We start from the raw sequence: 144,179 nt of genomic DNA on the forward strand, positions 1-144,179 counted from the left end.
TTTTCTTTTTTTCTATTTGCCTAAACAACACTTTTTTCAACTATATTTATCTTTAATTTTTATTTGTTTTCTTTCATTCCTTTTAATTTTTTTATCTTTATTAATCTAAACAATTGGTAAACCACATTTGCACAGTAAAATCTATGTTGTAAAAATTAAATTAGAATGTTCTTAATATTCCTTTTCGTAAAAAAAATTGTCCTCACCAAAGTCATGAAACCCCTTGCAACCTCATTTTTTTTTTGTTTAATTCCAATTTGAAGTCGTGAGTTTATCCATGATTTATTTATTTCTTTTTCGCATTTTTCTTACTTTTTATTAGTAAATAAATATTTTATCCTTAATATTAAAATAATCATATTAAATAAATTTTTATTTTAATAATACTTATTTCAAAAAAGAAAGAAATCCCAACATATTCTACAACCTCTATTTCAAACATATTAAAAAAAAGGAAAACTAAAAAGTCACAGGCCCATCTACCAACGATTTCTAAAAAAATTAGATTTCATAATAAAGTCAAAGAAATTTTCACGACTTTTAAAAAACACCAAAAATAAAAAATGAAAAAACTCTAAAGTCGTAAATGGTATCTACGACTTACCCTTGACTTGATAATTTTTCGAAATGTAACTCCATTTTGGAATTTCGGAAAATAATTGTCCTTTCTTGAAAAAAAAAAAAGCCAAACTTATCGTTGTTAACAGTAATGTTAACTAACTCTACAGTAATGTGAATTTCAACTTAATAATTATAAGATCAGGAAAAGAAATAAGCTGACCATAGTTTTGATTTTTTTTTTAATATCGTAGCATTGGATTTTATATTATTTATTAATTAAGATTGGTAGTATATGCGTGCAAGTGCAAAACTGATTGTATTATGTAATGTAGTATACTGCTCAATAGAAAGATAGATAAAAGAGTTTATTAATCCAGAGCCAAAGTCATATCTCAACTTGAGAGAAATAAAAAATGTAAGAGGTAAACTTGTCGGTTTTTTTTTATTAAGAGTAGGCAATTTTTTTTCAAAATTACCCAATAGGGATATATTTCAAAAAATTTCCTAATCAAGGGTACGGTAAGTTGTACATGACAATTATAACTCTTAAGTGAAAGTCGAACACCAATTTATGATAATTTTGTCGTCTATCAAATTCTATTGTGTTGTTTCTTTGTATTTTTTTATTGGAATATTGTTGTGTCATATTTTTTTATTTTTTGATGAATGATTCTTTGTAGTGAATATATGGATTAAAATATTATTTTTTTCGATGATGTCGGATTAAAATATATTATTTTTTGATGATGCTTCATAGTGGCTTTAGAAACATGTTTGATGATAACCAAAATAATTTTTATCATCTCAATCAATTAGATGAAATATTCTAGATTAATCAAATAAAATGGTTGAAGATAAAATGCTTAAAGATCCTACATATGAACTTGATTACCTGACTTTTCAAATCATTTCATATCTAATGAGGTATGTTGATTAGTTGTCGATTGATTTTATATTTGTGTATGTGTGTGTTGCTTAAGTGAAAAAAAAATATTTTGTTTTTAGATTTTTAAAAATCGAGACAATTTGTTGGGTTGGGTTTGAGATTTGGGAAAGAGTCTTGGATTTGTTCTTGTCATTCATAGGTTAGGGAATGGGGAAAATCTATGTTGTAGTGAGTTGTAAAAATGAAGGAATGTACAAGTAATACAAGGATAAGTTAGTCTGCAAGAACATTGGAACTAGAAAATGTGGTTGTCCGTTTAAATTAAAGGGGAGAATTTGCCGAAGAGGTTGGTTGAAAACTTTTTATTATTTGTGGTGTTTATAACCACAAAGTAGTGAAACATTGGTTGAACATTTGTATGTTGGTCATTTAAGCAGTGAAGAAAAAACTTTGCTTAGTCAAATGACAAAAAACATGGTGAAGTCTGGTCAAATTTTGTTGATTAAATAATAATAAAATTAAAATTACGAAATTCATTTTAAATATTTAGTTTAATTTTTAAATGCTTACCTTTTGAATTTATAATTGTTTATTAATTATTATATTTTTTTAATTAAAATATAATTAATAACGCAATATATGATTTTTTTTAAATATATAAATAATTAAAAAAAAGTTTATATTAACATCGGTTTTTTGGAAAACCGATGTTAACATATCATACGTTAACATCGGTTTTTCAAAAACCGATGTTAACATCATTAGTTAACATCGGTTTTTGAAAAATCGATGTTAACGTGTATGCATTAACATCGATTTTTTGGAAAACCAATGTTAACATATCATACGTTAACATCGGTTTTTCAAAAACCGATGTTAACATCATTAGTTAACATCAGTTTTTAAAAAACCGATGTTAACGTGTATGCATTAACATCGGTTTTTTGGAAAACCGATGTTAAGAAGGATACTTTATTTACAAATATGTCACCACGTTTAACTTAACATCGGTTTTGTCTAAAACCGATGTTAATAAGCCGATATTAAAACTGCTTTTTGTAGTAGTGAGCCTACACTTCCCCTCCAGGTCTCTTTAGCATTTAGTTTGGTCCAGCAATCACTTACTTTGATTGTTATGTTCTTTCATAATGCTCTCAGGCAGGCTGCTGGTTAGGTATCCCTGTAGCAGCATATGGTTGGTGGGGATTTTTCATCATATATACTTGGTCTTGTATGCACGATCTTGTCGTTTCTTAATTCCTCCTGTCATTCATTACTTGATGAACATAATTTATTGTATTGTGCATTAATTGATAAGATTAAATCTCTCACTCAGTTTCACCACTAGGCTTAATAATTACCATTTTCAATAATCCCGAATAAGACACCTCATAAATTGAATCCATGCAAAGTTAATCCTAATTGGAATTAAAAGAGGTTATAAAATAGATTTTAAAATAGGATTTTTAGTATACCATTATTTCATGGATGGTTTTCACAAATTATGTTCTGTGTCTGAGTTCAAAAGTATATATATTGATTACCATCATCATCATGCTAAGAATATATAGAGGTTACTAGTCACATTAATTAAGACCTTTTATGACCGACAAACACTTGATTATTGTTGCAGATTTGGTTCTGCCCGAGTGTTAACCGGCGTTATATCAATGATTGTGTGCCGTTAAAAATCCACATGCAAGCATCACCACACAATCGGGATTACGACACCGGATGACATAAAATTTTATTTAAGATATTTAAGATGGAGTTGTAACCAACATTTTAAATTGAAAAAAAAATATTAGAAAATTATTAAAAAAATCTTTGGAGTTAAAAATGAGTTTGGAAGTCGTAGAGAAAATATTATCATTTTACAATGTCAGTAGAAAATGGTACCTCAAATTAATTGTGCAACATCATTAATTTTAATTATAAATATTTACTTTAGCCCAAAAAATGTATTCTTAAATCTTATCATAAAAAATTCCTTTTTTTCTTATACTCTATTAAAACTTAGTACAAGGATTTAAGCTAGCGAATAGTTAGTCATCAAATTCTCACAATTCACCTTAAAGATAGAATCATTATTCAATGAATGTCATACATTATTATTTATTTTAATAAAATATTATTTATGAAATTTTTTATTTTTTAAATTTACTCTACCTCAAGAATTTATGATAGCAAATGACTATTCTATAAACTCTTGTGATATGAAAACATTAAAGATAGAATTACTATCAATTAATATTATCGGACCATTGCATAAAGTAAAAGAAATTTTTTTTATTTCATGTTGCAAATATTATAAATGAATTAATCAAAAGGCGGAAAATGATAATCTCTTTTTATTTTGCAATGAACTAACAAAACATAATGATTGCATCCTAGATACTAATCTTATGTACAATACTACACACACAATTCGGAATAAAACCATGTATAATTTTAATCTTTTTTTATTATTTCATACATAAACAAACTAGAAATTAAAAAAAAAAACTCTTAAATATTGAGGTCATGGATAAGCAGTATGTCATGCATATATCAAAGCATGAAATGAAACAAATATTAAAAAAGAAAAAAAGAGAAAAAAAAAACTTAAAACCAAAACTAGTCTTCATAATATCTTATTTGCTACTCCTATGTATACAAACTAATAGTGTCATATTACACCCAATGACCCACATCACATTGAATATAAGAAAAAAATAAATTGGAAAAAAATGAATGTTGACACAAAATTTTTATTGTGGAAATGAAGACTTGATAAAAATAAAGAAAAACATAAAGAGAGAGTGAGACAATTGTGTATTTTACATTCATCAACAAATATCATACACATTTCTATTTCTATATATTACAAAAGAGAAAGGATAAAATAAATGAAATGATGTAAATGAAAGTCTCTAAAGCTGATTTTTTCACTTATCTAGAGCGTATGAAATTTTGTCAATGTGTACTAGGTTTTTGCAAAAAGAAAGTTTTGCTCCCCTCATATGAGTCCTTTTCTTTGTTATGTAAGTGTGTTTTTTATATACCTCTTTTAGATTTTTGTTATAATCATTTAATCTCATTCATCCACCTATTTTTCTCCATTATCCATTAAAAAGATCAAAATATTCTTCTAGATAAAATTGGTTACAACCTCTTTAGTGGTTTCTTATCAAATAATCTAAATAATGATGTTCTTTAGATTATTATTGTAATAATTTTAATATGAATTTACTTTTCTTTTGCTTACTAATTTTTTAACTAAATAATTAATGTATTGATACAACTAAGTCATATGATGGTTTATTTTTGTAACATGTGAAGTATAAAAAATAAATAACACAGCAATGAACATTTTCCATGAAATACCACAAGAAACGCTTATGTCATGAGATGAATAATTTACTTTAAATTATGTTAACATTTGAATAACTTAAGAAAAACTATAATAATCTTAGCACTTTTAAATTTATTGGTTTAATAATTTTAATATGAATTTACTTTTCTCTTTCGTATTATCTCTTAACTAAATTAATTAATTAATGTATTGACATAACTAATCTTTGAATTTTATTTTTTGCAACATGTGAAATATTAAAATAAAAATAACACACGGGGATGAACATTTCTTGTGAAAGAACAATTAGAAACACCTTTTTTTTACAAGGAAACAAAAAGAAATACCTAAATCATAGGATGAATCATTTATCTTAAATTGTGTTAAATTTGAATAACTTAACAAAATTTAATTTTTATTAGCTATAAGTTTGGTGTTGTAATAATTTAATATATTATACTTTATCTTCCTTGCTATTTCTTAACTAAACTAATTAATGTATCGACTCAACTAAGTCATGAGATGAACAACTTACCTTATATTAATATTTGAATAACTAAGGAATTATGCTTTATTATAATTTTAGCACTTTTAAATTTAATGCTGTAATAATTTTAATATGAATTTACTTTTCTCTTTATTACTATTTTTTTTAACTAAACTAATTAATGTATTGACACAACAAAGTCATATGATGCTTTATTTTTGTAACATGTAAAGTATAAAAAAAAACACAGGAATGAACATTTTCCATGAAATAATGATAAGAAACGTTTATTTCATGAGATGAAAAATGAAAAAAGATATTATGTTAACATTTTGAATAATTTAAGAAAAATTATGCTTTTTCATAATTTTAGCACTTTTAAATTTATTGGTTTAATAATTTTAATATTAATTTACTTTTGCTTATTATCTCTTAACTAAACTGATAAATGTAATGACAAAACTAATTTATGAATGCTTTATTTTTAAAACATGTGAAATAATAAAAACAAAATAACATACGGGGATGATCATTTTTCATGAAAGAACAAAAAGAAACACCTAAATCATAGGATGAATAATTATCTTAAATTGTGTTAAAATTTAAATAACTTAGGAAAAATTGAGTTTTATTATGTTTTCATTACCTATAAGCTTAGTGTTGCAATAATTTAATATAATTTACTTTATTTTACTTATTATTTCTTAACTAAACTAATTAATGTATCGAATCATCTAATTTATTAATGTTTTATTTTTGTAATATGTGAAGTATAAATAAAACATAACAAACAAGGAAGAACATTTTTTACGAAAGAATGAAAAGAAACACTTATGTCATGGGATGATCAACTTAATTACCTTAAATTATGTTAATATTTGAATAACTTAGGAAAAATTTATGAATTATTATAATTTTACTACTTTTAAATTTATTTTTGTAATAACTTTAATATGAATTTAATTTGTCTTTCTTATCATAAGGTTCTGACATGTTTGTTTGACTTACAGGGTCCTTCAACTAAAGGTGAGTTTTTTGGTTTCCTTCTATATTTTTTATATATTTTTTTGGTTGATTGATTTAAATTTATATATAACAATCATGAGTTTATTTTTTAAATTATTTTTAACTGAATATTAAGGAATCAAGAAACTCACTTAAATTGCAATCACATGCCTAATTGGATTTTGGAAAGAAAGGAATGAAGTTTTCTTAATTAATGTTAATTTCTTTGAGTTGAAACAACTTTATACACGCGGCAGCTCCACAATCCTTTTACCAATTAACAATTTTTCAAATACCACACCACTTTTAGACAAAACCTTGACATCCATGTATTTTGTCTATTTCTTTGTCTTTATTAATCGATGAAAGGAGACTAAATAAAGTTTGGCCAACTCAAATTTCTGATTATTTTATAATAAGAAAGAGACATGAATATTTGTTTGTTTGTTTTGTATTCATGTTTATTTTGTATTTTTAGTAATATAAATAAATTAATTCTTATTTAGTTAATTTTTATATTGAAAAACGAGATAAATGTCTTTAATTTTTTGGTAGTTGACCATTTATTGGATACTTTTTGGATAATTAAACTTGCTTTGTTTCTTTAAATATGTTGGCCATGTTTATACAATATAAAATGATATATATATATATATATATATATATATATATATATATATATAAAATCCATATTATAAATAATTCTTAAATAATGTTTAAAAATAAAAACGTACATTACACGGGCACAGAAACTAGTTTTTCTTATGAGCAAAATGGAATTCATTTAAAGAGAGGATAGAAGGTACAAGGGTACTCACCTTTACAAAACTAAGCCAACACACCTATATAGCATAGAGTTATGTATCAATGTTATATCCTCTAATTAAAATAACCAAAGATCCCAAATTAACCAAATAAAGTAAACTATCTACACAGTATGATGTTTATCATTCATATGTCCATCCCTTAGTCATTTTTCTAGTTGGTATGAGATTTGAGTAATATTATTGATATATAATATTACTATTCTACCTTCTATATATATGTGCTAATGCATTCATTTAAATACGGATTAATTAAGCCAGTGTTTATTTATTTATCGAAGGAAACAAATTAAAAGGAAAATAAAAAAAATATTTTTTTCGTCTGCACATATATAAAAATATTTAAAATTCGTCTTTTTAAAATTTTTAGTACAAAATTGAAAATATATCATTTTTTTATCTGGATATAGGTTCGGATACAATGATAACTTTTTACAATAACTATGGTAAAATATTACATTTTTTTCATCGATTATATATATAATTGATGTAAAAAGTTATACATATAGATTTAGATGTCTGAACTTTACTAAAAAAATAACATTCTAATTTCTTAATAATAAAAAATATATTAAAATTTTTATAAGAATAAATTTTAAATATTTTTATGTTTATGAAGATGAAAAATATGTTTTAATCTAAAATAAATACTAGGAAGCAATATGGGGACTTCTCGGTAGACTGGAGGGAATAAGTATGAGTTTCCTCTTTTGGCGAATGATGATCCATAGACTGTTGCACATAGAAAAGAAGAGTGGGAATGCCACCATAGGGTACCCTCTTGTCCTGTTATGTTAAATCTGTAGGTATACCTTTCACCAGGAAATATTGGACATTGAGTTACCATCTGCCCATGCAATCAAAAGTTGACAAAGAAGATTCGGGACCATCTGCCCATGCAGTCAAAAGTTGAAAAATTCCATGCCTGCATATATCATGAAAAGAAACCTTTAGAATTACTACTAATAAAAATAATGTGACAGCAACTGTATAGTTGTCCAATAATTAGCCATTTATTATATGGTTAGTAAAAAAAATAATAACAGAAATGTTAGATACATTTCTATGTGGAAAAGTTAGATTTAGAAGAAACCTAAGAGTCTTTTTCTGGGATTAGCTTCAATACAAAGGTAAGCTAAACGTGAAATAACCATCTTAGTTTTTCAAATGATTGAAAATATGTCACAACAGGCCGGCGCGAAGAAAAAGTCTAGTTTTTATTAAATTATAGGGTGACATAACAGATTTTTCAGTTTAAAAAAGTAAAGTAAACCTTGACTAAGAACTTATGGTATAAAAACAATTTTACAAAAATCTAAATCTCTCAAGTTTTAAATATGTACGTGTGAGAGGTGATCAAAGTGAAACTTTATATAGTCAACTTCAATATTTGTTCATAGTGTTTTTATTTTCATCTATTATATATATATATATAAAATCTTCATGAAGATTTTTAGTTAACTAATATCAATTGATTATTTTATATCTCAAAAGTTAATTAATATTAATTTCGATCCTTATTATAAGGAACACGTATAATTTTAGTATATTTTATACTGAAATTTAGTTCTTATAAAAAGCACTAGAGAGATAATAAAATTATCATTTGCGAGAGGTTATTAAAGGTATAAGTTTAGTAAATTTCATCTGTTAATGAATCTTGTTCCATATACGTATGCTAGCTGTAATGTGTTCATTTTTACTTTTCAGTTATGGAAGAATGAACTCCAACCAAAGTTTTTAACATTAACCATTGGATAGATAAATAATTAACTATAAAATATATTAAAGGTATATAAATTTACCAAAATCTATAGGCGGTGTTGATATATATATATATATATATATATATATATATATATATATATATATATATATATATATATATAAAACACCATCGGACGACGTCAATTGAAAAATTTTTAATTGCCATCGGCTGAAAAATAACCTAAACAAATGTTAGACAAAATAATTTCATACAATGTAAATCCTATTCGATATTGGTAAAAAAATCATCTCTCAGACATTGACTGAAAAAATTAGTTAATATTGAACAAAATATAATTTTAGTCCATATTAACCATAAAATAGTCCTATCCAACTTCGATCCAAAAATAACCACAGCCAGAAAAAAAAAACCATTGACCGATACAAACCTGAAAAATCAAAACTGAATTTGGTCAAAAAGTATCTTTGGATATATATATATATATATATATATATATATATATATATATATATATATATATATATATATATATATATCTTTGAGGTGAAAAGATTTACCAATGAAGGGTAATATTGTAGGGTGAATTGTTAATTGCATGGACCACAAAAGTGTCACCTTCTTTAGGGAACTGTTTGGGACATTTTGCTGGTACATCCAATAATTTTTCAATTAAATATATATTAAAATTTTTAGTGTTATATATAGTTATATTAATTATTTTATAACATAATTAGTCTATTAGCTTAGTTGATTAGAATGTTGTGTTTATAATGCAAAAGTTACATATTTGATTCTATTTGAACCATTAATTTTAAATTAATTCATAAATTATTTTTTTTGAAAAAAAAAGACAAAAATAAAATCTTATAGGTCACTTATGGATTGACAATCCCTAGGCTCAATATAGATTGTTAATCCGTAAGTCTCATATAGATTAGGCTTACAAAAGGCTAAAACTAAAATTTCACATGTTAGGTGGGATGTACTAACAAAAATGTTGGGTGCCCTAACAGTTTCCCCTTCTTTAACCTAAATCGTTGGTCTAGGCAAGGTTCCATTGACTGTTGGAATCACTTCTCATTGCACAAGCACGACACAGTAAAGTTACCCATCTGCAATAAATGAAATTTCAATAAATCTCTTGCAATAGATGATATCTAGCTTGTTATTTATTAAGAAATCAAAACGCACTTATGTTAATTGTTATTCATGAGCTTTTAGTGCATTAAAAATAAGTAGGAAAATAGCAATGTGCCTCTAATTTATGATTCTTTTTGTGAAAATTATAAATATTTTCTTGTATGAATTTATGAAGTAGAAACTCCATTTTTGTGAACTAATATTGAAATTAACTCAGTTTGTAGGCTAAAGAAGAGAAGGTGTGAAATGCTGCTGAAAAACTCGCTTATGGGGGCAGATTGGCTAAGCGAGCCTCATTCGCTTAGCGAGACAGCCAACTTGCTTAGCGGATGCAAAATCCTAGAAGATGTTAAGTCAAAGAGCAGTGTGCTTGGCGCACAACTAGCTCACCCAGCGAGGACGTTGTCTTTACTCGCACTTAGGGCACCCAGGCTCGCTTAGCGGATATTCACTTACTCTCGCTTAGTGAGACATGCTCGCTGAGCACGCCTTCGTGTGCTGAGAAGTCCAAAAGCCTTTAAAACACTTAGTTGGTGGGAAATGAAAAGATATCAAACATATACTACGTGAAAACAGAGAGAGGAAGGCACTAAGGCTGGAGAGAAGACATTTTCTTTCACAAAAATACTCATTTCCTCTTGTATTAAGTCCTCCTTGTTAATGGAGGGCTAGGAACTTCATTGTTGGGGAGTTATTATACTGAGCACTCTTAATGTAAACTTCTAACTATCTATTTAATGTTATTTTCAGGTGTTCTTTGCTTCTATTTGCATTTATTTTACATGCTTGTGGCTTGATCATCCATTTGTATGTATAGTTAGGCTTTTGAGTGTTGGAAAATGCTTGAAATCCTTAGAACTTGATAGTACAGCTAGAGGCCTGTGTATCTAGGAATAGAATGCAGTAATCTAGTATATTTTATACTGTGCACGTATTACAACTCTTTTAGAACGAGTTTGTTGAGGAATCAAGAACAAAAATTAAGAGAGTTAGACTCATTCTTGTGAGGAATCATGGTCTAAGTAAATAGTTGGTGCAAGAGCACTAGGATAACGTTAAATAGAGAAAAACCTTTTAATACGACAAGAGAAAGTTCGGTAGAAGACTCCCCGACGCTTTTACCTTGATATTTATCGCATTTTACAGCTTTGAGTTTATTTTGTCATTGTTTAAGTAGCATAATATATTACAGAAAATTAAATCATTAATGAACCTTTTATTTCATTTTCAAAGCTAGAAGTGTTTACATACTGAATAAACATCATCTAAGTGAAATAAATTTCCTTTGGATACGATACTCAGTCTTATCGTTTAAATACTACTTGTGCAAATTGATACACTTGCTAATAGGGCTTAACAACGTACTACTATTTAAATATAGAGAAATAACTAACCCACGTATCTTTAACAATATTTTGGTGACCTAACGCTTAATAAAAATACTATGAAAAAAATTTCACAACATTTAAAAAATGTCGTTCAATATAAGTAAATGGTACTAATATGTTTTCGTGATATTTTATTAAATCTTGTATAACCCATGTCGTTAAAGGTTGTAGTGACATGAGGTATACACAATATTTGATATCATAAAAGCATATTAGTAATATCTATTCATATTTGACAATATTTTTTAAATGTTACCAAAAGTTTTTTGTAATATTTTTACTAAATTTTAAGAAAAAAAATATTGTTAAAGGTCACGTGTATTAGTGAATATTAGCAACATTTTTTTTTAACTTTGGGATATACTTATCCTGAGGATCAATAATTAATCCATAGAGATACATATACTCTTTTTAGTGAGTAACATTTCCTAACAAATATTTTTTCATAACATGAACCATGGATCGAATTGTTGTCATATGCTTAAGGGACATGATTATCGGCTAACCATGTGGTCCATGTCACACCATGTGTTGGTCAATGCTTTTCCTTATCCTCTCTTTCTAACATATTTTTTATTATTGGCTAAAATTTATAAGAAATACAAATGCCGGTGGGTCTCATTTCTCATTTAATTAATGATTACCTCTTTTGGTTTGGAAGTGAATATAAAAATTTGTAATTTCTAATAAATTTAGGTCAATATAGAGATTTTAAAAAAATATCGCTGACATTCTTGTTACATATATAGCTAAATGGATAGAAAGACAGTTTCAAATGAGATTATTAATTAACTTTTAATTTTAATAATCTATATAAGGTTATATGATTATGATTTATAATTAGCGTTCAGAATTTTCACATTAAATGATAATAATTAATTAAAAAGAGAACAATGAAAAAAAATACACATGATCACTTTTCAAATAGTCATGATTAGTAACATGTAATCTGTATGGTTGAATGATATAAGTTTATAGTTGTCGTTTCTAATAGTGTTGTCATAAACATCATTTTATGTATGTCTATATATATATATATATATATATATATATATATATATATTAAGTTAAATTATTCACATGTTCCTTATTTTTATTTTAGTTAGGTTATGATTTGATTCTTTATTTTTTAAAAGTCTTAAAATGATCCCTCAAGTAATTTATTTTTATAGAAAGTTTATAAAAAAAACTCAAATTAAGAAGACCTTACTTTAGGAGTAAAGATGCTATAAAAATTAGTTAAGGGATGATTTTATGACTTTTACTAAATAAAAGATTATTTTGTAACTTCAAAAATAGAGACTAAATTATAATCTATAAGAGAGCAAGATAATAATTTAGCATATATTATAAGGAAAGAAAAGGAGAAGAAGGAAGGAGACCATACATGGAAAGAGTGTTCCACAACAGCACCAGAAGCCAGGAGCAAGCCAGTAAAAGAGCAAAAGCCCACACCAAAGCAAACACAAAACGTTTCATGTTGAAGAACGCCAATAAATGAAATAAATCAAGCAAAATTTATATATTTGTTGTCCTTGAAGAAAAAATTAGAGTCTATATTGAGAGTTCATGTTAGCACATATTTATTTATTTTTTATCAGTAAAAATTGAATATGATATCAAAAAATTTACATCGGATACTTGTTTTATATAGTATAGATAGATGTGCAATTATGATATTGCAGTCGGGTCTCGACATAAGCATTTGAATTTTTACAAAATTAGGGAGAAGGAAATCATCCTTATCATACTAAAAATGACTATTTAGATAGGTCATATAAGAAGGATCTACAAAGGGAAAAAAAAGAAGGCTTAAATATGTTTTTAGTCCTTGATAAATAGACATTTTTTTACGTTTGGTCTCTAATAAATTTTTTCCTCGGATTGGATCCCTAATATTTAAAATTTTTTGTCCGAGATCCCTGCCGTTAGTCGGAATCTATTAACTACTTACGTGGTTGTTAAACACCCATGTAGGCATGTCACATGTGATGCCACGTGTGATTTTTGTTTATTTGGAATTACACGTAGTTTTTTTTATAAAAAAAATAAAAAGCAAAAATGACATCGTTTTCATAATCTATTTTTTTTTCACCTTCACCACCATGACCCTAAACCTGGTCCTCCGAATGACCATGGTTGCCAACAACATCCTCTCCCTCTACCACCTCTCCTCACCCTCCAATGCCCCAAACCACAATGTCTTCACATTTTGTCTTCCTTCTTGCAACCTCGACACAAACTCCAACCTCTTCCTCCAACAACTTGCAGTTATAAAACTACTATGTCGCCATTGGCCAGCCCAGAATTGGCATCCCCTAACTTAGCGATTCCAACACCAAGTTCCACCCATAGTGACTCAAAAATGGATACACAACAAAATAAGACAGAATCTCCACCTGAGGCATCCAATCGTGACAACCAAACCCTTCCCATATTCTTTAACCCTTTCAGGAAAACCTTCTTATGTTGAACAAAATCTAGTTAGAGTTTAGCCATTTGGAAAGATTACTTTTCTGAAACAGAGACCACACATCAGTGCCATCGGCTTTTGAAATGTTATTGGGTAACTGCGTGCTCTGGGGGAGGTTGAGCTAGAGGGAATAGTTGCAGGTGAGGTCATAGCCACTGAAGACGACGTGGAAGACACTGAGTTCCTTGGCGACGGTGGCGATCCAGCCAAAGAAGATGCTGGAGATGATTTGAAGTTTATGTTTATGGTTTTGGACAAGTATGTTTTGGATGAGGGTTTTGAAGGTTGGTTGAAGGGGTGGTGTAGGCTAGGATGAGGTGGATGATGAAGTAGTAGGGGATGACGTCAATGTTCTCTGTGTTGGGAGGGAGGCTGTGGTTAGAGGAGTAGGATTTGGAAGAGGAAGAGGATGAGTTCTTTGGATTGACAAAAATAAATAAATTTTTTAACCAAAATCCAAATGATGTTGTTTTTAGTTTTTTTTTTTTTAAATCTTACGTGTAATCTTAGTTAGACAAAAAATACATATGACATCACACGTGGTATGCCTGCGTGATCATTTAACGGTCATGTAAGCAATTAATGGATTCCAACTAACGGCAAGGACCTTAGACAAAATTTTTAAATATTAGGGATCCGATCTGAAATTATTTTTATTAGGGACCAAACACAAAAAAAATATTTATCAAGGATCAAAAACATATTTAAGCAAAAAAAAAAAAAAACACTAAGTCAATGACTTGTTTTGAGTATCTTACCGAAAATTTTGATTCTGATAAATAGGTCTCTGGCTCTCTAACTATAAGCAGCTAAAAAACCATGGCACTTTGTCTTTTGGTTAAGTTCTAGGGTGAGAAGACTTTAGCTCCAAGGAAGAAAAAACTTTTGGTTAAGGTTGCATGAAGATCGTTGTGATTTATATTTTTTTATTCAATCAAAGATAAATATCAAAATATTTACAATAATTTTACAAATATTATTCAACCAATTAAATTAGACTCTTGATAAACCATGTTAATTATATTTTTTTTGGTGTGAATAAAGATATTCCTTAATCGAAAGTTAAGAATTAATTTTTTAAAATATACTAAAATTTATTTAAGAAGTTGATCTCTCACCACAAAATATTTTTTTCATACACATAAATTAAGGAGATTGAGTCCTTGTGATCATATACTTAAAAGACAATCGTATTTATCAATCATATCACAACATATTAATTATTTAATATTTTTTTCATACACATAAATTAAGGAGATTGAGTCCTTGTGATCATATACTTAAAAGACAATCGTATTTATCAATCATATCACAACATATTAGTTATCCTTGTTATTTATATATATTTTTTCAATCCCATTAATTCCTTGATTTCAAATTTCGGGAACTTTTACCGTTGCTAGTTGTTAATGTTCAATGTGATAACAGAATCAAGTTATAACTTAGTAAGCGCGTAGACGTGTCAAGCGTGGTAATGAAAGTCAGAATATACGTGGCTGCATTTTCAACAATTCACATTTGAAGGGGGGAAATTAACAAAGGCGAAACTGGGGCAGGTTGTCAGGTTGATATATATCTTATACACGGAAATAATATAATTTTTCTACTTTTTAGTTATTTTATACATACTTCAATATTGATCACGATGTTGATTTTGAAGAACATGTTTGTTTATATTGACAAATATTTCATAATATATATTTCCATGGTCTTATCAATGGGTATAGTTCAACTGATTATACAAAATATGTGAGTATTTGAGTATTGTAAATCTTTTATATTATTTTTAATTTTTATTCATAAAAAATTTTATGTTCTTAAAACGGACATATTTAAGGCTCTAATATCAATATTTGTTCCATTTTTTGTGTTGAATTAATAATTAGTCATATAATTTGAATATTTAGTTATTTTATTGAGCTAGCTAGTTCAGTGAACCTATAACTCATATTTATAGGTTCATAAAAAAACTCATTTATAGGAATAGAGCTCGATCATGGACGGATATATATATGGTATTAAGGTAAGTTTTCAAACTTTTTTATTAAATATTAATTTCAAAATAAATATTTAAAATTCTGTTAAAAATATTTAACATCTAATGAAATACTTGACATGAATTCTTTTAAGGGAAAAAATGGTCGAGCCGTTATTAACTAGTTTTGATACGTATGTACGTGACATAAATTAAATGAGTATTACAGTATTTTTAGTAAAAATTATAGTGCGTGTATTCTTAACTTCAAGTATAAAAATACAAATTAAAAAAAATATATTTAAGAGAGAATATGCTTAATATTATAAAAGGAGTTAATGAATTTTATAACAACATGTTATTTTTTAAGAAAAAAATAAACTAATTAAGAGACTTAAACACTCTTAAAGTTAAATTTATTATCTGTCCATTAATTTATATAGCCACTTTTTTTTATCATTATTTATATAGCCACTTGAAATACATATGCTATACGTAAACTTTATTGTGTCAATATTATGTCGGTAGGAACTATATTATCTAAAGGAAAAATTAGACAACACACAAGAAAAAAAAAGTGTTTAAAATGACAAAGTAACATGTTATTTCAGAGAAGTGGCTACCAAGTCACACTTACGGTTGAAAGAATAGCCTAACTTTCGTCCTTTATTACACTTTATTTTTCTCAATCAAACAAATTAATCAGAAACCCACATTACGAAAATATGTGTATAAACATTAACCAATCTATATTTTATTTTAATCTAAAAATGTAAGGTATATAGTTCATGAACGAATGGCATGCGTTTAGCACTTAGGAAGATCAGCCGGTGGCGGAGGCACTCTGATTGAAGGCCCGTTTTCAACCTCGAAAGCCGTGGATAGTCCCCACGGCAAATGAGTTTCCAAATGGCAATGCATAAGCCAAACACCTGCACAATCATGTTCAATGAGTAGAAAAAATTAATTAACGCACATAATAGCAGATAATTTGAAATTTAATTTACTTCAATTATTGAGTTAAATGCATTTGTAATCTTTTTGAAATATATATATATATATATATATATATATATATATATATATATTAAAAAATGAATATATGAAGTATTAGCTTAATCTCTTTTATAATATTTACTTTTTAAAAAAATTGTGGTTTTTTTTTTAATTTTAATTTATAGAATATTGGGACCCTTATATAATATATTTCCATCAAGCTTAATTTTTGTATCATTAATGTTACAATAATTATATGCTCAATCAATTAAAAACCACAATTGATTGTAAACATTATTTAAATTGTCAATATATATAATTTTTTTTCCATAAACCAATACTTAAAAAAATATTTATAAGTAATAGTGAACATTGCATATCTTATTTGGATGGAATAAAGATATATTCAACAAGTTTAGTTTCTATGCACTATTAATATAAGAAATTTTATAATATTAATCAAACGTAAAACGTGACTTATAAAATGGTTGTTTTAAAGAGTTAGAGTCAAAACTTATCATAAATATTAATTTATGATAAGATATAAACATATTTAATTCTCAATTATTTTAGTGAAGAAATTAACCAACCTGGATTATTTGCTTGGAATCTAATGACGGACCATCCTCCGACCGGCACAGCAATTGTGTTACGTATTTGAGGATTCACAAAATTGAACTTGGGTTCATCTCTAGTGGCGTTGTAATTCCCAAACCCTTGAGCCAAAACATGAAAATTGAAGCCATGAAGGTGAATAGGGTGATTCTCAGCGGCAATGATGGCCGTGTTCTGAAGCACAATCTGAACTGTTGAATTGAACTTCAACGTCTTCACCTTCGTTGATTTAGGTGCGATTAGGAATTCACGAGGTGTATCTGGCGACGACGTTATGTTTGGGTTGGTAAAGTCAAACACAACCGCAGGCTGATCCGGAAAATCTCTAGTGTACACCCCAGTAACATCGTTCCGGAAAAACGCTTCAAGCATTGATACCCCTTTGCCATGTGGCAACACAAAGGACTCGTTGTTCATGTTTGCAGAAAATAAGGGTACTGGCCCAGGACAAACTCCTGTATCACTGCGACATATGTCAAAGCTAAGCCCAAAAGTTATAAACATGTGTTCATCCACTTGACGTGGCACTGGGACCCAGTGGGGCCCACCGGCCAACCCTGTGATGTTGGTGTAAAACTTGTGGGCCGTTGGAGTGTCAGTTTGGGCCGGGAGATCTGGCATGATGGGCTTTGCTGACGTGGCACCCTCATAAATTATCACTCCTCGAGTCATGTTGGCGTTGATTTGTACAAGTGGAGCGGAATGGTATGGAGTGAAGGCCATGTAGTAAGAACCCACACTTTGGTTTGTTCTTAGGAGGACATCAACGGTTTGGCCAGGAGCAAGCACTACAACCTTGGTGTCGTAGTGATTGGTATAGGTAGCATCAATGGCAACTACGGTTAATGTATGGTTGGCTACTTCAAAAAAGTGTTGATTATTGAGTGCAGAGTTGATTATGCGCAACAAGTAGGTTTTTCCTTGCTTTACTTTGACCTGGTATGTTCCTGAGTTTATGACATAATAAAAAAGTGAAGTATTACATATCATTGTTAAATTTTCCGAAATTTTATGATCTTGACCAATCTTTATTTGATAAGTTATTAAAAAAATGTGGTTGTGTCACATTGAGATCTATTGAAATATTTTATAGTTTTTCATCTAGTACAAGATGAATCAAATTATGTGTTGAAGGCTTGGCAATATATCACATTATTTTATATATATGAGAGTGGAAGGTTGGGCAATGGGCTTACCATCCTGAGAGCAGTTATAGAGATCGCTGGGTAAACCATTAATTGTATATGCATCTGATTCAATTGGCGGCTGTTGAGTTTCTGTTGCATTTTGCTCAACCTCTACAACATTAGCATTCCACCATTCTCCTGCAATGGTTTTCAGAATCAATGACTTGCTAATTGCCACAAATAGTTGCTATTAACAATTTATTCACAATTTTTTTTGCTATTAACATTCAGGTACATCAACTACTGGATCAACAAGTCATTGGTTGAACTAGTACTGAACTTGATCTCTTTCGAGTTTGAGTCTTATAGATACAAAAATATAATTTGAAAAGAAGAATCTTACAAATAATTAGTTAATTTTTTCAATAGAGATTAATCATTGCCAAAATTAATAAATGTTTCGTACCAATAATATGATTACAATAAAAAAGTTATAGAATTACTGTTATTAATTCAATAATTAGAGACTAGGTTAGAAACTAATTTTTTTTACTCACGTATAGATTGATTTTGAATATTAGTTATGACTCTTAAAAGAATATTTATAAAGAGATTATTTTTCATTAACTAAAATATTGTTGGATATCGACTTTTCAATTTCTAATTACTTTAAAAATATTTATTTATTTAGAGACTATACATTTTTTTTCTTAGTAGTTACACGTCATTTTAAAATAATTGCATTTTTAACATAGCTTATATACCCTAAAAAACACAGCTTATGCAATTTAAAAAATATTATAAATAGTATTTATATATGATAAATCATTACTTGGAAAGAATTGTTCAGACATGCAAGCCTATGTTTAATTTAGATACTTGACATACTATAGGTGATCAATTGATTTTTTCATAAAAAATAATTATTAATAAAGTTAACGGATATCTCACATCAATAGCAAAAAAGAATCAGAAAAAATGAAATCAATCAAGAGGATGAAACTGAAAAGTACCAACTAGTATAGGGATTTCTTGATAAACTTTAGGAAACGGGTACGAGTGTCCTAGTCGTGGCCGAATTAGAAGAGCACCATAGACCGTAGCACGTAGAAAAGATGAGTGTGCATGCCACCAAAGAGTCCCTTCTTGTCCAGTTAGGTTAAATCTGTATGTGTAACTGCTACCAGAAGCTATTGGGCATTGAGTTGCAAATTCAGGACCGTCTGACCACGGTGTCAAAAATTGAAAAATTCCGTGCCTGTATCATATATTGTAAATTGAATCCAAATTTAGTTTTTACATGTAGACAAAAATATCCAAATTTCTCTTAAGACACAGGTCTTAACCACTCTGAAATTCCTCCTTTAGGATTCCTTAGTTTGAGTTTCTTTGTATTTTTTTCATGAAGAAAAAAAACACACTCTCAAATGTTAATAATTTCTTTAAGAAAGTTCTTCTTTTATGTTAAACTTTCTTTAATCTCCATATATAATTCTCATATGCTTATATTTTTTTAAATAACTTCTTTGATTTTTAATATAAATTTTGTTTAGGTAGCTGTTTATTATACTTACAAAGTCTTTTTAAATTTTTAATTTAATATTTTTTTAAGATTCTACCTTTTATATATATATATATATATATATATATATATATATATATATATATATTATTTTGTGGTATGATAACACATAACAGTTAACTTTCTTTTCTAAAAAAATTCAAAAGCAAATATGTTTCATGTTTCTAATTTACGAAAACACTTAAGACTGAATTTCCTAAATATTAAAAGATAAATGAGAGGGATGGTCGACTTTTAATTAATAAAAAAACTCTTTGCTTCTAGGAATGAAATTGGACGGTAAAAAAAACACGTATAAACATATGAAGCAAATAACAGAAGTCAATAATATATTATTAACTCTTGTGATAAAACCGTGTTGTGCTTTTTATAATAGTTTTTATCTTACCACATGCTTTCTATATGATTTAATTAATATTGTTTCATTATTGATATGAGAGGGAGGAGAAAAAGTATACCAATGAATAGTAAGATTATAGGGTGACTTGTTGAATACGTGAACGACTACAGTGTCACCCTCTCGAGCGTTAATTGTTGGTCCTGGCAGGGTTCCATTGACGGCAGTGATCACTTGTTGACGACACAAACGTTGCACAGTAATGTTTTCCACCTATTTATATAACAATATAAGATTTTAATTAGTGAATATATTTCAAACTTAATTTGATTAGCCCATGAAAGGGAGAAGAAAAACCAAAGAACTGGATAAAGATAATAAATTTTAAATATGACTAAATCCTAAATCAAAGTTAGTTATGGTGATTAAAAAAATGAAAATATAAAAGTGTGTTTGACAAACACAACATGAACCAATAGTCCATGCAAGGAAGAACAAATAAACTACAGAAGGGGGAAGAGTTTTAAGAAATGGATTGAAACATATGATACTTAAAGATCTAGCTCATTGGAGAATCACAAATCCAAATTACAATGATTAAAAAAACTAAAAATAAAAGTGCATTCCAGAACCATGAACCAATGTCCCATGAAAGGAAGAAGAAAAAAGTCACCGAAGAACCAAGAGTTTTAAATCAAGGACTGAAGTTTTTAAAAATACTTAAGATGTCAACAGAGAATCAAAGATTAATATTATGGTGATTAAAAAAAATTAAAAAAATAAAGTGTGTTCCACAAATTCAACGTGAGCCAATGAAGCTCGAAGAAGCAAGCATAAGAGCAAAAGCCCAAGCTAGAGAAAACATATATAAAACGTTTCATGTTGTAATAACAAGATATATTGCAATGAATGTTTCTTTCTATCTATCAATATTCAAAGTAAATGAGAAAATGAAGTAGCCAATACATTGAAAATGTGTTCCACAACAGCACCAGAAGCCAAGGAACATGCTAGAAAAAGAGCAAAAGCCCTGGCCAAAGCAAACACGAAACGTTTCATGTTGAAGAACGTGAGTGATAAATGAAATAAATCAAGCAAATTAAGAAGCAAAAAATTAGAGTACTATATATAGACTCCTGAGACTAATTCAGAATTCACGTTAGCACGATTACGTGTTTTGTAGTATATGCAATTATGATATTGCAACGTGGTCTTGACATTAGCATTTGAATTTTCGCTACATTGAAGAAGGAAATTAATTATCGTTATCATGCTAAATATTGTTTATGTTCGCCATCAGAAGGAATATCTTCAATGGGGGAAAAAATAACACTTAGTCAATAACTTGTTTTGATCATCTAACCGGAAATTTTGAATGTGATCGATGGATGAGCCTCTGACTCTGACTATGTCCGCAGCTTAAAAGACGTACATGATCCTTATTTTCTTTTGGTTAAAGTTTAGGGTGAGAAGAGTTTAACTCCAAGGTAGAAAAAACTTTCTAATTGATAAATTAAAATACTTATTAAAATTGTATATTTATCTGATTCAAAAAAATGAACAAAGGCTAAAGTTTGCGACTTGTCAACCATATCTTAAAGTCAAAGAATCTCTTAAGGTTGCATGAAAACCCTTATTTAGTTATTTACCGTTAAAGTTTTACATTAATTAGGTCATAACAGAATCAAGTTGTAATTTAGTAAAGCGCGTTGTACACGCAGACGTGTCAAGCTTGATCAGTAAGCTGTATGTCTTGTAATGAAAAGTCAGAATGAGAGTGCTTTTTCAAGAATTCAACCAAATTCACAGTCGAATGGGGATAAAATTAACAAAGCCCAAACTTGGCCAGGTTGATGTATATCTTTTACTAGGAAATGATATAAATTTTCTACGACAAGCTAGTTACTTATTTTATATGCATGTATTGATAACGATGCTAGTTTTTTTAAGAACATCTTGGTTTATATTATTGACAAATATATCATAATACTCCTATATATTTTGATATTTTTAATTAAAATCGAGAAATTTAAGGCTCTAGTTTAAGTATTTGTTTCCTTTTTTTGTTGAAATGATTAGTCTTATTTAAATATTTATTTATTTTATTGAGCTAGTTCATTATTAACAATAACTTATAGTTATAGGAACTTTTAAATTGTGATTATGGATAGTACTTTGGTGCAAAACAGTGTTCATGGCCGTATATATCTGCTGTTGAGATAAGTTATTGTTAATAATTGTAGTAGTCGACAACACTGCGGTTAAGGGAAAAAATGGCATGGAATCTGGAAATTATTGATTAGTTTTCACCATTATGACGTAAAAATGTCGGTAAGAACGATGTTATCTAAAAGAAAATAACACAACATACGAGAAAATAAAAAAATATAATTAATGACAGATTAACATATGTTATTTGATAGAGTACAATTGGCCATCAAGTCACATGGTTGAAAGAATAGCCAAACTTTCCTCCTTTATTACACCTTATTTTTCTCAATCAAACAAATGATATTAGAAATCCACATTATGAAAGTATGTATGTGTATAAACATTAACCAATCTATAAATGTTTTTAGTCATGAACGCATGGCGTGCGCTTAGCACCTAGGAAGATCAGCTGGAGGCGGAGGCACTGATAAAGAAGGAGTGGGCCCATTCTCAACCTCGAAAGCCATGGCTAGCCCCCACGGCAAATGAGTTTCCAAATGGCAATGCACAAGCCAAACACCTGCATGCGTAGACAATCATATTTAATTAATGGATAGAAAGTAGTATTAATTAATTAAATTTAACATGTATAATATTCATAATGTAATATCATCTTGAATACATTTTTGTTTTTTCAATTTAACGTTTTTTTATATTCATTTCTGTAAATATATATATATATATAATTATTTTATTTTTTGTCTTTAAAATATTTTAAATAATATGCTTTTTATTATTTAAAATACTTTTAATTATTCAAAGCTAATATAAAGTACTTTAAGAAAAATAAAATAAAAATATTTTATAAGTATTAAAACAATTTTTCTTTTCAGGAATGAAAAGAATAAATAATATTAAATTATATGCTATAATATTTAAAGTTAAATTTAGTTTTATTATTTTAGTGAAGAAATTAACGAACCTGGATTATTTGCTTGGAATCTAACAACGGACCATCCTCCGACGGGGACAGAAATTGTGTTACGTATCTGAGGGTTGACAAGATTGAACTTGGGCTCGTCTCTAGTGGCGTTGTAATTCCCGAACCCTTGAGCCAAAACATGGAAATTGAAGCCGTGAATGTGAATGGGGTGGTTCTCTGCAGAGACAATGGCCGTGTTTTGAAGTACAATCTGAACAGTTGAATTGAACTTCAACGTCTTCACTTTCGTTGATTTGGGTGCGATTTTGAAGGCTAATTCTGTAGTGCTCGTTATGTTTGGGTCGGTATAGTCAAACACAATCGGAGGCTGATTTGGAAAATCTCTAGTGTACACTCCGTTAACATCATTGTTATAGAATGCTTCAAGCATTGATAACCCTTTTCCCCGAGGCAACACAAATGACTCATTGTTCATGCTGGCAGAGAGTGGAGGTTGCCTTGCAGAGCAACCATTTGGTGTTGAAACATTTTTGCAAAGGTCAAAGTTAAGCCCAAAAGTGATGAACATGTGCTCATCCACCTGACGTGGCACCGGGACCCAGTGGGGTCCACCAGCCAACCCTGTGATGTTGGTGTAGAACTTGTGGGCCGTTGGTGTGTCGGTTTGGGCCGGTAGATTTGGCAATATGGGCTTTTCTACTGATGTGGCACCCTCATAAATTACCAGCCCTCTTGTTGTTGAGTTGTTGATTGGGATTTGTGGGGCCGAATGGTATGGAGTGAATGCCATGTAATAAGAATCCACATGTTGATTTGTGCTAAAGAGGACATCAACGGTTTGGCCTGGAGCAAGCACTACAACATCAGTTTTGTAGTGTTGGGTGTAGAGAGCATCGATGGCTACCACTGTGAATGTGTGATTTGCTATTTTGAAGAAGTGTTGCTCATTGAGTGCAGCATTGATAATGCGTAGCAAGTAGGTTTTTCCTTGCTTGACTTTGAGCTGATACATTTCTGAGTTTGTGACATGGTCAAAAGTCAAATATCAGTAACAGTCTAATATAAAAAAGTTAGAGTCAATTATGTGTTTAAGCACCTCAACTTTTTCATATCACAATTTTTAGTCATTTTAAGTTTTTTTAACAAATTTTATTCCTGTTAATTTTCCTTAAGCATTTTTAATTTCTCAATTTTTTTTTCCATTTTTAGTCCTTACTTATTTTTATTACTTAAGATTAGTCATTATTTTATTAATTTTTAGTCCCTCATTTTATATAATTTGAACTAATTTAGAGTTATAAAAATAAATAAATGACTAAAAATAAGTAAAAGAATATTGAGGGACTAAAAATACTGTCAAGAAATTAATAAAAAACTAAAAGTTGTCTAATAAATTTTAAGATATTAAAAATTAAAATATAAAAAAATTGGAGTACTAAAAACTTAATTAACTCAACAAGTTATTATATATAGTCCAAGATTATATAATCAAGACTAATCTTTATATATTTTTTAATAAATTAAAAATTAAGCATATATCATTTTGAACATTTAATAATTTCTTGTTCAATATTACAAGATGAGCCAAATTATGTATTGAAGAGTTGACAATATTGTTGGACAAGGGCTTACGATTTTCAGAGCAGTTATAGGAATCGCCGGGTAAACCGTTAATTGTATACGCAGCTGAGGGGATTGGCGCTGTTTGGGATTCTGTTGCATTGTGCTCAACCTCTACAACATTAGCATTCCACCACTCTCCTGCAATTTAATCATGGTTTTCAGAATCAAGGCCTTTTGTTAATTGCTATAAATAAATCATTGCTACTAATTAGGTACTGCTACATGAAGATAATTTAATTAAATCAAGAAAATTGTTTAATTTTGTTGAAAATATTAAATTGGTTTTAAATCGATTTTTTTTTTCAAAACCAATCTTGCGAGCAGTATTGATTTTTTTTTTCTTTCTAAACCTTCCACGTGTGAGTAAAATTAACAGACATTAATAAATTATATTTCTCTCATTGTCTATCATTTTATAGCAAGCTAACTGTAACTAAATGTATTTTTTTTATTAAAAAATAAATAATGGATGAGACACGTTTTAGATTGTACCTTATAATAAGTACTAATCCAGATTTTTTTTATTTAGTTCTTACAATAAAAACAGGAGGGAGTATATATTAACGAATATATATATGTTGGTTATTTTTTTGTTGAATTATACATAGCAAATAAATTTTCTGATATGCATGCCTACGTTATACGTTTATATTTAAGCAATCAAATAACAAGAAGATATAAAAAAATATGAGGAAAATTACCAAGCAGTATGGGGACTTCTTGATATACTTTAGGAAAAGGGTAGGAGTGTCCAATTCGAGGCCGAATTAAAAGAGCACCATAGACCGTAGCACGCAGAAATGATGAGTGTGCATGCCACCAAAGAGTCCCTTCTTGTCCCGTTAGGTTAAATTTGTATGTGTATCTGCTACCGGAAGGTATTGGGCATTGAGTTACAAATTCAGGACCGTCTGACCAAGGAGTTAAAAATTGAATAATGCCGTGCCTGCATATAATGGATTGAAAAATATATCCAAATTTAGTTTTACAAGTAGAAAAACTCATCCTATATAAATAGCACACATCCTTGAAAATGAGATATTTCATATATATTCTTCTCTCTCTCTCTCTTTTTTTGACAGAACATGCATATTCTTCTTTTTTCTTTTTTTGACAAACATATTCTTCTCTTAAGACACAAGACTTAACCATTATGAAATTTTTACTGATAACTGCTTTAATTTTTCTTCTTCTTTTATGTTAAACTTTCTTTAAACTTATTAATTCTATTCACATCAGATTTTAAAAATAATTACCTTGAATTTTTATTTAAAATTTTCTTTAAGTGTTTAATTATTATACTGTCAAAGCATTTTTTTTTCTTTCATTATATGTGAGGTTGATCGACTTCTAGGGTCACCTTAAAATAGTAATTAATTAGTTTTAACTTTTCTACTTTTTTATTAATATAAAAAACTATTGTGTCGGGGAATGAAAATTGTACCGAAACGATAAAGAGAACCCATATAAACATATGAAGCAGATAGCCGAAGTTGATCGATCAATAATATATAATTAATTCTTAAGGTCAAACCAAGTTGTGTTTTTTTAAATAGTTTTACCGTAGCACATGCTGTCTATATGATTTAATATATTATTATTGATTTGAGAAGGAGGAGAATTTTTTTACCAATGAAGAGTAAGGTTATAGGGTGACTTGTTGAATACGTGGACGACAATAGTATCACCCTCTCGAGCGTTAATTGTTGGTCCTGGTAGGGTTCCATTAACGGCAGTGATCAATTGTTGACGACACAAACGCTGCACAGTAATGTCCTCCACCTATTTATAACAACATAAAGATTTTAGTAAATATAATATTAATTCAAACTTTGACATGAAAGAGAACGAGCTCACTCATACATTAAAAGTGTGTTCCACAACCGCAGCATGAGCCAACGAAGAAGCTAGCACAAGAGCAAAAACCCATGCTAGAGAAAACACAAAACGTTTCATGTTGTAACAAAAAATGTAGTTTAATGAAATGAAGAAATGTTTGTCTATGTTATCCCGAGGAATGAATATGATTCCCATATATATAGGTAACACCTGGGATTTGACATTTCAAAAATAGCGCGTTTAAGGTATGGTTGGAAATATATTTGAAAGGGCTTGGTTAGAAGCAATTGAATTTTCGCCGGATTAGGAAGAGGATGCAAAGTTGCTATGAAGCAATGAACGTAAAAATGTACACAAGCTTGGAAGAAAACTTACGATTCGACAATAGCTTACAATTTTGACCTAACCGGGAATTTCGAATTATGAGAAGTGCTTGTTTCTGACTCTATGGCATTGAAAATTATTATACCATATTGTTTATAATTTACTACTATATATGATACTACACCGTGTTTTCATTGCATCAAGTTTTACGAATTTTTACTATATTACCATGGTAATTGGTAACAAAGGTATGACTAGTCATTACAGAAACAGAAATAATTTCTAATTATAGTTATGTACCTATAGAGGGAGACGTGCTTGAGGTTGATTAATTATACTAGTCGACATCGTAACGAAAGTCATAACGCGACTTTTCATTTCAATAATTCAAAGATATTCAGCGCGAAGGTGAACAAAATATTGTGAAACTTGAGAAATAGTTGGTTAATATATATCTTTAATTTTTGCAAGGAAATGATAAATGTTTCCTTACGACAAGTCATTTACTTTTGTGTCTATCGTCTTATTCTTTTAAATAGTTAATCAGAAAAACAAGTGATATAGCTCAGCCAGTAAGTAAAATTAAAGATGTATTCCTTACTACTTTTTAAAATAATTAATCAGAATAATATTTTAGTCCTGTAATTTCCTAATTAAGCTCGGATTTAAAAAGGAGAGCCGTGTTGGTCAACGACTAATGTAAAATTTGTAAAAAAAAAAAAAAAAAAAAACTAAACATGTATGCCTATGTGCTTATATTGTTATTCAGAGGTAACGTGTTATTGTCAGGAGTATAAGAAACCATTTAATACTTAATTCAAGATTAGCAGTAATTAAGAATTTGTTTGGAGTGGTACGTAGTGAATTTTGAATTTTTGGTCATTTAATTTTTAAACAAATTAAATGCATTTAGCAAAAATATTTTTTTAACACAATTTCAAAACACTTTTACATTCATCTTTTTAATCAAGAAAAAAATTTGTAGAATTGATTATTATTTTAAAAAAGAACAATCTCCTTACATTTGACAATTATACTTCTTCCTATTATATTTCTCCCTACTACCACTAGCACCATTACTATCCTGAACACCATCATCACTTCTGACATTGTAATTGTCAACACCTCTAACATTGTTACCGCTTCTACCCTCACCACCACCATCATTGTCACTATGTCATTATGATCATTGTTGTAATTACCAACACCACTAAAATCGTTATTAACATTATCACCATCATCACCAGAATCATCAACTACCACTAATATTGATATTGTCATCGCTATTATTATTATTATTATCGGCATTGTCAGTGTTGTTGTCATCACCACAAAAATACACCTTTAAAGTAATTTTAATAAGATTCAAAACATTCAAAATGAGTTGATTTTGAAACTAAAAAATAGAAAGAAAAAAAACTACAACTAAATTTCAAAAAATGAGTTTTTAAATTTTTTAAATTAAAACTAAAAGGTGGTCATTTGTTGCTTTTAAAATTTTGGAAACTTAAAACTAAAAACCACCACAAATGAGTCCTAATTAAATTAGTTAATTTTAATGATTAAGAGTAATTACACTTGCATCTCCTTTTTTTTCAAATTACACACAATACCTCTCCTTTTTCTATCCCCACACTAGCCCTCTTAATTTTTTGAAAAATATTACATTGTGTACCTCTATAAGGGAGGTTGTTGTAAATGTTAAAAAAGGGAAGTATTATGCGAAATCTAAAAATATCTCAGTGGTGATGGTGCAATTTACTCTAATTAATAGTGCCATAAATTTAAATTAATTTATTCCAAAACTACTAAAAAATAATTGGTTTGAGTGGTGGTTGTTGAGTCATAAGATGAATTATGTCCTTCAATAGTTTTTATATGATGCGAAAAAGTATTATTTAAAAGTTGCTTCTAAAAGGCATATTGATCACAAGTGTTAAGTATGTGTCTAATGTATCAAACAATAGTAGACAAACGTTGGAGTATGCAACATTTACAATGATCAAAGTTAATGTTGTGTGTTTTGATCCTTTTTGTTGAAGAGCAAAAGAGAAAGAGAGAAGTCAAATATAAAACTACCAACTCCATCAAAAGGTGCACCCAAAAGCTATGTTAGTGTACTTCACAATACAAAAGTTGATTTGCTTTTCTAATTTTAAGTTTGGAGTGCCCATCAAAGAATATAATCAGAGTGCTTTATTAGATTTATTGATAAGTTGGTGACTAACATTTAATGTTGCAATTAATGCTCCAACAAACATCTCCATCTTTAGATGCACATCAATGGAAGAAGGTCGTTTAAAGACAATGATTACTTCCTCGACAAGTCTATAAATACTTATACTAGAAGATTTGAAGTCCTAAAGTAATGAACTATGAATGAATATCTCTATCAAGCATTCAAAATTTTATGTAACTATTCTCTAAGTTTATAAAAACTCTCAAAACACCTCATGTATCCTAAGAGAAAAAGATTGTAGTATAAAATCTTGTACATCTGTCTATAAGATGATAGCCTAGTTTGTGTGCACCTCTTTTGATTTGTGTAGCCAAAAGTAGCTTGTTAGAAAACAAAACTTGGGTTAATTATTAGCTTGGAGAGGCTAGTATAAATACTACTTGGGTGAAGTCATAAGTGGCTAGTGAAAACAATAATTGTACCTTTTAAAAAGATAGTGAAAACTTCAATGGATTACCAAGAATTGAACGTAGTCTTAGTGAAAAGTGAAAGAGAGAAATTAACATAAACTTCTCTCTTTGTGCTTCCTATTTTATCTATTTAGATCTGAATTTAAATTATTTTGAAACTAGCATATATTGTTAAAACCTTCTCTTAAAAAACTCATCAGACAAGAGAAGTGTATTTCAAAAAGTCTGCAGAAAATTTTATAAATCACAATTCAATCTCCTAATGTTGTGATTTTTTCCTTTACCGTAGTTATATATAATGACATTACTCATCATCTAAGAATCAACGACTTATATTGTTAATAATTCAATAAATGCATCCACTTTTATAGAAAAGGAGTGATATCTCAATAATAGACTTCACAATCAATTAAGGGTATAAAAAAAATTAACAATTAATTCATTAATAAATTTTTCATAATTAAGAAAAAAAATATTACCATTTGTTTTTTTTTTATATAAAAGACAAGAGATATTAAATAATTTTGAGTCACTTCAAAAATGTTTGAATGTTTGAATGTAGTATTAGAAGAGCATGGGCCATCATACTATTCTAAATTATAGATGAATGTAAGTGAAAAGGCTAGTCCAAGAATGCTTAATTTTGGTATAATTAAACTATTAGTATTTGGACATGTAAGCCTTTAGAGATGGTGGGACATCACGATTTAGGGAAGGTTTACCATCATGTGTTTTCAAGAAAATAAATGAGCTGGGGAAAAGTTAGACTAGATATTACGTGATTTAAACTTTGGTAACTGAGAAATTCAAAAGAAAGAATAACATGAGTATTATTTTGTGTAAGGATTGGAAGGAGAGTGTGAACAATATAAAATGGATTAGGAACATAATTTTATCATTAAAACATAGTTTATAAAAAAATATGCATGACTATCTCATTAGACTTCTTGATGAACATGAAAAAGGTACTAAGTTTGCCAATTACATGGTGTGTTTCGTTGGAAGGAAAGAAAAAAAGAAAAAAAATGCAGATAATGAAGTAGTTTTTTTTTTTACTAATAATTTAGTTAGCGTAATGTACAAAATAATTTTTTTATATAAGTAAACTTTATAATAACATTTTTAAATATATAAATAATATTATAATTAAAATTTATAATAAATATATTTTGAACATTTGAATTATATTTAGATTTACAATAAATAATTATATTATGATACAATGTTATTTTTACTATTGTTTATTTTCAAAAGCAATTTAGAAACAAAGATAAAAGGATAGTGGTTTAAAAGGTTAGAATTTTTTTTTTTTTTGCTACATGTAAGGATAATGTGTGAAATATATATTCAAAAGAGAATCAAGAAAAAAAAAAGAACACTGGAAGTTAAAAGAGTGTATATTCTTATTTATAATAATATAAGGGTAGATTAAGATTAATTAATAATAATATTAAAATTTAGTTGACCTAAACCATAAAATATCTTCAATAATCAATATGATACAATGTATTAAGATTTGAAATTTAATTAAATCAAATTAAATTTAAATTTAAAATTAAAAAAGAATAAAAAAGTTAAATACTCAATATATAAAAATTAATAGGATAGAATATGTGTCTCAAAGAGAGTAAAAATAACTCTTAAAAATACTATCATTTAAAAATAAATTTTAAAGAAACTCTTATTTATAAAATAGAGATTCAGATTTATAAAATAAAATAAATTATGAATTTTAATAACTAAAACAAAAAATTATCGTACAATGAGATAAAGTTTTGATATTTGTCACTAGTCAAGTCAGCTAAGCTAATAATAGAATAGTGAATTGATATAACAATATACAACGAATTGTTAGTTATTAACAATCTTGATGACTGAGAACGAATTTGGTACCCCCAATCAAAATACGCTTTCTTTCTAATTTTACAATATGAATACATTACGTCCAATAGTTAAACTCCTTCCAGAAGAAATCATTTTGGATTTGACGAAGAATTGTCTTTGTTAGGCCGAAGTTGGCAACTTTTACCAATTTGATAAATTAGAGTGGAACAAGTCACTAGTATTTACACCCAAAACAGGTTTTGCCTCAGGATTTACAAATAGTATTTAATTATTTATGATAGCGGTATCAACATACGTATTCAGGAAGTACCAATATTTTATCAACATTTTTCCAACAACTTTTACCAATTAGATAATTATTAGAAGATAATGGGTCATTACTCATTAGTATCTGCATCCACTACAAAACAATTTTGTCCCAGGGTCTACGAATGGGAATACGATAGCGGTATGGACGTATACTTCAGAATGTGGCAATCATTTTTCAACTTTAATTTTCTTTTCTGGCTCCATTATTTTCAAACTTTTTCTTACAGTTGCTGAAATGACGATACGATATATATCCTTTTCTCTTAAAAGAAATTTACAACATTACTAGATTTTTTTTTATTGAAGACGGTTATTTTCTAAACAATCTGATCGATCTACAATACAATCAGGAGTAGAAATAAAAAACTAGGATTGAAAATTGCAGCCGTAACAAAGATATGAGCTACAAAATTTATTTGTCTCGAATTGCACAAATTTTAAAGTTTGGTAGATCAAAAATCAATATGCGACGTTGCTCTGTAATGGCACCATACTCAAACTTAACGCGTGCGATTTCCATATCGTTATATTAACTCTTTTAACTTGGTATATATCACTATCTATGAGAAATATACCAAGTGATAAAAAAAAGTTGGATAATTCTTTTTTGTAAATATTTCAGGAACCACTTGACAAAGCTAACGTAATAGTAAACGGCATACAATAAAAAAGATCAAAAGTCAAGAAAAAAATTATTAGAGAATAAATGCAAAATTTGAAAAATCTTTAAGAATAAAAAACTATTTAAACTTTTTTTGGAAGACATTTTTAAACTTTTTAATTATTAGTATTATGCAACGATTGGTTCTATTATGTTTTCATACATTAGAGGCCGGGAAAGTAGAAGAAGGATATTGATGAAATAAAAAGAAATGGATATATTCCGTCATGATTCTGACATTGGTTTAAACAATTCAAATAATAGAACCCAGTATCACCCCATGGTTTAATTCCAGACAAACACAAAATGATTTCATATCTAGTGTATATAGAGAGATTGATCACCTAACTTACATTAGTGTAATTTAATTAATCTTATAGACATAAATGAGTGAAACAAATATAGAGGATTAGATTATATTTAAAGTTTGAGATTAAAAGAAAAACACGCGACTTTTTAAAAAGATTATGTGATTTTGAAGGTTTTTTTAATGTGATTTTTGAAGTAAATAGGTTATTTTCATATTAAACAAGACGTAGTTATTATAAAATTTAAAAGCAAAGCATATATTAGTACATATAAATTAGAATTTTATATTTTTTACTGTTGTTTGAAAATTAGTTCTTACTTCGTAAAAGAAAAAATAATTCATAATAAATTTAACATAAAAATTTATATATTATTACTTATTATATATTTATTTAATATTTATTTTATTAACATATATCATATTATTAAATATTATATTAGAATTAATAAATGTTTATAACAAGTGACTGAAAGTTAGTCAATTTTACACGATTTTTTTTAACTTTCACACTTATTTTTAAGAGAAATATTTTAATAAGACACATCTTATGTATTTTAGGCAATAAAATTATAAATCAGCAAAATACTTTTATCAAAAAATAAATGGGGTACGTGTTTAGAAAATATGTGTGTGGGATTGTATTATTAATATAGTATTGACATTATTAACGTAGAACAATCATTACATTGATTTGAGAGAAATTGGATTCAAATTTCTAAAATAAATTCTCAAATTTGAGTTATATAAATAAAAAATCGTGATTGAATGAGAAAATTTTATAAAAATTAGAATAAATTGATAACAAAAATTACTATTAATATAAATTAATTATTATGGAATTGAATACTTATATATATGATATAAAATTCATTAAAAGTTTATTTACTATAAATACTCCCTTCATTTTTATATATAAGGTTTTTTTTCATCTAATTCTTATCCTTAAAGAAAATTGGTTAATTATTCAATAATCTTAAATTTGTTAATAATTTGTGTTGTTCTTCTAAAATTATCTTTCTTATTTTTAAAATTAATAAGGTACTCTTTCTACTTAGGGTAATTATTTTTTAGCTAATTAGTACTCATCTTCTATAAATGTAGAACAAGTTTATCTCATTAACTCCGTTTTAAAATGACTAATGTTGGAGATTTTTTTTACACAAATTAAGAACAACAATAAATAAGTTAATAATTCAAATAATCTTTATTCTTCATAAATGTATTACCTGTAACTATTAGGTAATTACTATTAGGTAATTAATGGTGGTAGTTGATAAATTCATAGGTACAATACTTATAATCATTAAATTGATGTAATTTATTAGGGGCAAATTTAGAATAAAAATTTAAATATGTCAATGAAAAATATAAATGCCAGTCAATATTAACAAATTTTTAAATGTTAGTCATTCTGAAATGGAGAGATTAACTTCTAGCATTTATTATATTTTAACTAAAAATTATTTGTTAAGGATATTTGAGAGAGAAAAACTATTAACGAAAGAAATACACTAAAATTAGGTAGTTCATAAAAAATAAAATTTATATATTATTACTCATTATGCATATTTAATATTTTATTTTATTAAATATTATATTTATCAAATAAAATTAATTTAATGAATGATTAAAAAATGTGAGTGAAAATTTAGAAAATCTTATGTCATTTTTTTAAACTTTGACACTTATTATTTACAATAAATATTTTAATAACACACACCTTCCATATGTTTTAATTACCACTCATAATATATATATATATATATATATATATATATATATATATATATATATATAAAATAAACTTCAATACAAATATTAATATAGCATTGAATAATATTAACGTAGTCTTTATATAAATATATAAATAAATAATATTTACTTTAGAAAATATTAATAAATTAATTATTGAGACATAAGAGTGTATTTGGATGGTGACTTTTAATTGAATATAATTCATTTTAATCATGTAATTAAAATACTTCAAGTTGAAATTACATGTGTGGATAAATAATTTATAGAGAAATTGAATTTATGTCATTTTATAAGGAATTTTAATTAAAAGAAAACACAAAAATTAAAACTCACAAAAATTAGAGAATTTCAATTTCTTTGCAACTTGGTTCTCCCTCTCTCCTCTCTACACTCGATCTCTCGCTCGTCACTCTTGACCTACACCTCACTCGCTCTCGCTCATTCCTCTCCACACACAGTCTCCCTTGCAACTTCGAGACCCTCACTCTCACTCTCTCACAGTCACGACAACCTTCATTCAGATTGCACACTCTCACGATGGCTACAACCTTCATTCTCTCTTGATTCAAATTGCACACTCTCTTCATACAAGATTGATTTCTCATCTCCATTATCTAGGCTTTCTTTTTTATTTCGTTAATTTGCGATTTGTGCTTTGTTCTCATTGCATTGTCGTGTTATTTGGATCTGAATTTATAAATTTTCCTCCACTATTGGAGATGTGGGAGAGGGCTTGGGTTCTATTTCTATGTGAAACTTTTATTTCTGTTTAGGGTTGAGCTAGGTGGTGAGCACCATTTGTTTTTGAATATGCATGAAAGAGGAAGAGAAAAATTATTTTACTCCTTTCATTTGAAACTATTGTTAAGGAAGACAACGCTAATAACTTATCCTTGATGGTGCCTGCAAAGAGTGATGGTCCTTGGAAAACAACCCTATATTTTTTCGTAGGAACTTGAGATTGAAATCCTTTATATTGCAATTATCAATAAAAATTTCTCCTAGAATATGTTAAGCATTGTCAAGCTAGGCAACATTGATTTGCATACACGATCAAATATTTAACTTCTACAATACTATTAATTGTCAATGTAAAGTCTATCTATTTATCATCTAATTTTGTATTTACATCTCATTCAATATGATTATATTAGCAATTACTTGAGATGTTAAACTCATGCACCTTGTTTGTCTTGTGTAACATCCATACCCTACTCTTCAGCTTGCCTGTGGCAATACTACTGGTCCTCCTTTACCCACATTGACCAGTTCTACCTAGATTTGCCTTTAGTTGACCCAAACAAAAACAACTCGAGTTCTCTCACATAACCAAGCATTTGACCACTTGGTTGAAGAAACTTCGGTACTATGTTATGACAAAGCGTCCTCATCACCTCATGATTCAAATTGTGGGTTCTTAGAAGATTCCCTTCAAAATGGTTTAGTTTCTATATCCCTTAAGGATAATCCGGATAGCTTAGGCTACTGTATGCAATTATTTCCATTGAGGCGATCTATTGGATGTAAGACTAATTGACAAGATTTTGGGATTGAGAGGAGTTATAGTCATTAATTAAAAAAATGAGTGGTTGATTTTTTGATTAAATACATGCATATGCATTGTTTGAATATCAAATGTTAATTTTTCAATTAATAACTCCTTACTTTACTCTTTAAAGCAAATCTCTAAGAATGGTTAAATTTTGAGATAGAATTATTTAGAGGTCGTCAAAGATGGGCTGCTACTGATTAGACAAAGAAGTGACAGTGAATCCTCCCTGAAGGGAACCTATTGGAGGAGTAGATGAATTGCACGTGATAGTTAGCTGGATCGTTATTGAAAATTCAGTACATGATGGTTAGCTGGGTCATAAAATCCTCTAACCAAGGAAATAATAGTGCACTTTTCGCAGCCACTACTACGAACTAGTGTTATTGTCTTTCCTATTGGAATTGACAAGGACAATCCTTGAAGGATTGCTTTCTCTGGGTGTGATGGATAGAAAAACTAAACTTATCGTAATTTAGTGTCACCTTTGATTTTTTTAGGTACCATCCCTTTTGTTTCAATACTTATTAGAGGCTTTCTTTGAATCACTTGAAAAACTTTGTATCCTGTGGCTTTTTCCTGATTAAACATTTGCATGTCAGTGTTGCATAAGTGAGAGATCTGCAATTCACAAGGAGAATTTTGTTACTTAGTCATTAATTAATAACCCTTTTCTCTATTCTAAACAATCCCGAAGGTGGTTTCTTCCTTTCATGGCAACCAAAGAGAATACTCATCACTCCAATTATTATGTCTCCCAGGGTTGCTCTTCTAGCTCTAACCACAACAACTCCAACCCATATAATGAGAACCCAAGAATAGAAACTCACTGTTTGCTACATCCGTGTCCCAACTCTCTTCACAAGTACCTCCCCTATGCTTCATATTGTTTTTCCATGTTCGCTATGAAGGATTTGGTTGCAAAGCACTCTCCAACAATAGCATAAATTGTTTTTATTTGTGATATTTTGTGCAATAACAACATCAAAGCTTGTTAAAACAAAATAAATTAGGTCTCATGATGCACATTTATAAGACACTAGAAGAACTATTGTAATTGAAAACTAGACATGTATTGATGTAAATCTAATTATGTATGCATGTACATGTTATATGATAGATGTAGCTTCATAATGGAAAAACATTTTGGTGGTTGATATGTTGTTCATTTTCTTGGTGTAAGTTGCCACTATTATAAGAAAAAGCGGGACAACCACTAAACAGGGAAACATCACTTTCCAATAGCATATGGCAGAAATAACAACTCCAACAATGGAAGTTGCAAAACTTGAGTTGAAGTGACCCAAATGTGAGTAGGAAAGGTGATTGAGGAAAGGTGAAACTCGTAGGCAAAAAAGAAATTGCATCATTGGCCAATGGCTTCTGCAGAAAACATAGTTTTATTTGTAGACATTTAAATAGCATTCTAAGGTGGAACTATACATTCATACCTCAAATTTTAATGTAAAAAAGCCATGCTTATTTTTATTTGTATATTTTTTTTATGTTGTGGTGGTTCTAAGATCACATTTAATATATGTCATTTTTTATCTACTAAATTGTTCCGCCTTGTAAGCTTATAGAGCTTTGCAGTGGGCTGTATATGAAATCTTTATTTAAATAGTTGGATTAATATATTCTTAATTGAAAGAGATTAAAATAGTACATATTTATTGAAATACCACATTGCATGTGTGTCACTCGCCATGGGTGGTAGACACTGGAGGCTTAGGAGGGTGCTCGTGCGCACATGTCACTCGCTGTGGGTGGCATGTACTAGAGTCACCGTGGTGATATGCTTTTCCAGCAAGTCATTCACCATGGGTTCCTACACTGGAGTCATGATAGTAATATGCTCTTGTATGTATGCCACTCGCCGTGGGTGGCACACATTGGAGACTTAATAGTAGGATCTTGCAGATATGCTTTTTACAAAGTGACACGTACTAGAGACGTAGTAGCGTGCTCTTGCGCACATATCACTTGTTGTGGGTGGCATGCACTGGAGTCATAATGCTAGAAGAAGGGCTCACCAAGGGCAGACCTTGGGTTTTAAGAGCATTAGGAGTACGATTATGGATGCTCTTGTCTTGATAAGAGCAATGTGAAAAGGAAGGGATGTAGAATTTTATGCAATGTATTTAGTTGAGTACATATTCCCTTCGTTACCCTTGATATGCCTCATTAAAAACCCTCCTAGCCAAAATCCTAGATTTTCTATTTTTGGGACAAAAGACTTGAGTAGGGGAAAAGTACAATATTGGGTTTAGAGTGTAGGTTAGCTGAAATAGAACTTTAGGTGGGTGGCATTCCATGTTCGTGGGATTGATTTGTCATCTAGCTCTTGTAGTTGGTACGCTCTATTGTCAAGGTTGGTTGTGACCCTGAAGGGACCTTCCCAGTTAGGGCCAAGCTTTCTTGCTCGGGGATCTTTTCGGGCTTCACCTTGGGCTTGTCATACGAGGTTGTCGGGTTGAAAGGCTCATGGTTGAACCTTTGTATTGTATCTTCTGGCTACTTGAAGTTTGACAACTTCTCTAATCTTTTCCATTTCTAGGACTTCTTCGGTGGTTTCAAGTTCCACCCTCATATTTTCCTCATTTTGTTGTTGCTGGAATAGTAGTCTCCTTGTCGATGGTTCCCCGACTTCTACGGGGATCATGGCATCTGTGCCATATTGGAGTCGGTAGGAGTTTCGTTGGTGGTTGTCTAGGGTGTACAATGGTAGGCCCAAAGTATTGTAGAGTTCTTCTTTCCATAGGCCCTTAGACTTGTCGAGTCTAGTTTGCAAGGCCTTGAGGATGACTCTGTTAACTGTCTCTGTCTTTGCCTTGTCAACACATTTATTCAAAGCCTCAGACTATCCATCTGTTTGAGGATGGTAAGCAGTGCTTAATTTCAAGGTTGTACCACTTAACTTAAACAATTGTTGCCAAAACTGGCTAGTAAACACCTTATCACGGTCTGAAACAATTGTCTTGGGAAACCCATGCAACTTCACAATAGTTTTCATGAACAAGTCAACAACTTGTTTGTTATTAAAGTTAGATTTCAAACTGGACAGATAAGCATATTTAGAAAGTCTATCAATGACAACAATAATGATAGTATGTCCATTGGAAGGAGGAAGGCTAGTGATGAAGTCCATGGTCATATCGTCCTAGATTTTGTCAAGGATGGGTAAGGGCTCTAACAACCCAGAAGGTAATGTTGTTGTATCATGCTTGGCTTGTTGGCAGATGAGACATTTTTGGACAAATTCCTTAATGTCTTTTTGCATACCACACCAGTAGAATTGGGATGCAATCCTATGGAAGGTTCTAGTGAAGCCTGAGTGTCCACCCAACAATGTACTATGGAACTCATACAGAATCTTCTGCACTAAGTCATGCTTTTTTTGGTAAAACCAAACGACCCTTCCAATACAACAACTGATCAAACACTGAATAATTAGGATTGGGAGGACTATTTTGCAAACAAAGTTGCATAATTATGCTGAGTTGTGTGTCTTATGCCAAACCTTCCTTCAATTTTGGAATCAATTTCCATTTCGATTGAGATATAGCTATCATAATTGATCTGGAAAGAGAGTCAGCAACTACATTCTCTTTTTCTGGCTTATACTCAATTATGAAATCATAACCCATCAACTTATGTATCCAGTTCTGTTGCTTAGGAGTGTGCGCAGCTTGATCAGTTAGTGATCTGAGGCTCTTTGGATCAGTCCTAATGATAAATTTGTGACCAAGTAGGTAGTGTTTGAATTTAGCTATGGTTGCCATAATAACAAAGAATTCCCTTGCATATGCTGATTGTTTTTGCATTCATAGTCAATTTTTTTTTAAATAAGTAATAGGATGGTGCATTTGACTCAAAACAGCACCTACACCAATTCTAGAAGCATCCGTTTCTAAGGTGAATGGTCCGTTTCTAAGGTGAATGGCTGTGAAAAATCTGGTAAAGCCAAAACTGGAGCCTATGTGATGGCCTTTTTGAGCTTGGTGAAAGCTTCATCTGCTTCAACTCCCTATATAAAGTTATCTTTCTTAAGTAGCTCCGTCAAGGGTGCAACTATCACTGCATAAGATTTAATAAATTTCCTATAATATCCAGCGAGTCCAAGGAACCCTCTCAATTGTTTGATAGTAATAGGTGTTGGCCATTGTAACACTACTTGTACCTTATCTTTATCCATTGCGAATCCTTGACCTGAAACTGTATGTCCCAGGTAATCCACCTACTATAATCCAAATGAACATTTGGATACTTTGGCATACAACTAATTTTGTTGCATCAATTGAAGAACTAGCTCCAAGTGTGATAGATGCTCTTTCCAAGTAGTGCTATATACCAATATGTCATCAAAGAAAACCAAAACAAATTTTATAAAATAATATTTGAAAACATCATTCATGAGGCTTTGGAAAGTGGCTGGGGCATTAGTAAGCCCAAATGGCATGACCAGCCATTCATAGTGTCCCTAGTGAGTTCTAAAAGCAGTTTTGTGTCTGTCCTCCTCAGCAACAAGTATTTGATGATAACCTAATCTCAGGTCAAGTTTGGAAAAATAGTTAGAGCCATATAACTCATCAATGAGTTCATCCACGGCGGGAATTGAAAAGTTGTGCTTAATAGTGATGGCATTTAGGGCTCTATAATCTATACAAAATCTCCATGTTCCATCCTTTTTCTTGACCAAAATAATAGGTGAAGAAAATAGACTTATGCTAGGAGTGATAATGCATGTAGCAAGCATTTCTTGGACCATAGTTTCAATCTACTATTTTTGACTATGAGGATATCTATAAGGCCCCACTTTCACTAGTTTGGCATCTTTGATTAGGGGAATGGAATAATTATGAGTTCTTGAAGGAGGTAATTCAATAAGGACATTAAAGATACTTTTGTAATTGTGCAGTAACATTACCAATTCTGGCTCCATGTTCTCAGGTAAATCGAGCCATTTATCCTGAGGCACATGCTCCTATTTGTATTGCAATGTAAAGACTTTAGCTATAGTGTCGTAACCTACACTTTTGCGGGCGAGCGAGGCGAGGCTCACGGGTGCGTCTTCCAAAGGAGGAAAATGTGCGGAGTCGCCACCAACGTTTATTTGTGGAAAACGTCGAAAAAACCGAAGGAAACCGGTCATGAAGAATATTCCAGATTCGGGAGTTGTATTTACGTTTGAGGAAGGTATTAGCACCTCTCACGTTTGTCCCAAAGGACAACAACCTTAGATTAGGATTGTGTGAAATTATGTATTTAAACCTTTTATTTCTTTTTTATTTTTGAGGTCGACAAAAGCGGGGCTTTTGCTCCTACGTACCCTCCATCGAAGAGGAAATCAGACCTACGTAGTTCTTTCTAAAAAGGCAAATCAAGCGATTCTTTTACTTGGAATGTAGTCTTTTTAAGGCGTTGGACCTTAAAAATGATCCATTTTTACTTGGTAAGAAAAAACTGAGGTATCGAACCTTAAAATCCTTTTTAGTGATTTTTTGCGGACGAGCTTGACTTTGCGAGTTGATTTTAGCCTTAGTTTCACTTTAGTTATTAGTCAATTCAATTAAGAAAGAGAAATCCCAAAGAGAAATGTCCGATTGCTTTTTTGGTTTATTTTACTAAAAAATATTTTTTGATTATTATATTATTATTTTACCTCTTTTTGGTTTCCAACGTGGTTACAGCATGACCAAACGGTCGGATTTCATTTTAACAGAAATTAACGGATATTACAAATCAAATGATCGGTGGAAATTTATTTTATTTTTTGATTAGGCGAGAAAATGACTTAAGTAAATGACTGAAGCATGTCAAAAGGGGGTACGGAAAGTAAATGAAATGAAAATAAAAGCTCGCGAAACAAGTGGGGACCACCAAGGGTACATAGAATGAATTGAAAAGTTCGATTTCGGGAACTTACCGTTTGAAGACCGAAGAACGACGAAGAAAGAACGACGAACGATGAAGAACGGTTGAAAATCTTCGCGAAATCACCCACGAAAACGTTACGGAAGCGCCTTGGCTTGGATTTTCTTCACGGAAACAATTTTCCTCACTAATTTTAAGTGATTACGAAATGCCAAGAAGGCTGAACCCTTTTCTTCTTCACTCCTCCCTCTATTTATAGGAAAATAGGGGAGGAGCTTGCCACCCAGCTCGCCCAGGTGAGCTCAGCTCGCTCAGGCGAGCCAGGTTGCTTCCTCCAGAAGCAATTGCCTTCTGGAGGAACAATCTGGAAGGCCCAAGAGGGCCTGGTTGCTATTTGAACCCCTTTTTTTTTACTAAATACACCCCCTTTACTTTTTTTGGTGATTCTTTTTTCCGTAACGTTACGAAACTTTACGAATTTCGTAACGATACTTGTTTTCTTTCCGTAAGGTTACGGAACCTTACGGGTCATGTAATCACTCCTTTTTTAGCTTTTGGAATGTTACGAAAACTCACGGATTGTGTAACAATACTTCCTTTTGATTTCCGCCATGTTTCGGAATTTCACGGATTGCGTAACAATGCTTCCTTTTGATTTCCGGCATGTCTCGGAACTTCACGTATTGTGCAACAAAGGGTGCCAAGTACCTCGAAGCGATCAACCAAAGGTTGCATGCCATCAAACAATAGTCCCCGGATGAAATTAGGGTATGGCAGTTGCCCCTCTTTACTTACCTTTTATCGGAGATAAGAGGAAAGCAAAGATAAAACACTGATTTCGTCCGTCTTCGCCCTTTTCCGTGATTAGTCTATGACGACTTCCGCCTCTCCTTCTTCTTTCTCTGCACAACACAAAACAAACACAAACAACAAAAAACACCAATAACATAATATACACATATACACATGTTTGGCGAAGGAACCGATCGGGAAAATAAACAAAAAAAATCATATTTTCCAGTCACCAGAGGCTCCGTGCTTGATAACGGAGGATGCATGAACAACGCTAGGCAATCAATTCATGGGGCTCCAAATAGGATGGTGGAGGATACACGAACAATGCTAGGCAATCAATTCGTGTGACTCCGGACTCGATGGTGGAGAATGCATGAATGATAAGCAATTCATGGGGCTTCGGATAAGATTTGAGGGTGGAGGATAGACGAATAGCGCTAGGCAATCAATTTGTGGGGCTCCAGACTCGATGGTGGAGGATGCATGAATGATAAGCAATTCATGGGGCTCCGGATAAGATTTGAGGGTGGAGGATAGACGAACAACACTAGGCAATCAATTCGTGGGGCTCCAGACTCGATGGTGGAGGATGCATGAATGATAAGCAATTCATGGGGCTCCGGATAAGATTTGAGGGTGGAGGATAGACGAACAATGCTAGGCAATCAATTCGTGGGGCTCCAGACTCGATGGTGGAGGATGCATGAATGATAAGCAATTCATGGGGCTTCGGATAAGATTTGAGGGTGGAGGATAGACGAACAGCGCTAGGCAATCAATTTGTGGGGCTCCAAACTCGATGGTGGAGGATGCATGAATGATAAGCAATTCATGGGGCTCCGGATAAGATTTGAGGGTGGAGGATAGACGAACAGCGCTAGGCAATCAATTCGTGGGACTTCAGACTCGATGGTGGAGGATGCATGAATGATAAGCAATTCATGGGGCTCCGGATAAGATTTGAGGGTGGAGGATAGATGAACAGCGCTAGGAAATCAATTCGTGGGGCTCCAGACTCGATGGTGGAGGATGCATGAATGATAAGCAATTCATGGGACTCCGGATAAAATTTGAGGGTGGGACTGAATGGTCCACCGGGTTCTTTCCCCTAAAAGGCGAACATGCTTTAGCAAGGAAAAATAAATCATTCACGAGAGCACCACATTTTAGAGAAACAATATACTCATGCCAAAAATAATTTTCCTTGTAACCGAAAATGCAGGGCAGGATGCCAACATTTAGCTTTTAAATGAACATTCAGGGGAAACGTCGGGTCAGACTGAAACTGGGAATAAAATCAATCATAGTGTTTAAAAACTCACACAGGTAAGTGTTTTACCCTAATTCCAAACCATAGCTGCACCATGACTTTATTTTGCACATGATTTCCTATCGAACCAAAAGATCACACGCGCGATCACGGATCAATAGGATTTTCTCGAGGGTAGTGTTTTTGGAGAGGAAGCTGGGTGTTTCGGTCTTTTCCCCTTTGTTTATGTGGGGCGGGATATCGCCAATCGAGAGCGACTTTGAATGGCAATCCCAAAGGAAGAACCACTTCAAAAATGGGTTTTCCCTTTGCCGGCAGTCACTTGCCCTGCCGAAAAATTTATCTGGTCAGAAGATCTTCTGTTCTTTTTCCTGGTTTCCTATATTGATCGGGAATTATTCTGTTTTTCCTTCGATCTTTTTCCTTTTACTTTCTTCCGATCTTCGATCGGGAATCCTTCTTTTCCTTTTCTTTTCTTTCTTTTCATTTCTTCCTTTCCGATCTTTGATTGGGAATTCAGGTTTTAGCATTCGTTATTCGCTCTCCCTTGAGGAGATTCCGCTGTCCTTTTCTTTGGGGGAAAGGATGAGGATTCTTTTCATGGGTCAAGGTTCAAAGCAGCTTAAGGTTGTGTCTCAACATGGTCTTTTCATCATGCGAGCCTGATTTTGATATCTGGGGTAAAATAAATTCTTGTGTCAAGGTGTCGGTCCCGGGTTGAATTTCCATATCATTTCCACGAGGTACGCGTAACAATGATGATTTGGGAACAACGTGCAAAATTAGTCATGGCTACAGCTAGGTGGGTACTCAAGCATCCACTTTATGGCATTGTGATACTAAGGCTTGGGATTTACACAAGTAGACCCAATATTTCCAAATTATGTTCTTTCATCGGTTCAATCCATCCATTCTCATCTCAGTTATTCTGGAAAATAAACTCTTAGCGTCAGTCCCTTGTTTCCAAAAGATATGTTTGCTCTTTACGAATGATTTATGCTTCCTATGACCATAACATGCCGACCTTCGAGGTCTTTCTTTCTCTTTTCTTTTGTTTCATTTTTTTATGTTCGCAAAAACTATACATCCATCGCCATCTATGAGAAAGCTTTTCTTTGTACACCTACATTCCTATACATGACAAACTTTTTCTGTATACACACGCATTAAAACTCTTTCTCTTTATATCAACACGGTCTATATACAAACTCTATTCCTGTTCAAAGATTTCTTTTTCGTTTTTTCAACATACACTCGTGGTTTATACAAAAATTTCTTTATATACACTCGTTGCTCACACACAAGAATTTCTTTTTACACATTATTTACACGCACACAAAATCTTTTCATACACTTTTTATATATAAAAAAATCTTTTTTCTTTTCTTTATATATTGACACGACATTTGTTCACAACACCTCTTTCTTTTTTTCTATTCTTGGTATTATCATGATTTTTGTTCGTTTTATTTTTAGGACGACGTTCCTAAAGGAAAACTCTACAAGGTTTCGAAATTTCAACAAACATTATAGACAATAACGAAGTAAGCACTAACGCAACAGTCCAAACAAAGTGTATGCACAAAACAAAAGATAATCGAAAAAACAAAACTAACGTTAGTCCCTCAAGTTATAAAAATAAAAGGATATGTAACAGATAAAAGAGGAAACATAAAAGAAAATATGAATCTGGGGATCCCCTGGTCATGTGGCTCCGCTCCCTCCCAAGAAATCGAGTAAATCTGTCATCTCCTCATCGACGCGGGCCTCCTCCGTGTCGCCAGGAGCCTCTGTGGGCGCCTCCCCTGCCTGGGCCTCAGGCCAATCTCCGGGCCATGCGACCTCTGTCCTGAACTGATCTAGAGTAGGGCACACAAAAGGAGCGAAACCCTAGCTCTGTAGACTAAGGCTGAGCTGGTAGAGACACTCATGGGTCTGCACCTGCCCCCTATGGTTGGCCGCCTGCTGGCGAACCAAGTGCTGCAAATACCGCTCCATGCCAAATGACCCAGTTGGATCAGCCTGATGAGGTGGTGGCGGTGCATCTGCGGCCTGCAGTGCATCACCCTGCGCCTGTCTAGGCGTGCAATACTTCTCAATGAAGGCCCGGGTGATCGGCGGTCGAATCACCTTACTAGGTGTGACGGGAACCCCGAATGACTGGTAGAGGCCCGTGATCAACGCTGGAAACCCCAGGGCCCTGTTAGACTTATCTGGGTCTAGAGGGTGCCTGGTAGGTGGCATACCTGCAAATAAATAAATGGCCTCAGCGATCAACTGAGCCACATGGACGCTCATCCGTGTCAGGATGGCATACACCAGCTGACACTTCGGCAGAGGGAGGTCGGAGTTATGATCGCTGGGCAGGACGTTGCTGAGCAGTAACGTCATCCACATCTGAGTCAAGGTGGTCATGTTGGTGCGCATGATCCGCACCCATCTCCCGACAGCGGTCCGGGCAAAATCCTGACCCAGTATGCATAACAGTTGGGCAATGGCCTCCTCGTTAAATCCATCGGCTCGATTCCTTCTCTGACTATACTCGCACTCCTGGCCCTCCTCTAACACTAGCGGGTCTCCCAAGAACTGGCTGAGGGCGTCTGCATCAAAAGGAATCCACTGGCCCCTTACCCATGATCGCATGTCCCGCACGCCCTCCTCCTTGGGCCAAGCATTGGCGTAAAACTCTAGGACTACATCTGGGTCGAACTTAGCCATGGGAGTGACCAACGATGTCCAACGCCGACGAGCTATCTCTTCCTGAAAATCTGCATACTCATCGTCCCTGAGCTGGATGCGTCTCTCTCGGTGGAACGACCATCCTTTGATGGCCTCGAAACGCTGCTAGTGCTCAGCACTCCTGAAATGATGGCTGTCAAACTCAGGGGCGACACTGGTCCCTTCAGTCGCGGAGTCCTTCCTAGATCTCGTTGCGGAAAGTTTTCTCGGAGCCATTTCCTGCGAGGACAAACATTTGGAAAGTTTAGTTTACAAGGAAATGCTACTTTAAAGAAAAAACGGTATGCTAATCTTTTCGATTTAGAACAAACTTGTGCACACATTTCCTTAAAAAGAACATTTACCAACGTGCATATGCGTAAAATATCCTACTATTTATATCAACATACAAGGATATTCAAAACATTCTAGTTACCACACATATATATTTTTTTGGAAAGAATACATATACGCATGCTCAAGGTATTGTGTCAAAATTACACATGTTCATATCCTAAGTATTTTGCTACCACAAACTACCCACGCATATTTGGAGTATTTTATTAACATATACATTTTTGTTGTTTCATATTTGTTTATATATGCACATTGGAGAGCCAAACTCATGTCATGCACATACTTGCATTTATTTGAGAAGGAACTTTTATGTCATCTATCTACACTTGAAAGGCAATTCCACATCATATATTCATTTGGGAAGCATTCTCGTGCCATTTTTGACATGGGTACATTTTTTGAAAGGCTCCTTATGCTACCTATCCACAAATATACATATTTTGAAAGGCATTTTTACGCTACCTATCCTACACATACAGATTTTTGAAATGCATTATTTGCTATTCATTCACACTTTGCAAGGTATTTTTATGCCATATATTCACACACTTTGCAAGGCATTTTCGTTCTACATATATTCACATATATACATACCGTTGAAAGGTATTTTCCATGCTACCTAGGTGCAAGGTATTCCTCATGGGGCAGCCAAATTTAAATTCTAATAAAAACCTCTCAAACATGTCCTAATATTTATGCCTTTTTACATTCAAAACCAAAACTTAGATTCCTAGGCGTAAGTCATGCTTCCTTGTATTGAAATTAAAAGCTTGGGTTCCTAGGCCTAGAATCGCATTCGGGCACTCATTTTAAATCCTTCATGCTGTCCCTATACATATAAAACAGTCCCACAATCCCAAGCTTACAAAACCATGCCCATATGTCATTGAGGCATTTCACTGAGCACTTGGTGGGCGCATGTTTTGGCATGAATAGCAAGAGAATGGGGGCAATGTGGCATCCCCCATTACTCCAGAATGCAACATAGGCCTAGGGCCATCCCATACAAACCCCTAACTCACACCAATCAAGCATGAAACAAAGCCAAAATTGCCCCATAGACTTGGGCATATTCACACAATTTAGAGCACCAAAAGAAGACCAAGATACATCAATGGAAAGCTTGAAAGCTCAAGAATGAGATACTTACTTGATGGAGTGGGTAGCAACACTAAGAATGGAAGCAAAAGCACAAAAATAGTGGCCTAGGGGTGAAAATCCTCAATTCCCGTGGTGTTGGCATTTTTTGAGTGAGGGGGGAAGTTTTTTGAGTGCAGAAACCTTCCCCCTCCCCTTTTTTTAACTATTTTCGTACAGGGGGTGCTCGCCCAGGCGAGCTATTCTGTACTTTTTTTAGGAGGAAATAAATAATGCTTTCTGTGGATCGGCATTTGCTTACTCAAACCCCTCTTAGGGTAGATTAGGCATTTAATATTTACTTTAAAGACACAACAGTAATAACTACCGAAGATTTTTAAAGGATACTAGGCTGCTTTGCAGCGGCGCTTTCTGTTGGTCTCGGGCTAGGCAAAGGATGACGACCTATTGGTCGTGACCCTAGCCTCTCCTTGTGTCCGTCCATAAGTACCTGAAAGTAGGAAACAACAATGCGTGGCAAATCGTGACCGCGTCGTCGTCTTACCTTGATTGGTTTTTGCCTTTAACCTTGTCTCGACCTCTGACCGTTGCCTAAGATGATCCTGCCCTTGTTATCACAAAATATGCATGCGTATGCGTATGCATGAATGTTTTCAATGCAATAATCTTTTTAGTGAAAGCTGGTTAGGTTCAGTTTTAATTAAGCACTTGGGGCACCCCATGAACTGAGCGAAAGGGCTTAGGTTATTACAAACTGCACATGGTTTAAATGAAAGTGAGGACTGAAGCCTTGGACCCGTGTTCTCTTCTTTTAAAGAACTGTGACGAGGCAATTACAGCGGACAGGAATCCCTGGAGGAAACCAAGAAGAACACACAAACACAAAAATAAAAAGAGCATGTAGCGGTTTCCTCAATTGCCCCAGATTTCAAGCGTAATATCGCTTAACGACATCAGAGTTCATGGGCGAGGGTAGCTCCTCGCCATCCATGTTGGTGAGCACCAGAGCCCCCCCAGAAAAAGTCCTCTTCACAATGAAAGGCCCTTCGTAATTCTGGACCCACTTCCCTCGATTATCTTTAACAGCGTGGGATATCTTTTTCAGGACAAGGTCCCCCTGATTGAATTTGCACGGGCATACCTTCTTGTCGAACGCGTTCTTTATTCTTTGTTGATACAGGCACCCATGGCTCATGGCCGTCAAACGCTTACCTTCAATAAGGTTGAGCTGGTCGTAGCGTGTTTGAGCCCATTCTGATTCTTCTAGACCTGATTCCGCTAATATCTTTTGGGAAGGGACCTCTACCTCAAATGGGAGTACCACTTCCATCCCATAAACCAAGGAATATGGCGTTGCCCCAGTAGAAGTTCGTACCGAGGTTCGATATCCATGCAGGGCAAAAGGCAACATCTCATGCCAATCTTTGTATGACACCGTCATCTTCTGAATAATCTTCTTAATATTTTTATTTGCAGCCTCCACAACGCCGTTCATCTTTGGCCGATAGGGGGTGGAGTTATGATGCTGGATCTTGAAATCCCCACACATTTCCTGCATCATTTTGTTGTTCAGATTGGGGCCATTGTCAGTAATGATCTTCATAGGGAGTCCGTATCGACAAATCAATTCCTTCTTTATGAATCTGACCACCACACTCCTCGTGACATTGGTATAAGAAGCCGCTTCGACCCATTTGGTGAAATAATCTATTGCCACGAGAATGAAGTGATGACCGTTCGAAGCTTTGGGTTCAATGGCCCCAATGACATCTATCCCCCACATGGAAAAAGGCCAAGGGGCGGACATGACATTGTTGGCGTACGCTTGACATTTATGGCATTTCCTTACATGGACACAACAATCGCTTTCCATAGTGAGCTAGTAATAACCTGCTCTAAGGATCTTCCTGGCCATAGCATGCCCATTGGCATGTGTCCCAAATGAAGCCTCGTGGATTTCCTCAATCATGTAGTTCGCCTCTTTGGCATCTACGCATCGCAGGAGGGTCATGTCGTGGTTTCGTTTGTACAGGATGGTACCACTCACAAAGAAACCAGTAGCCAATCTCCTTAACGTTCTTTTGTCATTGTCGGAAATCCCTGGTGGATATTCTTTGTTCTCAACATATTGTTTGATGTCGAAATACCACGGTTTCCCATCTCGCTCTTCCTCTATTGCACAACAATGTGCCGGCTTGCCCCGAGATCTGAATTCAATGTACGGCAGATCCCCGTGTGGGGAAAGTTGAAACATGGATGCCAAGGTGGCCAATGCATCGGCCATTTGGTTCTCTTCTCGAGGTATGTGGTGGAAAGAAATGTCGTCAAAGAATTCAGCTAACTTCAAGATATGAGTTTGATAGAGTATCAACTTTGGATCCCTAGTTTCCCATTCTCCTCTCAACTGGCGTATTACCAATGCCGAGTCCCAAGGGCGCACACTTCATATTCGGCCATACTGTTGGTACAATCGAAACCTAGCCTGGCCGTGAAAGGAATACACTGATCATTTGGGGATACAAGGACTGCCCCTACTCCATGGCCCAAAGCATTAGATGCCCCATCGAAACAAACAATCCATTTGTCTATATCCTCGTGCGTCCACTTCTCTTCGAATAGGGCCATGATGTCTTCATCTGGGAACTCAGGGTGCATCGGCCGATAATCTTGGAGGGGTTGTTGGGCCAAATAATCTGCCAAGGTGCTTCCCTTTATCGCCTTTTGGGTGACGTACACAATATCAAATTCAGATAGTAGTACCTGCCACCTAGCGATTCATCCCGTGAGGGCCGGTTTCTCAAAGATGTATTTCACGGGATCCATTTTGGAAATAAGCCACGTGGTATGACTGAGCATGTACTGCTTAAGACGATGTGATGCCCATACCAAGGCGCAGCACGTCCTTTCCAACATTGAGTAATTCATCTCACAGGCGGTAAACTTCTTGCTTAAATAGTAAATGGCTTGTTCCTTTTTCCCAGAGTCGTCGTGCTGTCCCAACACGCACCCCATAGACTTGTCCAACACAGTCATGTACAGGAAAAAAAGGTCTTCCCGTTACAGGTGGCATGAGCACCGGGGGATTCGTGAGGCTCTATTTGATTTTTTCGAAGGCCTTTTGGCAGTCCCTGTTCCACAGGACCGCCTGGTTCTTACGCAATAGTTTGAAGATGGGCTCGCAGGTAGGGCTGAGTTGTGAGATAAATCTCGCGATATAATTCAATCTGCCCAGGAAACCTCGAACCTGCTTCTCTGTGCGTGGCTCTGGCATTTCAAGGATGGCCTTCACTTTCTCGGGATCTATCTCTATCCCTTTCTGGCTCACGATAAATCCCAATAACTTCCCCGATTTCACCCCGAAGGTGCACTTGGCGGGGTTTAGTTTCAGTTGGTATTTCCGCAGCCTTCCAAACAGCTTACGCAAATTGACGAGGTGTTCGTCCTCGGTCCGAGATTTGGCAATCATGTCATCTACGTAGACTTCTATCTCTTTATGCATCATGTCGTGGAACAACGCTACCATGGCACACTGATAGGTTGCCCAAGCATTTTTTAGCCCGAAGGCCATCACTTTGTAGCAGAATGTTCCCCATAGGGTGACGAAAGTAGTCTTCTCCACATCTTCGGGCGCCATCTTTATCTGATTATACCCTGAGAAACCATCCATAAAGGAGAAAAGGGTGAACTTGGCTGTATTATCTACCAGTATATCAATGTGTGGCAAGGGAAAATTGTCTTTAGGACTGGCTCAGTTTAAGTCCCGATAGTCTATGCACATTCGTACTTTACCGTCCTTTTTTGGGACTGGGACAATGTTGGCTACCCACTCCGGGTATTGAGGTACAGCCAAGAAACCCGCATGGAACTGCTTTCTCACTTCTTTAATTTTCAAAGACATTTCAGGTCTCATCCTTCGTAGTTTTTGCTTAACCGGGGAAGACCCAGGATTCAATGGCAACTTATGCTGCACAATGTTGAGGTCCAGACCTGACATGTCTTGGTACGACCACGCAAAGATGTCTTGATATTCTTCAAGAAGGGTTATCAAACCTTGGCGGATAGGTACGGTCATACCAGTTCCTACTTTCACTTCTTTCTTTCCCTCCCCGGTCTCTAAGTTTATCAGTTCGGTTTCTTCTTGGTGAGGCTTCATTTCGCGTTCTTCCTGAGCGATCAACCTCTCCAACTCTGGTGAAAGGACGTCCTCTTCCTCTTCTTCGTTTATTGTTTGACTTACTTCTCGGTCAAAATCGATTATCAAACCCTCGTTGTTAGGATCCTCAAAGAATCGACCCTCACATCTATACCAGTCAAGACAAAAAACAAAAACATGCAAAATGATATGAGAAAAGGTGGAATCGCAAGAACAGATGAAACAAGATCTCTTTGTTATTTAATAAGGTAGGTTTCACAAAACAAAAGAGAAAGGAATCTATAGCCTCTAATTACATTGAATCAGCGGTATAGACTTCCAACTGGCTCATCACGCGCCAGTTTCCCACTTGGGAATTGGGATGGCACGGTTGCACGAAACTTGGCGGATCTTGTGGAGACTCCTCTCTTATTGCCGCCACCTCTTCCTCGAACATTATCCCGACACTTGTGAAACACTGGCTAACATGGCCGGACCATGCCCTATCTGCCCGGAGTCTTGATGACGCATTCCTTCTTCCTGGTTTCTCGGGTTCATACCCCTACCCATATTTGTACGGGTTCCCCCTAATGTCGACCACATCGGTATTCCCGTGGCTATCCTTGCCTAGACCCATTCCGGGCTCATAACCGTGCCTGAGCATCACCCGTGCCACCATTAGGGCCGCATTAGAGAGACAAGGTAGCAACAGACTTGTTTCTACAGATGCACAACTCACCACCTCGAAGGATTGGAAAGCTGTTTCCAATGATTCCTCCGCTGCTTCCACATATGGCGCGAAGGAGGGGTAGCTCACCAACATATCTTCTTCGCCTGACACTATCACCAAGAGTCCACCGACCACGAATTTCAATTTCTGGTGAAGCGTCGAAGGGACCACTCCTAGCGCGTGAATCCAGGGTCTCCCCAAAAGGCAGTTGTAGGCGGGATTTATGTCCATCACTTGAAAAACCACATTGCAAGTGTGGGGGCCTATCTGAATGGGGATGTCGATTTTTCCCATCACCTCCTGCCGACTACCGTCAAAGGCTCGTACTACCATCGAACTTGGTTTTAGACGCGACACATTAAAAGGAAGTTTCTCCAAGGTGGTCTTTGGCATCACATTTAAACTTGAACCATTGTCGATGAGCACCTTAGCGACGACATGGTCCATGCATCTGACAGACACATGTAGAGATTTGTTGTGCCCTCTCCCTTCAACGGGAATCTCTTTTTCCGCGAACGCGATATAGTTATTGGTAGTTATATTATTAACAATGCCTTCAAAACCCTCGACTGAGATGTCGTGTGCTACGTGGGCTTCGTTGAGGACCTTTACCAATAGTGCACGATGAGGCTCGGAGTTTATGAGCAGTTCGAGCAAAGAGATCCTTGCCGGAGTTTTATTCAGTTGCTCAACTACTTTAAACTCACTTTGTTGGATGAGACGAAGGAACTCATGAGCCTCTTCCAAGGTCACCGCCTTTCCTTGAAGACCTTCTTTCTTTTCAGCTCCTTTTATCACCGGGGGATCCACTTCTTTTGAGGGTGTGGCCGTGTCTGCGGGCTCTTGGATCATGGGTGCTTTCCCCTTGGAGGGCAATTCCGCCGAGTGAGGGGGAGCGAACACCCGGCCACTGCGGGTTACGCCACTAAGGCCGGTGATGTTGGTCACCTTGGCTGATAAGGAGTCAACCTCGGTTGCAGCTCTTTCTCCAAAAGCGGGAGGGGTATACTTCCACAGAACGACCTTATTGCTTTGATAGGAAAACGACGTCGACTTGGGCACTGTCGGGGGGTACTTGGAGCTGGAGCCGGTCACATTCCTAGTGAAACATATTACTAGGGCTTTGGGGGTTGGGGGAATCTTCCTTTCTGTCAACTGAATGCAAATCTGCGGTTCTTCCCTATCTCCCTCGGACACTTCAAGCTTCCCCCAGTCCATGAGCCGTTGAAGTAACTCTTCTATCGTGGGGCAGGTTTCCATGTCGTGTGATTCCCCGAGATGAAACAGACATTCCTCACTTTTGCCTCCGCCACGAGAGACCATGCATGTTGCCTGCAGCGACTGGTAGATGAACCGTCTAGACGTAGCCACATCTTCTAGTCTCTTTGACTCTGACGACCTATCCTTTTTGATGGTGTTTATGCTAGCTCCCCCATGACTGGCTAGTGGATTGGTTTTAACGTTGGGGCCCTCTTCTTGAAAGGATAGTTAGCTGGCATTTATTAGGTGTTGCACCTTATACTTGAATGGCAGGCAAGAGTCAATGTTGTGTCCGGGGGCTCCACTATGGTATGCGCACGTGGCATTTGAGTTGTACCACTTGGGGTATGGTGGCTGGAAGACCTTCCCGGGTATGGCCACCACCAAATGATTTTCCAATAATGAGGGCCACAACTCGGAATACGCCATGGGAACAGGAGAGAATTGGTCTTTCGGGGGGTGTCGTGTATTGTTATAGCTCACACCAGGAGTTGTATTATTCGCTGGCCGGGGAATGGTTGGAGCTGTGTGTTGGGCAGTCGTTTTTTCTGTTGCGGGAGGCCCTTCCACTTGAGTTGGGAGGGAACTTCCAGCTCGGATCGAAAAGTTCGGGTGGTTGTGTTGGTATGAGTTTTGGGCGTTTTGGGGAGTTTTCATCCATGTTGGGGCGGTGGTGACCGCGTGGGTATCTCCTTCCTTTTTCCGTGTGCCCACCATTGGGGCTCTTCTATTGTTGTTTGGGGCAACGTTGGAGGCATATTCAAACTTGCCTTTTCTCAGTCCGGACTCGATTCTTTCTCCGGTGGAGACAAGGTCTGCAAAGTTAGCCGACATATATCCTATCAGCTTCTCGTAGTAGAACGTGGGCAACATATCTACCATAACCGTGATCATTTCCCTTTTAGTCATAGGCGGGACGACTTGGGCTGCTAGGTCTCTCCACCTTTGAGCATATTCTTTAATGGACTCATGTTCCTGCTTGGTCATGCTCTGAAGTTGGTTCCGATCAAGAGCCATATCCGTGTTGTATTGGTACTGCCTAATGAAGGTAGTTTCCAAGTCTTTCCATGACCGGATCTGAGAAGCTTCCAGATTGGTGTACCATGCCACAGCTGCTCCGGCTAAGCTGTCTTGAAAGAAGTGCAATAAAAGCTTTTCGTCCATAGAATATGCCCCCATCCTTCGGCAATACATCCGAAGATGACCTTTTGGACACATCGTCCCTTTGTATTTATCAAAATCTGGTACTTTAAACTTGGGGGGAATGATGATGTCAGGTACCAGACACAGATCCGCTAAATCCGAGAACGGATAGTTGCCGAGGCCTTCTACCGCTCTTAGCCTCTCTTCAAGTAGATCAATCTTTCCCTTGTCTTTTGCAAAGGGAACAAGTTCCTTAACGAGTGCGGATGGAGACGAGGCATGGCGGACTATGTTTGGTTGGGGCAACTCATGGGGGATGGTTCCTTGAGGGGAAGTAGAGGGCCTAAATGGGCATCTCCTTCATCATCTTCCTGTAGAGGATAGTCGGCATGAGGAGGGAGTTGTCCCTTGAAGGTAGGGACTTGGCTCAAATCGTCTGGAGCAGTATGGGGAGTGAAGTCCGGAGGCAAACCATAAGGGTAGGCTTGAGGACTATACCTCCGATTGAAACCCGTCGTGTTTCTGTCTCGGCCCTAGTTTATTGCGGGCTGTAGCACCGGTTCCGCTTCCCTAGCTGTATTGGAAGCAGCCGTCGTAGCATTATCTTCTATAGTTTTTTGAAGCTTTAGCATGGCCTCCGTGATAGAAGCCATTTGATCTTTTAAGGCCGATAGGTCGACCTTCATCTGTTCTTGCACTCCCTCTTCGTTATCCATCTTACTTCTGGATCGAGTGTTATAGGGGTGCCTTTGTGCTTTTTTAGTTATGGTGAGTTCCCTAAAGAAACAAATAGTGGTGAGTATGCTACCCAAACATGAATATGCTAATGAATGATCAGAGCACTTGGATCCACCTTAAGGCCTTTTTTAGATAACATGATGAGTTTCAGAACTTCTCTTTTTATAAAAAGGAACAAAGCTTTCATCTAGCCAAGATCATACAAAAGTGTTACAACAGAACCTAATGGTTTCTAATTATATGGGCCATTAAATCTATCATGTGTTGACAGTAATTGATTAGCCTGTGAATTTCTTCTGGGGCTGAACACACTTCAGCGATGGCCTTTGCTTTGGCTAGCAGTCGCGGGAGGTCTTGACTTCCATTTAAGCTTAAGGCGAACCTATCCATCCACATGGTCGCTTCTTGATGCAATGCATCAATCACCCTCCCTCTTGCTTCCTTCTCGGCGTACGCTTGTGCGAAGTCCTCTACTAGTTTTTTTTCATGGGTCAAAGACTAGCTTAACTCTTCTTTGTATTGTCCTATTATAGTTAGCTTGCTTTGCTCCGTGGCTTCTAAGTGTTGGGCCAAACTCCTCTTGGATCTTGAGCAAGCAGCTAACTCCTCCTTTAAGGTCATGCCATGTACTCGTGACTGGTCTCTTTCCTCTCTCCGGAGCTTGAGCTCATTGTTGCTGCCCTACAAAGCTCCTCGGAATTTATCTCGGCCATGCTCTTCCTTGTGAGCCCTCTTGGTTTCTCGTTCGAGGGCTCTTGCAGTAGCCGTATTTTCCTCTCGTAATTTAGCACACTCTTTCTGGATGTCTGTAGCGACTAAATTGAATTTTTCTTTGGCGAGTCTTGCCTTTCCTAGCTCTGATTTTAGAGCTTGGACTTCTTCATCCTCTTCCGGAGCTTCGAAGTTCTCCTCGTTGATAATTTTCAACTTGGAGAGCCAATCTAACCCTCGTGTGTAAACTCTTAGCCATTCATGATAACCATCGATGATGCCATTACGAATGCTCCTAAGTTCTTTATCTTTCCTTAACGGGCTTTCTCACGCCTTGTGGACTCTTTGTACAATCTTGAGACTTTGCGCACTGAAATTTCTCACAAGGAAAGGCGAGAGGCTCTCTTCCGTCGGTGCTCCCCTCATGGGGTACCCTAGCTGTCTTATGGCAAGTGCGGGATTATAGTTAATACAACCCCTCGTCCCTATCAACAGAACGTTTGGGTAGTCCCCACATGAGAAGAGAACTCTCTCCTTTCCTTCCTTCCATCGAGGAAACCAGTTGATTGTGCTGCCTCTTATCCCAGCCAAGTATTGGTCCCAATCGACTCTTCTCTTTTCGACGCACGAGCGATAACTTTGAAGCGGACACGGGTGTCTTATGTCTTGTTGGAATAGGTGCGAAACCAACCACACACAAAGCAGCAGACAATCCGTGCGCTGTTCTTCTCGCACCTTCGGTCTAATGTATCAAATAAGTCCGCCAAGATAGCTACCACCGGGCTCTCCTTGCTATGGTGATATGCAAGGAAAGCATCAATTGCGACTAGGTTCACCAAACCGTCCACGTTTGGAAAGAGGACAACCCCAAAGATTAGCAAAGCTAGTATATCCGCAAACGGGACCTATTCCTCTAGATTTGCCATATCCCTTGCCTTGCCTTCCAAGTATTTCCGCGGTAGGCCCACTACGTCGTTTCAAGTTTGCTTCATACAATCCAACTCTCTCGCTGAATCTCCGACCACAGTTGCAATCTTGCTCAAGGAGGGAAGAAGCCCGGAGAAAAGATACGGTTTTCTTCCCCCAAGAGGGCATCCCAAAATCTCCTCAAATTCTTCAACAGTCGGTACTATTTGGAAGTCCCCAAACGTGAAGCATCTCAACGGCTGGCCATAGTATTGGGCGAGGGATACAATGGCTTCCATAAATACCTCCGCTGTGGTCAAATTTAAAATCTTTCCGTACACCTTGCGGAAGGCTTGCTTTTGGAGGGGTCCCATCAACCGTCCCAACTCCTTAAGGCTGGCGACATCTAGGCTCTTAATCTTGACTTGATAGAATCTTTTTCCGTTTTGATTTGTCCCCATTATTTACCTAAAAAGGGGTGGATCAAGACTCTGATATGAATGATGCAATGCGCATGCATGAAACGAAAAGAAAAACAAACAAGTGGTAATTTACATATGCGAGACCGAAAAAGATCCATCTTTTTAATACTACGTCCTAGGCGTTGCGGCACCCCAACACATGCATTAAAAAGTGACGCATTACTCTTAAAGAGACAAATTATCACTAGCTATACAGCAAAACTATAATTCATGTGCTATTCACAGAAGAATGCATGAGAACAAATGGCATAGAGCGTGTTTGCTCCATGCCCCTATTTGGGGACCTATAGGATAATATCTAGGGGTCTCTAATAACTACTCCCAACGATCCATATCTCACATGGCTGTTTTCTAGAGGTATCATCACTCAAGATAATATTATTGCGGCGGTATGGAATACCAGCGACAACACATTATAAAGAGAGAAAGCTCTAGACGAGGTTTCACTATAATCAAGCAAGTCGGAGACCTAGCACGACCATAGATTAACCTCCACTCCTTAGATTTCCATGAACCCGGGTATAGGGCCCCTTTTTACTCAAACCCGTGGGTGCTTAGAATGCAATGTAAAAATGTGGAAAAGACAACATTTCTTATTTTTACACAGTTCAAGAAAAACGCACACACAAAAGTTTCACAATTCCACACTTTCCTAAAATAGGCGTAACTCACAAAAACAGGTCCCTAGTGGAGTCGCCAACTGTCGCAACCTACCCTTTTGCGGGCGAGCGAGGCGAGGTTCACGGGTGCGTCTTCCAAAGGAGGAAAATGCGCGGATTCGCCACCAACGTTTATTTGTGGAAAACGTTGGAAAAACCGAAGGAAACCAGTCATGAAGAATATTCCAGATTCGGGAGTTGTATTTACGTTTGAGGAAGGTATTAGTACCTCTCACGTTTGTCCCAAAGGACAACAACCTTAGATTAGGATTGTGTGAAATTATGTATTTAAACCTTTTATTTCTTTTTTATTTTTGAGGTCGATAAAAGCGGGGCTCTTGCTCCTACGTACCCTCCATCGAAGAGGAAATCAGACCTACGTAGTTCTTTCTAAAGGGGCAAATCAAGCGATTCTTTTACTTGGAATGTGGTCTTTTTAAGGCGTTGGACCTTAAAAATGATCCATTTTTACTTGGTAAGAAAAAACTGAGGTATCGAACCTTAAAATCCTTTTTAGTGATTTTTTGCGGACGAGCTTGACTTTGCGAGTTTATTTTAGCCTTAGTTTCACTTTAGTTATTAGTCAATTCAATTAAGAAAGAGAAATCCCAAAGAGACGTCCAATTGCTTTTTTTGTTTATTTTACTAAAAGATATTTTTTGATTATTATATTATTATTTTACCTCTTTTTGATTTCCAACGGGGTTACGACATGACCGAATGGTCGGATTTCATTTTAACAGAAATTAACGGATATTACAAATCAAATGATCGGTGGAAATTTATTTTATTTTTTGATTAGGCGAGAAAATGACTTAAGTAAATGACTGAAGCACGTCAAAAGGGGGTACGGAAAGTAAATGAAATGAAAATAAAAGCTCGCGAAACAAGTGGGGACCACCAAGGGTATATAGAATGAATTGAAAATTTCAATTTCGGGAACTTACCGGTTGAAGACCGAAGAACGATGAAGAACAGTTGAAAATATTCGCGAAATCACCCTCGGAAACGTTACGGAAACGTTACAGAAGCGCCTCGGCTTGGATTTTATTCACGGAAACAATTTTCCTTACTAATTTTAAGTGATTATGAAATGCCAAGAAGGCTGAACCCTTTTCTTCTTCACTCCTCCCTCTATTTATAGGAAAATAGAGAGGAGCTTGCCACCCAGCTCGCCCAGGCGAGCCAGGTTGCTTCCTCCAGAAGCAACCTCCTTCTGGAGGAACAATCTGGAAGGCCCAAGTGGGCCTGGTTGCTATTTGCACCCCCTTTTTTACTAAATACATCCTCTTTGCTTTTTTTGGTGATTCTTTTTCCGTAACGTTACAAAACTTTATGAATTTCGTAACGATACTTGTTTTCTTTTCGTAAGGTTACGGAACCTTATGGGTCATGTAATCACTCCTTTTTTAGCTTTTGGAATGTTACGGAAACTCACGGATTGTGTAACAATACTTCCTTTTGATTTTCGGCATGTTATGGAATTTCACGGATTGCGTAACAATGCTTCCTTTTGATTTCCGGCATGTCTCGGAACTTCACGTATTGTGCAAGAAAGGGTGCCAAGTACCTCGAAGCGGTCAACCAAAGGTTGCATACCATCAAACAATAGTCCCCGGACGAAATTAAGGCATGACATATAGCATGAGTATTGTGCATTCTCCTTAGATGATGAAATTGAGCAGGGCTAGGTAATTATGGTTGATCACTATGTAGTGTTACAAACTAGTTGTCCTTGTAAAATTTCAAGGTAATTTTGCTATAATCCAAAACTTGGGCACCCAATGTGGCAAGCCATGTGGCTCTAAGTACCAAATCAACACCAGAGATTGGAAGGAGATACACTGGCAATTGGAGGGGATGACCCTGAACCATGACTTTTAGTTGCTTCACCAAACCTTCAGCAACTAATGAATGCCCATTTCCAAGTAAGACTTGGAAATTTGGAGCAGGTTCAATTGGAAGTTTCAAACACTTAGCAATTTGAGGCTGTAAAAAATTATCTGAGCAACCATTATCAAGTAATATCTGTAGTGCCATGCCATTAATTGTACCACTAAACTTCATAGTTCCTAAACCTGAGGAACCTTTCAGTGCATTGTAAGATAAATGATGGTCCAAGCTCAAGCTTCCCAATGCTTCTTCATTCCCAGGAGAAGTATCTGGTTGCAACTCATCATTGTCATCATCATCCATTTGTAACAGTAAGTATTTCCTGTTAGGACACCTATGGGAAGAAGTGAACTTCTCATCACAAGTGTAACATATACCTTTCTCTCTACGAATCTGCATCTCAGATGGTGACATTTTTTTTATATTTCCAGAGTTTTGGGCATTTGAATTGTAATTATAGGAGTAGGAGGTAAGGGAGGTAGGCTTGTGGATTTGACGGACTAGGAAGAGTGTAGGTTTGTGTTTAGGATTATGTTTTGGGCACGATTTGGGTATGAATTTTGGAATGGTTTGTGTTTAGGTAAATATTTTTCTTCAAATAAATTGGCCAATGAAACACAACGAAGTAAGGTGGTAGGAGATTGGGCTATTACATCACCTTCTGCGAGACTTGAGTACCTTCCCTGATGCAATTCAAAAGGATATGTTAATTCTCTCCATGTTTTGGGGTAATCCTTGATTTTGCTAATTCAAAAGGATATGTTAATTCCCTGTTGGAATTGATAAGGACAATCCTTGAAGGATTGCTTTCTCTGGCTGTTATGGGAACCTGTTGGAGGAGTAGATGGATTGCACGTGATAGTTAGCTGGATTGTTAATGAAAATTCAGTACATGATGGTAGAATGGGTCATAAAATCCTTGAAGGTAGCTAGGTTACATGATGGTCAACCAGGGAAATAACAGTGCTCTTCCTGTAGCCACTACTTCAAATTTGTTAATGAAAAAAATAATTATTTTAATAAAAAAATTTGTTTTATTCAAATATAATATTTTATCAAAATAAGAAATTTTGAAAATGAAGAAATTCAATTTCTTTATCCAAGCATAAAATTCTGAAAATGAAGAAATTTAATTTCTCTATCCAAACACAGAATTTTAAAAATGAATGAATTTCAATTGAAGCATTTAAAATTCTTTATAATGTTAAATTGGATCATCCAAACACACTCTTATGTAATTTTGGGCGCCCTATTTTTAAAAGTATGTAATTTTGCATTAGTCACTCTTTTTTAAAATAGAAACATTTAGTCCCCTTATTTTTAAATTGTGTAATTTTAGTTCTCCTATTTTAAAATAGACAATTTTAGCCCTCTAGTTTTGTAAAATTCACAATTTTGTTGTTCCATCAAAATCAAACAGTGTTAATAGGTAATAACTCATACGAAATAACATCAATTAAATATTTGTATGTCTCGTGATGCGTAAGTGAGAGATCTGCAATTCACAAGGAGACTTTTGTTACTTAGTCATTAATTATTAACCATTTTCTCCATTCTAAACAATCCTGAAGGTGATTTCTTCCTTACATGGCACCAAAGAGAATACTCATCACTGCAGTCATTATGTCTTATGGGGTTGCTCTTCCAGCTCTAACCACAATAGCTCCAACCCATACAATGAGAGCCCAAGAATAGAAACTCTCTGTTTGCTACATCCCTATCCCAACTCCCTTCGCAACTGCCTCCCCTTTGCTTATAACATATTGTTTTTCCATGTTCTCTATAAAGGATTTGGTTGCAGAGCTCTCTCCAACAAAAGCATAAACTGTTTTTATTTGTGATATTGCCTGCAATAACAACATCAAAGCTTGTTAAAACAAAATAAGTTAGGTCTCATGATGCAAATTTGTGTGACACTAGAAGAACTATTATAATTGAAAACTAGACTTGTATTGTTGCAAATCTAATTATGTATGCATGTACCTATAATATCATAGATGTAGCTTTGGAATGGAAAAACATTTTGGAGGTTGATATGATATTCATTTTCTTGGTGTAAGTTGCCCCTATTATAAGAAAAAGCAGTACAACCACTAAACAGAGAAGCGTCACTTCCAAACAACATATGGCAGAAATCACAACTCAAACAATGCAAGTTGCATAGCTTGAGGTGAAGTGACCCAACCATGAGTAAGAAATTCACTTGGGCTTCAGCCATAGAACGTTGTGAATGAAGAAAGGTTAAACTTGTAGCCAAAAAAGAAGTTGCATTACTGGACAATGACTTTTGTAGAAATCATAGTTTTATTTGAAGACTTTTAAATAGAATTCTAAGGTGGAACTATACATTCATACCTCTGATTTTATTGTCGAAAAAACCCTGTGAATTCTGATTTGTATATTTTTGTTGTTGTGGTGGTTCTAAGATCACATTTAATATATGCCATTTTGTCTGCTAAATAGTTTCGCCTTGTAAGGTTATAGAGCTTTGTAGTGGGCTGTAAATGGAATAATGATTTAAACAGTTGAATTAATATATTCTTAATTGAAAGAGATTAAAATAGTACATATTTATTGAAATACCACACTCGACAAATACGACAGAATTTATTAACGAAAAAATAATTATTTTATTTAAAAAACTTGTTTTATTCAAATATAATATTTTATCAAAACAAGAAAATTTTGAAAAGTAAGTAATTCAATTTCTTTATCCAAGCATAAAATTCTAAAAATGAAGAAACTTAACTTCTTTATCCAAGTACAAAATTTTGAAAATGAAATAATTTCAAATGAAGCATTTAAAATTCTATAGAATTTTAAATTGCCTTATCCAAACACACTCTTGTGTAATTTTGATCCCCCTATATTTAAAAATATGTAATTTCGCATTGGTCAATCTATTTTAAAATAGAAACATTTAATCCTCCTATTTTTAAATTATGTAATTTTAGTTCTCCTATTTTAAAATAGTCATTTAGTCCTCTAGTTGTGTAAAATTCACAATTTTGTTCTTCCATCAAATTCAAAAAGTGTTAATCAATAAGAAATGACTTGATGTGGTCCAGATTAAGGAATTTGACACAGGATAATTAGTTTAATCTATGTCATATTCAATGTTATTATCTTAACCGTCAATACTTTCCGTTTGCCATTAGTTGATCCAAAATTGCAATTTTACAATAGTAGGAGCTTAAATGTCTCTATTTTAAAATAGGAGAACTAAAAATATGAATTTTAAAAAATAAAGGGTCTAAATATCTATATTTTAAATTAGGATGATCAAAATTTTAGATTTTAAGAAATCTAGGAACCAAAATTGTATTTAAGTCAATTATTAAATACATTGGATTAAAATTAAATTTAACAACGTTATTAAATTTTATATTTTTGAAAAAACTTCAATGAAATTAATATTATTTAATAACATCATTAATATTATATCACTAACTATGTATAATTTAATTCAATAATAGCATTAAATATTATGAAAATTTTAATAATATCATTAATTATTATGTAATACAAATAATATTATATTATTTGTTAAAATTAATAGACGCATGCATCTCTCTATATATAATTAAATTATTTAGTACACCTTATATCATTTACTCACAACATTAAATATTATATCGTTAAATAATAGATTATAATTCAATAAGAACATTAAATGATGCAATATGTTTAGTAATTTTTTGTCTTATGTCTGAAATCTCAAGTGTCCCCTAACCTACTAGGCCAGAGACTAATCCCACTTCCGGTACATCACCATTATTGATCCAATGGAATATATTTTGGACAAGATGGGAATTGAACACGAGTTCTCCCATTAAATAGATCATTGACACCCATGTGAACGCATTGAAACCTTACATCACAAAATATGCTTAGTTTAAGTGTGTAAGAAAAAAACATTCCTAATTTCATAATCGTATAAAAGTCTAAAATACACATATTGTACATAAATATTAATCTCAAACATTATTATGAAAAAATATTGCCTTTGAGAGTAATGGTCCTGATGTGCCATCATTTTCTTCTATTTTCTAAACCCTTTTTGCACCATTTTAATTACTGATTGGTCTTAATTGTCAATTAATCAGGCAGTTTTATTATTTGGGCTCATTTAGCTAATTTGATGTTTTTAATCTAATTTCAGGAATTAATGAAACATTGGGCGTAATCCGGATTTTGGTTATGGACTTGAAGAGGGCAAATAAAGCAGCCCTTACCTTAATTAATTTCTAATTAGGAAATTTCGCAATTTTATTTTATGTTGTTTAGTGTTTATTTCGTTTTAGGCCAGAGTATTGTAATAGAGCCCAGTGACTTTGAGTGACTCTTTTTAAATAGCTGCCTTGGGATTCGTGGAAGGCTATTCAGTTATGCTATTTTCATTATTCAGAGCATTGGTTTTAGGTTTTCACGTTTTTCTGTTCCCTTGTTACGGTTTTCGTTTTTAATGCAAATTTCCGTTTTCTGCTTCTAATTACGAGTTCATTCTTGCTTCTTCTTCTACTTTCATTTACGTTTCTGTCTCATTTACGTTTCTATTCATTTACGTTTCTGTTCATTTACATTTCTGTCTCATTTACGTTTCTGTTCATTTACGTTTCTATTCATTTATGTTTCTGCTTCATGTTTCATTTGCATTTTCTGTTTGAATCCATGGAAGGCTAGATTTTCTGGTGTTGTTTCCTTTTGAGGACGAAGCCCAACTCTCTTTGAGGTTTCGCTTGTAATGTGGTTTCCTGGCAGTTTTCCCTTCACCAGTTATCCCAAATTCGTGAATATTAATCAGTGCACGCTTCGTGTTCGATTAATTGCCTCTGAGCCTAACTTGCGTTCATGCTTAATGGACGAAGGGCTAACTGGTGTATGTGGTGCCTAATCACGTATTGACAACCCTAAGTTGATTTTCGCTTAGTAAATTGAAATAGGGTTGGATTAAGTGGTTGACTGTTAGGGACGAATTCTCCATAACCCAGGATAAGAGAATGGCTTCTGAATCAAAGGAAACAACTTGTTTTTAATATTAGTAGTTTCGTATTCCAGTTTACTTGTTCTGCTCTTTAATCACAAAACAAACAAACCCCCCCAACCGTTACTGTTACTGCAAGTATATTATGAACATTTGGTGTGTCACTGCTCGTTGGGAAACGACCTAGGATCACTTCCTAGCTACTGCATTTTCATGTTTATTTGATTCGGGTACGGCCTCGACCAAATTTGGCGCCGTTGCCGGGGAGCAGTGTCCAAAGGTTCATAATAGCTAGCGCGTCGTGTGTTTAATTCTTTCGTGTTTTATGTTTAATTGTTAGTATTGTGTTAGTATGTGTGTTAGTGTTTGTTTAGTATCTTGGTATTTTGCTTAGTGTGTGTTCTGTTTCAGTTTTCCTGGTAAGCGCTTCCCCTGTTTCAGTTTTGGGTGTTTTGCTGTGAATAGTGTTTTGCGACGGACTTAGCGACCATTTCTGCTTGCGGAAAACCAGAGTAGTAGTAGAAATCCCTTAGCGACGGATTTTAGCGACCACCCATGCTGAATTATTTGTGATTTTTTTTGTTTTAGTAGCTAGGGTTGTTATTTTTGGCTGAATTTTTTTGTGGTCACTTCTTTTAATCCATATTTTGTATGAAAAATAGCTAGAGCCTTTAGTTTGGTCAGATTTGAAAGTTCCAAAAAAGTAGCAAATTTTGTGTTTGTCAAAACTTCAAACGGTCATAACTTTTGCTCTGGTTATCAGAATCGCAATTATTATATATGCATTTGGGGTAGAAAAAAATTTCCTACGCCGTGGCAGCTGGCCGGCCATACCTATGGCCGGCTGAGGTCTCCATCGTCCAAAAAAAAGCAATTCTGTCAAAAGTTTTTTATTTTTCAAGTTTTATTCACTTATTTTTCTTAACTTACCATTTTTAGCTTTCATAGTTAGACTTTGAATTTTTGTCTGAAATTTTTTGTGCTATCTTCTCATCATTTTATAAGGTTGCTCACAAAATTTCAAGTCATTTGGATATCATTTGAGGGTAGCTGTAGTTCAAACCTACACCTTTATTTACATGACAAGGCAACTAGTTGTGTGCATGCTGAATGTAGTGTATGACTAGAGGCAATCCATCTGACTTACAACCCTTTGATCCTGAGATAGATAGGACATTTCATAGATTAGTTAGGTATCATTTTATACCTTTTGATCATTCTGAGCATTCCATTACTGGTGAATCTGTGCATTCTGTTATTGGTGATTTTGAACATCCTGATCTTGAGCATTATAATTTTGAGCATTCTGATTTTGCACATTCTGAGAACATGGCACAACCTCCACCCCGTGAGAGGACTCTAAGGGAAATGGATGCACCTGATTTCACCTACGAAAGCTTGTGCATCCAATACCCTGATGAGGATGTCCCATATGTTCTTAAAACTGGGCTGATTCATTTTCTTCCAAAGTTTCATGGCCTTGCAGGTGAAGACCCGCACAAACATTTGAAAGAATTTCACATTGTCTGCTCCACCATGAAACCCCCAGATGTCCAAGAGGATCACATATTTCTGAAGGCTTTTCCTCATTCATTAGAGGGAGTGGCAAAGGACTGTTACCTTGCTCCAAGGTCCATCACGAGCTGGGATGACCTTAAGAGAGTATTTTTAGAAAACATTTTCCCTGCTTCCAGGACCACAACCATCAGGAAAGATATCTCAGGTATTAGACAGCTCAGTGGAGAGAGCCTGTATGAGTATTGGGAGCGATTTAAGAAACTATGTGCCAGTTGCCCTCACCATCAGATTTCGGAGCAGCTTCTTCTCCAATATTTTTATGAAGGACTCAGTAATATGGAGAGAAGTATGATAGATGCTGCCAGTGGTGGAGCCCTTGGAGACATGACTCCTGCTGAAGCCAGGAATTTAATTGAGAAGATGGCTTCCAACTCCCAGTAGTTTAGCGTCAGAAATGATGCCATAGTCATTAGAGGAGTGCATGAGGTAGCTACAAACTCAGCTGCATCATCTGAGACTAAGAAGCTTGAAGGCAAACTGGATGCATTGGTTAACTTGGTAACCCAGCTGGCCTTGAATCAGAAATCTGTACCTGTCGCAAGGGTTTGTGGTTTGTGCTCCTCTGCTGACCACCATACAGACCTTTGCCCTTCCATGCCGCAACCTGGAGCAATTGAGCAGCCTGAAGCCTATGCTGCAAATATTTACAATAGACCTCCTCAACCTCAGCAGCAAAATCAACCACAGCAGAACAATTATGACCTCTCCAGCAACAGATACAACCCTTGTTGGACCTTGTGGCCTCAATAATCTTAAGAGGGATAGGCTTAGAATATAGAAGAAGCAACACCAATCAATTTAACAATGTTCTTTAAACATGCAAGACACAATTGATTGCAACAAAATAAATAAGATAAGGGAAGAGAGAATGCAAACACAGTTTTATACTGGTTCGACCACAACCCGTGCCTATGTCCAGTACTCAAGCAACCCACTTGAGATTTCCACTATCTTTGTAAAATCCTTTACAAAGTCTGAACCACACAGGGACAACCCATCCCTTGTGTTCAGATGCTTTACAACAAGAGACTCACAGTCTTTTAACCAATCTCATTGAATAAGAAGAATGGAAGAAGAATTCTCTCTTCAAGAGAAGAATATTACAATGAAGATCATGTAAGAATCCTTATAGATTTTGCAAGTGTTTGGTCAAGGATTTCTTTTGAGAGAGCATTTGACAATGAAGTTCTTTTGGAATCTCTCTCATTGTCTTTTGAGAGGATAAGACATTTTGGACCAAAAATACTCTCTGTCTAAAATTCGTGCCCAAGTCACCTATTTATAGGCCTTTGATGACCATTCACAAATCTAATGAAAAGATGTGATTGTTGGCAGATTTTCTGAAAACTTTCCACTGGTAATCGATTACAATGTTTGTGTTATCGATTACACAGTTATAATTTGAAGGGTTATGACTTTTGAATTTGAATTTCCAAAGTTTCGTTGCTGGTAATAGATTACAGACATATGGTAATCGATTACATGTTGAAAATTCAAATTCAAAACCTTTTTCAACAGCTATTTCTCAACCCTGTCTTCTGGTAATTGATTACACTTCCTGGTAATCGATTACCAGAGCCTTGAATGTCTTGAAAGCACTTTGTTTTAAGGCAAGGCTTGGTCTTTAGTGAATCTTGAAATAAGGCTTTGTTTGTTGAAGCAATCTTGAATTATTCTTGAAGCAAATGCTTATCATTTGAAGCAGCCTTGTTAGATTCTTCTTTGACATCATCAAAATCATGTATACATACATTCACATTCTCCCCCTTTTTGATGATGACAAACATGTGATTTCTTCTCGACACCATCAAAGCTTGCATGATTTACATCTCCCTCTTTCTCAAGCAAATTCTTCTTGATATCATCAAAATCTTCATGATTTACAACCCTGGATGGAGGAATCACCCTAATCTAAGATGGTCCAGCCCTCAGCAACAACAACAGCAGCCTGCTCCTTCCTTCCAAAATGCTGCTGGCCCAAGCAGACCATACATTCCTCCACCAGTCCAACAACAGCAACAACCCCAGAAACAACCAACAGTTGAGGCCCCTCCACAACCTTCCCTCGAAGAACTTGTGAGGCAAATGACTATGCAAAACATGCAGTTTCAACAAGAGACCGGAGCTTCCATTCAGAGCTTGACTAATCAGATGGGACAATTAGCTACACAATTGAATCAACAACAGTCCCAGAATTCTGACAAGCTACCTTCTCAAGCTATCCAAAATCCCAAAAATGTCAGTGCTATTTCATTGAGGTTGGGAAAGCAGTGTCAAGGACCTCAACCCGTAGCACCTTCCTCATCAGCAAATGAACCTGCCAAACTTCACTCTACTCCAGAAAAAGGTGATGACAAAAATTTACCCAACAATTTCTGTGCAGGTGAATCTTCTTCCACAGGTAATTCTGATTTGCAGAAGTAGCACATTCCCCCCTCTTCCATTCCCTCCAAGAGCAGTTTCCAACAAAAAAATGGAAGAGGCAGAGAAAGAGATCTTGGAAACGTTTAGAAAAGTAGAGGTAAACATACCTCTGTTGGATGCAATAAAGCAAATTCCAAGATATGCTAAATTCTTGAAGGAGTTGTGCACTAATAAGCGGAAGCTTAAAGGAAGTGAACGAATTAGCATGGGCAGAAATGTCTCTGCATTGATTGGTAAATCTGTTCCTCAAATTCCTGAAAAATGTAAAGATCCAGGTACATTCAGCATACCTTGTATTATAGGGAATAGTAAGTTTGACAATGCCATGCTAGATTTAGGAGCCTCTGTTAGTGTTATGCCTCTGTCTATTTTTAATTCTCTATCTCTAGGTCCCTTGCAGTCAACTGATGTGGTAATTCATTTAGCTAATAGAAGTGTTGCCTATCCTGTTGGTTTCATAGAAGATGTCTTAGTTAGAGTTGGTGAACTGATTTTCCCTGTTGATTTTTATATTTTGAATATGGAAGATGGATTTTCTCAAGGATCAGTTCCCATCATTCTAGGCAGACCCTTTATGAAAACTGCTAGAACTAAGATAGATGTTTATGCAGGCACACTGTCCATGGAGTTTGGTGATATAACTGTTCATTTTAATATTCTGGATGCTATGAAATACCCATCTGAAGATCTTTCTGTATTTCGTGCTGAAATAATTGACCATGTTGTTGATGAATACATGACTGATCTTTATTCTAATCTGCATGCCTCTCACTCTTCATGCATTGAGTCTGAAATTGTACTTGATCATATGTCTGAATTTGATGCTGAGATTGAATCTGAGAGTGATATTGATTGCATGTCTGGTGGTGGTGTTTTACCTCTCGAGATTGATTTTATAGAGTCAGATAGGACTAACCATGTTTCAGGAAGTACACATACCTTTGACTTTCTTTATGAGGTAAAGGCTGAGAAACCATCTCCTTCTACCACTGTCCAGCCGACCACACCAGAATTGAAGCCTCTGCCCTCAAATTTAAAATATGCTTACTTGGATGATAGCAAGAGTTTTCCAGTGATTATATCTGCCTCCCTTGCTGATGAGCAAGAGGAGAAGTTGTTGTCTGTTCTCAAGAAGCATAAGAAAGCTATAGGCTGGACCCTGGCAGACATTCCTGGTATTAGCCCATCCACATGTATGCATCGAATAAATTTAGAGGATGGAGCTAAACCAGTAAGACAACCACAGAGGAGACTCAACCCGGTGATTCTTGATGTAGTGAAGAAGGAGATAACCAAGCTTTTGCAAGTTGGTATCATTTATCCTATCTCAGACAGCCAATGGGTGAGTCCCGTCCAGGTAGTCCCGAAGAAGACCGGCCTCACAGTGATAAAAAATGAGAAGGAAGAGCTAATTCCTACTCGGGTGCAGAACAGTTGGAGAGTCTGCATGGACTATAGGAGGCTGAACCAGGTTACCAAAAAGGACCATTTTCCCCTGCCATTCATTGACCAGATGCTTGAACGCTTGGTAGGTAAATCCCACTACTGTTTCCTTGATGGTTTTTCTGGTTATATGCAAATTACTATTGCTCCTGAGGATCAGGAGAAGACCACATTCAGCTGCCCTTTCGGCACTTTTGCCTATAGGAGGATGCCTTTCGGCCTGTGCAATGCCCCTGGTACTTTCCAGTGGTGCATGATTAGTATTTTCAGTGATTTCTTAGAAAATTGCATAGAGGTGTTTATGGATGATTTCACTGTATTTGGATCCTCTTTTGATGGTTGTTTGAATAGTTTGGAAAAAGTTTTGAGTAGATTCATCGAAACTAATCTTGTTCTAAATTTTGAAAAATGTCATTTTATGGTTGAGCAAGGTATAGTTTTAGGGCACATTATTTCTAATAAGGGTATTGAAGTAGATTCTGCGAAAATTTTTGTTATTTCACAATTGCCTTACCCCTCTTGTGTGCAAGAGGTGCGATCTTTTCTTGGTCATGCAGGATTCTACAGGCGCTTTATAAGGGATTTTAGCAAAGTAGCCCTTCCATTGTCCAACTTGTTGCAAAAGGAGGTGGAGTTTGACTTTAATGACAGATGCAAAGAGGCTTTTGATTGCCTCAAAAGAGCGTTGACTACCACCCCCATCATCCAGGCACCCAATTGGACAGCCCCTTTTGAGCTTATGTGTGATGCATCAAATTATGCATTGGGGGCTGTCCTTGCTCAGAAAATTGATAAATTGCCCAGGGTGATATATTATGCTTCTAGGACTTTAGATGCTGCCCAAGCGAATTATACTACTACTGAGAAAGAGCTTCTAGCCATAGTTTTTGCTCTTCAAAAATTTCGATCTTATTTGCTTGGTACCCGCATTATTGTTTACACTGACCATGCAGCTCTAAAGTACTTGTTGAAGAAGGCTGATTCTAAGCCTAGGTTGATCCGATGGATGCTCTGGCTCCAAGAGTTTGACTTGGAGATCTGTGATAGGAGCGGAGCACAAAATCTAGTTGCTGATCATTTGAGTTGGATCGAACGTGTATTAGATGCGGATTCACCCATTCGGGATGATTTCCCGGATGATCATTTGTATATACTGTATAGTATTTCTAACTCTCTTTCTACTCCCTGGTTTGCTAACATTGTCAATTATTTAGTTGCCTCTGTTTTTCCTCCCTTAGCATCTAAGGCCCAAAAAGATAAAATTAAAAGTGATGCTAAGCATTTTATTTGGGATGACCCCTACTTGTGGAAATTGTGCAGTGATCAGGTAATTAGACGATGCATTCCAGATCATGAGACTGACTCAGTCTTGCAGTTCTGTCATTCTTCCGCACCGGGAGGTCATCTGGGTGTTCAAAGGACAGCTCGCAAAGTGCTTGATTGTGGTTTTTATTGGCCCACCATCTTTAAAGATGCGTGGAAGATTTGCAGCACTTGTGAGCAGTGTTAGAGAGCAGGAAATACACTTACATGGCAACAACAAATGCCTCAGCAACCTATGCTATTCTGTGAGGTGTTTGATGTTTGGGGTATAGATTTCATGGGCCCTTTTCCTGTCTCTTTTGGTTATGTTTACATTCTCCTTGCAGTTGACTATGTTTCAAAATGGGTGGAAGCCAAGCCCACTAGAACTAATGATGCTAAAGTTGTTGCAGACTTTGTTAGGTCTAATCTGTTTTGCAGGTTTGGAGTACCTAAAGCAATTGTTAGTGATCAAGGAACCCATTTTTGCAACAGGACAATGCATGCCCTGCTTAAAAAGTACGGGGTGGTACACAGGGTATCCACACCATACCACCCCCAGACCAATGGACAGGCAGAAATTTCTAACCGGGAAATCAAGCGAATTTTAGAGAAGATTGTGCAGCCAAGCAGGAAAGATTGGAGTACCAGGCTTGATGATGCTCTTTGGGCACATAGGACTGCCTACAAAGCACCTATAGGAATGTCTCCTTATCGGGTTGTCTTTGGAAATGCATGTCATCTTCCAGTGGAAATTGAGCACAAAGCTTACTGGGCAGTGAAGACTTGCAACTTCTCTATGGATCAAGCTGGTGAGGAAAGAAAGTTGCAACTGAGTGAGTTAGATGAAATCCGCCTAGAAGCCTACGAGAATGCCAAGTTCTACAAAGAAAAGACCAAGAAGTTCCATGATAGCATGATAGTTAAAAATGACTTCATGGTTGGGCAAAAAGTGTTATTGTATAATTCTAGGCTTGGACTCATGAGTGGTAAGTTGAGGTCTAAGTGGATTGGTCCTTTTGTTGTTACTAATTTTTTTCCTTATGGTACAGTTGAGATCAAAAGCGACTCCACAAACAAGAGCTTCAAGGTCAACGGACATCGACTTAAGCCATTCCTCATGAACCCTTCTTTAGTGGACGTAGTGGTGGAAGAGACTTCTTTACTCCACCCTACTCTTCCTCCACCATGACTTAGGGAGTTTTTCTTTTCCTATCTCCTTCTTTGCTTTTATTACACTTGTCCGATTCTCTTTGATGATTTAATTGTTTTTAATCTTTTAATTGTGCTACATTGAGGACAATGTGTTGTTTAAGTATGGGGGGGGGGGGGAGTGTTCTTGGGTTTTGCTAGTTTTATTGGTTTTGTTAATTTGTTAGTTGTGTTAATTTGTTAATGTTGTTAGTTTCGTCGGATTGTTAGTTTAATATTTTGGGTCAATTTTGTGTGCATGTACGACTTTGCATGTTTTTCTTTGAATTATAGGATATGTTCAAGAAATGGGTAATTGTTTTGAAAATAAAAGTTTTTGGCATTTTGTGACTTGAAATCCTTGATTCTCCTCTACATGTCATGATAGTTTTGAAAGGTCAATTTGAAAGTGATGAGTTTACCTTTGTGAGAATTTGAGCCATCCATCATCATAATCATTTGGTGTGTTTTGCCCCATGGATTGCTTGCACAATAGCCTTGGCTTGATTCTTGTTGATGCGTTCTAATTCACATGCATATTTGGAAATGATTGAGGCAATTTTGTTCTTATAAGCTTCTAGCCAAATGGACTTACCTTGAATTAATTCCTTTGATAGCCCTTTTGAACCTTGTTTCCCTTTCCTTGTTTTGAAGCTCACTACAAGCCTTAAGTGAAAAACCATGATATCACCATATCCTTAAGGAATTTTGGAGCTTTGGAATTGTTTTGGGAATAAGTGTGTGTGTGTGTGGGGGGGGGGGGTTGTTTCATTGGATAACTTGTTTTGTTGGCTATACTTCATGATGTATTTTGGGCCATACTTGATGTACATTGTATATTGGTTAAATGTTGGACATGCTGAATGAAATGCTGTTTCTAAAAGGATATAGAGTAAAAAAAAAAATCGAAAATGAAAAAGAAAAGCAATAAAGTTGAGTGAATAAGATCTTAAATGGAAAAAGAATGATGAGACTCTTGGTTCTACTCTTTATGTTTAAATTTTATCTTTACTTCTTTTTATTTTCTTATTTTTTCTTATTATGCACTTATTCCCCATTGCTCCTCTATTCCTTTGGGATTTAGCCACTTATTCCATATTTTTCCATACCTTGTCCTTGGCCCCATTACAACCTTAAAAGACCTTTTGATCCTCATGTGCTTGTGTTTGTGGGTTGATTGTCAATTTTAGAATCTTGCCAAGTTTATGTGGTGTTTGCTTTCATGGGTGTTTTGAGGGTAAATAGTAGCCTAGACACTTGAGAGATAAAGTGTATATCTTGTGAGGCTTTATCACTTTTCATTCTTGAGCTAATTAACTATTTTGCCATGATTGGGTTGCTTGGATGATTTTCATGAATGTTTTGACTTTTTGGATCTCCTTATGTTAGATGTTACCCATTCCTTTCATTCCTTGATGTTCATTGAGAAATATGTGAATGTTTTTGTTTGTCTCTCTTTGATATCCTTGGATTTTGTTCTTTGTTTCATTTTGCCCAGGAGTGCAAAAGGCTAAGTATGGGGGGGTTTTGATGTGCCATCATTTTCTTCTATTTTCTAAACCCTTTTTGCACCATTTTAATTACTGATTGGTCTTAATTCTCAATTAATCAAGCAGTTTTAATATTTGGGCTCATTTAGCTAATTTGATGTTTTTAATCTAATTTCAAGAATTAATGAAACATTGGGCTTAATCCGGATTTTGGTTATGGACTTGAAGAGGGCAAATAAAGCAGCGCTTACCTTAATTAATTTCTAATTAGGAAATTTCGCAATTTTATTTTATGTTGTTCAGTGTTTATTTCGTTTTGGGCCAGAGTATTGTAATAGGGCCTAGTGACTTTGAGTGACTCTTTTTAAATAGCTGCCTTGGGATTCGTGGAAGGCTATTCAATTATGCTATTTTCATTATTCAGAGCTTTGGTTTTAGGTTTTCATGTTTTTCTGTTCCCTTGTTACGGTTTTCGTTCTTAATGCAAATTTCCATTTTCTGCTTCTAATTACGAGTTCATTCTTGCTTCTTCTTCTACTTTCATTTACGTTTCTGTCTCATTTACGTTTCTATTCATTTACGTTTCTGCTTCATGTTTCATTTGCGTTTTCTGTTTGAATCCATGGAAGGCTAGATTTTCTGGTGTTGTTTCCTTTTGAGGACGAAGCCCAACTCTCTTTGAGGTTTCGCTTGTAATGTGGTTTCCTGGCAGTTTTCCCTTCACCAGTTATCCCAAATTCGTGAATATTAATCAGTGCACGCTTCGTGTTCGATTAATTGCCTCTAAGCCTAACTTGCGTTCATGCTTAATGGACGAAGGGCTAACTAGTGTATGTGGTGCCTAATCACGTACTGACAACCCTAAGTTGATTTTTGCTTAGTAAATTGAAATAGGGTTGGATTAAGTGGTTGACTGTTAGGGACGAATTCTCCATAACCCAGGATAAGAGAATGGTTTCTGAATCAAAGGAAACAACCCGTTTTTAATATTAGTAGTTTCGTATTCCAGTTTACTTGTTCTGTTCTTTAATCACAAAACAAACAAACCCCCCCCCCCCAATCATTACTGTTACTGCAAGTATATTATGAACATTTGGTGTGTCACTGCTCGTTGGGAAACGACCTAGGATCACTTCCTAGTTACTGCATTTTCATGTTTATTTGATTCGGGTACGGCCTCGACCAGGTCCCCACACACTACTTTGGAAGGAAGGATCAATAACTCATATGAAATAACATCAATTAAACTGTGTTGGTGGAAGGTCAACTCAATTTTAATTAAAGAGTGTTACCCTTATTTAATATTTTAGTTCAATTCACTCTCCTCGTCACTTTTTTCATTCACCTCTCACTCTTTTTTCCTTTAAATTGATCATAAACTCTTGTGAATCCATTCAGGACTAATCGTGCCTCCAAACATTGAGTTTGTTTCTCCTTCCTCACTCCTTTGTTCTCTCACTTTTTTCATTTCCTTTCATTTGGATGTTGTATTTTGTTCTATGTTTTGTTTTTCTCTCATTCCATTTCTTTGAAATCGTATTGTGAGAATAGTTCAAATATAAACTCTACTGGTTGTATACTATTTTGTATCTAATCAAATATTGAAGCATGGAATTTAACAACTCTTTGTGTCTTTATACCTGTGTCCAGAAATATCACAAACAACACTTGAATTTGTGAACATATTATATGAATCTGATGTAGTTCCTTTACTTCAACACATGTGGATTGAACTTCTTTTTGTTTTTACTTTTTGCAGCCGAACATGATTTTGCTGAGTTTGTTTTCATTATTTTATCATTGCATATTTAAATTTTTTTTCTTCAATAGAAAAATGCAAGCTTATGAAAAACATTATTTTTTTTTATCATATTTCTAGTTAGCTTGCAGTTAATCTTAGTTGTGTTTCCATATGAAAAAGTTTAGAGACATTGAAAAATATTAAGCTTATGTTTTCAATGATCAAGTCAATAATATCAAGGACGGAGCCTTTATGCTTTCTTCAAGAAATGACAACTCATTTTGTAAGTACAATGGTCTTCCTAAAGGTATGGTAAAGAATAATCACATCTACAAAGTGTACCTAGCACCTCCAAAAAGAATTAAGACTCCATAAAGGCAAAAATGGCCACCATAAACATCTTGGGTATATGTAGCCAAGTGAGTTTGATGTTCAATTTTAAAATACTATATTTTTATCCGTATGTCCCAGATGTGCAATGGAATTATCACCATATACATCTAAGAAATTTGGACAAAAATACAACATTTTAAAATTAAACGTCAAGTTCACTTGGCCACATATACCCAAGATGTATATGATGGTAATTTTTGTGTGTATGGAATCCTAATCCTCTTTGCAGGTGCTAAGTCCACTTTGATGATGTGATTATTCTCTACCATACCTTTAAAAAAACCATTGTACTTATAAATTAAGTTTCCATTACTTGAAGAAAGCATAAAGGCATCCTTGATATTTTATTGACTTGAGCATTGAAAACAAAGGCTTAAGATTTTCCCAATGTCTATAAACGTTTTCCCATGGAAACACAACCGAGATTAATTCCAAGGTAACAAACAATATGATTAAAAAAAACACCCTTCTCAACCTTGCATTTAGCACTAGAAGAAAATAAATTTAAATATGCAATGGTAAAGCTGGCCACCAAACTAACAATGGAGTCAAAGAAAAAAATGCAAACAAGAATATAGTAGAAGATAGATGATCATCATTGCAATTATGGATAAGTAGCGGTGTTTAAGCTCTTATTTCTAAGCATAAGAGATCATCCCATTCATGTGTCTGCAGAGGCCATTTGTGCATTTCAAATAATATTTCCAGATTCATAAAAGTAATTAACTGAAGTTGCTTAAAAATTAGTCACCAAGTTAGTATCTTTTTGAGCAAAATATTGTTATATTTATTACAATAGATAAAATTTTCCTTATATGCCAATTAACCGTTTAATTTTTATTTAGGTACTTTCTTATTATTGAGGATGAAGAGTATCTAAATACACATATTTGAGCAGTAGATCTACTTGACCTTTTTTATGTAAGAAGTTTGATTACACTACCACTTCACTCTTTTAGCATTGATAATTTAATATCTTAAATGAATTGAACAATTTTGTTTTGTTTTTCAAAATTCACATTAATTTTGATCATAATTAACCATCAAACAAGTCTATTAGGCAAATTTTTCATTCTCCTTCCTCTCTCACACACACACTCTCTCTCTATCTATGTATATATATTTCTTATTTTTCTAAGGAATAAGAGCTGGTTTGTTACAACATAATTTTAAAAGAATCACTTTTAATATTTTCATGTATTTGCTTTAGCTTTTCAAAATCATTAGTAGATGAAAATAATTTAAAACTTGATTAAAATAAAAAGTTATTTTGAAGAGTTTCTTGTAAGCTCAGTAGTTGTTTTTTCTTAAAAGAAAGTTATTTTTATCACGGTAAACAAAACAGATATAAATTATTACATATATTTAGAAATTAAGAGAGAAAAAAAATTATTTTGTACCATATGTATGTTAAATTCTGGACGTTGAAAGAATATTGGAAGTGAATAATGTTATTATATTTTGATAAGCCTTTCTTCATAATTTGACATTTTTGTCTCTCACTGAGGAAAGATATTTTAAGATTCTGAATCAATGCAAGTGAGACAGATACTCGGCATTAAGTACAAATCCCCTCCCAGGGATACACAGCCAGGCTGCAAGCTCTTGAGGATCAGGCCTCAGTCTAGCACACTTGGATTAGGCAGGTATGCTCTCCTCTTTCTCCAAGACCATTGGAGTCTCCAAAATAGCGTTTAGGGAATTAGCACCAAATTTTATCAGGTGCCCTCGAACCCTAACTTGCTTGGGAGACTTGTCCTTAGGGTCATATAGATTTGCATAGAATTCCTTCATAATTGCCACATCAATGCTTCCCTCAATCAAGTTGGTCAGCTGTTTATGCCAGTTTCTTCTAATCAATTCTCTTCTGAAATCATCAAACTCAGTGATATACAACTTGACATTTCTTTCTAGTAGAATGTTTCTAGCAAGCACATTATCTGAGTAACGGTCCCATGCCTCCTGTGATATAAATCTTGATCTATCATAACCGGCCGAGACATTGAATTTGTGGCTTTTCTCTTACGAGAAACCATCTACGATACAAAAGAATCACAACACAAGATTAGACAGGGATTTATTCAAATTGAAAAGCAGAAAAGAAAACTAAAAATCAGACTGGGCGCTTAGCACAAGTGACTCGCTTAGTGCGCCTTAGGAAAATCTACTCATGCGCTAAGTGCGATAGCCACGTGCTTAGCAAGTGATCACAAATCCAATTTTTTTTTCCTGCAGGCTCGCTAAGCCCAATTCCACAAATTTTCCAAGCAGATAAGGATTTGTGCTTAGCGCGGCAAGGCGCGCTTCGCGCGACTTCTCAACTGGACAACACTGGCTTAGCAAGCAGGCTCGCTAAGCCTAATTCCAAAAATTTGAAAATCAAAGAGATACTTGCGCTTAGCATGACAGGGCATGCTTAGCACACACTAAACACAAAAATTTTTATGTGTCTGAGAACACATTACTCGCTTAGCGCATAGCCGCGCTTAGCGAGTTTCTAATACAACAACTGATCAAACATTGAATAATTAGGATTGGGAGGACTATTCTGCAAACAAAGTTGCATAATTGTGCTAAGTTGTGTGTCTTGTGCCAAAGCTTCCTTCAATTCTGGAATCAATTTCCAATTCAGTTGAGATATAGCCATCATAATTGATCTGGAAAGAGAGTTAACAACTACATTCTCTTTTTCTGGCTTATACTTAATTGTGAAATCATAACCCATCAACTTATGTATCTAGTTCTGTTGCTTAGGAGTGTGCACAACTTGATCAGTTAGTGATCTGAGGCTCTTCGGATCAGTCCTAATGATAAATTTGTGGCCAAGTAGGTAGTGTTTGAATTTAGCTATGGTTGCCATAATAGAAAAGAATTCACTTGCATATGCTGATTGTTTTCGCATTCTTAGTCAATTTTTTTCAAAAAATAAGCAATAGGATGGTGCATTTGACTCAAAACAGCACCTACACCAATTCCAGAAGCATCCATTTCTAAGGTGAATGGCTGTGAAAAATCTGGTAAAGCAAAAAATGGAGCCTGTGTGATGGCCTTTTTGAGCTTGGTGAAAGCTTCATCTGCTTCAACTTCCCATATAAAGTTATCTTTCTTAAGTAGCTCTGTCAAGGGTGCAACTATCACTGCATAAGATTTAATAAATTTCCTATAATATCCAGCGAGTCCAAGGAACCCTCTCAATTGTTTGATAGTAATAGGTGTTGGCCATTGTAACACTACTTGTACCTTATCTTTATCCATTGCGAATCCTTGACCTGAAACTGTATGTCCCAGGTAATCCACCTACTATAATCCAAATGAACATTTGGATACTTTGCCATACAACTGATTTTGTTGCAGCAATTGAAGAACTAGCTTCAAGTGTGATAGATGCTCTTTCCAAGTAGTGCTATATACCAATATGTCATCAAAGAAAACCAAAACAAATTTTCTAAGATAATCTTTGCAAACATCATTCATGAGGCTTTGGAAAGTGGCTGGGGCATTAGTAAGCCCAAATGGCATGACCAGCCATTCGTAGTGTCCCTAGTGAGTTCTAAAAGCATTTTTGTGTCTTTCCTCCTCAGCAACAAGTATTTGATGATAACCTAATCTCAGGTCAAGTTTGGAAAAATAGTTAGAGCCATATAACTCATCAACGAGTTCATCCACGGTGGGAATTGGAAAGTTGTCCTTAATAGTGATGGCATTTAGGGCTCTATAATCTATACAAAATCTCCATGTTCCATCCTTTTTCTTGACCAAAATAATAGGTGAAGAAAATGGACTTGTGCTAGGAGTGATAATGCATGTAGCAAGCATTTCTTGCACCATAGTTTCAATCTACTATTTTTGACTATGAGGATATCTATAAGGCCTCACTTTCACAGGTTTGGCATCTTTGATCAGGGGAATGGAATAATTATGAGTTCTTGAAGGAGGTAATTCAGTAAGGACATTAAAGATACTTTTGTAATTGTGCAGTAACATTACCAATTCTGGCTCCATGTTCTCAGGTAAATCGAGCCATTTATCCTGAGGCACATCCTCCTATTTGTACTGCAATGTAAAGACTTTAGCTATAGCATGAGTATTGTGCATTCTCCTTAGATGATGAAATTGAGCAGGGCTAGGTAATTATGGTTGATCACTGTGTACTGTTACAAACTAGTTGTCCTTGTAAAATTTCAAGGTAAGTTTGCTATAATCCAAAACGTAGGGACCCAATGTGGCAAGCCATGTGGCTCTAAGGAACAAATCAACACCAGAGATTGGAAGGAGATACACTGGCAATTGGAGGGGATGACCCTGAACCATGACTTTCAGCTGCTTCACCAAACCTTCAACAACTAATGAATGCCCATTTCCAACTAAGACTTGGAAATTTGGAGCAAGTTCAATTGGAAGTTTCAAACACTTAGCAATTTGAGGCTGTAAAAAATTATCTGAGCTACCATTATCAAGTAATATCTGTAGTGCCATGCCATTAATTGTACCACTAAACTTCATAGTTCCTAAACCTGAGGAACCTTTCAGTGCATTGTAAGATAAATGATGGTCCAAGCTCAAGCTTCCCAATACTTCTTCATTCCCAGGAGAAGGATCTGGTTGCAACTCATCATTGTCATCATCATCCATTTGTAACAGTAAGTATTGCCTGTTAGGACACCTATGGGAAGAAGTGGACTTTTCATCACAAGTGTAACACATACCTTTCTCTCTACGAATCTGCATCTCAGATGGTGACATTCTTTTTATATTTCCAGATTTTTGGGCATTTGAATTGTAATTTATAGGAGTAGGAAGTAAGGGAGGTAGGCTTGTGGATTTGACGGACTAGGAAGAGGGTAGGTTTGTGTTTAGGCTTGTGTTTTGGGCACGATTTGGGTACGAATTTTGGAATGGTTTGTGTTTAGGTAAATATTTTTCTTCAAATAACTTGGCCAATGAGACACAACAAAGTAAGGTGGCAGGAGATTGGGCTATTACATCACGTTGAATATCAGGTTTGAGTCCTCCAATAAAACAATCAATCAGAGCCTCACTAGTAACACCCTGTACTCGATTTGCAAAAGTAGTGAATTGTGTATAACAATCATGCACAGACCCTGCTTGTGACAGCTTAAACAACTGAGATCTAGTACATTCATAAGGGGATGGACCGAATTCCAGTTCTAAGGCACGAGTAAATTCAATCCAAGACTGAAAAGGTGTAGCTCTATTAGTCATTTGAAACCAAGGAACTACCTCTTTCTCTGTGTGAATTGTAGCAATCATGAGACGCTGAGGGTCTAGAGTATTGTAGTAGTTAAAAAAAATGCTCCGCCTTGAAAATCCACTGGAGCACTTTAGATCCGTCGAAACGAGGAAAATCGAGCTTTACATTATGCACCTGGAACGGTGGATGTGGCAAATTGTGGTTCTCATCGGAACCAGAATTTTGTTTCAATAATGACTCTACCACAACTTCAATGGACTCAAATCGAGCTTTGTTGTCTTTCCGATCAGCCTCCAGCATTTCCAAAACCCTAGACATGTTCGTAGAAAGCTCTTTCAAACGTGTATTATCAGCCATTGTAGAATGAAAGCATCAATGTAATAGTCGTACCAAAAAATGCAAGGAAGGAACATAGAATTTTATTACTGAAAAGCAAGGATCTCAATGAAATCCTGCAATTACAGAGACAACAATGGCAAAAATGGATGATAGAAAAAAGAAGAACAAATTTCCAAAGGAGAAGGAGAATGACATCACCCAAATTCCATGCCTCACTCACTCCCATGTTTTGCTATTTATTCTACTTCCGGGACCACACATACTCGGCTAGCTTGGAGTTGGTTATTTTGAGTCTTGTGCTACACCTCTCTCCTCCTAATTCTGCCACGTGTCCCTCTGTTTGGTTCCCATTTATTCCTCCTTCATTGCCTCTTGCTGTTGCATTTGTTACAGAGACCTTCAGGGAAGTTACAACCCTTGGAGATACCCCAGTGGAAGTGGGGCAGTATTTCCTTGGATTTTGTTGTAGGACTACCTAGAACCCCCAGAGGTTTAGATTCTATCTGGGTTATTGTTGACAGACTAACCATGTCTACTCACTGTATTCCTATTAATATCAGATTTTCCTTGGAGAAGTTGACCTCCCTATATATTAGTGAGATTGTCAGATTACACGGTGTGCCATCTAGCATAGTGTCTGATAGAGATCCTAGGTTTACTTCTAGATTTTGGGAGAGCCTGAACAGAGCATTGGGGACCAAGCTTAGACTAAGTTCAGCCTACCATCCTCAGACTAATGACCAAACTGAATGGGCCATTCAGTCAATGGAGGACCTTTTGAGGGCGTGTGTCTTATAGCAAAAAAGGAGTTGGGAGAGTTTTCTGGCTTTGATAGAGTTCACTTATAACAATAGTTTTCACTCTATGATTGGCATGGCTCCTTATGAAGCTTTGTATGGTAGAAGGTGTAGGACACCCCTATGTTGGCTAGAGCCTGGAGAAGACCTCACCTTAGGACCTGAAGTGGTACAACAAACCACCGAGAAGGTCAAGTTGATCCAAGAAAGGATGAGGACTGCTCAGATTAGGCATAAAAGTTATCAGGATAAAAGGAGAAAAGACTTAGAATTCAAGGTTGGTGATCATGTATTCTTGAGAATCACTCCATGGACTGGGGTTGGTCGAGCATTGAAATCCCAAAAACTCACACCTCGCTTTATCAGTCCTTTCCAAATTCTTAAAAGAGTCGGTCCTGTGGCATACTAAATTGCATTAGCCCCCTCTCTTTCTAATCTTCACAATGTCCTTCATGTGTCTCAACTCCGTAAGTATATACATGATCCATCTCATGTGATCAAATTGGATGACGTACAAGTGAAGGAGAACTTGACATATGAAACATTGCCTTTGAGGATCGAGGATAGACGAACAAAGCACCTTAGAGGGAAGGATATTCCTTTGGTCAAGGTGATCTGGGGAGGTGCATTAGGAAAAGATGCCATGTGGGAATTAGAGAGTCAGATGCGAGCAACCTTTCCATCCTTGTTTGAGTTAGATAAATTTCAAGGATGAAATTTCTAAAAGGATGGGAGAGTTGTAACACTCTGAAATATTACTAGTTATAAATCAATGTTTAATTGTATTTATCTTGTTATTTGACTATATGGTTGACTTGAATGAGTTGAGGTATGAGTTGAATTAGTCATGTGTGAATTTCTTGATGTGGATGTTGAGTTATGTGGAGTTTTGTTGAGCTAAGTTGAAATTATGAGATTTCAAAATTTACGCAAACCTATTTCAATAAAATCATGATTCCTGGATTCTTTAACCGTTGGATCATCTTCAGATTTTTCCTAGAGCTTCCTAAGACATTCTTCCACAGTCTGACCATTGGGATTTTGAAAATAAACAAAAATGTCTCCCTAAGCGCCAAGGGCGCACTAAGCACAATTCCAACCTGAGAGGGAATTGCGCTGAGTGAGACCTAGTGTAGAGGGAGCTGTGCTAAGCGCAAATTGTCATGCTAAGCGCGAAAAGTGGACTTCTGCAGACTATAAATATGTTCTTCAGCGTGAAAAACACGATTTTCACTCTCTCCTCCCCTCCAAGCGCCACCCAAACCCTAACACCTCCTTCTCCACCATCCATGACCATTAGTGGTTGCCATGAGCTGCCGTTGCTTGTCGTCGAACCCCCACACCAAGAGGAACATTTTAATCAAAGTGGAATCCTTAGAATCCTCCTCAAGGATTCGGTGGAGAAAATTCCCCCAATCCTCCATTTCAAAGCTTCTCTGAGGTAATCTTTACTTCTAAGCCTTTCTCTTAGTTAGTTTGAGTTTCTCTTAGTGCCTCTTGTGTTTTGGGTACTATAATAGGGTCTTTTTACACTTCCTTTGAAAAACCCTTGAGAATGAGACATTGTAAAATTTATCTTTTTATAACATTCATGTTATTTTCGTGACCTTCACTAAACCCCGGTCACATTGGCGTGATCGGAATTTTAAAATGATGTCTCCTTTTAGTAGAATCCGAAACACCCCTCAGCCCTTAATGTTTTGACAGGGGTATTTGACTCCAAATGTTGTCATTAACCTTGTTTCTGAAATCTATACTAAATTTCCTTCAATTTGGTATGTAGAACCTTGCTTTTGGACTAACGAACGTGAACGAGAGAGGTCTCTGAGCGACGCAAAGAGAAACTGACGTAGAGCACATGATAGGTGAGGGGAGTTTATTATTGTTTATAGTTTTTAATACCATATTTGAGGTTAGGGAACCTAACTATGGGTATGTATGCCTGTCCCTGTTGCATGCTGGTTTTGAAGAAAACAATGTTTTTGACTAATGGGATGCGATGTATCTATTATTGATGAATAACATTTTGTTTCTTTTAGACTTGTGTTGTCTGAAGACATGGGGAGTGTGAATCTTAGGCATGAACTGTATATGTATATGCGGAGTGTGACTTACTAATGATATTTCTATTGATGACATTAATGGATATGAGGTGACATTGGTGTTTATGATAATATTCATATGAGATGATGTTGCTATTGATGGTTATGTTAACATGAGTTGTTGTTGTCGTTGATGATTATGTTAATATGAGATTGTCATACCCTAATTTCGTCTGGGGACCATTGTTTGATAGCATGTGACCCTCGCTTGACCGCTTCGAGGTACTTAACACCCATCGTTAGGCAATCCGTGGGGTTCTACGACATGCCAGAAGTCGAAAGGAAGCATTGTTGCGCAATCCATAAAGTTCCGCAACATTCTAGAAGTCAAAGAAGGGATTGTTGCATAGTCCGTAAAGTTTCGTGACATTACGGAAAGAAAACAAGTATCGTTACGTAATTTGGAAAGTTCCGTAACGTTACAGAAAAAGATTTCGGCAAAAAAGGCAAAAGGGGTGTATTTAGTAAACAGGGGTGTGCAAATAGCAATCAGGCCCACTTGGGCCTTCCAGGATGTTCCAACAGAAGGCAGTGCCTTCTGGTGGAAGCAACCCAGCTCGCCTGGGCGAGCTGGGTGGCAACCACCTCCCTCTTTTCCCTTATAAATAGGGGAAGGAGGGCAGAACAAATTCGTTCAATGCTCCTGGTATCTGAGATTCACTTAAAATTAGTGAAAAAAATTGTTTCTGTGAAGAAAATCCAAGCCGAGGCGCTTCCGTAACGCTTCCGAGACGTTTCCGTGGGCGATTTCGTGAAGATTTTCCACCGTTCTTCATCGTTCTTTGTTTGTTCTTCGTCGTTCTTCTGTCTTCAACCGGTAAGTTCCCGAAATCGAACCTTTCAATTCATTCTATGTGCCCTTAGTGGTCCCCACTTGTTTAGCGTATTTTTGTTTTTATTTCATTTGCTTTCTGTACCCCTTTTTGACGTGCTTTAATCATTTATTTAAGTCATTTTCTCACCTAATAAAAAATAAAATAAATTTCCACTGATCATTTGAGTTGTAATATCTTTTAATCTCTGTTAGAATAAAATCCGACCGATCTTTTACGCCGTAACCACGTTTAAAACCAAAAAGAGGCAAAATAATAATATAATAATAATAAAATATTTGTAAATAAAATAATAAAAAAAGGTTAATCGGACATTTTCCTTTGGGATTTTCTTTCTTAATCAAATTGACTAATAAGCAAAGTGAAACTAAGGCTAAAATCAACTCACAAATGAAGCTTTTTGTCATCACCAAAAAAACCATTTTGAGGTCCAACGCCTTGAAATGGTCTTCTTTGCTTTTATCAAACGTAGATATAACTTTGTCACCTCTTTAAAAAAACCAAGAGATCATTAAGGGGCCAATGCCCTAATTTTTTCTCTCCTTTCAAAAAGTCAAAAGATCATTTAATGGTCCAACGCCTTAAATGGCCTTTTGTTCAAATCAAAATATATCTTGCAAAAAAGATAAAAACAACTTAACCAACGTTTCGTTCTCAAAGAACTGCGTAGGTCTGATTTCTTTATCACAATTAAGGAATACGTAGGAGCAAGGGAAACACCCTTGTCGACCACAAAAAGATAAAAAATACAAAAGGCATAAAAAGACATGAAAACGTAAAAAGGAAAATAAAACAAATTGAAGTCATCTTTGCACACTCAATTAAAGGCTTCCGTCCTTTGTGACGGACGTGTGGGGTGTTAATACCTTCCCCGTGCATAAATACAACTCCCAAACCTTTCACACTTAAAGTTCGTAGACCACGTCTTTTCTGGTTTTTTCGACGTTTTCCTCGAATAAACATTGGTGGCGACTCCGCGCATTTTCCTTTCTTGGAAGATGCACCCGTGAGCCTCGTGTCGCCCTCCCACTGAAGGGTAGGTTGCGACAGTTGGTGACTCCACTGGGGATTTTTTTTAGAAAGTTAGGCCAATCAGTCAATGTGCTTTCCTAACCATGACTTCCCTTTTGTTCTTTTCTTTGTCTTTTTCCTTATGTTCTTGTATATATAAGCTCTTTTGATGTTTTTAGTGTGTTTTTTTTAAATGTGTGCATGAGGTAGATATTTATTCATTTGATGCACACAAACACCGACACTATTTGCACACACGGTGAGTTGAAAAAGGGCCCTATACCCGGGTCAGTGGGAATATAAGGAGTGGAGGTGAATCTATGGTCATGCTAGGTCTCCGACTTGCTTGATAACAGTGAACCCTCATCTAGAGTTTTTCTCTTCATCCTCCTCAGCTTTTGTTTTACCGGGGAACACTCAGGATTTAGAGGTAATCAGTGTTGTACAATGTCAGAACTCAAACTGGGCATATCTTGGTATGATCAGGCAAAGATGTATTGGTAGTTCTTTAGCAGGGCCATCAATTCTTCACGGATGGATGCGGCCATACCCGTGCCTATCTTTACTTCCTTTTTCCCACTGCCGGTCCCTAAGTCTACTAGTTCTGTCTCTACTTGATGAGGCCCCATCTCTTGGTCCTCCTGAGCGACTATCTTCTCCAACTCTGAGGGAAGTCCCACATCCTCGTCCTCTTCACTGTCCGTCTGACCCGCTTCTTGCTTGAAATCGATGGTCGGGTCCCAGGTATTAGTACCTTCGAGGGACTCGTCGTCGGATCTGGTGTTTTAAGCGTAAAAAAATAAACATGCAAATGAATGAGAATGGGTAGAGGCGCAGGAACAGATGGAGAAAGATCTTTATATTTATAAATTCAAGAACAAAAGACATAATGCCTTAACAAAAGGAAACTCTAAAGCCTAGGCCCAACCGTAGAGTTTAAAAGCCACAAGGGGTTACATTATGCTTATCATGTAAATGTCCGAGTGCTCCTCCGCTCGCCAATTTCCTAGTTGGAAACCAGGAGGGCATGGTCGTACCAAATCCAACCTACTCAGAGAGTCATCATCGCATATCGCGATGACTTGATAACATATTGTTGCTAGTAGTCCTTACTGCCGCAATATGTTCTTTGAAGGGGATGATACCTCTAGAGACCATCAAGAGAGATATGACCACCTTGGGAATTATCACTAAAAGCCCTTTTAGTTTCCTTCCATGTAGGTCCCTAAAATAGGGGCACGGAGCAAACACGCTGCGTGCCATTTTTAACATTGCCATGCATGTAGTCCTAAATGTCATGTACGCCTTTGCCTATATTTGTTTGTGGATATTGTCGTACTATGTACATCCCCGTGTTGTGCCTTTCGCATATGCATCATGCACGAATTCCGTCTTGATCCCCTCACTTTGTCAAACCGACGGAGGGTCCGTGTCGCCTTCTTAAATACATACGTCGGGCGCCATGTTGCCCAAATGTTGTATCTAAGAAGGGGACAATTTTCGGGCTCCCGTATTCACAAATTGCATCTGTGTCATATGCATTTCTTCATACATTCATCCATTCCACCCATGATAGATGTCGGAGTTTTGATTCACACTGGGTTTTGTTTCACTTTAGTAAAACATGGGATCGAGTCAAGCGCCTTCGCTTAAAAAGAGGTTCTATCAAGTGAAGATCAAGAGCCTAGGAATCACTAGTCTAAAAGAGTTAGGGCAGTTGATGGGTCAGCTCCAGCGACAAGCGTTTCGCAAAGCTTACGGTAAAATCTGGGACCTAGCCATGGTAGAAGTCTCCATAGAGGCCATTGCCTCCCTCGCCCAGTATTATGACCAGCCGTTGAGGTGCTTCACTTTTGGGGACTTCCAGCTTTCACCCATGGTGGAATAATTTGAAGAGATCCTAGGATGCCCTCTAGGGGGAAGGAAACCATACCTCTTCTCTGGATTTTATCCCTCTTTAGCTAGAATTTCTAAGATAGTCCAAATTTCGGCACAGGAATTAGACCACAGAAAGCAAGTAAAAAGTGGGGTGGTTGGAGTACCGAGAAGATGTTTGGAGGCAAAGGCAAGAATCTTGGCAGGTAGAGGCGAATGGGCCCCGTTCATAGACATCCTCGCACTTTTGATCTTTGGAGGAGTCCTCTTTCCAAATGTGGATGGGTTGGTGGACCTAGCAGCGATCGACGCTTTTCTCGCCTTTCACAACCGCAAGGAAAACCTGGTTGTCGCTATACTAGCCGATCTATATGACACCTTCGACCGAAGATGTGAGAAGAGCAGTGCAAGGATTGTTTTCTGTACTCCAACGCTCTATGTATGGTTGGTTTCACACCTTTTTCACCAAGAGGTGAGGCATGCTTGCCCGCTAGAAAGCCACCGTTCATGCACAGAGAAAATAGGGGCAAATTGGGACCGACTCTTAGCAAGCAAAGAAGGAGCATCTATCAACTGGTTCCCTCGTTGGAAAGAAGGAAGAACCGGGGTTCTTATTTCATGCAGACGATTTCCAAATGTTCCCTTGATAGAGACAAGGGGTTGCATCAGTTACAATCCCATTCTTGCTATAAGACAACTTGGCTGCCCTATGAGAGGGGCACCACTAGAGGAAGAGCTCGCACCTACTATTGCACGGGGTTTCAATAACACCAATGTGAAGGCGCTTCAAAAGGTCCGCAAGGCGTGGGAGATGGTGCAAAAGAAGGACAAGGAACTCAGAGGCAGTAACAACGGGCCCATCGGCGGCTACCGTAAGTGGTTGAAAGCCCACATGCAAGGTTTGGATTGGCTCCGAGTTTGAGAACCACTAAAGGGGTGGAAGTTGAGGCACCGGAGGAAGATGAAGAGGTGCAGGCCCTTAGGGCAGAACTCGAGCAAGCCCAATCAGTCAAAGAATGGTTCAAATCAGCAGCTCTTAAGATCCGAAAGGAGAATGCCAAACTAAGAGACGTAGATACAGCTACCACCAAGGCCTTGGAACAAGAGACCAAAAGGGCTTGTAGGGAAGAACATGGCCGAAACAAATTCTAAGGGGCTCTGTGGGGCAGTAACAGCGAGCTTAAGCTCCGGAGAGAGGAAAGGGGCCAATCACGAGTAGACAGTTTGATCTTGAAGGATGAGCTAAAGGTTTGCCTAAGGTCCAAGAGAAACTTGTCTCAGCGTTTATGCGAGACAGAGACCAACATGTTAGCCATCATCAGCAAGTACCAAGAAGAATTAAATCTAGCCACGGCCCACGAGCACAAAGTGGCGGACGAGTATGCCTGAGTGTATGCGGAAAAGGAGGTTAGGGGAAGGGTGATTGACTCGTTACATCAAGAGGCGACAATGTGGACGTACCGATTTGCTCTTACTTTGAACGGGAGTCAAGAACTTCCCCGATTACTAGCCAAGGCCAAAGCAATGGCGGGCACCTACTTCGCCCCCGAGGAGATCCACGGACTCCTCAGCTATTGTCAGCATATGATAGACTTAATGGCCCATATAATTAGGAACCGCTAGGAAGTTTGTATTGTCACTCAGATCTTGACTAGTTATAACTTTCTGAATAAAATAAGTTTATCCCACGTTTTTTTCAAAAAAATCTTAGTGTGAATCAAATCACTCCCGTATTTTATCTCTAGCATGCATTCATTTTTCTTTACGTACTCCTCACGTTTGGTTTTTTTTAGGAAAAATGCCATAACTAAACGTGCCCCAAGGCATCCCTATTGCACCAGATCCAAATCTAGGATGATGGGTGACCAAGAGGAGATACATGAACAGATGAAAGCCGACATGTCAGCTCTAAAAGAGCAAATGGCTTCCATGATGGATGCCATGCTAGGAATGAGGCAACTTATGGAGAATAACGTGGCCACCTCTGCCGCTGTTAGTTCGGCTGCCGAAGCAGACCCAACTCTCCTAGCTACCGCGCATCATCCTCTCCCAAACGTGGTAGGATGAGAAAGAAGCACACTGGGCACCTCAGCAACCCCCATCTGGGATACAATTGAGTGGCTTACCCTTATGGATTACCACCTAATTACATGCCACCAGTCATGCGTGATGACGCGAATCATGTCCCTTCCCTCATCCTTGAAGGGGAGCCTCTTCGATAGTCCGACGAGGTTCACGAGGATTGTAGAGAGTATGCCCAAGGAGACATCGATTTCTACCCCCCGGTCCCCGTAGAGGGGCCGGCACCCAACACGTTACCTCAGCCCAACCTCACGGGAGAACCTCGAAGCCTCCCAGCACAGCCAATATTCTTGTCCGCAAAAGGACCACCCCCGGCAGCGGAAGAAAAAAGGAAACTCGATCTCATCGAAGAGAGATTGAGAGCCGTTGAAGGCTTTGGCGACTATCCGTTCGCAGACATGGCAGATCTTTGCTTAGTATCGGACGTCGTCATCCCCCCAATATTCAAGGTACCTGATTTTGACAAGTACAAAGGGACGACTTGTCCTAAGAACGATCTCAAGATGTATTGTCGCAAGATGGGAGCACATTCTAGGGATGAAAAGTTGTTGATGCACTTTTTCCAAGATAGCTTGGCTGGAGCTGCGATCGTCTGGTACAGTAATCTGGAAGCTTCCCGCATCCGCACTTGGAAGGATCTGATTACTGCCTTCCTTAGGCAATATCAGTACAATTCTGATATGGCCCCCGATCGGACTTAGTTGCAGAACATGGTTAAAAAGGAAAGCGCGCCCTTTAAGGAGTACGCTCAGCGTTGGAGAGACCTCGCAACCCAAGTGGCCCCTCCCATGGTCGAAAGGGAAAATGATTACCATGATGGTAGACACCTTGCTGGTGTTTTACTACGAGAAATTAGTGGGCTACATGCCCTCCAACTTCGTAGACTTGGTATTCGCTGGGGAAAGAAAAGAAGTGGGTTTGAAGAGAGGGAAGTTCAATTACGTCTTGATGTAAGCTCCATTGGAGCTTGTAGGCCTAGGATCTTCTTCATCAATGGATTCCTTTGCTCCTTGGAAGATGAATGGCAGCAGAATGGAGAAGGAAGAGAGAGAGGAGACGCCACTTCAAGGAGAAGATGAGTCTAGAAGAAGCTCACCACCATAGGAGGCCATGGATAAGAGCTTGGAGGAAAAAGGAGATGAATGAGGGGAGAGGGAGAGAAGAACAAGAAATTTTGTGCTCTAAATGAGCTTTGAAATCTGAAGTTTAATATTCAAATGATCAAATTTGAAAAAAATGCACACACATGACCTCTATTTATAGCCTAAGTGTCACACAAAATTGGAGGGAAATTCAAATTTCACTTGAATTTGAAATTGAATTTTTGGAGCCAAACTTTGGAGCCAAAATTTCACTAATTATGATTAGTGAATTTTAGTTATGGTTCAGCCCACTAATCCAAGATCAATTCCAAGATTCTCCACTAAGTGTGCTTAGGTGTCATGAGGCATGAAAAACATGAAGGACATGCACAAAGTGTGACTATATGATGTGGCAATGGGGTGTAGTAAGCAAATGCTTACCTCCCCCTCTAAAATTTAATTGGATTGGGCTTCTACCAATTCTATTAAATTTATTTCCAACCACACACATCAAATATCCACTTAGTGCATGTGAAATTACAAAACTACCCCTAATACAAAAACTAGTCTAGGTGCCCTAAAATACAAGGGCTGAAAAATCCTATATTTCTAGGGTACCCTACCTACATTATGGAGCCCTAAATACAAGGCCCAAAAATAATGAAACCTTAATCTAATATTTACAAAGATAAGTGGGCTCGTACTTAGCCCATGGACCCGAAATCTACCCTAAGGCTCATAAGAACCCTAGGGCCTTCTCTTGCATCTCTGGCCCAATCTACTTGGAGTTTTCTATACAATGCCCTTGTGGGGTAGGATTGCATCATTCCCTCCCCCTTGAAAAGGATTTGACCTCAAATCCCGAGGTTCTTGAAACTCTGGGCTTTTTTCCTCAACACCTGTAAAAAGAACAAAAACATATGTATTAGTGGTGTTTAGTATGTTGAAGTAAGGTAAGGTCTGAAAACTCATTTCCTGGGAATCTTCCCATGAAGGAACATGGTTCCTCACCAACTCAATGGGTGGTGCTACAAGTATAGAAAAATATGGGGCAAACCTTTTGTAAAAGTTTGTTAAGTCTTGGAAGCCCCAAATTTTTCTTACACTTGGTGGAGCGGGCCACTCAGGAATGACCTTTATTCTCTTAGGGTTCATGGGAACCCCTTGATCACAATTTAAAAAATTAAGAAAAGTAAAGCAATAGAACATACCTTTTTTTGTATTTTCATGTTGATTATTCCTACCAAAAAGTATGACAAACCTAAGGTGTCCCATATGAGTGCCTAAGTTTTTATTGAAACTAAAAATAAGAACAAACCTACCTAATGAGTCCCTATGTACACAACTCATGAAGATGTTGGGTGCACGAGTGATTTTACAAAAGAGTGTTGCACCACCCAAAGCATTCATCACAACACCTATTTTAGGGATTTGGTGTCTAATAATACCTATTTTGGGCACCAACAAAGCACAAGGATTTAATCTCTTGCGAACCAAACCCTCATCCAACAACTCCTTTACTTGAGGAATAAACTCAATCCTAAGAGATGTGGCAATGCTAACAAGTGTCTTTTTACAAAGGAGAAAATGTGGAGGTTGTCTAAGAAGGGAAATTTCTTTAATATTTGTCTTTATTTCAAAATGTCTTTCCTTCTTAGCTAACCTCTTGGAGGAGACACTTACCTCCTTACACTCCTCCTTAACCATTAAAGGTTGTCCTTCTTCTTGGGGGTAGATCTCTTCACTAGATTCTTCCCCTTTTGCTTCTTCACTTTTACTAGAGGAAGGTGAAGTAGTAGCCTCATCTTGGCTACTATAAATGTCTTGGCCCCTCATAATCATGGTTTTCTTGGTGGGGCATTGAGAAGTAATGTGTCCTCTTCCAAGACATTTAAATCACTTCATGGAGCTAGTCTTCTCTTGCATACTAGCCTTAAGGGATTGCTTTTCTATTGTCTTCCCCTTATCATCTTTGGGCTTAGAAGGTCTCACCCTTAAGATTCCTTGACCTTGGTCTTTCTTTGGATAAGAGTGAGAGCCATAAGATTTTGAAGTAGACTTCCTTTTAAGTTGTTGCTCTACCCTTATTTCCTAATCTAAATTAGCCTCTACATTGTCCTTCCCATGGAAGTATGGGAGTTTAATGTTAACCTCTTGAGGCTTTCTTTCATTTTCTCTCCTATGGGAGTGAGGTCTAAGATGTGACCTATGCCTTCCTTCATAATAGTCACGAAGTTCTTCACTTAGGCTCTTGCAAGAGTTATGACTACTATAGGAGACATGTTTTTCTCTTTTCATTTCTTTCATTATTTTTCTTCTTTCTTCCTCTCTTATTTTCTCTCTTTCATCTTGACTTATTTCTTCCACTTTTTTTTTACCTTTTTCTTTTCTCTCTTGTTTTTCTTTCCACAACTTAAGGGATCTCAACTCATCTAATATCTTATACAAGGGGTCCTTAGGAGTAGAACCCTCACCATTAACACTAGATGAAGAATGAAGACTCATGTTGGTTCCTAAGTTATGGTTCTTTCTTGTTGTGGGTTTGAAAACAAAAGGTAAAATAAACTATGGTTGAAAATAGCCAAAATAAACACTAAAAGAGGTGTGAAAGATAAGGTAAATACTAATTGGTAAAAGGCAAGCTATCTAGGCGGTTTGACAATGGAGGGTAAAGGAAATAAGCTATGAAAATAAGCAAGAAATTAAAGTGCAAGAAATGCAAACTAGGCGGATCCTAGGAGTGTTTGGATGACCTCATTTAAGGTTCCCAAAAAAACACTCACTATCCTAAGGGGAAATTGCCTAAAATTATTACACACAGATGGAAGTAGGGTGACCTAGCGGAGGCTCCCAACTTACTTCCAATGAAAGGCCTTTTTGTTACAAAATTTGAAAGCAAAGCAAATTACCAATTACAAATTTACAAAGAAAAAAGTCCTCAATTGTGGTGGCTATTCTCTCTTTAGTGTTTCACTCAATTTGGAGTGCTTCTTAGTCCAATAGCTCTTAAGGTGGTTGGCCCCTTGCTTCTTGACTCAAATTTTTCAAGATATGGCACCAATCCTCCTTTCCAATTCCCTATATGGCAACTCACAAGCAAGGAAACAAAGAGACAAGCAATAACCAAAGACCAAAAAAAAAATGAAATGAAAGCTAAACCAGTAGAGTTTTAACAAGACAAATTTCCAAGGATTATTCAACAATTAAAGCAATGAAAAGCACAAAAAAGCAAGCTAGGACTCAAAGAGAAACCTAGAATGGCTCTAGAGTAGAGTAGAAAAACTCTAAAAAAAAAGACTCAAGAAACCTCTAGTTTTGGCACTTGTTTTCACAATAATTTTCAATTGAAATTTCAGAACTAGGATTGGTATAAAATAGGCACCAATTATAGAACAAATTTTGAGCCAAAACAACAAGCACACTTTCCTTTCACTTTTCTTTTTTTTTCCTGGACACTGATTTTTCTGCCAAATTGTGAGATTTTTCTTATTTTATCCTTTAATCCAAATCGCTTGGTTCTTTTTTTTTTATAATTTTGGTTCAGATGTCTAGAAAATTCAGTAAAAGTTTCAGCTCAAAAAACGTAGTGAGCAATTCCCAGTAATTTATACAAGTTCGTATGTTCAAGCTGCCAGCACCAGCGATTTCAGCCTAGAAATCAAGAGTAGTGTTTATGTTGCTTAAGGCTTGGATAGTTACAATTTGTGTTTGCTTATGCTCAATTATCTTGAATAACACAATTAAAGAGAGCTTAAGACTTATTTTGATTCACAAATCTAGCCACAACTTAGCACCACAACTCAACTTCATCATAGGCATCATGTAGGAAACTTAGAAAGCAAAAAAAAAGTTCAAGAACAAGACTACTTCTAGGAATTGATTTAGAACATGTTATGAACTAAATAACATGCATGAATTAGACTAAAAATTCAAAAGATAGGCTAAGAATGACAAGAATACATGAACAAATATATCTAGAATTCAATCAACAAAATAAAATTCAACACAAACTTAGAACATAATGTGACAATTACTATGACTAAACATGACTCTAAGACAACATGGATTAAGTGATTTACACTTAGATTTTTTCGTTTTTTTTTCTAATCAATATTTTGGAACAAAATTTAGATCTAAAGGTTCAGCACAAGAATATTATGAATGAAAATTGATAGAACCTAAAATCAACACAAAAACATGATTCAAGAGTAGATCTACAAAATTTGAACCATAGAAATGCAAGAACAAGTGTAGATCTAAGATTTAATCGGTTTATTTTTTTTGAATCTACTTTAAACAGCACCAAACCACAAGACAATGGAGGATATACATGGAGAATAAGATGAAGAACAAGGAATTAAAGAGAATTCACTGAACAAAAAGATAGAGGAAGCAAAAGAACATCACCTAGATGAAGATGCTCTTGATACCACATGATGTAAGCTGCATTGGAGCTTGTAGGCCTAGGATCTTCTTCATCAATAGATTCCTTTGCTCCTTGGAAGATGAATGGCAGCGGAATGGAGAAGGAAGAGAGAGAGGAGATGCCACTTCAAGGAGAAGATGAGTCTAGAAGAAGCTCACCACCATAGGAGGCCATGGATAAGAGCTTGGAGGAAGAAGGAGATGAATGAGGGGAGAGGGAGAGAAGAGCACGAAATTTTGTGCTCTAAATGAGCTTTGAAATCTAAAGTTTAATATTCAAATGATCAAAGTTGAAAAAAATGCACACACATGACCTCTATTTATAGCCTAAGTGTCACACAAAATTGGAGGGAAATTCAAATTTCACTTGAATTTGAAATTGAATTTTTGGAGCCAAACTTTGGAGCCAGAATTTCACTAATTATGATTAGTGAATTTTAGTTATGGTTCAGCCCACTAATCCAAGATCAATTCCAAGATTCTCCACTAAGTGTGCTTAGGTGTCATGAGGCATGAAAAGCATGAAGGACATGCACAAAGTGTGACTATATGATGTGGCAATGGGGTGTAGTAAGCAAATGCTCACCTCCCCCTCTAAAATTTAATTGGATTGGGCTTCTACAAATTCAATTAAATTTATTTCCAACCACACACATCAAATATCCACTTAGTGCATATGAAATTACAAAACTACCCCTAATACAAAAACTAGTCTAGGTGCCCTAAAATACAAGGGCTGAAAAATCCTATATTTCTAGGGTACCCTATCTAAATACAAGGCCCAAAAATAATGAAACCTTAATCAAATATTTACAAAGATAAGTGGGCTCGTACTTAGCCCATGGACCCGAAATCTACCCTAAGGCTCATAAGAACCCTAGGGCCTTCTCTTGCATCTCTGGCCCAATCTACTTGGAGTTTTCTATCCAATGCCCTTGCGGGGTAGGAATGCATCACGTCTCCTCCACAAATACCAACACTAGGAGGATCGGAGCAACTGGGGCAAAAAGGAAGGAAGGAGATACCCAAACCACTGCAGACCTCTCATGGTACCGATCAGTATGCACAACATCACCCAAGCTTCTCAGCTCACGTCGGGGACCCGTCCAACTCGGCACCCGTACAAGCTAGGGCGCTTGTGCCCATCCAGAGGGAGACCCCTCAAGCTACGGCTCCAACCCCGACTCGCCCGGCTGGCAATGCCCACTTTGGCGCCAGTTCCAACGCGGTAAGGAACTTTCCTCCAAGGCCAATCCAAGACTTCACCCTGATCCCCATGACGTATGAAGACCTCTTACCATCCCTCATCGCCAATCAGATGGCTATGATATCTCCCGGAAAGATTTACCAGCCTCCTTTCCCAAAGTGGTATAACCCTGACGCAACCTGCGCATACCATGGGAAAACCCTGGGCCACTCAATCGAACAGTGCATGGCTTTCAAACGCAAGGTCCAAAGTTTGATATAAGCCGAATGGCTGACGTTTCAAGAGGACCAGCCCAACGTAAAGACGAACCCGCTTGCCAATCATGGAAGGGGAGCGGTTAATGCCGTCGAGTTGGATAGGCCGCGCAGGTCTAAACCTTTGAAAGACGTGACGACTCCCAAAAGGTTTATCTACGAGGCCCTACAAAAGGGGGGCGTAATTCCCCGTAGTGGGCACGAGGAAGATTCCTATTTGATGCATCCCGGTGGGAAACATAACATGGAAGCATGTTTAGCAGTAGAAGACCTGTTGCAACAGGTAATAGACCAAGGCCGTTAGGAAATTGGCAATGAGGGGGGTGGGTGAAGAGCCGTACATATGCATGCAGTCCACAAATGAGGAGGGTCTTAGAAAGCCTAAACCTTTGGTGATATATTTCACCAGAGACGCAGCTCCCCAAACACCTCAGTACCCCTCAGTAGTTAGACCTGTTCCATTCCCCTACAAAAACAACCACCCAGTTCCGTGGAGGTATGCGCCTCCAAGCGAAAGGAAGGAAGAAGCCACCGACATCAGCTCGTTGTCAGCCAAGGTAACCAATATCACGGGGCTGAGTGGCGTAACCCGCAGTGGTCACATGTTCGCACCCCCCGACCTGCCAACACCACCCGCAAACGTTAAAGGGAAGGCGAAGGTAGCAGAAGAACAAAGTGACAAAGTGATCCCCACTCTGGACGAGGATATTCCAGTAAAAAGTCTTTCGGGAAAATGGGATGGCTATGGCAAGAAAGAAGTATCGCTAGAGGAGGCAGGCGAGTTCCTCCGCATTATTCAGCAAAGCGAGTTCAAGGTCATTGAGCAGCTCAATAAAACCCCAGCTAGAGTCTCTTGGAACTGCTCATGAGCTCTGAGCCTCGTCGGGCTTTGCTAGTGAAGGTTTTGAACGAAGCTCATGTAGCCCAAGACATCTCCATAGAAGGCTTTGGAGGACTCGTCAATAACATCACCACCAACAACTATCTCGCCTTCGCGGAAGAAGAAATCCCCGCCGAGGGGAGAGGGCATAACAGGGCTTTGCATGTGTCAGCCAAATGCATGGACCACGTTGTGGCCAAGGTACTCATCAATAACGATTCCAGTTTAAACGTAATGCCCAAAAGCACATTGGAGAAATTGCCATTTAACACATCCCATCTAAGGCCAAATTCCATGGTGGTCCGTGCCTTCGACGACAGCCACCAAGAGGTGAGGGGAGAGATCGACCTCCCTGTGAAGATAGGGCCTCATACCTATCAGGTTACGTTCCAAGTGATGGATATTAGCCCGGCTTACAACTGTCTTTTGAGACACCCATGGATCCACTCGGTGGGAGTCGTTCCTTCTACACTCCACCAAAACTGAAGTTCGTAGTGGATGGGCGTTTGGTCATTGTATCGGGGGAGGAGGACGTCTTGGTAAGTTGCTCGTCCTCTATGCCATATGTGGAAGCCGCGAAGGAGTCATTGGAAACAACCTTCCAATCCTTTGAGGTAGTAAGCATTGCCTCCGTAGATTCCCTCTCTGGGTAGCCTTGCCTGTCCGATACAACAATGATGGTGGCCCGGGTAATGTTGGGGTATAGCTACGAGCCCAAAATGGGTTTAGGCAAGAACAACGGCGGTAGAACCAGCCTGGTAAGCACTAGAGGAAACCGCGGGAAGTTTGGATTAGGCTATAAACCCACGCAAGCGGACATAAGGAAAAGTGTCACGAAAAGGAAGAGCAGAGGCCAAAGTTCGCAATTGGGTCGACAAGTCGAAGGGGTCCCGCCCTGCCACATCAGTAGGAGCTTTATAGGTGCGGGTCTAGGACACGAAGGCCAAGTCATCGCGATATGCAAGGATGACTCTCTGAGTAGGTTGGATTTGGTATGACCATGCCCTCCTGGTTTCCGACTAGGAAATTGGCGAGTGTAGGAGCACTCGGACATTTACGTGATAAGCATAATGTATCCCTTTGTGGCTTTTAAACTCTACGGTTGGGCCTAGGCTTTAGAGTTTCCTTTTGTTAAGGCATTATGTCTTTTGCTCTTGAATTTATAAATATAAAGATCTTTCTCCATCTGTTCCTGCGCCTCTACCCATTCTCATTCATTTGCATGTTTATTTTTTTACGCTTAAAACACCAGATCCGACGACGAGTCCTTCGAAGGTACTAATACCTGGGACCTGACCATCGATTTCAAGCAAGAAGCAGGTTAGACGGACAGTGAAGAGGACAAGGATGTGGGACTTCCCCCGGAGTTGGAGAAGATAGTCGCTCAGGAGGACCAAGAGATGGGGCCTCATCAAGTAAAGACAGAACTAGTAGACTTAGGGACCGACAGTGGGAAAAAGGAAGTAAAGATAGGCACGGGTATGACCGCACCCATCCGTGAAGAATTGATGGCCCTGCTAAAGAACTACCAATACATCTTTGCCTGATCATACCAAGATATGCCCGGTTTGAGTTCTGACATCGTACAACACTGATTACATCTAAATCCTGAGTGTTCCCCGGTAAAACAAAAGCTGAGGAGGATGAAGCCCGAGACATCCTTGAAAATAAAAGGAGAGGTAAAGAAACAATTTGACACTGGTTTTTTGGCTGTCGCTCGGTACCCAGAATGAGTTGCCAACATTGTACCAGTCCTTAAGAAGGATGGGAAGGTGCGAATGTGCATAGGTTATCGGGACCTGAATCGAGCCAGTCCCAAGGACAATTTTCCTCTGCCGCACATCGATATCCTCGTGGATAATACGACCAATTTCGCTTTGCTTTCCTTCATGGATGGGTTCTCCGGTTACAATCAGATAAAAATGGCGCCAGAGGATATGGAAAAGACTACCTTCATCACCCGGTGGGGGACATTCTGTTATAAGGTGATGTCCTTTGGACTCAAGAACGCCGGGGCAACATATCAACGGGCTATGGTGGCTTTGTTCCATGATATGATGCACCGAGAAATCGAGGTCTATGTGGACGACATGATTGCCAAGTCTAAGACCGAGGAGGAACACCTTGTCAACTTGCAGAAGTTGTTCGAAAGGCTCAGGAAATTTCGATTGAGGTTAAACCCCGCTAAGTGCACCTTCGAGGTCAAGTCAGAGAAATTACTGGGTTTCATCGTAAGCCAGAAAGGGATAGAGGTGGATCCCGAAAAGGTGAAAGCCATCCTTGAGATGCCAGAACCGCGTACCGACAGGCAAGTCCGAGGCTTCCTAGGGCGTTTGAACTACATTGCCAGATTCATATCACAGCTCACCGCTATCTGTGAACTGTTGTTCAAACTCTTACACAAAAACTAATCCTCCACTGGAACGAGGACTCTCAAGAGGCGTTTGGAAGGATCAAACAGTGCCTCATGAACCCTCCCGTGCTTATGCCGTCGGTGCCCGGAAGACCTCATCTTATATATGACGATTTTGGATGAGTCAATGGGGTGTATGCTGGGGCAACATGATGAGTCTGAGAAAAAAGAACGCGTTGTCTACTACTTGAGTAAGAAGTTCACGGCCTGTGAAATGAATTACTTCCTGCTGGAAAGAATGTGTTGTGCTTTAGTCTGGGCGTCCCACCGTCTAAGACAATACATGTTGAGCCATACCACCTGGCTGATATCCAAAATGGACCCGGTTAAGTACATCTTTGAGAAGCCTGCTCTCACAGGGCGGATCGCTCGGTGGCAGGTGTTGCTATCCGAGTTCAATATAGTCTATGTCACCCAAAAGGCGATAAAGGGAAGCGCCTTGGCGGATTATTTGGCTCAGCAGCCTCTCAACGACTATTAACCCATGCATCCCGTGTTCCCGGATGAGGACATCATGGCCTTGTTTGAGGAAAAGCTAGACAAGGACCGAGACAAGTGGATCGTGTGGTTTGATGGAGCGTCAAACGTTCTAGGCCATGGCATTGGGGCAACATTGGTCTCTCCGGACAATCAATGTATACCTTTCACAGCCAGGCTGGGATTCGACTGCACCAACAACATGGCTGAGTATGAAGCGTGTGCCCTGGCCATCCAGGCAGCAATTGACTTCAATGTCAAGCTACTCAAGGTGTACGGGGACTCAGCACTGGTGATTCACCAGCTGAGAGGGGAATAAGAAACTAGAGACCACAAGTTGATACCCTATCAAGCCTATATCAAGGAATTGGCTGGTTTCTTTGATGAGATCTCCTTCCATCACGTTCCCCGAGAGGAAAATCAAATGGCAGATGCGCTTGCCACTTTAGCATCCATGTTCCAGCTAACACCGCACGGGGACCTATCGTACATTGAGTTCAGGTGTCGTGGTAGACCCGCACATTGCTGTCTGGTGGAAGAGGAACGGGACGGTAAGCCTTGGTATTTCGATATCAAGCGGTACGTTGAAAGCAAAGAGTACCCACCGGAGGCTTCCGACAACGACAAAAGGACATTGAGAAGATTGGCGGCCGGCTTCTTCATGAGCGGAAGCATACTATACAAGAGAAATCATGACATGGTTCTGCTACACTGCGTGAACACTAAGGAAGCTAAAAACATGCTGGGGGAGGTCCATGAGGGCTCTTTTGGTACGCACGCTAATGGGCACGCCATGGCTAGAAAGATCTTAAGGGCGGGTTACTATTGGCTCACCACGGAGAGCGATTGCTGTCTCCATGTGATGAAATGTCACAAATGCCAGACATTCGCAGACAATGTCAACGCTCAGCCCTTGCCTCTGAATGTCTTGGCCGCACTGTGGCCGTTTTCCATGTGGGGAATAGATGTGATTGGGGCCACAGAGCCCAAAGCTGCAAATGGACATCGTTTCATACTAGTGGCGATCGATTACTTCCCTAAGTGGGTCGAAGCTGCGTCATACGCTAGCGTCGCCAGGAGTGTGGTGGTCAGGTTCACTAAGAGGGAAATCATCTGCCGATATGGTTTGCCGAGGAAGATTATCACGGACAATGGCACCAACTTGAATAACAAGATGATGGGGGAAATGTGCGAGGAGTTTAAGATCCAACATCACAATTCCACGCCCTACCGACCAAAGATGAACAGAGCCGTGGAGGCAACCAATAAGAATATCAAGAAGATTATCCAGAAGATGACTGTGTCATACAAAGATTGGCATGAAATGCTCCCATTCGCGTTACACGGTTACCGAACCTCAGTGCACACGTCAACCGAGGCAACACCGTTCTCATTGGTATATGGAATGGAAGTTGTGCTACCGTTTGAGGTGGAAGTCCCGTCATTAAGAATCTTGGTGGAATCCGGATTAAAGGAATCGGAATGGGCCTAAGCACGTTCCGATCAGCTTAATCTCATAGAAGGAAAGCGTTTGGCCGCCATGAGTCATGGGCGTTTATATCAGAAACGAGTGAAGAACATTTTTGACAAGAAGGTTCGCACATGCCGGTTCAGCGAAGGGGACTTGGTGTTAATGAAAGTCTCCCAAGCTCTGAAAGACAATAGAGGAAAGTAGGCCTCGAACTACGAAGGGCCTTTCGTTGTAAAAAGGGCTTTCTCCGGAGGGGCCCTAGTGCTCACCAACATGGATGGTGAGGATCTACCTTTACCCGTGAACTCCGATGTTGTCAAGCGATACTACGCTTAAGGATCTAGGGCATTTGAGGAAGTCGCTGCATGTTCTTTTATTTTTGTGTGTTCTTCTTGGTTTCCCCAGGGATTCCTGTCATCTGTAAATTTTCTCATCGCAGTCTTTTAAAAGAAAAGAACGTGGGATTGAGGTTTCGGTCCTCACTTTGTGCTTTAAAATATGTACCGTATTTGATAACCTGAGCCTTTTCGCTCAGTCCATGGGATGCCCCAAGCGCTTAATTGAAACTGAACCCGACCAGCTTTCACTAAAAGATTATTGCATTTGAAAACGCTCATGCATCCACATACACAGGCATATTTGTTATCTTATGACTGGAGCAGAATCGTCTTAGGCAATGGTCAAATACCGGGCCAAATCCAAAGACAGAGACAGGTCGAGGTAAACAGTAACATGGCCACAATTTGCTGCACAATGTCATTTCCTGCTTTCAGGTACTTAGGGACGGACACGAGTAGAGGCTAGGCCCATGATCGATGGATCATCATCCCATGCCTAGCTCCAGACAAGCGGGAGGCGCAACTGGGAAGCAGCCTAGTATCCTTTAAATTCCTAGTTATTATTACTGTTGTGTCTTTAAGGTAATGGTCGGATGCCTAATCTACCCTAAGGGGGTTCGAGTAAGCGAACGCCGACCCATAGAGAGCGCATACATGTGTCTTAAAAAAAATACAGGGTTAGCTCGCCTGGGCGAGCACCCCTGCACCTGGAAACATAAAAGCGAGGGGAGGGGGAGTTTCTCTCCACCCAAAACTCCCCTCCCTCATTCAAAAAATGCAGCACCCACGGGTTTTGCAGATTTTCGCCCCTAGGCCACCATTTTTGCGCTTTTGCTTCCATTTTTAGTGTCTTTGGTCACTCCATACAAGTAAGTGCAACTACCCTTTGCTTTCTAGCTTTCCATTTATGCCTTTTATGCTTTGAATGGTACATAATTTGACCAATTCCGTGAGACAATTTGGGGCAAGTTTATGCTTTGTTTTTTTGAATTGAGGGGTTTTAGGGGATGGCCTTAGGCCTAGCTTGTGTTCTGAAATGATGGGGCAAGCCACATTGCCCCCATTCCCTTGTTGTTGGTACCCAAAAGTGTGCCCACCAAGTGCTCGGTGAAATGTCTCAATGGTGTTTGCGCATAAGTTTGTAAATGTTGCTTATAGATTGGGTTTGTGCATGTATGATTGCCATTTTTTGGATGTGGGGACAACTTGCGGAAGTTAGGACATATGCCAAAATATGATTTAGGCCTAGGGACCCAAGCCTTTGATTTTTGAAATGCAAGAAGGTATGAAAGTGAGAGCATGTTGGTGAGGTCTCCCCTTAAGGCCAGCACTTGGTTTGGGCTGCACCATGATTTCTTTGTATCTAGATGGTGTGAAAATGTTGTTCACCATGTACATGTGTATGTTGAATAGGTAGCTAAATGCTTTGCAAATGTGCATATATGTTGAAAATGGAACGAAAATGCTTCTCAAATTGGGAACATATGACATGAATTTCCTTTCAAGAATGTGAACGAGTAGTACAAAAATTGCTTTTCCAATGAAGGTGCAACATGAAATTGTTTTCAAATGAATGTAAATATGTGCGAATATATATGTAGCATGAAGTTGCCTCTCAAATGTATGAACATGTATGTAAATGAAATGTGAACATATAACAAAAAAATGGAGTAGGTAGGTAGCAAAATGCCTTGGAAAATATGTATGGATAGTTTGACACATGGCGCAAGGAATTTATTTGCCAAAAAAGTAGGTGCATCTTGTAGGGCGTCGTTCATCGAGAGAAAGATAGGTATAAATGTATGAATATCCTAGGAGAACCCGCACATTAACATGTAAGCATTCCTTTCGAAATTCATATGGATGTTCATGCTTCGTTGGAAAAAGGGTACGCTGTTTGGCTTGATCTGGCTTTCATTTTGATTAAGTTTTTCTTGAACTAACTTTATAAACATTTTTGCAGGAAATGGCTCCGAAGAAGCTCTCCATGAAGAGGTCTAGAAGAGACGCCGCAGCAGAAGGGCCCAGTGCCATCCCCGAGTTTGATAGTCATCGTTTCCGGAGCGCCGAGCACCAGCAGCGCTTCGAGGCCATCAAAGGATGGTCGTTCCACAGAGAGAGGCGTGTCCAGCTCAGGGAGGATGAGTATACGGACTTGCAGGAGGAGATAGCTCGCAGATGTTGGACGTCGCTGGTGACTCCCATGGCTAAGTTTGACCTTGAGATAGTCCTAGAGTTCTATGCTAATGCTTGGTCCACAGAGGAGGGAGTGCGAGACATGCGTTCGTGGGTGAGGGGTCAGTGGATTCCCTTTGACGCAAATGCCCTCAACCAGTTCCTGGGTGACCCACTAGATTTGGAGGAAGGTCAGTAGTGTGAGTTCAGCCAGAGGAGGAATAGAGCCGATGGGTTCGATGAGGAGCCATTGCCCCAGCTATTGTGCACACTGGTGCAGGATTTTGCTCGGACTGCCGTAGGGAGGCGAGTGCGGATCATGTGCACTAGCATGACCACTTTGAACCAAACATGGATGACACTGCTGCTAAGCAATGTCTTACCTAGCGATCACAACTCCGATCTCCCTCTACCTAAGTGCCAGTTGGTGTATGCCATCCTGACACGGATGAGCATCCACGTGGCCTAGGTGATTGCTGACGCCATTTATTTGTTTGTAGGTATGGCACCTACCAGGCACCCTCTGGACCTAGATAAGTCCAACAGGGCGCTGGGGTTTCCAGCGCTGATCACGGGCCTCTGCCAGTCCTTCGGAGTTCCCGTCACCCCCAGTAAAGTAATCCGACCGCCGATCACACGGGCCTTCATCGAGAAGTACTGCATGCCTAGGCAGGCGCAGGGTGATGCACATCAGGCTGCAGACGCATTGCCACCACCTCGGCAGGCCGATCCCGTTGGGTCACTAGGCATGGAGTGTTATCTACTGCATTTGGTTCGCCAGCAGGCGGCCAACCACCGTGGGCAGGTGCAGATACATGAGTGTCTCTACCGGTTCAGCCTCAGTCAGCAGCGGTAGGGTTCCGCCCCTTTTGCATGCCTTACTCTGGAGTAGTTTGGGGCTGAGGTCACATGGCCCAAAGACTGGCCCGAGGCCCAGACAGGGGAGGAGCCTGCAGGATCCCCCGGTGAGGCAGATGAATCCCATATGGATGAAGAGATGACTGACATGCTCGATTTATTGGGAGGGAGCGGAGCCACGTGACCAAGTTCACCGTACTTTTGTTACTAATATTACTATTTTCTATTATTGTCTATGTTGCTACTAACATTATTGTTTTCAGTTATTGTTTTTGTTTCTGCCAAAATTTTGCGCTATGGCTCAGTTATTTCGTCACCGTTTTTTTGCGACTTACCATTTTGTGCGCTTTTCGTATACCTTGTGGTTAGACGTAAGTAGGTAGTGTGCGCCCTCGTCCGCACGACCTTTTCAGAAAAAAAAAGGGAAGAGAGGGAAGGAAAAAAGAAAAAATAATAATAATAAGTTGTCTAGCTAAAAAAACCAACATGCTTTTGAAAAGAGATAACTTCCAGCTTTTCTTTGAAAAATTCAATGATCATAACCAGTTTTTGGAAAAAAAATGTGTATACACCTGAAGGGTAAATGCTGTGAAAATTTTCTGTCGCCCAAAATAGACTCGGATGAATGCATGAATTGATAACGGAACATATTTTGGAAAACACCGGGTTGACTTAAATAGAGAAAATGAATCCTGAGCCCTAGCATCAAATGACCATAAAAACTTGATGCTTGAGTGTCCACATAGGTGCATGCATGACCAATTTTGCATAAAATATCCTAATCATCATTGTTGCATGTGTACCATGGAAATAATGTGAGATGTCCCCTTTACCCCCAAACTGCTGGCCAAAACCTGACATATATCATGTCCAACCTTTCCACAAGCCTTGAGCCAAAATCCCAACTTGTCATAAATCTTGACCCAGGTTGAGAATGTCAATCCTTGCCCTCGGAAGAAAATTCCCAATCAAAGAGTGGGAAAAAGCAAAAAGAAGAAAATTCCCAATCAAAGAGTGGGAGAAAGCGAAAAAGAAAGAAAATTCTCGATCAAACATCGGAAGAAAACAAAAGAAATACGCAGAAAGGTCTCTGGGCCAGACAATATCTTAACAATACTGAATTGTCACCTAGTAAACAAGAAAAGAAAGGAAACCACGACCTAAAGTGGTCCTCTCCCTTTGATTTCCAACCAAAATCCCGTGCGTCGGTGACTTGTTCGCCTCACACTAAACAAAAACAGAAAAGGAAAAGGCCAAGAACACTCAAAGCCAAAATTCCCACAAAGAAAAAAAAATCCCAAGAAAAAGTCCTATTGATCCATGATCACACATGTAATCTTTGATTTGATAGGAAATGATTTGCAAAATCAAGTCATGACATGTCTATGGTTCGGAATTAGGATGAAACACTTACCCGTGTGAGATTGATACACTTTGAGTGATTTTCTTCTATTTTTGTCGGACCCAGTGTTTCCTCTAAATGCTTGTTTAGAAGCGAAATGCTAACATCCAAAATCTCGTTTATGGTTATGAGAAAATTTCATCAGCATACTCTTCTTCCCCAATAGACACATTGTTTTTCATCCAAAAAAATATATATATGTTGCGTTGATCAGTTGGAAGCTTTGTTTCTTTACTAAAGCATGTTCACATTTTAGTGAAAAACACCGAGACTTTTAGTCTCACAGTTATCAAGAACTACGTAGGTCTGAGTTCCTCATCACAAATTGAGGATACGTAGGAGCAAAAGCCCTACTTTTGTTGACCACGCCACCTTTTGTTACCGTGACCCAAGAGTCTGGTGACATGCGGAGACACCCAACGGTGACCCGCAAACATTATTTTGCTATCTATAAGACTCAATGCATGATAGCACACGGAGACTAACGTCGTCTTCTGCACCCTTTGTCAATCGCGGTATGTGCCCGTTGACACGTGGAGACAAACGTCGTCTTCTGCACCCTTTGTCAATCGCGATATGTACCTGTTGACACGTGGAGACTAACATCGTCTTCTGCACCCTTTGTCAATCGCGGTATGTGCTCATTGACACGCGGAGATTAACATCGTCTTCTGCACCCTTTGTCAATCACGGTATATGCCCGTTGACACGCAGAGACTAACATCGTCTTCTGCTGCACCCTTTGTCTGCACCTTTTGTCAATCGCGGTATGTGCCTGTTGACACGTGGAGACTAACGTCGTCTTCCGCACCATCAATCTCTTTCAATACTAACCCATGAAGTTAGGAGGCAGGCGGAAATACCCGAGTGGTTATCTGTATAAACATTCTTTTGCTATCCATCAGTCCTAGAGCACGATAGCATGCAGAGACTAACATCGTCTTCTGCACCTTTTGTCGCCCTGGCCCATGAAGTCAGGTGACATGCGGGGTTGCCTTATGGTTACCCGCACCTTTCATCGATCAAGGGCAAACGAGCCCGTTGACGCGCAGAGACTAACATCGTCTCCTGCACCTTTTGTCATCCAGGGACGATCGAGTGCAATGGCGGAGGTTCCGCTGGTAGGGATATTGACCGGCCGAACGACATTTCGTTCGAACGAAATTAGTATCTTATCTTTACTTCGCTTTTAATCTCCAATAAAAGTTAAGTAAAGAGGGGCAACTGTCATACCCTAATTTCGTCCGGGGACCATTGTTTGATAGCATGCGACCCTCGCTTGACCGCTTCGAGGTACTTAACACCCATCGTTAGGCAATCCGTGGAGTTCCGAGACATGCCGGAAGTCGAAAGGAAGCATTGTTGGGCAATCCGTAAAGTTCCGCAACATTCTAGAAGTCAAAGAAGGGATTGTTGCGTAGTCCATAAAGTTTCGTGACATTACGGAAAGAAAACTGGTATCGTTACATAATTCGCAATGTTCTGTAACGTTATGGAAAAAGATTCGGCAAAAAAGGCAAAGGGGGTGTATTTAGTAAATAGGGGTGCAAATAGCAATCAGGCCCACTTGGGCCTTCCAGGATGTTCCAACAGAAGGCGGTGCCTTCTGGTGGAAGCAACCCAACTCGCCTGGGCGAGCTGGGCAGCAACCACCTCCCTCTTTTCCCTTATAAATAGGGGAAGGAGGGTAGAACAAATTCGTTCAACCATCCTGGTATATGAGATTCACTTTGAATTAGTGAGAAAAATTGTTTCCGTGAAGAAAATCCAAGCTGAGGCGCTTCCGTAACACTTCCGAGACATTTCTGTGGGCGATTTCGTGAAGATTTTCCACCATTCTTCATCGTTCTTCGTTCGTTCTTCATCGTTCTTCGGTCTTCAGCCGGTAAGTTCCTGAAATCGAACCTTTTAATTCATTCTATGTGTCCTTAGTGGTCCCCACTTGTTTCGCATACTTTTGTTTTTATTTCATTTGCTTTTCGTACCCCCTTTTGACGTGCTTTAATCATTTATTTAAGTCATTTTCTCACCTAATCAAAAATAAAATAAATTTCCACCGATCATTTGAGTTGTAATATCTTTTAATCTCTGTTAGAATAAAATCCGACCGATCTTTCATGCCGTAAGCACGTTTAAACCCAAAAAGAGACAAAATAATAATATAATAATAAAAAATTATCTTTAAATAAAATAATCAAAAAAGGTTAATCGGACATTTTCCTTTGGGATTTTCTTTCTTAATCGAATTGACTAATATCCAAATTGAAACTAAGGCTAAAATCAACACACAAATCAAGCTTTTTGTCATTACCAAAAACCATTTTGAGGTCCAACGCCTTGAAATGGTCTTCTTTGCTTTTATCAAACGTAGATATAACTTTGTCACCTCTTTCAAAAAACCAAGAGATCATTAAGGGTCCAATGCCCTAATGTTTTCTCTCTTTTCAAAAAGTCAAAAGATCGTTTAATGGTTCAACGCCTTAAATGACCTTTTGTTCAAATCAAAATATATCTTGCAAAAAAGATAAAAACAACTTAACCAACGTTTAGTTCTCAAAGAACTACGTAGGTGTGATTTCCTTATCACAATTAAGGAATACGTAGGAGCAAGGGAAACACCCTTGTCGACCACAAAAAGATAAAAAATACAAAAGGCATAAAAAGACATGAAAACATAAAAGGGAAAATAAAACAAATTAAAGTCATCTTTGCACACTCAATTAATGGCTGTCGTCCTTTGTGACGGACGCGTGGGGTGCTAATACCTTCCCCGTGCGTAAATACAACTCCCGAACCTTTCACACTTAAAGTTCGTAGACCATGTCTTTTCCATTTTTTCCGACGTTTTCCTGAATAAACGTTGGTGGCAACTCCGCGCATTTTCCTTTCTTGGAAGAAGCACCTGTGAGCCTCGCGACGCCCTCCCGCCGAAGGGTAGGTTGCGACAGAGATGTTTTTGTTGGTTTTGATAATGTCATTGAGATGAGATGATGTTGATAATGATATTGAGATGAAATGTTGAAAATACATTGTGATGATGTTATGTTGTGTATGTACATGTGGGGTGCAGTGACTTTGTTGGATATCCCTGATGTGGGAAATAGAGTGGCTAAAGAGTTTTAAGCATCTCTGGAGGGGGATGGCTTAGAATCCTTAATTATCCATGATTAGTGCATTGATGGTGCCCATGTTTCATACATTGTGTGTTGTGTATGTACATGGGTGGTGCAGTGACCTTGTTGGATATCCCTGGTGGGGGAAATAAAGTGGTTAAAGAGTTTTAAACATCTTTGGAGGGGGATGACTTAGAATCTTTAATTATCCATGATCAGTGCATTGAGGGTGCCCATGTTGACCTGCAAAACCAGCAGATAGGCCGGATATGAAGTCAATGATCCCTTCTATCTTATGACATTGACCATCCCACAACTTTTTCTGAAGCCATTGCAGGTTATGTGGGATGCTACCTTGTTTGGCCTGTTTAATGAAGACTTTCCCTTGTACATAAAGCATGAAGATTTATCTGAAATAGCACTCGGTGGTCAATGTCAAAGCATCTCTATTACACAGTTGTGGATTCGGTAAGTCAATTTTGATTATTGTTAATTACCTAACTTATTGTTTTACCTTCTTACATAATTTACTTTATGTTCAAAAAAATAGGCATATGACTGAGACAAGTATGTGAGCGGAGAATGCTGATGTGTATGGATACCTTGAGCCACAGTCTATCCAGAGATTTGACCTATCATAATTTGAATCAGAAAGTTACATTAAGAACTGGATGCAAAATTCAAAATGAGATGTGTACCTAGGAGCTTACCTGAATGGGTAACTTAAACCAAACAAATGAATTTAAATAATGTATAATAACATATATTGATCTCCACTACAGTGCACATTGGCAAATGGTCGTCATTTTGCCTAATGAAAATGTTGTCACCTGGTTTTGTTCGTTGCATAATAGGCCAGACAACTACCTCAAAGGCATAATTAATAGGTCAATATGTAGGTTTTTTTTTTCAATACATTTGCAATAGCATTAGTCAAGAATAACAAAATTTTAATTGTACAATAAGCATCAATGTTTGTATTCAGCAGTGCTTTGAAAGGACTTGATGATACTCAACAAAGTAAATCCAAACCTACTGCTAGGTGGATTGTTGTTAAAGTAAGTCATTTAAACAATATGCTTCTACTTATATTTTAGTATTGTGTAGACTAATTTGTTCTTAATGTTGAATATCTAAATTTCATAATGTATTTAGTGTAATAGACAAAAAGGAAGCACTGAGTATGGGTATTACGTCATGCACTGGATGTCAACTATAATCTTAGGAAATTTCAAGAATAATTAGGAAATGGTAATTTTTAATTCACCAAATTTCATTTTTTTTACGATTGTTATTATATTATTAACTTATGTTTTATTATAACATGCAGTATTTCACTGATGCTAGACCATTGGAACCAAAGAGATTGAAGGCGCTTTGCATCTAGTGGTCAAAGTACTATTTGAAAGTTAAAAATGAATACTGATGTTGTTAGTGTCAGTTAACATCGGTTTTTTAAAAAACTGATGTTGTCTGTGTGTATGTGTGTGTGGGTGTGTGTCTGTGTGTGTGTGTGGGTGTGTCTTTGTGAAGGGTACATAGTTGCTCCATGGTGTTCTGGTTGCTAATGAGGTAGTTGAGGAGGAATGTGTGTGTGTGTGTGTCTATGTGTGTATGTGTGTGTGTGTGTAGGTGTGTCTTTTTAAAGTGGATTTCGAAAAAGCCTATGATTCAGTGTCTCGGCAATTCCTTTTTTATATGACGAGAAGAATGAGGTTCCATGATAGAGGGATTGGATGGAATAAGGGGTGCTTCACATCAGCCTCTATATCTATTCTAGTGAATGGAAGCCCAACCTCTGAATTTAAGCCTCAAAGAGGTTTGAGACAAGGGGAGCCTTTGGCCCCCCCCATTGTTTGACTAGGTTGCCGAAGGCTTGACAGGAATGATGAGGGAAGCAACAATAAAAGATTGTTTCCAAAGCTTCTTCGTGGGGAAGAACAAGGTTCCAGTGAATATCCTCCAATTTGCTGACGACACTATTTTTTTTGGGGAAGGTTCAATGGATAATGTTAAAGCTGTGAAGGCCATTCTTGGAATTCATGCCTGTATAGTATGCAATCATTAGGGCAAGCATGAATCTTCTGATACTCCATACCCATCCAAGGTCACGAATCATGTCCTCCAACCGATCTCCCATTTCTACATCAAACAGTTCAGATTGGGACCTACTTTGCATGTCTGTGACTTCACCATGCCATATCCACGTCGTGTAATTCTTCTTAATCCCATCACACAATAGATGGTCCCGTATGTCATCGAGTAGTTGTCGTCTTCCATTCAAATAGTTGATGCAAGGACAATAATATTTTCCTTCTTCATTCGGTCGACCTCTTTTTGAAGCAAATGGCAAGAACTGTTCGATGCCATCCTTATATTCTGGGCTCATGCGACTTTCATTCATCCAACTTCGATCCATCTAAGCAATTCCATGCATGAAAATCTCACTTTTTTATTTATAGGTGTGGCCTTATCTCATTTAGGAAAACTGTCTTTTATGATAGCTTCAAACGTCAGGGTTACCATTATTTACAAAAATTTGACTAAATTTTGGCAGCATTTTGCATTGGTCTCCAAGTACACAACATGACATCGGTGAAATGAATTTCCCGATAATCAAGTATGCACTCAGAGAACAACTTGAAATGCATTGAACCGAAATTTAATCAAATTAATGAAAATAATAATAACCTTGACGAATGAATCTAACATAAAAATACCAGTCTCCCGAAACTGTCCAAACGGACAATTCAAGACTAAATACAATGACTAATGCAAACTATCCACAAGAATCATTGCATTCAGTCTCAAACGGGAATCTAAGGTTCACTCAGCATGAACAACAGTTGTGTATATAGCAAATTACATTCATGACATAAAAGAACATACAAAAGGTAAATTTCAAATTATGGGTTTGGAGGTTGCTTATGCTTTATTATTGTAGTTGGGTATGTGTGTGTGTGTCTATCATGAGGGTGTGTGTGTGTGTGTGTCTTTGTGTGTGATGAGGGTGTGTCTGTGTGTTTGTGTCTTTGTGTGTGATGAGGGTGTGTCTGTGTGTTTGTGTCTTTGTGTGTGATAAGGGTGTGTCTGTGTCTTTGTGTCTTTGTGTGTGATGAGGGTGTGTGTATGAGGGGGGTGTGTGTAAACCAATCATCAGGGTGTGTCTATGTATTTGTGTCTTTGTGACTTTACTGTAAGGGCCTTATTTATTTATTTATGGAGGGAGGGTGTGTGTGTGTGTGTGTGTGTGAGTGTGTGAGTGTGTGTGTGTGTGTGTGTGTGTGTGTGTGTGTGTGTGTGTGTGTGTGTGTGTGTGTGTGTGTGTGTGTGTGTGTGTGTGTGTGTGTGTGTGTGTGTGTGTGTGTGTGTGTGTGTGTGTGTGTGTGTGTGTGTGTGTGTGTGTGTGTGTGTGTGTGTGTGTGTGTGTGTGTGTGTGTGGTGTGTGTGTGTGTGTGTGTGTGTGTGTGTGTGTGTGTGTGTGTGTGTGTGTGTGTGTGTGTGTGTGTGTGTGTGTGTGTGTGTGTGTGTGTGTGTGTGTGTGTGTGTGTGTGTGTGTGTGTGTGTGTGTGTGTGTGTGTGTGTGTGTGTGTGTGTGTGTGTGTGTGTGTGTGTGTGTGTGTGTGTGTGTGTGTGTGTGTGTGTGTGTGTGTGTGTGTGTGTGTGTGTGTGTGTGTGTGTGTGTGTGTGCGGGTGTGTGTCTGTGTGTATGTGTGTGTGTGTGTGTGTATGTGTGTGCGGGTGTGTGTCTGTGTGTATGTGTGTGTGTGTGTGTGGGTGTGTCTTTGTGAAGGGTAAACAGTTTCTCCATGGTGCTCTGGTTGCTAATGAGGTAGTTGAGGAGGAATATGTGTCTGTGTGTATGTGTGTGTGTGTGTGGGTGTGTCTTTGTGAAGGGTAGACAGTTGCTCCATGGTGTTTTGGTTGCAAATGAGGTAGTTGAGGAGGAATGTGTGTGTGTGTGTTGGTTGCTAATGAGGTAGTTGAGGAGGAATGTGTGTGTGTGTGTGTGTGTGTGTGTGTGTGTGTGTGTGTGTGTGTGTGTGTGTGTATGTGTGTGCGGGTGTGTGTCTGTGTGTATGTGTGTGTGGGTGTGTCTTTGTGAAGGGTAGACAGTGTCTCCATGGTGCTCTGGTTGCTAATGAGGTAGTTGAGGAGGAATGTGTGTCTGTGTGTATGTGTGTGTGTGTGTGGGTGTGTCTTTGTGAAGGGTAGACAGTTGCTCCATGGTGTTTTGGTTGCTAATGAGGTAGTTGAGGAGGAATGTGTGTGTGTGTGTTGGTTGCTAATGAGGTAGTTAAGGAGGAATGTGTGTGTGTGTGTGTGTGTGTGTGTGTATGTGTGTGTGTCTGTGTGTGTGTGTGTGTATGTGTGTGCGGGTGTGTGTCTGTGTGTATGTGTGTGTGTGTGTGTGGGTGTGTCTTTGTGAAGGGTAAACAGTTTCTCCATGGTGCTCTGGTTGCTAATGAGGTAGTTGAGGAGGAATGTGTGTCTGTGTGTATGTGTGTGTGTGTGGGTGTGTCTTTGTGAAGGGTAGACAGTTGCTCCATGGTGTTCTGGTTGCTAATGAGGTAGTTGAGGAGGAATGTGTGTGTGTGTGTGGGTGTGTCTTTTTAAAGTGAATTTCGAAAAAGCCTATGATTCAGTGTCTTGGCAATTCCTTTTTTATATGATGAGAAGAATGGGGTTCCATGATAGATGGATTGGATGGAATAAGAGGTGCCTCACATCAGCCTCTATATCTATTCTAGTGAATGGAAGCCCAACCTCTGAATTTAAGCCTCAAAGAGGTTTGAGACAAGGGGATCCTTTGGCCCCCCCATTGTTTGACTAGGTTGCCGAAGGCTTGACAGGAATGATGAGGGAAGCAACAATAAAAGATTGCTTCCAAAGCTTCTTCGTGGGGAAGAAAAGGTTCCAGTGAATATCCTCCAATTTGCTGACGACACTATTTTTTTTGGGGAAGGTTCAATGGATAATGTTAAAGCTGTGAAGGCCATTCTTAGAAGCTATGAGATGGTTTCTGGCCTGAGAATCAGTTTTGCTAAGAGCCAATTTGGAGCAATTGGGCAATCTAAGGAGTGGGGCTGTATTGCTGCTGATTTCTTAAATTGTGCCATGCTTCATTTTCCCTTCTATTACCTAGGGTTGCCAATAGGTATCAATTTGAGAAGGAAGGTGGTGTGGGAGCCTATAATTAGGAAATTGGAGCCTAGGTTGAACAAATCGAACCACAGAAGCATCTTTATGGCTGGCAGAATCACCCTAATTAATGTTGTCTTAACAGCATTGCCCTTGTTCTATCTGTCTTTTTTCAAGGCCCTCTCAACAATGATTAATAGACTAACTGCCATTCAAAGAAACTTTCTTTGGGGTGGCAACTTAGAAGGGAAGAAGATCGCTTGGGTAGCTTGGAGTCAAGTGTGTGCATCTAGAGAAAGGGGAGGATTGGGAATTAAAGACATCAAGGCCCTCAACAATGCTCTTCTAATTAAATGGAAATGGTTCACGTTTCAACAAACTGATCAACTTTGGAGCCGAATTCTGATTTCGAAGTATAGAGGTTGGAGAGACTTGGAAGAGGGGCCACCAAAGCCACATTTCTCTCACTGGTGGTATGACTTGAGATCCATTAATCAACATCGGAGTATGGCTGATGTTTCTAAGCAGTTTATTTGGAAGTTGGGAAGAAGAGATCAAATTTTGTTGTGGGAGGACTCTTGGGTTGATGGGGAGGTTATGTCCTGAAACAAAAGCTAAAGTTCATTAAAGTTTGCATAAGGCAGTGCAGCTTATCCAATGGTGTTATTAATGCTAGAAAAATCCAGAATTTAAAGAGGGAGTTGAACATTTTGGAGGCAGGTATTAATGATAGAACCTTATCTCAAGCTGAAGTGGAGCTCAAGAAATACCTCCAGGATAAGCTCTGGAATGCAGCTTATGCTTTTGAATCCATGCTGAGACAAAAGGCCAGACTGAAGTGGTTAAAAGAAGGGGACAACAATTCTAACTATTTTCATAGATTGATTAATCATAGAAGGAGGCACAATGCTATTCAAGGTTTGATCATGGATGGCGTGTGGGTCCATGAGCCTAGCAGTGTTAAAAAATTGTAACGCTATGAAACTTGTAACACTTTTATATGGCGAACAAAACTTGTAACACTACTACTACACAACATCAATCTATGCAATAACTTAGCCATGAAGCAAACAAACTCTGGCATGGCACAAACGACAAAATTCCCGGCAGCTACCTACAAGGATTGATCAGAACCGAACAAGGCCAACATATGACATATTTTTAATCCAATCAGAACACTAATGGAATGCTATGAAACCTTAGAGCTGCAAGGATCGATTAGAATGAAACAAGGCCAAACACTAGGTGTTCCTACGTATGAAACCTTACATAAAACAGAAGCTAAACGAGCAAGTAATTGATCTAACGTACATAACCATTCAACTCGCGGAAGGAAAGTTTGCTAATGATAAAAATAAGCAAAACCACCAAAAAATCTAGCAACTCTTACCAGCGCAACTAAACGTAGACCTTAGTCATTAAACATTCGAAAGAAGTATGCAAATAATATTGCTATGAACATCACTAGCTAAAGGTTCACCATGCAGTAGGCATAATCTTCATTCGGAAAATTTGTGACATACCAAACAAGTGCCCCAAACTCCAAAATAATTGCAAGAAGTGTCAGTAACTTGTTATGAACCTGCTTAATGCAAAATAATGAGATAGTGAGCTAAATTACTCACAATAACAGGATCCTTATCACTAGTTATCTCTACTGGTGCTCCAAGCAGTCTATAGATTTAACAAAGACAAACTTCAACATGTTTCCTAAGTAAACTACAAATGAAAAAGAGACCAAGCTTACCTCGAACCCAAACAGTGACAATGGCAGTGAGATCTAACAAAATGGCACGAAACTTTAAGCTTTCCTCGTACCTCAATCAGCAATACTGCAACTGAAGACATATTATTATTATTATTATTATTATTATCATCATCAATAAAACATGAACACCCACAGAAACTTAGCATACACGAAGTTAACCTACGTACCTCGCAGAGAAAGCTTTTAGCTTTGAGCACCCACGAGTGTTTCAGCACCCTAGTAGCAACAATGTATGTAGGGTTTTCTTCGAGCGAGGACAATGTGGGTTCTGTGGGGTTCGAACGAGGACAATGTGGGTTTTCCGGCAGTGTAAGGGGTTCTATGGGTTCCAGCGAGGACAATGTGGGTTTTTCGGCAGTGTAAGGGGTTTTGTGGGTTCGAGCGAGGACAATGTGGGTGTCGAGGGAGTTGTTTCCGGCGGGAGGAGAAAGAGAAGAGCGATTACAGGCAGGAGGATGACAAAGAGAAGAGGGAGGGCAAGGTTTTTGAGCGCGCGCGACTTGTGAAATCTCAATTTTTAACTTATAAACATAACAACATCGGTTTTTTATGGATAACCGATGTTAATTGAATATAGTTAACATCAGTTTTTACAAAACCGATGTTAACATCAAATACATTACATCGATTTTTTAACAAATCGATGTTAAAATCAACTCCTTAACATCGGCTTTCTCAAAACCGATGTTAACTCTATGAAGTTAACATCGGTTTTGCCAAAACCGATGTTACCATATTCATCTTAACATCATGTTAACATCGGTTTTTTAAATAACTGATGTTAACATGAAATAGTTAACATTGGTTTTGCTAAAACCGATGTTAAGTAACTCCATTTAATTACAAAAATGCCACCACACTTTCGTTAACATCGGTTTTGCCAAAACCGATGTTACCATATTCATCTTAACATCATGTTAACATCGGTTTTTTAAATAATTGATGCTAACATGAAATAGTTAACATCAGTTTTGCTAAAACCGATGTTATGTAACTCCATTTAATTACAAAAATGTCACTGCGCTTTCGTTAACATCGGTTTTAGCAATAACCGATGTTAATAGGGCGGTGTAGAAAGCCTTTTTTTTAGTAGTGAATAGTAGGAGCTTAAATGTCTCTATTTTAAAATAGGAGAACTAAAAATATGAATTTTAAAAAATAAAGGGTCTAAATATCTCTATTTTAAATTAGGATGATCAAAATTTTAGATTTTAAGAAACCTAGGAACCAAAATTGTATTTAAGTCAATTATTAAATACATTGGATTAAAATTAAATTTAACAACGTTATTAAATTTTATATTTTTGAAAAACTTCAATGAAATTAATATTATTTAATAACATCATTAATATTATATCACTAACTATGTATAATTTAATTCAATAATAGCATTAAATATTATGAAAATTTTAATAATATCATTTAATATTATATCATTAATTATTATGTAATACAAATAATAGTATATTATTTGTTAAAATTAATAAATGCATGCATCTCTATATATATAATTAAATTATTTAATACACCTTATATCATTTACTCACAACATTAAATATTATATCGTTAAATAATAGATTATAATTCAATAAGAACATTAAATATGATGAATACTTTGATAATATCATTAAATATTATTTAATACAAATACTATTATAATATTTAAATGATGCAAATATATTTAGTAATTTTTTGTCTTATGTCTAAAATCTCAAGTGTCCCCCAACCTACTAGGCCAGAGACTAATCCCACTTCCGGTACATCACCATTATTGATCCAATGGAATATATTTTGGACAAGATGGGAATCGAACACGAGTTCTCCCATTAAATAGATCATTGACACCCATGTGAACGCATTGAAACGTTACATCACAAAATATGCTTAGTTTAAGTGTGTAAGAAAAAACATACCTAATTTGATTATCGTATAAAAGTCTAAAATACACATATTGTACATAAATATTAATCTCAAACATTATTATGAAAAAATATTGCCTTTGAGAGTAATGGTCCCCACACGCTACTTTGGAAGGAAGGATCAATAACTCATATGAAATAACATCAATTAAACCGTGTTGGTGGAAGGTCAACTCAATTTTAATTAAAGAGTGTTACCCTTATTTAATATTTTAGTTCAATTCACTCTCCTCGTCACTTTTTTCATTCACTTCTCTCACTCTTTTTTCCTTTAAATTGATCATAAACTCTTGTCAATCCATTCAGGACTAATCGTGCCTCCAAACATTGAGTTTGTTTCTCCTTCCTCTCTCCTTTGTTCTCTCACTTTCTTCATTTCCTTTCATTTGGATGTTGTATTTTGTTCTATGTTTTGTTTTTCTCTCATTCCATTTCTTTGAAATCGTATTGTGAGAATATTTCAAACATAAACTCTACTGGTTGTATACTATTTTGTATCTAATCAAATATTGAAGCATGGAATTTAACAACTCTTTGTTGCGTTATACCTGTGTGCAGAAATATCACAAACAACAATTGAATTTGTGAATATATTCTATGAATCTGATGTAGTTCCTTTACTTCAACACATGTGGATTGAACTTCTTTTTGTTTTTACTTTTTGCAGCCGAACATGATTTTGCTGAGTTTGTTTTCATTATTTTATCATTGCATAGTTAAATTTTTTTTCTTCAATAGCAAAATGCAAGCTTAAGAAAATCATTTTTTTTATCATATTTCTAGTTAGCTTGCAGCTAATCTTAGTTGTGTTTTCATATGAAAAAGTTTAGAGACATTGAAAAATCTCCAGCTTATGTTTTCAATGATCAAGTCAATAATATCAAGGAGGGAGCCTTTATGCTCTCTTCAAGAAATGACAACTCATTTTGTAAGTACAATGGTCTTCCTAAAGGTATGGTAAAGAATAATCACATCTACAAAGTGTACCTAGCACCTCCAAAAAGAATTAAGACTCCATACATGCAAAAATGGCCACCATAAACATCTTGGGTATATGTAGCCAAGTGAGTTTGATGTTCAATTTTAAAATACTATATTTTTATCCATATGTCCCAGATGTGCAATGGAATTATCACCATATACATCTAAGAAATTTGGACAAAAATACAACATTTTAAAATTAAACGTCAAGTTCACCTGGCTACATATACCCAAGATGTATATGATGGTAATTTTTGTGTGTATGGAATCCTAATTCTCTTTGCAGGTGCTAAATCCACTTTGATGATGTGATTATTCTCTACCATAACTTTAAAAAAACCATTGTACTTATAAAATAAGTTTCCATTTTGTTGAAGAAAGCATAAAGGCATCCTTGATATTTTATTGACTTGAGCATTGAAAACAAAGGCTTAAGATTTTCCCAATGCCTATAAACTTCTTCCCATGGAAACACAACCGAGATTAATTCCACGGTAACCAACAATATAATTAAAAAACACACCCTTCTCAACCTAATATTTTGCACTAGAAGAAAATAAATTTAAGTATGCAATGGTAAAGCTGGCCACCAAACTGACAATGGAGTCAAAGAAAAAAATGCAAACAAGAATATAGTAGAAGATAGACGATCATCATTGCAATTATGGATAAGTAGCGGTGTTTAAGCTCTTATTTCTAAGCATAAGAGATCATCCCATTCATGAGTCTGCGGAGGCCATTTGTGCATTTCAAATAATATTTCCATATTCATAAAAGTAATTAATTGAAGTTGCTCAAAAATTAGTCACCAAGTTAGTATCTTTATGCTAAAGAGCAAAATATTGTTGTATTTATTACAATAGATAAAATTTTCCTTATATGCCAATTAACCTTTTAATTTTTATTTAGGTACTTTCTTATTATTGAGGATGAAGAGTATCTAAATACACCTTTTTTTTGTAAGAAGTTTGATTACACTACCACTTCACTCTTTTAGCATTGTTAATTTAATTTCTTAAATGAATTGAACAATTTTGTTTTGTTTTTCAAAATTCACATTAATTTTGATCATAATTAACCATCAAACAAGTCTATTAGGCAAATTTTTAATTCTCCTTCCTCTCTCTCTCTCTCACACACACACACACACACACACTCTCTCTCTCTCTCTATCTATGTATATATATTTCTTATTTTTCTAAGGAATAAGAACTGGTTTGTTACAACATAATTTTAAAAGAATCACTTTTAATATATTCATGTATTTGCTTTAGCTTTTCAAAATCATTAGTTGATGAAAATAAATTAAAACTTGATTAAAATTAAAAGTTATTTTGAAGAGTTTCTTATAAGCTCAGTAGTTGTTTTTGCTTTCTTAAAAGAAAGTTATTTTTATCACGGTAAACAAAACATATATAAATTATTACATATATTTAGAAATTATGAGAGAGAAAAAAATTATTCTGTACCATATGTATGTTAAATTCTGGACGTTGAAAGAATATTGGAAGTGAATAATGTTATTATATTTTGATAAGCCTTTCTTCATAATTTGACATTTTTGTCTCTCACCGAGGAAAGATATTTTAAGATTCTAAATCAATGCAAGTGAGAGGCGAGTTGCAAGTGAGAGCCAAATTGCAGTGCTTTTGAAGGGGTTGAATTTTCCGGTTTGTATTGATTTTCTTTTTGTTAGAACAACATTTTGTACTATGTGTTTAGAGTTGACACTTGATGGACCACTCTAAATCATTAATTATTTTTTCATTATTTATAAGAAATGGGGAAAATGATATTTTTTATGAAAATTCATTTTTTTCAAACCTCCACAACCATTAATGCAAGAAACACACTAAAATTAGGTAGTTCAAAAAAAGTAGAATGTATATATTATTACTCATTATGTATATTTAATATTTTATTTTATTAAATATTATATTTATCAAATAAAATAAATTTAATCAATGATTACAAAAATGTGAGTGAAAGTTAGTAAAGCTTATGTCAATTTTTTTACCTTTGGCACTTATTAAAAAATTACCACACACAGACACTCATAATAAACTTGAATACAAATATTAATATAGCACTGAATATTAGTAACGTAGTCTTTATATATATATATACTATACTCTAGAAAATATTAATAACCTAATTGAGACTTAGTCGTGTATTTGGATGGTGACTTTTATCTAGATAATTTATTTTAATCATGTAATGAAAATACTTCAAGTTGAAATTACATGTGTGGATAAATAATTTAAAGAGAAATTGAATTTATGTCATTTCAACAAGGAATTTTAATTAACAGAAATCACAAAAATTGAAATTCACAACAATTAGAGAATTTCAATTTCTTTGCAACTGGATTCTCCCTATCTCCTCTCTACCCTTGATTTCTCGCTCGTCACTCTTAACCTACACCTCACTTGGTCTCTCTCTTTCCTCTCCATGCACACACACACACACTCCCTTGCAATTTCGAGATCCTCGCTCCCACTCTCTCACAATCACGAAAATCTTCGTTCGAACCGCACACTCTTACGACGGATACAACTTTTGTTCTCTCTTGATTCTGATTGCACACTCCATAACAAGGTTGGTTTCTCATCTCCTCTGAAATTCTGATACTGAGGACAGATGTCGTACAGGATGTCACGACATCCCGCTTCAGAACATGCAGATTATATATGACAGTATGAACAGATTAAACAAGTAAATAACACACGAGAATTGTTAACCCAGTTCGGTGCAACGTCACCTACATCTGGGGGCTACCAAGCCAGGGAGGAAATCCACTAGAATAGTATTAGTTCGAAGATCTAACAGCCACTGTATACAACCTTCTCACCTAATCACTACCCATGCAACTTCTACCTAAGAGCCACTCTTAGATATGAGAACCCCTCTCACTCCCTCTCAATCACTCACCCGTGTTTACAAACAAATCAAAGACACACCAGAGATTGCTCTCTGAACAATAGAGATCAACTCTACACACTCAGGTCCAACACTTGATGTTAGGGTAGCATCAAGGTGGCTCACAAAACACTCAAGTCCCAAAACTCACAAAATAACTCTTCAATCTCGGACTTGGTAGAAAACTCGTGCAGCCTTCATGTTTATATAGCAGTGTGCGTATCTGGGCTGCAACAACTTGCGCTGGATAAGATCTATCATTCTCCTGAAAGATCTGCACTTAAAGATCTAAAAGATAAAGTTTGATCTTTTAGTTTTTATCTTTAATCTTTAATCCCTGAACGAACTATTCAAGTTTGTAATTCGAACTTTAATTATCTTTTAATTCGTTCCTAAAGATAGATCGCCTAATCTGTTGCTGACTGCACATTAATCTGTTAAAGGTATAACAGATTTATGTGTCCAGTATTTTCGGGCAGGATGTCCTGGACATTGTATCCGACATCGTGGATCCTGCAGCTTCAATTCTTCATTTGACATTTTATCTTGCCTTGTGCATGGTGCAGCCCGATCTGATTCCTTGACATCATGTGCAGCAACTCCAGCTTTCCTTCATTGTCTAAGTGCTTATGTTTTAACAAAATTTTAGCCAATCTTTTAAAACTCAGTAAAGCTAAGCACTAACAATCTCCCCCTTTGGCAAATTTTGTCTAAAACATACTTAGACACTTTCTGAGCAGGTACGAGCAGTCATGTAAGTGGGATCAGCAACTTTCATTATCAGAGTAATCAAGCACAGCAGTCTCTGTAGTGGTGACAGCAAAATTCTGCAAGTTGCAAATCTACAAGTCTTTTCCAGGATGTCAAGACATCTCACGTGACATCAGCTTTCTGCTCCCCCTGTCTCCATGCTCTTGCTGCTGTGAAGTGAATATTCTGCTAGGCAGTAGTTCACTGCAGCATCTTCTATCAGCTACTAGTTTCAGTAGCTTACATCAATCATCATCAGCAGCAGCAGTATAAATACTACTCCCCCTCAAAATCATATAGATACTACTCCCCCTCAAAATCATAAATCATGCATAATATCCTCCTACTCCCCCTTTTTAGACAGAATTTGGCAAAAGTAGAATGTATGAAATTAATGTGCAAATATTACAGTCCAATAACAAGTAAAAAACTAAAGGTCTGATGGTCATGGGGTGGTATCAGAATCATCATCATCTGATTCTGTATCCTCTGCTGCATCTTCTTCTTCCTCAGCTGCTTCTCCATCATCAACGCCATTGTCTGAGAGTCTTTTGATCAGGCGTTCCAGCTCTATTTTCTTCTCTGTGTTGGCTTTGATGGTTGCCTCCAGCACCTTGCATGTGTCCTTGAGTTCAGCAATCAAATCATCCTTGGACACAGCACCTGAAGCAGCAGCTTTCCCTGATGTCGAGATAATGTCTGGGACATGTGTCCCCTCAAACAGTTTGTAATGCAGGGATAGAGGAGATTCTCTCTTCTTCACAGAGTCAATGTTGTTTAAAATATTGGGATGTTGACTCAACATTATGCCACACAATACAGTTGGGAAGGCAATGGGTAATTTGACAGCAAAAGATTCTGAATGCTTAATAGTTTGATCAAAAATATAGTTTCCAAAATTAAATTTGGACTTGGTTCCAACAGCATACAGAAATTTACCCAAACCTGTGGCAACAGTGGAAGTATGATTGGTGGGTACCCAGTTGGCAGTGCCAATCCTATGCAGGATTGCATACTTCACACTTAGCTTCCCTGCAGAAAGCTTCCCTTTCTTTGGCCAATGCTGGACTTGCTTGGCCGTGATTTCCTTGGCAATTTGATGCTCAGAAACAGCAATATCCACCACTCCTTCAGTTGGTCTGCCCAGGTATTTGTTGATTACAGCAGGGGAGAATCTAATACATTTTCCTCTGACAAACACTTTCTGATACTCATCACTCTTTCTGTTTGTTATGTCAGAGGGAATGTTGACAATGAATTCCCTGACTAGGCTTTCATAACAATCTCCCAACTTGGTGACTGTTTTCAGCAGTCCAGCAGCCTTGATGAGGTCCATGATCTCCTTGCAATCCAAGGCATCTCTTCCCAGTTCTCTTTCTACAGCAAGTCTGCGTTGATATACAAATTTCCACCTTTCAACATTGCCAATGGAGTGGAATGAAATGTTGTCCAATGGGGCATCAGGGACATTTCCAGGCACCTTTTTCCCTGATTTCTTGGCTCTCTTGATGTCGGGAACATCTAGTTCGACATCATCATCAGAATCAGATGAGGAAATTTCTTTCCTCTTCTTGGAAGGGATTGCAACTTTGCTCCATCTGGATGTGGTAGGAGTGATTGGTGTGCTCTTCTTCTGTGCAATAGTTTTGATTCGTCCAGACCTAGTAATGGGGGTTTTTCCCTTTCTGCTTTGTAATCTTTCTGCAATGCCAAGTGCCAACTTTTTGACAATGGGTTCCTCATCAGATTCTACCTCTTCTAGATCAATGAGGTCACCTGGAGCAGGTTCTGGTGCCCTTGGTGCAGGGGTCTCCTCTGTGGCTTGATCCTCTTCCTCTGTTGATTTCTCTTTACTGGATGAAGAGAGGACTTCAGCATTTGGGGTGGAAGATGTTGGGACATCTTTATCAGCATCAGGGACAGAAGCATTTTTCAAAATGCTATTCACAAGACTGCGGATCTTCTTATCCATCTCAGTGTCTACTTCCCTAGGGCTTGTTGCAAAGCTAGGGTTTTCAGAAATCTTCACTCCCTGTTGTCTTTTAGGGATCAGTTTCTCAGGAACAGGGCCTGGACCAGGAATCACTTGTATGGGTTGGATATTGAATTCGGGTTGTTCCTGGTTTGATGGAGTTTTGGAGGATGATGGAGATGATGGTACAGAGGGTGAAACAGGGGATGAGGTTTCTTTTGGTGAGGTAGCCATGGAGAAGCAGAGCTTTTGGAGTGGTTTCGTGAATATCTGAGAAGTGTTGGGGAATGAAAACGAGATTGCCACGAAAATGTAAGTTTGAATGAGGAAGGTAGGGGGACGGAGTTTGAATTTGTTTTGGCTCAGTAGTGAACGTGCTATTAATGTTGACTGAGACGTTTGAGCACGTTCAGATAGAAGTAGCTGCTATAATTCCTCTAGCAGACAAATGCCCAGCTTGCCCCTCAGTTTTTCAAACTGATTTGCATCCAATGCCTTTGTGAAAATATCTGCTACTTGTTCCTCTGTGGCAACATGCTCTAGTGTGATAACTTTATCATCAACAAGATCTCTAATATAGTGATGTCTAATGTCAATGTGCTTGGTTCTGCTGTGTTGAACAGGATTTTTAGAAATATTGATAGCACTCATGTTGTCACAGTACAATGTCATGACATCTTGTTCGACATTGTACTCCTTCAGCATCTGCTTCATCCAAACCAGTTGTGAACAGCTGCTTCCTGCTGCAATATACTCTGCTTCTGCAGTAGATAGGGACACACAGTTCTGCTTCTTGCTGAACCATGAAATAAGATTGTTTCCCAAATAGAAACATCCACCAGAAGTGCTTTTTCTGTCATCTGCACTTCCAGCCCAATCAGCATCACAATATCCAACCAGCATTGAATCTGAACAATGACAGTACATAATCCCATAGTCACTGGTGCCATTTACATATTTCAGAATTCTCTTTACTTGATTCAAGTGACTTATCTTGGGATTGGCTTGATATCTTGCACAAACACCTACTGCAAAGGTGATGTCAGGTCTGCTTGCTGTTAAATATAGTAAACTTCCAATCATGCTTCTGTACAGACTTTGATCAACACTGGTGCCAGCTTCATCCTTTGACAGCTTCAAGTGAGTAGGTGCAGGTGTTCTTTTATGGCTGGCATTTTCCATCCCAAACTTCTTGACAATGTTCTTTGCGAACTTGCTTTGTGAGAGGAATATGGAGTCTTCCATCTGCTTCACTTGGAGTCCCAGAAAATAAGTCAGCTCTCCAACAAGACTCATCTCAAATTCAGATTGCATCTGTTGGACAAAATGTCGAAGCATCTCATTCGACATCCCTCCAAACACAATGTCATCAACATATATCTGTGCTATCATCAAGTTTTCAGCATCTTGTTTAACAAAGAGAGTCTTGTCAATTCCTCCCTTCCTATACCCTTGCTGAGTAAGGAACTTTGTTAGCCTTTCATACCAAGCTCTTGGAGCTTGCTTCAATCCATAGAGAGCCTTCTTGAGCTTGTATACATGATCTGGATGAGTTGGATCTGCAAATCCCTTTGGCTGCTCCACATAGACTTCTTCATTCAGGTATCCATTCAGAAACACGCTCTTCACATCCATCTGATACAGCTTGAATTTGAGGATGCAAGCTACACCAAGTAATAGTCTGATGGACTCAAGTCTAGCAACAGGGGCGAAAGTTTCATCAAAGTCTACACCTTCAATCTGAGTGTAGCCTTGAGCAACAAGTCTGGCCTTGTTTCTGGTTATAACACCTTCTTCATTGGTTTTGTTCTTGAAGATCCACTTGGTGCCAATCACATTAGTTCCCTTGGGTCTAGGAACTAGCTCCCAGACTTCATTCCTTTTGAATTGCTCCAATTCTTCTTGCATAGCATTGATCTAGAACTCATCAGTCAGTGCCTCTTTCACATTCTTTGGCTCAGTTTTGGAGACAAAACATGAATTGGAGACAATCTCAGACTCCCTTGATCTTGTAGTGACTCCTCTGTTTGGATCTCCTATAATCAGCTCCTTGGGGTGCATCTTCTGGATTCTACTGGAAGGACTCTTGTCAGGTTGATGGATGTTTGGTTCATCTGTAGCAGAATCAGAGTTTTCTGCATTTTCTGCATTTTCTGCACTTTTAGTTGTATCTGCTACATTGTCTCCCGATGTTCTGACATCGTCTTCGACATCCTTCTTTCTTGCTGGAGTTAGATCATCAACAACCACATTGATGGATTCCATCACAGTTCTGGTTCTGGAATTGAATACTCTATATGCTCTGCTGTTTGTAGAGTATCCCAAGAATATTCCTGCATCACTCTTGGGATCCATCTTTCTCCTTTGCTCTCTATCTGCCAAAATGTAACATGGACTTCCAAAGATGTGGAAGTGCTTGACAGTTGGCTTCCTCCCTTTCCAGATTTCATACAGTGTGGTTGGAGTCCCTCTTCTAAGTGTGACTCTGTTGTGGATATAGCATGCTGTGTTCATGGCTTCAGCCCAGAAATTATAGGGAAGTTCTTTGGCATGAAGCATGACCCTAGCAGCTTCTTGCAAAGTCCTGTTTTTCCTTTCAACTATGCCATTTTGTTGTGGTGTGATGGCTGCAGAGAACTCATGAGTGATGCCTTCAGATGTGCAGAATTCAGTAAACTTGCTGTTTTCAAACTCTCTGCCATGGTCACTCCTAATTCTCTTGATGACACAGTCTTTTTCTCTTTGAAGTCTTAGACTCAACTCTTTGAATACTTCAAAGGTGTCTGATTTCTCTCTGATAAAGTTGACCCAGGTAAATCTGGAGAAATCATCCACAACAACATAGGCATACCTCTTTCCTCCAAGGCTCTCAACTTGCATAGGCCCCATCAAGTCCATGTGAAGTAGTTCCAGCACCCTGGAAGTGGTCTGATGTTGAAGCTTCTGGTGGGACATCTTGACTTGCTTTCCAATCTGACATTCACCACAGATTCTGCCTTCTTCTATTTTCAGATTGGGAATGCCTCTAACAGCACCTTTGTCAATGATATTCTTCATGCCTCTTAAGTGCAGATGTCCAAATCTTTGATGCCATATTCTGACTTCATCTTCTTTGGAGGATGGACATGTGGAGGAGTAACTGGTTTCTTGAGGTGTCCATAGGTAGCAGTTGTCCTTTGATCTGCTGCCCTTCATTAGAACTTCATTCTTCTCATTTGTCACCAAGCATTCTGACTTTGTGAAGTTTACATTGAATCCTTCATCACATAACTGACTGATGCTGATCAAGTTTGCAGTCAGTCCCTTCACCAGCAGTACTTTGTTCAGACTAGGAAGTCCATCATGGACTAGCTTTCCCATTCCAGTGATCTTTCCTTTAGAGCCATCTCCAAATGTCACATAGCTAGTGGAGCAAGGTTCAATGTTCACCAGGAATTCTTTAACTCCTGTCATGTGTCTGGAACAGCCGCTATCTAGGTACCAATCTTCCTTAGCTGATGCTCTAAGTGAAGTATGAACAACAAGACTAACAATCTTGTGTTTTGGAACCCACACCATCTTTCTTCCGCTGCTGCTATTTTGAGTTCCATGACGTGGATGGCCATGTAGATGATAACAAAAAGGCTTTATGTGACCATACTTGCCACAGTAGTGACACCTCCACTTCTTTCTGTTGCTCTTTTTCTGCTGCGCTCCATGATGTCGAGACCGATGTTGTGACATCGAGGCTCCAGTGCTGTTTTTGGCAGGAACAAATTCTGTCATGGTTGATCTGCCAGCAGATTTATGATTAAATCCAAGTCCTCTCTGGTTTCCAACATTCTTTCCAAGCTGTAGCACCTCATCAAGCATATCTGAGCCTTTATTCAGCATCTTTATTGATTTTGTCATGTTTTCCAGTTTAGAGTTCAGAAAACCAATTTCTCCTTTAAGCTCAGAGATTTCCTCTTCATGTGCCTCCTTCTCAGCCTCCAGATTTGCAATGATCTTCTTCAGTTGTGCTTCTTGCTGAAGAATCTTCTCACTTTTGATGCATAGTTCTCTATAGGATATAGCAAGCTCATCAAAAGTGATTTCAACATCAATATCACTTGAATCTTCATCAGATTCAAATATCCCAGTGAGTGCATTCACATCTCTGTCAGAATCACTTTCTTGTTCACTCTCTGTATCATCAGACCAACATACAGAAAGTCCTTTCCTCTGCTTCTTGAGATGGGTGGGACATTCAGCTTTGATGTGTCCGTAGCCTTCACACCCATGGCATTGAATTCCTTTGCTGGGCTTTTCATCTGACATCTTCTGGTGTTCACTACCTTTCCTGATGTCGAAAGGGATGTTCCGGACATGTGGTTTCTGCCTCCTGTCCATTCTTTTCAGCACTTTGTTGAACTGTTTTCCAAGGAACACAACTGCGTTAGTCAGACCTTCATCAGTATCCAGGTCATACTCATCTTCTTCTCCTTCATCATTGGACACGAACGCCAGGCTCTTGCTCTTCTTTTCAGTCCTATCCGAGAGCCCCAGCTCAAAGGTTTGAAGGGAACCAATGAGTTCATCTACTCTCATGTTGCAAATGTCTTGGGCCTCTTCTATTGCAGTGACTTTCATGTCAAATCTCTTAGGCAAAGATCTGAGGATCTTTCTCACCAGCTTTTCATCTGTCATCCTTTCTCCCAAGGCAGTGCAAGCATTGGCAATTTCAAGAATGTTCATGTGGAAGTCATGAATGCATTCTTCCTCCTTCATCTTCAGATTTTCGAATTTTGTAGCCAATAGTTGCAATCTGGACATCTTCACTTTGGAGGTTCCTTCATGAGTGATTTTCAGAATCTCCCATGCATCCTTGGCAACTGTGCATGTGTTGATCAATCTGAAGATATTCTTGTCAACTCCATTGAATAGGGCATTCAAGGCTTTGGAGTTTCCAAGTGCCAATTCGTCTTCTTCTTTTGTCCAGTCTTCTTCTGGCTTCAATTCATCAGTGGGCTTTCCTTCTGTGTCCAGCATCTTGGGATGTTCCCAGCCTTTGATGACAGCTTTCCAGGTTCTGCTATCCAGTGATTTGAGGAAGGCCACCATCCTTGCTTTCCAGTATTCATAGTTGGTTCCATCCAGAATTGGTGGTCTGTTCACTGGTCCTCCTTCTTTCTCCATGTTCATCAGAATTTATCTCCCTAGATCTCACTCAGTGATTTAGAGTGCCCGCTCTGATACCAATTGAAATTCTGATACTGAGGACAGATGTCGTACAGGATGTCACGACATCCCGCTTCAGAACATGCAGATTATATATGACAGTATGAACAGATTAAACAAGTAAATAACACACGAGAATTGTTAACCCAGTTCGGTGCAACGTCACCTACATCTGGGGGCTACCAAGCCAGGGAGGAAATCCACTAGAATAGTATTAGTTCGAAGATCTAACAGCCACTGTATACAACCTTCTCACCTAATCACTACCCATGCAACTTCTACCTAAGAGCCACTCTTAGATATGAGAACCCCTCTCACTCCCTCTCAATCACTCACCCGTGTTTACAAACAAATCAAAGACACACCAGAGATTGCTCTCTGAACAATAGAGATCAACTCTACACACTCAGGTCCAACACTTGATGTTAGGGTAGCATCAAGGTGGCTCACAAAACACTCAAGTCCCAAAACTCACAAAATAACTCTTCAATCTCGGACTTGGTAGAAAACTCGTGCAGCCTTCATGTTTATATAGTAGTGTGCGTATCTGGGCTGCAACAACTTGCGCTGGATAAGATCTATCATTCTCCTGAAAGATCTGCACTTAAAGATCTAAAAGATAAAGTTTGATCTTTTAGTTTTTATCTTTAATCTTTAATCCCTGAACGAACTATTCAAGTTTGTAATTCGAACTTTAATTATCTTTTAATTCGTTCCTAAAGATAGATCGCCTAATCTGTTGCTGACTGCACATTAATCTGTTAAAGGTATAACAGATTTATGTGTCCAGTATTTTCGGGCAGGATGTCCTGGACATTGTATCCGACATCGTGGATCCTGCAGCTTCAATTCTTCATTTGACATTTTATCTTGCCTTGTGCATGGTGCAGCCCGATCTGATTCCTTGACATCATGTGCAGCAACTCCAGCTTTCCTTCATTGTCTAAGTGCTTATGTTTTAACAAAATTTTAGCCAATCTTTTAAAACTCAGTAAAGCTAAGCACTAACATCCTCTCTACCCTTGTTCTCATTGTCATGTTACCTGGATTTGAATTTTAAATAAATTTGCTTCCATTACTAGAGATGTGGGAGATGGCTTGGGTTCTATTTTTGTGTGAAATTTGTATTTCTATTTAGGGTTGAGCTAGGTGGTGAGCACAAAGTGTTTGTGAATATGCAAGAAAGAGGAAGATAAAAATTATTTTACTTATTTCGTTTGAAACTATTGTTAAGGAAGATAACACTAACAAGTTATCATTGATGGTGCCTCCAAAGAGTGATGGTTCTTGGGAAACAACCTCTATATTTCTTCAGAGGAACTTCAAATTGAAATCCAAATATTACAATGATCAATAAAATTTTCTCCTAGAATAGTTAAGCATTGTCAGGGTTGGGTTCTATTTCTGTGTGAAATTTGTATTTCTATTTAGGGTTGAGCTAGGTGGTGAGCACAAAGTGTTTGTGAATATGCATGAAAGAGGAAGATAAAAATTATTTTATTTCTTTCGTTTGAAACTATTGTTAAGGAAGATAACACTAACAAGTTATCATTGATGGTGCCTCCAAAGAGTGATGGTTCTTGGGAAACCACCTCTATATTTCTTCAGAGGAACTTCATATTGAAATCCAAATATTACAATGATCAATAAAAATTTCTCCTAGAATAGTTAAGCATTGTCAGGCTAGGCAACATTGATTTGCATACACGATTACATGTTCAACTCCTACAATACTATTAATTGTCAATGTAAAGTCTATCTATTTATCATCTAATTTTGTATTTACATCTCATTCAATATGATTATATTAGCAATTACTTGAGATGTTAAACTCATGCACCTTGCTTGTCTTGTGTAACATTCACACCCTGCTCTTCAGCTTGCCTATGGCAATAGGTCTAGCCATTAATGGTCCTCCCTTACTCACATTGACATGCTCTACCTAGAGTTTCCATTAGTTGATCCAAACAAAAACAACTCGATTTCTCTCATAAAACCAAGCATTCAACCACTTGGTGGAAAAAACTCCAATACTATGTTATGACAAAGAGTCCTCATCATCTCGTGATTCAAATTGTGGGTTCTTAGAAGACTCCTTTCAATATGGTTCAGTTTATATGTCCCTTAAGGGTAATACAACTAACTTAGGCTATGTAATTTTTCCATCGAGGTGATCTGTCGGATGTAAGACTGACTGGCAAGATTTAAGGACTGAGAGGAGTTATAGTCGTTGATTAAAAAATGAGTTGTTCATTTTGTGATTAAATACATGCATATGCATTATTTGAATATCAAACGTTAATTTTTCAATTAATAAGTCCTCACTTTACTCTTTAAAGCAAATCCGTCACTTAAGAGGGGTTAAATTTTGAGAGAGAATTATTTCGAGGTTGCCAAAGATGGGTTGCTAGTGAGTTGACAAAGTAGTGACTGTGAATCCTGCCTGAAGGGAACCTATTGAAGGGGTAGAGGGATTGCACGTGATAGTTAACTGGATTGTTAATGAAAATTCAGTACATGATGGTTAGTTGGATTGTTAATGAAAATTTAGTACATGATGGTTAGCTGGGTCATAAAATCTGCTAACCAGGAAAATAACAGTGCTCTTTTCATAGCCACTGCTACCAACTAGTGCTATTGTCTTTCCTGTTGGAATTGACAAGGACAATCCTTGAAGAATTGCTTTCTCTGGCCATGGTGGGTAGAAAAAGTAAACTTCTTGTAATTCAATGTCACCTTTGATTTTTCAAGGCATCATCCTTTCTGATTCATTACTTATTAGAGGCTTTCTTTGAATCACTTGAAAAACTTCGTATCCTGCAGCTTTTGCCTGATTAAATTTTTGCATGTCTGGTGCTGCATAAGTGAGAGATCTGCAATTCACGAGGAGACTTTAGTTATTTAGTCATTAATTATTAACCATTTTCTCCATTCTAAACAATCCTGAAGGTGGTTTATTCCTTACATGGCACCAAAGAGAATACTCATCACTGCAGTCATTATGTCTTATGGGGTTGCTCTTCCGACTCTAACCACAACAGCTCCAACCCATACAATGAGAGCCCAAGAATAGAAACTCTTTGTTTGCTACATCCCTATCCCAACTCCCTTCACAAGTGCCTCCCCTTTGCTTATAACATATTGTTTTTCCATGTTCTCTATAAAGGATTTGGTTGCAGAGCTCTCTCCAACGAAAGCATAAACTGTTTTTATTTGTGATATTGCCTGCAATAACAACATCAAAGCTTGTTAAAACAAAATAAGTTAGGTCTCATGATGCACATTTATGTGACACTAGACTTGTATTGATGCAAATCTAATTATGTATGCATGTACCTATAATATCACAGATGTAGCTTCGGAATGGAAAAACATTTTGGAGGTTGATATGATGTTCATTTTCTTGGTGTAAGTAAGAAAAAGCGGTACAACCACTAAATAGAGAAGCGTCACTTCCAAACAGCATATGGCAGAAATCACAACTCCGACAATGCAAGTTGCACAGCTTGAGGTGAAGTGACCCAATCGTGAGTAAGAAATTCACTTGGGCTTCAGCCATAGAACGTTGTGAATGAAGAAAGGTTAAACTTGTAGCCAAAAAAGAAGTTGCATTACTGGACAATGACTTCGGTGGAAATCATAGTTTTATTTGTAGACTTTTAAATAGAATTCTAAGGTGGAACTATACATTCATACCTCTGATTCTATTGTCGAAAAAACCCTGTGAATTCTGATTTGTATATTTTTGGTGTTGTGGTGGTTCTAAGATCACATTTAATATATGTCATTTTGTCTGCTAAATAGTTTCGCCTTGTAAGCTTATAGAGATTTGTAGTGGGCTGTAAATGGAATAATGATTTAAATAGTTGAATTAATATATTCTTAATTGAAAGAGATTAAAATAGTACATATTTATTGAAATACCACACTCGACAAATACGACAGAATTTATTAACGAAAAAATAATTATTTTATTTAAAAAACTTGTTTTATTCAAATATAATAATATTTTATCAAAACAAGAAAGTTTTGAAAAGTAAGTAATTCAATTTCTTTATCCAAGCATAAAATCCTAAAAATGAAGAAACTTAACTTCTTTATCCAAGTACAAAATTTTGAAAATGAAATAATTTCAAATGAAGCATTTAAAATTCTGTAGAATTTTAAATTGCCTCATCCAAACACACTCTTGTGTAATTTTGATCCCCCTATTTTTAAAAATATGTAATTTCGCATTGGTCAATCTATTTTAAAATAGAAACATTTAATCCTCCTATTTTTAAATCGTGTAATTTTAGTTCTCCTATTTTAAAATAGACATTTAGTCCTCTAGTTATGTAAAATTCACAATTTTGTTCTTCCATCAAATTCAAAAAGTGTTAATTAATAAGAAATGACTTGATGTGGTCCAAATTAAGGAATTTGACACAGGATAATTAGTTTAATCTATGTCATATTCAATGTTATTATCTTAACCATCAATACTTTCCGTTTACCATTAGTTGATCCAAAATTGCAAATTTACAATCACTATTAGAAATTACACTTTCAACATCGGTTAATTAGGGCATTCTACATCGGCTCTAAAACCGATGTTGAAAGTGACGATGTTGAATGCATCATCGTTAACATCGATTTTGAAAAACCGATGTTAACATAAATATGATAACATCGGTTTTCTAAATAACTGATGTTAAACACAATGAACTACAGCAAAAAAAGTGTATGCATGACGAAAGTTGACATCGGTTTTGTAGTAAAACCGATGTTAATGTTATATATTGACATCGGTTCTCTCAAAGAACCGATGTTAATGTAATATATTAACATCAGTTTCAGTAGAAAACTGATGTCAACGTTGATGATGCATATACTTATTTGTTGTACGTCTTTGTATATAGCATCGACTATTCATAGAAAACTGATGTTAATGTACAAAGTTAACATCGGTTATTTATAGATAATCGATGTTAACTTTTGTACATTAACATCGGTTATGTACAGATAACCGATGTTAACTTATGTACATTAACATCGGTTATGTATAAACAACTGATGTTAATATAGAAACAGTAACATCGGTTATGTATGAATAACCGATGTTAATATACAAAAGTTAACACTGGTTTTCTATATGACCGATGTTAAGGTTCATATTGACATCGGTTTTTGTAAATAACCGATGTTGTTTACCATATTAACATCGGTTTTTGTTAATAACCGATGTTGTTTTCGAGTATTTTTTTTATATATACTTTATGTTTTTACAATAAACCCAAAATTGTACCTGAAAATGCAATTTCAAGCCCAATTCACAACAAATAAACATTTTATTCTGCTTTCAAGCAGTTTTAATGATAATAAACATCAAATAATTGATTTATCATAAAGAACAATCATCAAATGAATTCAATGTTCATATTACATAGAAAATGTCAAAAATGTTAAACCAAAGTAAACTAAGCTAAAGATAATGTCCCTAAATCCTAGGTCTGATCTCTAACTCGGAGATAAAACTGTGCCCACTGGATCCGCAATGCCTTTAATCTCTCTGGCTCCAATGGTCTAGGATCGTTAAAATACTGCATGATGAAATAAATCATAATAAGTTAATAATGTAATACAAATTATAAAAAAATCAATTTTGTTGGAAATAAACTTACCGCTTCCCAATTATTCCTAAAAGTTCCTAAAATGATGGTGGACATCCAGTGCATCACATAGTAGCCGCACTCAGTACTTCCTTTTTGTCTATTACACTAAATACATAATGAAATTTGGATATTAATTAAACAACTAGTGTACAGACACATAAAGAAATATATATAAGTGGAAGTTTTACGTAAATGACGTACCTTGACGACAATCCACCTAGCAGGAGCCTTTGATTTAGGCTGTGGAGTATCATCAAGACCTTTTAAAGCACTGTTCCAGATTTGTAACAATTAAAAACTGGTGTTGTACATTGAGTTATTTCAATGCAAATGTATTGAAAAGAACACTAACTTGTTAATAATCCCCTTAAGGCAGTTGTCTGGCCTGTTATGCAATGAACAAAACCAGACAACTAGGTGTTCCTTGGGCAGGATGACCACCATCTACCAGTGTCCGCTGCAGTGGAGACGAATATGGGTTAGTATATTAGTAAACATTAATTAAATTCAGTTATTTTGTGTGACTTACCTATTTAGGTAGGCTCCAAGATAGACATCGCGTTTTGAACTCTGCATCCAAGTCTTTATGTAACTTTCAGACTCAAACTGCGATTGCCCAAACCTCTGAATGGACTGTGGCTCGAGGAATCCATAGATATCAGAATTCCACGCTCATATACATGTTTCAGTGAGATGCCTGTTTATGTTAAGTCAAAGTTAAATATTTATGAATTGAAAGCAATAACTTAGGTAATTAAAACTAATATAAAATGACTTACGGAATCCACAACTGTAACACTGATACGCTGAGACATTGACTACCGTGTGTGATTTCGGAGAGGTCTTCGTGCTTTATGTAGAATGGGAAATCTAGATTAAAGATCCTGAACACGGTGGCATCCCATCTAACCTGATAAGGCCTCAAGAAAAGCTCTGAGATGGTCAATGTCATCAGATAAAGCGGATCATCGACCTCCGGATCGGGCTTTCGAGGTGGTTTTGCCGGAGACACAACTACTAGTTCATGAAACAAAGTTAAATGGCCTAATTTGAGGCACGCTGAATGAATTAATTTAAAAAGAAGAAACATATAGTAAGGACAATAAGTACCTACTGTGATAAAGACTTGACCAGATGTGTCGGCCAAGCAAGGAAGGTGTGAAGTGCCTACCCCACTAAGGAAACCTCATCAGTGGGTATAGGAACTGGAGCATCTGCATCTGTAACCTCCTCCACACTCACCTTTACTTGGCCAGACAACAAAGGAGTGTTATGAACAACAGTGGATCCCTCATAAACTCTCCCCATGGCAACCAGGCGGGCAGGATCTGCTTCTATGTACAAGCTGCACGTATCAGAGTCACCCGTCTCAGGATCGTTTCCTGAGGGATCAACACAACTCCCATTTGTGCTTACTCGAGGACCGAAGGGACCAACCAGAGGGTCGGGAGGCGGTGCAAGTCCCTGAGATTGCACTAGGAATGAATCTGGCTGAAGGATGTCATGAGCTGCTGCGTCACTTTTTCTGTGATGGACTCCTCTAGCTTGTCCCTGATTTGCTGGGTCAACTACTGTAGTTCTTCGAGAGACAAGGAGGAAGAGCTGCGGGACATTTGTGGAGCTGATCCAAAGTATTGCTTGATGGTGACACCGGCTCCAGCAGCACGGACATGTCCAGGGTGCTCTGGATGTCCAATAGCAGCGGTGAGAACATCCTGACGTCCATGGGGGACGAAGTATCGCTGTGTGGCCTTCTCCTTAAAGGAATCCTGCACAGAAAACACACAGTGGTACATGGCATTCACAAAATATTGAAATATAATTGTAATGGTTAGTTGTAAATGACTTACGATCTTCTCAGCGATTTCCTTTGCGGCCTTAGTCATCATCTCCCCTGTTTTCTTTGTGTGGGCCATCTTCCACTTCACGTGGCGTCTGATCGGGGATAGAGGGTCGATGACGCCATCAACGCTTCCTGACTGTGCAGCTTCCTCCAGCTTCTTCTTTGTCTTCTCAGCCAGGAGCTTCTGCTCCAAATAGTCATAACGCCCACGAGACAAAACGTGGGGGGCAGTGTTCTGCTTCTGGATGGCCTATGCCTTTTTGCACACATCCTGTCAAAATATAACAATAATCTTTCAAATTGCTAGAATGAAGTATAACAAGATAATGTTTTTTTTTTAAAAAACAACTTAAATGGCAAGGAACATACCTCCCAAGAAGGGTCTCTGCGAGTCTGGCAAAATTGGGCCCATTTTTCCTTGCTAATGTCGTATTTCTCACAGACAGTGTCCTCCACACCGTCCTGATCGGCTGCAAGGGCCCATTTCCTCGTGAGGTCTGATTTAAACTACCTCCATCTCTCGCCCACGGTCTGAAGTAACTTCCTTTTCGTCCTACTGTCAAAAGCCTCTGGGATATCAAATTCTGCCTAACAACATCAAATAAAGTTTATTTGTTACTATAATGTATTTTTTGGCTATTAATTAAACGAAATCAAATAAGAAAAGAAAAATACCTAAATATCCTCCCAAATCAGGTCCTTTTGAGCAGTAGGGACCTCCTTCCAGTTCTCGTAGGTGACGTCCACCTTATCATGCGCCACAATCCCCAAATATGTTCTTAATTTCTTCCTGTGGGGACCGTCGACCTTGTCGGTAGCTGGATCAACATGGACTACTGGTCTCTCAGCACTAGGTGGTCTAGTAGGCAATGATCGTAGACGTGAGGCTTTGCGTGTCCGCTTCACGGCAGACGGCGAAGTCGATGCGTCCGAAGGATTAGGAGGAGGAGGAGGAGGAGGAGGAGGAGGAGGAGGAGGAGAAGGAGGAGGAGGAGGAGGAGGAGGAGGAGGGGAGGCAGGTGGAGAACCCATGATCTTTTATACAATAACATACAACAACATACAAAATAGGATTAATCAAAAGAGGATAAGCCATAAGTGGTTTAGTTGTGCTTTTTAATTGTGATTCAAAACAGGATAAGATGTAATAGTAATGAAAAAGTCTGATAAATCAATAGTCTGATAACAAATTAAGGTTGATGATGTGTTGTGATACTTGTGCTTTAAATTTTTTTCAAGACGTGAAAGAAAATTACTGTGTAGCACAAGTAACAATAATCGTAGACATGTCAAGATTACATAGTGTGCACTCAAAGCTAGATTTCCATGGGATTTAAAGGATGTCAAAGTGGGGTGAATGCAAGCAAACGTTTCTTAGATTTTTGGAATTGTAGAGAAATCATTGACAACAGTACTTCAAACTCTCGGGGAAGGAATGACATGAAGACCTTGAATGACGAAGGAATGAAATTGGGGGTTACCAGGGGAGGGGTTGGTGTCATTTTGTACATAGCAAATTTTAGTGACGTGTTGTGTAGCAAACATTGAATTATGATTTGATTAGGGGCAAACATGTTAAAAAAGTCTATTACATGTAATCAGTAGTCAATAGATGCGTGATGGAATATAAATACTATATCTTGAGAAATACACATGTGGATGGCATCCTTAGGACTTCATCCAGCTGATGTTTGTCGCCAGTTTCATCATCCACCACCCTTACCTTCTCTGGTTTCTCACGTTTATTGTTGTTAAACCCATATTTATGCCTTTTTCCCTTCATGTCTTGTTTTATCACAACTTTAGCCGAATCTCCTATCTTCAGCACAGTTGAATCTCCTGTCTTATTCTCCAATGACACACTTTGATGGCCTGTACCTCTTTTCTTCATATGTTCTAGTGCTTAAGCTTCAGAATGCATAGAGCAATCTGAACTTTCCAGTGATCATCAAAGGCTTCTGCATCAGCATTGACACTCTCCACCCTCTTTGCTTTATGCTTCTGTGCTGCATTCCGTGCTTCCTCCTTATAATTCTCAGATTTATTAGAGGTTGCACTAGAAGAATCAGCATCAATCTGTGCCTCTTCCTCCTCTACCAGCTCAATACCTTTTGTTTCACCTTTGCTTTTGTTAACTACAATATAATTTACAAAACAAAAGTTGAAAGGAAAGATATTGAGCTAGTAGACGAGGAAGAAGCACAGATTGGTGCTGATCGTTCTAGTGCAACCTCTAATAAATGTGAGATTTATAAGGAGGAAGCACGGAATGCAGCACAGAAGCATGAAGCAAAGAGGGTGGAGAGTGTCAATGTTGATGCAGAAACCTTTGGTGATCACTGGAAAGTTCAGATTGCTTTATGCATTCTGAAGCTGAAGCACTAGAACATATGAAGAAAAGGGATACAGACCATCAAAGTGTGTCATTGGAGAATAAGACAAGAGATTCAACTATGCTGAAGATAGGAGATTCGGCTAAAGTTGTGATAAAACAAGACATGAAGGGAATAAAGCATAAATATGGGTTTAACAACAATAAACGTTAGAAGCCAGAGAAGGTAAGGGTGGTGGATGATGAAACTAGCGACAAACATGAGCTGTATGAAGTCCTAAGGGTGCCCTCTAAAACAAAATACCGATGCCTCAATCAGAAAAAAAACTGTAGTTATCACTTACTTGCTTTGGTGACCTCTCTCTGCAGAAAATTACATTAGACGATGTTAATCAATTCTCCTTCATCGTGATCATTATGATTAGCATGAACGTCGTCAGCTTCTTCTTCTCCGACAACGTTAGGAGTGATTTGTGCGGTCAAAGGACTAACATGGCTGTCCATGTATGAATCATCATCTTCTACATTAACACCAATTGTTTTTCCCTACAGAACCACGCACCACCTTTCATCACAAGGGTCTTGCATGTAAAATACTTGTCTAGCTTGTTCTGCCATGATGAAAGGGTCATTGTGGTAACCAAGTTTCTTTAGGTCTACCAATGTAAATCCTATATCATCAGTGTGCACACCGGTGTTGCTGTCAACCCATTTACATTTGAAAACACATACTGTAAATTTCACATAGTTAAGCTCCCAAATTTCATCAATGAACCCAAAGTAAGGGATGGAAGCTACACAGGGATTGGCGTCATTGACACTTGCAAAGTGTTGAGATTCAGCCCTTAGGGTGACCCCGCTGTTCTGCATTGTACTTTTGTCATCTTGTGCTTTTGTGTAAAATGAATACTTGTTTATGTCGTATCCTTGCCAAGTTATAACATTTCTTTTAGGCCCATCTGCTAGCTTTCTTAATGTTTCCGAAACATTCTCATCTGCAAAGATTGTATCTTTAAACCAATCACAGAAAGTCTTGTTATGCTTTTTCAACACCCAACTCTTTGACATTTTTGGATTATTCTGTTCAATTAAAGCTTCATGCTTAAGTATGTATGGCAAAACTTCATTACTGTTGTTCAAGACATACAAGTGAGCTTGTAACAAATGTTCTACACTTGGAGTGATCACATGTAGTCCTCTTGAACCCTTAACACCCACTCTGTCATCATGCCGAGACTCAGGAAGGCCAACAGGTTTAGCCTTCTCTAAGTATTCTGAACAAAATTCAATGGCTTCTTCTGCAATGTACCTCTCAACAATAGATGCTTCTGGACGATATAGATTCTTTGTATACCCTTTTAAGATCTTCATGTATCGCTCAACCGGGTACATCCACCGTAGATAAATAGGACCACAACATTTGATTTCTCTGACCAGATACACAATTAAGTGAATCATGATGTCAAATAAAGCAGGGGGAAAATACATTTCCAACTAGCACAGTATAATTGCGGCCTCATTTTCCAACTCATCAAACTTGACAGGATCAATGACTTTGCTACATATAGCATGGAAGAAAAAGCACAGGCGAGTTATCGCTAACCTGACTTTGTTTGGCAAGATGT

At 37.1% G+C, this 144,179-nt stretch overlaps 2 protein-coding genes and 1 non-coding gene across 3 annotated transcripts; all 3 read right to left on the reverse strand.

The window, feature by feature from the left end:
- Positions 1-16,376: 16,376 nt before the first annotated feature.
- Positions 16,377-21,575, reverse strand: LOC114406255 (laccase-7-like). The gene is made up of 6 exons (XM_028368908.1): positions 21,426-21,575; positions 20,581-20,732; positions 19,554-19,798; positions 18,610-18,738; positions 17,389-18,360; positions 16,377-16,734 (listed from the first exon to the last, which is right to left on the reverse strand). Exons 1-6 carry the CDS (start codon positions 21,516-21,518, stop codon positions 16,610-16,612), a joined length of 1,716 nt encoding a protein of 571 aa, XP_028224709.1. The 5' UTR covers positions 21,519-21,575; the 3' UTR covers positions 16,377-16,609.
- A 1,252-nt stretch (positions 21,576-22,827) lies between these two features.
- LOC114406256 (laccase-7-like) lies at positions 22,828-27,205 on the reverse strand. Its single transcript, XM_028368909.1, has 6 exons — positions 27,040-27,205; positions 26,807-26,958; positions 25,878-26,122; positions 25,186-25,314; positions 23,593-24,567; positions 22,828-23,190 (listed from the first exon to the last, which is right to left on the reverse strand). Exons 1-6 carry the CDS (start codon positions 27,130-27,132, stop codon positions 23,060-23,062), a joined length of 1,725 nt encoding a protein of 574 aa, XP_028224710.1. The 5' UTR covers positions 27,133-27,205; the 3' UTR covers positions 22,828-23,059.
- A 40,663-nt stretch (positions 27,206-67,868) lies between these two features.
- Positions 67,869-67,975, reverse strand: LOC114407960. The gene has a single exon (XR_003665764.1). It is a non-coding gene; the product is annotated as a small nucleolar RNA R71 (small nucleolar RNA).
- Positions 67,976-144,179: the final 76,204 nt, after the last annotated feature.

Source organism: Glycine soja, chromosome 3 (assembly GCF_004193775.1).
Source record: "Glycine soja cultivar W05 chromosome 3, ASM419377v2, whole genome shotgun sequence".
Taxonomy (NCBI): Eukaryota; Viridiplantae; Streptophyta; class Magnoliopsida; order Fabales; family Fabaceae; genus Glycine; species Glycine soja.

Coding starts and splice junctions, on each gene's coding strand:
- LOC114406255 (XM_028368908.1), bottom strand. CDS start 21,518: ATGAAACGTTTCGTGTTTGCTTTGGCCAGGGCTTTTGCTCTTTTTCTA. Junction 20,733..21,425: donor TTGTGGAACACATTTTCAAT/GTATTGGCTACT, acceptor TTATATAAATAG/GTGGAAAACATTACTGTGCA. Junction 16,735..17,388: donor ATTCCAAGCAAATAATCCAG/GTTGGTTAATTT, acceptor ATGATTGTGCAG/GTGTTTGGCTTATGCATTGC.
- LOC114406256 (XM_028368909.1), bottom strand. CDS start 27,132: ATGAAACGTTTTGTGTTTTCTCTAGCATGGGTTTTTGCTCTTGTGCTA. Junction 26,959..27,039: donor TTGTGGAACACACTTTTAAT/GTATGAGTGAGC, acceptor TGTTATAAATAG/GTGGAGGACATTACTGTGCA. Junction 26,123..26,806: donor TATAACCTTACTCTTCATTG/GTAAAAAAATTC, acceptor CATTATATGCAG/GCACGGCATTATTCAATTTT.